General features: G+C 57.9%; 5 protein-coding genes and 1 non-coding gene across 11 annotated transcripts; 2 read left to right on the plus strand and 4 right to left on the minus strand.

Annotated features, from left to right (window-relative positions):
* The first annotated feature begins 49,697 nt into the window (after positions 1-49,697).
* CCDC188 (coiled-coil domain containing 188) lies at positions 49,698-52,101 on the plus strand. Its single transcript, XM_041728523.1, has 9 exons — positions 49,698-50,231; positions 50,408-50,515; positions 50,653-50,757; positions 50,846-50,902; positions 51,010-51,069; positions 51,210-51,274; positions 51,469-51,526; positions 51,783-51,832; positions 51,915-52,101. The coding sequence occupies exons 1-9, from the start codon at positions 49,698-49,700 to the stop codon at positions 52,099-52,101; spliced, it is 1,224 nt and encodes a 407-aa protein (XP_041584457.1).
* A 593-nt stretch (positions 52,102-52,694) lies between these two features.
* Positions 52,695-68,153, minus strand: ZDHHC8 (zinc finger DHHC-type palmitoyltransferase 8). 3 transcript variants are annotated; one of them, XM_041728998.1, is made up of 12 exons: positions 67,951-68,153; positions 61,143-61,264; positions 60,806-60,963; positions 60,545-60,717; positions 60,306-60,408; positions 59,810-59,901; positions 59,502-59,643; positions 59,170-59,290; positions 58,989-59,098; positions 56,681-57,681; positions 53,493-53,714; positions 52,695-53,110 (listed from the first exon to the last, which is right to left on the minus strand). In XM_041728998.1, the coding sequence occupies exons 1-12, from the start codon at positions 68,052-68,054 to the stop codon at positions 53,104-53,106; spliced, it is 2,355 nt and encodes a 784-aa protein (XP_041584932.1). In that variant the 5' UTR covers positions 68,055-68,153; the 3' UTR covers positions 52,695-53,103. The 3 variants fall into 3 exon arrangements, with proteins under 3 accessions (XP_041584932.1, XP_041584933.1, XP_041584934.1); XM_041728999.1 differs by lacking the exons at positions 52,695-53,110; positions 53,493-53,714 and adding an exon at positions 54,347-55,545 and having other exon boundaries at positions 67,951-68,151; XM_041729000.1 differs by lacking the exons at positions 52,695-53,110; positions 53,493-53,714 and adding an exon at positions 55,403-56,419.
* Positions 68,154-71,845: 3,692 nt separating this feature from the next.
* RANBP1 (RAN binding protein 1) lies at positions 71,846-79,693 on the minus strand. Its single transcript, XM_041728583.1, has 6 exons — positions 79,377-79,693; positions 77,993-78,129; positions 75,937-76,094; positions 73,589-73,717; positions 72,811-72,876; positions 71,846-72,268 (listed from the first exon to the last, which is right to left on the minus strand). Exons 1-6 carry the CDS (start codon positions 79,389-79,391, stop codon positions 72,147-72,149), a joined length of 627 nt encoding a protein of 208 aa, XP_041584517.1. The 5' UTR covers positions 79,392-79,693; the 3' UTR covers positions 71,846-72,146.
* LOC121475892 lies at positions 72,653-72,778 on the minus strand. Its single transcript, XR_005983841.1, has one exon. It is a non-coding gene; the product is annotated as a small nucleolar RNA SNORA77 (small nucleolar RNA).
* Positions 79,694-79,826: 133 nt separating the features above from the next.
* TRMT2A (tRNA methyltransferase 2 homolog A) lies at positions 79,827-86,770 on the plus strand. 3 transcript variants are annotated; one of them, XM_041728582.1, is made up of 12 exons: positions 79,827-80,130; positions 80,334-80,896; positions 81,161-81,269; positions 81,555-81,736; positions 81,909-82,023; positions 82,114-82,229; positions 82,308-82,419; positions 82,981-83,103; positions 83,273-83,348; positions 83,614-83,730; positions 83,843-83,939; positions 84,024-84,488. In XM_041728582.1, exons 1-12 carry the CDS (start codon positions 80,095-80,097, stop codon positions 84,256-84,258), a joined length of 1,881 nt encoding a protein of 626 aa, XP_041584516.1. In that variant the 5' UTR covers positions 79,827-80,094; the 3' UTR covers positions 84,259-84,488. The 3 variants fall into 3 exon arrangements, with proteins under 3 accessions (XP_041584516.1, XP_041584515.1, XP_041584514.1); XM_041728581.1 differs by lacking the exon at positions 84,024-84,488 and adding an exon at positions 86,444-86,770 and having other exon boundaries at positions 79,834-80,130; XM_041728580.1 differs by having other exon boundaries at positions 79,835-80,106.
* On the minus strand, positions 84,959-121,582 carry DGCR8 (DGCR8 microprocessor complex subunit). 2 transcript variants are annotated; one of them, XM_041728579.1, is made up of 15 exons: positions 121,427-121,582; positions 116,472-116,700; positions 115,700-116,373; positions 115,065-115,224; positions 112,601-112,743; positions 112,156-112,438; positions 109,505-109,702; positions 109,145-109,246; positions 108,261-108,359; positions 106,602-106,684; positions 90,746-90,846; positions 90,296-90,402; positions 89,617-89,744; positions 87,880-87,993; positions 84,959-86,867 (listed from the first exon to the last, which is right to left on the minus strand). In XM_041728579.1, exons 3-15 carry the CDS (start codon positions 116,360-116,362, stop codon positions 86,784-86,786), a joined length of 2,265 nt encoding a protein of 754 aa, XP_041584513.1. In that variant the 5' UTR covers positions 116,363-116,373; positions 116,472-116,700; positions 121,427-121,582; the 3' UTR covers positions 84,959-86,783. The 2 variants fall into 2 exon arrangements, with proteins under 2 accessions (XP_041584513.1, XP_041584512.1); XM_041728578.1 differs by having other exon boundaries at positions 115,700-116,700.
* Positions 121,583-121,896: the final 314 nt, after the last annotated feature.

Raw genomic sequence — 121,896 nt, forward strand, 5'->3', positions numbered from 1 at the left:
CTGGTGTGGAGCGCAGCCTCTGTTTGCCTCCTGGGGACAAGGAACTCGAGCGGCCACCTCTGCAGGGTGTGGTCAGGGTACCCCACAGCAGGCCCACCCCGTGCGCACTTGGCCTGTGAGCTGCCCGGTATCCTGAGGAAAAGACAAGGCCCAGGGCCGGACCTCTAGCCTGGGCCCAGCCCAGCTCCCAGGCTGCTCATGACCTCCCTGTTAGCACCCTCGTGATGCAATGTGAGGGCAGCGGCCACTGTCTGTGGGGCCCTCTGTGCCTCTGGGCGCCGGCCCGATGTGACTTTGAAGGTGACAGCAGCTGTGAGGCATGCAGGCCGCATGCCGTCCTAGAGGCCAAGGCCCAGCCAGGAGGGTCTCCTCCTCAGCCAGGGGTGGACCTGCCCGTCCAGGCACCAGGTAGGAGCCGAGTGGCAGCTGTGCCAGCAGGGCTGATAAGGCGAGGCAGGACACAATGGGAAGGGAGGCTGGGGGGACTTGCCCGTGGCTGCCTGCATTGGGGCTTCGTGGGGGGAGCGAGGGGAGCTGCACGGGGGAGGGGAGCCGAGCAGAGATGAGCACTCAGCAAGCACTGAGCATGAGCAGCATCCAGCTTGTCTAGCCCCGGGGCAGAGGTCAGCTCTCGTACCCCAGAGGGGTCGGACGCTGACTGCAAGCTGCCCTGAAGGTACCCCATGCCCAGGCCTGAGCCCCCTAACCACCTTCGGGCATGTCCGGTTCCTGTCCATACCTGAGCAGCCTCCGAGCGTTTGGTGCGGAGCAAAGAGGCTTGTTGACCAAGTTTGCACTAGGTTTGCTCCGTGTTCCGGGCTTCCCACCAAAGATGATCTACACCCTTGAGCCCTTCCCAGTGCCCGGGCCCCACCCGGCATGGCTGTGCGGCCTGGTTCCAAAGTGGCTCTCCGGGGGGCTGCCCCCACCCCCAGACAGAAGGCCGGGTTCCTTCACCCAGTGGGTTCCAGGCAGGACTATCCACCACCAGGAAGTTCCAGCTTTCCAGAAGGAGGATTTGGGGTTCTAGGATAGCACCACGCCTATATTCATGGAGCGGCAAGTGAGGAGAAGCCCACCCAGCTCTGGGGCAGGTGGAGCTTCTGGCTGGCATGACAAGCTGCCCTCATCACCTGGGGGAGCCCGGACCCCCAAGAGTAGACGGAGCGAGCAAGTAGGAGGCCACTGTGTGCCTCCTCCACAGCGGACAGAGCCGTGCGGTGCTTCGGGAACAGAAGGAAGCAAAGCTGGCCAGTGTGACTCAGCCAGCCGTCGCCCTGCAGTGGTAGGAACAGCCAGCGAGTCTCCGCTTGCTCTCACTTTCTGACTATTGCATGACTCCCGGGCCTATCTGGCTGCGAGGATGGGTGGGCCTGGGCAGAGGGCCTGGGCAGGGGCCATCACAGCTGTGGGTGCTGAGGTCAGGGCCGGGGCGAGGCCTACCCCCCTTCCTGTTGCCTGCAGCTGCTCAGACATCCAGAGCTCAGAGGCCAGAACCTCCAGGGATGGGAGTCTTGGGTATGAAGATGTGACCGGCATGACGGGACCTGGTTAGCATCGTGGGCGCTCAGTCTCCCACCTGCCCTGGATACTGGCCCCAGTGCGCAGTGGACTGCTTTGCCCTGGTTCCCCATCCCTTGCAGATCCTAAGGGCACCCAGGGAGGCCGGGAGCATGCCCTTTGGTCTCCCAGCTCGGTGTTTCTCCTGTGGTCCGTGGGGCCCCTAGGAAAGGGCAGGGGTCACATTCAGATTGGGACAGCCTGTTAGAGACCACTAGACAGGCAGTGCACAGGGCCCTGCCTCACCGTGGGCCGGGTCTGCAGCCTGGGTGTTTGATCGGGGGTCGGGGGGTGCAGCTTTGCTGCTGTATCACACCCATATACCAACCCCTCTGGGCTGAGTTGCCAAATGAGAGGGGAAATTGAGACTCAGACACACACTGAATAAGCATCGGGGTCCCCAGTGAGATCCTCAGAGAAGGGGCAGCACAGAAGTTCCTGGGGGGACCAGTCTGGGCCTGGAAATGCCAGCCATTACCCAGACTGGCTCAGTCACCACCACCAAGGTTTGTTTGTGCCCTTTTATAGGGAAGGACAGTGTGTACTGGGAGATGTCCAGTGATGGATTTAACGAGGTGACCATGCTGACACTACCCTGCAGCCCCCAAATCACAGGCCCTGGAGAGCCCCTCTCCCAGACCCCGAGAGAGGCAGCCCCCTCTAGGCCCCCTGGAGAAGGCTGACCCACTGCCTTGGGCCTCCTGGGTGCCTCACGGTCTCCCAGGATCAGGCTGGGCTGGGCCCACACCACCTGCCACAGCTGCCAGGCCCCAGCTAGGGCACAGTGGAGACCACAGGCCAGCTGCTCAGGAGCCTGTCCACAGTCCAGGGCCACCCGAGGTGCTCACGTTTCCCCAGACATATTCCAGGTTCCAGCAGCCGGAACAAGGAGGTGCCCATCCTGCCGATCCTGACTCTGCAGCAGAAGGTGGTGGGAAGGCCGTGGTGGGGACCACAGAGCAGAGGCCACAGGTGACCTCCGCAGGTGGACATGAGTGCGTGTTGGGGAGGCTCCGTACACGGGTCTGGCCTGTCTCCGCTGCCACCGTGTGTCCTGTGGAGGCTCATCACTCTCCCTCAGCACAGGGCTTGTCAAATACATGAATGATTGAGTGAGAGAGGAGTCACTGGCTCCCCCAGGCTCACACTAAGGCCACAGGACACAGAGGGGACAGGGCCAGTCCGTCCACACAGCCGGTGGGGGGAGGGGGTCAGCCTCTGGTCCCTGCCCTGCCAGAGAAGTGACTTCACACAGGGCTCCTCCCAGACACTGGGCTGGAGCCTGATCCCACCTCTGTCCCTGGGCCGCCCTGTCACGCCCACCTCTGTCCCAGGGCCACCTTTGCCCGGGAGTTGATCATCTGATTGAGAGCAGCATTTAAGTGCCCAGGGAGAAAAATCAATTCTCCTGGTTCTACTTTAATCCATCAGTTCCATTTCTGATAAATCTCCTGGTGCCCAGGGTCAGCCTAGAGATTAGTGCCCAGCAGAGATCAGCTGCCAGGTCAGGACTGTGGGGTGGCAGGGGCTGTCCCGGGGCCTCCGCTCCTCCCCACACACACAGTCTCGGCTCGCTGCAAGACCCCCCAACCCAAAGCCCAGGCCCTGCCAGACAGGGGCCACTAGAACACCTCACCCTCTCTAAGGCCTGGGTGATGGCATCAGCCTCAGCTGAGAAGGCAGAAGGCAGTGCATAGGTGGGCCTGGAGAATGAGAGCCTGAGAAACGAGTGGATGGGGTTTCCTCCACTTGGGGTAGCCAGGGAGGCTTGCAGAGCAGAGCCAGGGGGCTGTTGAGACAGGAGGTGGCTGTGCCTCCTGAGTCTAGCTGACCAGGAACCGACTCCGGGGCCTCTGCAGACCCAGCTCTCCACCGTGCAGTGGCCACAAGCACAAGGCCCGACAGAGGCACGGTGCCCTTGAACCCTCCACTTCTCAGCCCCTCCATGACCCCCAGTCCTCCCCAGGCCTCAACACCACTCTGGTAGAGCAGGGTCTCAGCAAAGTGCATGAGGGGGCTGAGTGAAGTTACTGGATAAAGTCAGGGGAAGCCCCAGAGCAGACAGGAGCTGGCCCAAGGGGGGGGCAGGAAGAGGTTGGAGTGCACACTGTGTGCCCCGGGCAGCCGAACCTATGCAGCTGCTGGGGAATGGCTTTGTTCCCTGCCATCTGGCCACCAGGCCCCGCTAACGTGCCCCACGCAAGCACAGACTCAGGGCAGGGGGCCAGGGGAGTCTCCACCCCCTCCCCAGCATGGCCCCAGGCCCACCAGGGATTAGAGCCTCAGCACCCTCTTCACCCTCAGGCAGAGTCCGTGGCTGTCAGTGGCCTTCCTGGGCGCAGAGGTCAGACGCCAGCCCTGGCTCCCCATCTGCAGGGGCCCTGGGCAGAGCCGCGGCTCCCTCGCTGTGACCCGGTGACATTGTGGGGGCCCACATTAAATGAGCTGATGCGGTTGCCACGCTGGGAATCTCAGAGGAACGAGCCGGTGCTGGAGGACGAGTGGATTAGACGGTGGTCAATATTTGTGGAATTGAATTGAATCCGTCATCTGGGAGCTGTGCGTGTTCTGGTTAGTTTTGTGGTTTCTGCCCGGAGCAAGCAAAACTCTGTGTGAGGCGCCCTCAAAGGCCCCAGTCGGAGCCCAGTCCTGGGCAAGAGGCCCACGGGAGCCCGTGTCCTCCAGGTGCAGCAGGCTGGGCTGGGTAGGCAGGGGGCTGAGGCTAGAGGGGACAGCTGGGGACAGGAAGCTCCTGGGAGTGCTGGCACAGGGTGGGGAAGGGGGCCAGCTGGGGCCTCAGGGAGTCTGCCCTGGTCCCCCAGGGAGGCTGAGGTCCCACAGCCCAGGTCCCACCCCACTGCAGGCTCTCACTGGTCCTTGAGGAAACAGGGTGCATTGGGTCTGGTGTCCCGGTGGCCAGACTGCAGGGCTGCACCGTGTACCGTGCTGGTGGCCAGCCAGGGTGGACAGACGGAGGGATTGCGGGGCCGAGGTGGGGCAGCAGCACACAGCGCCCTCCTCCGAGGCCAGGCCAGGCACGCGGTGCCATGGGGAGGGGACCCGTGACCCTCATAGCCCTAGCGCCCAGCCTCAGCTCCAGCCACGGATCCTCCGAGGATCGTCCACTGGCTGGTGCTACCCACCTCTAACCCCCAAAACCCAAATTGGATTAGTTGTGTTTAGAAAGCGGCAAAGCTGCTTATATTTGAGCAAGGGCTCAGCAGATTACGCTGGGCCGAGAGGATGCCTGGCTGCATGAAGGGGGTTTGACAGACGAGGAAGTGCACCAAGCCGGTGCTCACTGAAAACAAACTCCAGGGGATGATCCGCCTCGGCATGGGCTTCTGCCCACCCGGTAAACACCTTCTCAACCCTGTGCTCCAGACCAGCCAGGGCTCAGCCACTAGGCCCCAAGGAGAAGGGTGTGGAGGCTGATACAGCAACCGTCACTTCATGTGCCTATGACTCAGTTGCCCGTCGGTCACCCCGCCACGTGGGAAGCATGATATGGGAGTGTTTTCTTACCACACCCATTCCAGCAACTGGGAAAGGCTCAGGGGGGAGAGGGCCCAGAGGCCAGGCCTGAGCCTGCAGGGACACTGAGGCAGGGCCTGTCGGATGGGCTGTGAAGCCACATGGCTATTTCTGGCAATAGTTTGAGGCCTCCCCCCCCCGCCCCCATACCTCACCCTCCCCAGGCCCCTGTCGCTGGTGCCACAGGAAGTAACCAACTTGTGACCCTCCAAGGGAGGATAGCAAACAATTATTTAATAAAAATGCAAATAAAATCCCTCTATCATATAGATCCTGGATGGTTTGGGGAGAGTAAAGTGAGCAGGAGATGGAACAGGGGCATGAGCACCTCCCTTCCTGGAGGAATGTCACTTCGGGGTGGCCAAATGTGTGGTCACTGACACCCCTATTACCAATAAGGAGACACTCAGGGTGGTCTGGGCTCCTGCCGTTTGGCCTGGCAGGTGACTCTCCTGCCTCCAGATCCAAGCAGGTTGTCCCATTCACACCCAGAGGGCTCTCGGGGCACCGCAGCCGGGCCCTGGCCCACCCATGTCCTTGGGCAGGGGAGTGGTCCCCTCCACTGGCAATGTGATGGGGCAGGAAGAGACAGAGAAGAGCGAGCATATAGGGGACGAAGACAGACATATCTGGCAGCTGGAGGGGGTGCCCCTCAGAGGGGAGCTGAGGCCGCCAGGGCAACGGGTGCTCAGAGTGCCGCGGCCCGCCCCCAGATACCCTAGCTGCACTCATCTCCCGTGGCTCAGCGGCTGCGAACAGAGCACAGAGGCCCAAAGGGACCACATTCAGCCCAAAGGGGCCGGAGGAGGTGCAGAGCACGGGGCAGCCAGGTCGCTCGCACGAGTGGGGTTGCTGGGGGGGAGCTGGCCCCGGGACCTCTGAGCTCTGCGCCTGGGGATACTTGCCCCAAGGGTCTGTGATCACTGGAGCACCAAGTCGGGGTCCCCCAGGCCTCGAGCTGGTTTCCCAGGTCTCTGCAGCCAGCAGCCGGCCATCCCCTCCCCTCACACCCCAGCTCCTCGGCTGATCCCGGAGTGAGCAGGGCCATCAATTATTTAGTCGCTGCCTCTCAGCCTTCTCTCTGTTAGTGCCTCGTAAAGTCGGGGAAGATAAATCTCTCGGTTTGCTTCCGCCGGCTGACAGGGAGCTGGCGGAGGCCGGGCCCCGGCCCCCTGGCCCCCCGGCCCCCCGGCCCCCGAGCCAGTGAGGAGCATCCCCAGCGGCTTGCTCGGCTCCTCTGCTATTAAACCCATAACTCAGCGGAAGCGGAGGAGGCGCCTGGCTCATTCCCGTGAGGAGGCAGAGTTGGCCCTCCAGTCCTATCCCGCCAGGGGGGCAGGGGGACCCCCAGCAGGGAACGGGGCCGCCACCGAGGGGCCCGTCAGGTTTCTGGGGCTGCGTTCCCTGAACCCTCCGGTGGAAGGTCCCCGGGCACTGCCTCTGCGGAGGCACAGAGCTGCTCCCAGCGGAGGCCAGGCCACCCAGGAGCCCAGGCACAGGACCTGCAGGGCCAGTGAGGGCTGAGGATGACTGGGGCACACAGAGGGCCCTGTCTGCACGCCCCTCACCATGGAAGTGACCCTGGTCACCCCCGGTGGAAGAGGCAGTTCCAGACACATCTTTCAAGAGCAAAGCTGTCCATCACCTTGGTGAGCTCCGGAGCTTGGGGCCTGCCCAGAGAGGATCAGCGCCTGCCAGGGCCACCCCGGAGGAGGCTAGTCCTGCACCCTCCAGCAAGGCACCTGTCCCAACGAGGACAGATGGACGGTGACGTCCCAGAAGATCCAGCTCAGGCCTTTGCCCCTCTGCATAGCTAGGAGGGAGTCTGTTGACTGAGTCCATACTGAGTTCATAACCCCCCATCCCCCCAGGACTCGGGGGAACTTGAGTGTGGGCAAGGGGGGAAGGCACAAGGAGGCAAGACAGGGTGGGCCAGGGAGGTATGGACTGGGGGTGAGGGCAGGGCTTTGGGAGTGGGTCCCACCCTTGACAGAGTCATGCCCACCGTGGACCCTTGGTGGGGTGGGTCTCAGAGTCTTAGACCCATTGGGCGCATGGTGGGATGGAGCTCGAAGAATCCTGGCGACTCCAGGCCAGTGGACCAAGCTGCATGCAGAGCAGAGGGGCCTGGCCCAGCTGTGGGCACTCTGGCGGCTGGAGGCCCCACCAGGAGGCACTGCCCGACTGGAGCCTCAGCTCCTGGTACGCACTGCGCTCCCTTCTCCCCGCACCCCCTGGCCTCAGCGGGGCAGGGGCTGAGACCCAGGTAATGAGGCTGGAGGTGCCACCTGTCCTGACAATTAGCAGTAACGAGTTGACAGGCGCCCGGTGCAGGCCACAGGTCAAGTGCTAATCGAGACTGATAATTACCTCAACAAGGCTGGGAAGTGGCACAGTCCCTCCCCTCTGACCATTAATCCTCTGGATGTGGCTCCTGCCCCGCCCCGGAGCTAATGGGGTTGCCTTTCAGCTGTGACCACGAGGCTGCTGTACAGAGAGAGGCTGGGGCCTCAGGGCCCCCCCATCGACCCCCCGCCCAGGGGCCATGCTGGCCTGCCCACTGGGTCCCATTCAAGGCACTGATTCCGACTCTCCGCCTCATACCCCTGCAGGCCGGGTACACCAGCAGCTGTCCCAGGCCTGTGTCACAGTCCATCCATACCTTGAGCTCCCGACACTGCCTGCCGGACACCAGCCACCCGAGAAACACGGCCTTCCTCATGCATCGGCCTGAATGCCAAGCAGCCCACCAGGCCCCATGTCTAGTTTTGGGTACCGACCACCTGGTACCTGCTGCTGCCACAGCTTCAGCCCCCCCACCCCCAGGCCTATCCCCTCCCTCCCTCCAGGCCCCAGCCTCTGTTGATGTGGCCAGTGCTGATATCTGAGCAGGGTCCAGTCACATTGAGGAACTCGTGGGGCTTTGTAGCCTGATTCCAAGTGTCTTTCTTGTCTGTGACCAGCCACACTGACCCTCCACCTGCCCCTGAGTTATCAGGTTCTGTGGCCATGGACAGGGCCCAGACGTCTGGCTCAGGGTCCATCCTGCCCGTCCGTGTGCAGACCCATGCCCTTTGTGCCATGCGTGGCTCCATGAGGCCCCCATAGCAGCCCCAGAGAACTACCTGGCGGGATGTGGGGCCGGGCTCACTCCTGGGCCCTGTCCCACATGCCCTAGCTCACTCTTGGGGAACCATCGGTCGGAGGGCAGGCACCTTGCCCATTCCCTCTCACTGTGGGCTGGGGCCCAGTGTGCCCGCCCCAGGCTTCCTCTCACAGCCCTCAATGCCAAGGGGGCGGGAAGGGGGCCTGCCCCCACCGCAGCCCCTACAGCCGGTGCCGAACACCACCTCAGGGCCCTGAGCAGCCGCAGAGATGGACTAGATGGAGGAGGACGTGCCGTCTCTGGCTCTACGGCCCCCGGTGCCTCTGCCCGGAGGGATCGGCCATGGGGACGAGCTCGTTTCGAGAGAGCCTCCTCTGTCCAGAGGAGAGGGCGACCGACTGCGGCCCAGGGCACACGTGTGCCTCCGTCAGCCTCGCTGCATCAGCTTCCGCTGCCCCCACTGCCCTTCAGGGTGAGGGGGCCAAACGTCAGAGAGGACGGGGCCCTAAAGCACAAGATGCACACGGACCCGAGCACTCCACTCGGGGCCAGACCTCCACAGCCCGGGCAGGTGCCAAGCTCCTGCGTCCCCACCCCGGGCACCCCGGCCTGCCCTGCACAGGCCACTTTCCAAACCAAACACAGCCTGGGGGGCCTCGAACCTCGCACCTCGTGTTCCCCAGCTGGCCAGCGAGCAGGGCCGGTGGCTGCTCTGGGCGCAGAACACTGATCCGCCTCAGTGGTTCCTTGTCCTGCCCCATGCTGCCACCTCCCTGCTTCCCTCTCTCACCCCACTCACAGCCCCAGGTGTTCCGAACGCTGGACACACGGACAAGACGGGTCTCCTCAGAGTACCGTCCACTCTCCACTCCCTGGACCACCGCCACTGCCCCCACTAGTCATCACTCCAACTTGAGTTTTCTGGCATCCCCACTCAGTACACCACTCCCTCCTCCAGCCCCCGGCTCAGACCTCCACGTCCTCAGCCTTGACTCCACACCTGCTTTCTTTGCTTTGCACGTCTGCACTGGTGCACCTGCCCTTCTGGAGGCCAGGGTCAGGTCTGTCCCCTCCGCAGCTGTACCCCCAAGGAACTACCCAGCAGGAAGGCGGGGAGAGGGGGGAGGAGGAGGGGAGGGACTGCGGCCCGTAGGTGCACTGGTGGGCAAGGTGCTGCAAACAGAGCTGAAAGGAACCGGAAATAAGCAGGCAAATATTGACCAAATCCCCCGTGGGAAAGAACTTTCTAAGAACAAAGGCAAAGGTAAGTACACTTTGTGTGAAAGCTAAGTTCTCGGGTGGCTCAGAAGAAACCGTACGGTTCAAAGGCAAGCAATGAATCAGGCAAATTTTTGACACTAACGTGACAAAAAATTAATGTCATTAACATAACATGAGCCTATCCCCAGCCAAAACACCAAGGACTTGAGCAAACTGCAGATGAGGCAACGCACTGAAAACCAGCCCCATCAAATGCCCTAGCCTCTCTGGCCAGGTACCACAGAAGCCCCTCACTCCCCAAAGGCAGCTTCAGGGGGCCAGGTCACAGGGGTCCTGGGTCACGAGGACTTCCAGCCTCTGATGGAGTCTGACTCAGAGGTACAGATCCGTCTGTGTGGACTCGGTGTGGCCATGGCATTCACTTGTCACTGCAGAAAAGGTGGAAACAGCTAGACTACCCAACAATGCAAAATGAAGATGAAGAGCAGACAAGCACAGAGTCACATATGAACTTAGGATGAAGAGTGTGTGCATACAGCAAAATCAGGAGGAAATAAATAAACCACCATTACCCATGGGGATCTCTATTATTTGGACTAAATACATAGAGCATGCAGACATGAGGAGGAGGTTCCCAGGGGGTGAAGCGAGGCAAGAGGGTGTGGGTGCTCTGACCAAGGCCAAAGCAACAATGGCAGCATTTCTGCAAGGTGATATAGGTCCCCATGGCTTGGGTCATTTCTCGGGGGACAGCCCGATCCCTGGATGAGGGGCAGCTGTGTGAGGGAAGGAATGGACTGGTGGCCAAGTGGATGCAGGATGAATGAATGGATGAACAGACAGACAAGTAGATGAGCATATAGGTGGGTGGGTGGCCGGTGAGTGGACAGGCAGATGGATGGAAGGATGGACAGAGCAATGGATCCATTGGATAGACAGGTAGATGAATGGAACGATAGAGGAAGGGATGAACTGATGAATTGATGGATGAACAGATGGGTGTGAAGAGGGATGGCTGGGTGGATGAACATGGGTGAATAGAAGGATGGATGGAGGGATAGAGGAAGGGATGGATGGATAGATACATGGATGAACAGATGGATGGATGGATGGATGGTGGATGGATGGGCAGGTGATGATTAGGTAGTAGATGGATAAACAGATGTGTGGAGGCATGGTTGGGTGGATGATTGGGTGGGTGGACAGGCAGATAACGAAGGGATGGGTTGGGGGACCTCTGGTCTGTGAGGCATAGCCAATGGCCCCTCCCCAGACTATTCCTTTGCCCCTCCCTGCAAGGGGGTCTGCTGGGATCACCATATTTCAGGGAGTGTTGTGGCCTCTGCCTCCACATCCCCTTGCTTGGGGCCTATGGCCCAACTTCTACCGCGAGCCTCAGCTTCCTGGTGGCTAACCCTCCCCTCTGCCTGCCCTCTGGGCTGTTCAGTATGAAGAAGGACAGGCCCTGGTATGGCCACCATAAATCTTGCCCCCATCCTGCAGCCAATCAATCACCAATCGGCTCCAAAGCCCCTGGATGTCTCCGAGGCTCAGCCTGCCCAGCCGGCTGGCCCGTCCACGGGAGCCACAGCCACAGCCAGCCCTGGATGCCGTTGGCTACATATATTGAACTTGAAGCATCGGATTACATGTTTGTTCAATAGCAATAAACTCCTAAAGTTTTATGGGGTCATAAAACCTCTGCCTCGGCTCCCACTTAGGCAATGTGTAATGTACACAGGCCGGTTTCCCTGCTAATGGAGCGGCACGAGTGATTTGGGGCTATTAGCTGGAAACATCACATCTGCATTTCCCAAAATCTCATAAATAAAGCTGCCTGCTGGAGTGCATCAGACTCAGCCTTGAAGTTCGAAGGAGAAGGGAGAGAGACAGAGTGGGCTGAAGACAAGAGACATGCTGCGGGAGCGGGGCCCCAGGTGAGGGGGAGCGAGGTCCTAGATGAGAGGGAGCGGGGCCCCAGTGAGGGGGAGCGGGGCCCTACTGAGGGCCAGCGGGGAGGAAGGGAGAAGAAACACCCATGAAACAGAGGGGGATGGTCAGGCCCACCCACCCAAACACTGTCCCTGGAGGGACTCAGAGGGGGTCCTCTGAGGGTCCTGGGCCCCAGCCTCACCCTCTGGGGAAGACAGTTCCAGGCAGGTGGGAGCTCAGAGGAAGGATGGAGCAGGTGCTGAACGGTCCCTCAGAGAAGGGCTCCAGGCAGAGGGAGCAACATGTGCAAAAGCGGGGACAGGATCCAGACTGATGGAAAGCAGAAGTGACCCGGGCCTAGAAGGGCCCAATGAGGTGGTGGCAGCAGAGCTGGGGAAATGGCCAGAGTGACCTCAAGTGGGCAGGGGCGTGGGGGGAGGGGCGCCACCCCTGTGGATGGGGCCAGGGCGAGGTGTTGCTGGGGGTAGAGATGAAGCAGCAGCTTAGGAGGTGGTGAGCTCCCCGTCTCAGGGGCATGCCAGCAGGGGAGGGAGAGCGCAGGCTGCGGACAGGCCTGAGGAAGGGCCTCTGCTCTGGCCTAGACTCTGGCCGCCAGGCACACAAGGACCCCTGGGAAAGGCCCAGATGGGTTGGCAGGAGGACACCCTCCCAGCCTCTCAGCCGTGGTGTCCATGTCCGCGGTGTCGGGGGAGGTGGTGCCGGTCAAGCCCCTCCCCTCCTGCCCTCCAGGTGGCCCCAGCCACTGGCACTGGCCCCTGGAAATGCACCCCACCAGGCTCTTAGCGATGCTGGAGTTGGGTGTGTGGATGACTTTGCCCTAATCCTTGTAACTTTGCAATCGAGCGAGGTCCTCAGAAATTCATCGATTTGCCAGAATCAATATTTATTGCAGCTTCAAAGTCCGGAGAGCGGGGAGCTTCGCGCTGATGAATGGAGGCCAAGCAGCTGGGAAGTAGCCACCCTGCCCCCACCCAATGGCCTGGCCCGGGCAGGAGCACGGGACCAGGTGATGCACCCCGTGTCACAGACATCCTAGTGTCCTATTAGGTTTGAGCTTCCAAAGAACCAGGGCAATCCAGGGCTAATTTTCCCCAGAGGAAACTTGATGCAAAAGCCCCAGGAAGCTGGGAGGTGGAACGGGTGGGCAGCACAGGGGCACCGTCGCACCCACGCAGAGCACCTGTCTTGGCTCTGGGCCTGGGCCAGCAGCAGTTCCACTCGCTGGGCAAGGAAGTGGGGCATCCATCTCCAGCGGGCCCCCTTGCCCTGGTAGAGGGCTGCACCTGACCCTGAGGCCTCTTCGTGGATGACCGTGGTACGTGGAGAGCCCCAAGCCTGGCCAGCGTGAGGATCCGCTCAATGCTTCACAATCCGCAGGAGACGGGCTCGGATTTGGAGCATCCGCACGGTTCTGGTGTAAGTGCCACCACCATGGCAGATTCTAGATCTACCCACGGGCTGTCACGGTGGTCAGGGCTGGGGAGAGCCGGCTCTAGCACACCACCGCCTTGAGGGGATCAACTCCAGAGCTGCTGTTCCCCCCACCCTGGGATGCCACAGCCCGGGAGGTTAGGGAACGGACAAGAGGAGCCCCCCCCAGTGGGCGCAGAGGCTGGGCCAGTGGGACAGGAGGGTGGGAGGAGGCTCTGGGTCCTCAGGCAATCCCTGGCCCACTTGGCATCAAGAAACTCGTTTCAGATGGGTTTCCATATTTGAAAAACACCGGAAATGGCGACTATTGGGTAAATATAAGAATTCTTATTTTAAAAAAAAGAAACTCATTTCAGAGACATGCAGGCCCCCGCCCCACAGACAGCGTGGACTCAAACAATAAGATCTGCCCACCAAGAAGCGCAGGCGCAGAAGAGAGGAGACCAGGACACAGAGGGGAACTCAGAGGCCCAGGACCCATGCTGGAGCTCAGCTAGCTCCCAGAGAGAGAGACCCCTCTGGGGGAGCCCCTGTGGGAACGAGGGAGTGAACAACAGAGAACCTGGGGGTGGGTGCTCCCAGCCCACACAGTGCGGACAGGAAAGGACTCCCACCAAGCCCAGGCAGGGTGCCGCTGGGCTCCGCGGCCAGGGAGGAGGACAGATGGGATCCATTCCCTCTGAAGGCGACACTGGCCTATAACCTGACCTCTCAGCACTGCACCGGCCACAGGCCACCCTGAACCAGTCCACCCCTGGGGAGGCTCCACATTCACGACCATCCCTGCCCCATGGCTTCTCTGCTCTCCTTCCCAGGGCGGGGAAGGGCCTGGAGCTCCACCACCTAGAGGTACCATCCCTGGAAAAGCCAGTGTGAACTGGCAGGTGGCCCAGGGTGGCTGTGTGGCCTGTCAGGTGCCATTGCCCCTCATGGCCTCAGTCTCCTCCTCTGCAAGATGCCTAGAGATGCTGGAGGAGGTGGCGTGCAAGAAGCAAAACTGGTACCTTCCCCCCTCGCAACGGTGGTGGTCGTGCTAGGCTGGCCCACAGCTGCTGGGCAAGGAAGCAGAGGAACCTGGCAGGGCGGGTGGGTGGGTGGGCCAAGGCCTCGAAGGGAACCCCCAAGGAGCAGGGGCAGGAAGGGGCGCCTGGTACAAACACAAACCCATCCAAGGCCTGACGGAGGCTCAGAGGGGTTCCTCGCCAACCCAGGGTCCCTGGCAAGTAGGGGCAGACCAGCATGGAAGCCCAGGTCTGGAGATGTCTCTAGAAGGCTTCTGGGGGGAGGAGGCCCTGTCCCCGGCTGCCTCTGAGAAGCACTAATGCTTTGTGGTGGGCATGGCCCGTGCTCGCACTTCCCTGATCCCCAGGAACACAGGATGGCAGTTGGAAGGAGGCCAGAGCCCGGCAGAGAGCTGGGTTCAGTCTCAACCAAGGCCTGAGGCCTTCCCCTCCCTCCTCCCTCGGGTCTGAGCCAAATCCCTCCTCCTGTGCTGTCCTTGGAGGCCCATTGCCGTCCCCGCTGACTGCTGGCCCACCGTTACTAACACCCTGTTGCTTGTGCCCCGAGCATCTCAGCCTCCCAGATTAACTATAACTGCCTAGGAAATCCTGCAAAAAAGCTGTGAATTCTGATACCTCATTGGCAGGGGTTGAGAGCACGACCAGGATGGCCCAAAAGGGGGGACCCCCTCTCCTTCCAGGGCATGCTGGGAGGCCCTGGGACGCCAGGGGCCACAGTGGGCAGAGAACAGAAGAGGGGCTCATGTGGACAGAAGAGCATCAGCCTCTAGGGCTCCAGAAGGCAGCCCCACGACGATGCCGGCAACGCTGGGAGGGTAGGTGCCCCAGGGGTCCCAGGACGGGCTGGGGAGGATGGCAGCTTTTGAAGCCACTGGGAGCTGACTGGTGAGCACAGGGTAGGCCGGCAGCCCCTGCCACCATCCGCCGTTGCTGTGTGTCTGCAAAGAGACACCCCCACCCTGCTTCACAGACAGGGAAACTGAGGTTGGCAGGTTGGAGAGGTGAAAACCCCTGCCCAGTGCCTCGGCCTATCCAGGTTGCTGCAACCCAATACCAGACCGGGTGGCTGAGAAGTAAACGGGCGGTATTTCCCACGGCCTGGAAGCTCGGAAGTCTGAGGCCAAGGCTCAGTCTACCTGAGTGTTGGTGAGCTCAAGATGGCCATCTCCTCGCTGTGTCCACCTGTGGCCAAAGGCGGGAGGCAACTCTCTGGGCTCTCTTTTTTTTTAAGATTTTAAAATTTATTTATTCACGAGAGACACAGAGAGACACAGAGAGAGAGGCAGAGACAGAAGCTGGCTCCATGCAGGAGCCCGGTGCAGGACTCGATCCCAGGACCCCAGGATCACGCCCTGGGCCGAAGGCAGGTGCTAAACCACTGAGCCACCCAGGCACCCCTCTCTGGGGTGTCTTTTATGCGGGCTCTCACCCCCTTTGTAAGGGCTCTGCCTTTATGACCTAATCACTTCCTAAAAGCCCCGCTTCCAAGTACCATCACCTGTGGGTTAGAGTTGCAACATCTGAGCCTAGGGAGGGACTCAAGCCCTCAGCCTCTAGCACCCAGCTGGTAGCCAGCTCACCGACTCCCCTGCTAGGGGACCCCGGCCGGGCCGCAGCCTCTCAGAAACCAGCCCCCCACCCCAAGACACTCACTCATCCGGAGGCCTCGACCCCGGAAAGGAGAAGCTGCCCCTGTGTCCACCTTCCCCAGGAAGCTGATCGCCCTAGGACAGACTAGCCGCTTAGAATCTGCCCTGCGTCTGCCACCCATTCTGACTCAGACTCCAGCATCCCGAGCAGAGGTTAGGAGTTGGGGGGTGCAGAGGTGGGGCCCCAGATGGAGAGCACAGACCGCAGAGGCCCAGGCAGGCCAAGGACCTTGCCCGGAAGCTGCAAGCAGGATAAAGTCCCAGGACACCAGCAGAAGGCCCCCAGCAGCTGCCCCAGCAAGCGTTAGGCACTCCTCATGTGCAGTTCCCAGCAGGCAGGGTGGCTCCACCTTCAGAGCCTGGCGGGTGGATGCTGGCACCATGTATGCCCCGAGCTGGGGTGTCAGAAGGTGCTGGGGTCAGGGGACGCGTTGCTGCCCCTGGAAGGAGCAGAGCCCGTAGTCACTGCGTACCAGTGGGAGCCGAGGCCACAGCCCAACCAGCAGCCCCTCCTCCTAACCCGGGAGCCTGCACCTCTGCGGGGAGGGCCACCCCAAGACACATCCACCCGCCAGCCCCTCCTGCCAGTGATCACCTCCTGTGGAGAGGCCACCGCGCTAGGCCTACCTCAGGTCTGTCCTCCCTGTTCTGTGGGCATCGATTTCTGTGTTTCCAACAGAGCCTGGAATTAATATCTGGCATTTGGTTGTTTGGGTGGAAACAGCATCAATATTGTCTGTGGGGTGTCCCGGGCCCCTCGGAGAGGCCTGTTCCCGCCCGCGAGCCTGGACAACAGTCCCTGTGCATGACTATGATGCTGCCGAGCGTGAAGACACGGGGAGGCTGCATCACTTGCCTGGGCCGCCCCAAAAAGCCAGTCACATGAGGGTCCTGCCCTGCTGGAGGCTGCGCCCCAACGCCTCCACTGGCACTTCATTCTTCTGGCCTCGTAGCAGCATCCTGCCACCCCCAGAAAGGACCCCTTTCTCCATGCCCGGAGCAGCAGCCACCCTGTGCCCCGAGCGGGGATCACCAAGTACATGGGTTCAAATCCATCCATAGGGTCCATCAGAGCTGTGGGGTGGGTATGTGGCCGGGCCAGTTGGGAGAGGGGAGGACCCTGGGAGGAGGCTGCTGCCGATGGCGCGCGCTAATATGCGGGGGCCAAGTTGGACGCGTCCCACAGCTCATGCCCCAGGGGCATCACAGGGTGTCTGAGACAGTCCTTACTACCCCAATTACAGGGAGATGGGCCGCCTGGCCCAAGGCCACCAGCCACACGTGGTGGCCGGGACCCGTCTTCTGACCCTTTATCTGCACAGAGATGTCTTTTTGGTTTTCCTCCTTCCTAGTTCGGATCCTCACATGATCATCCTGGAGGCCAGGGTAGAGGAGGTGACGATGATCCAGGAGAGGCTCGTGGGGCGCAGTCAGGGCCTGTGGAGGAGGGCAGACCTAGCTGCTCTCAGGAGGCCAAGGGGGGCGGACAGAGGCCCTTGGGTGGCAGGGCTTCTGTTTGTTGGGATGTGACACTCCAGGAGGGCTTCTGGATGGCCCACAGACTCCACTGCCCTCTGCCCCGGGCTGGTGCATGGCCTGTGCAGCAACCGTGTGCAGGAGGCGGATAAGCAACGGGGCCGGAGCTCCCCTCACTGAGGTCCTGCTCAGGCCAGGCCTCGCCGCACCGGCCCAGACGTCGGGCAGTGACAGCAGGCGTAGCCGTGCAGCCCCCCGGGCACAGGACGGGGATCCTGGGGTGCAGACCCTAAGTGGCAGCCGGAGATAGGGCCCGAAGGTCAGGCTGAGGAGGGGAGACACTTGGGGGTACGGGTCACCTGGGGCGTGGCCAGGGCTGACAGGGCTCTGTCCCTCCCCCTGCTCCGCCCTCAGGCCCTCCTGGGGCTTAAGTGAAAGTTGGCCACGCAGGAGGCCTGGAAGAGGACGCTGCTCTGGGGACAGGCTGGGGCGGCCCGCCGTTGGCAGCGCTGAACGTCAGGCCCATCTAGGTCTGTCACCTTTGAGATCCCCATGAGGCATGAAAAGGGGCCGGGACCTGTTTCCCTGAGGTCCAATTGAGAGCAGTACAGGGCCCAGTCCTCCCAACGACCACCCATGTGCCAGGACCCACAGCCAGGCCCAGGAGCACCCCCACCCCCACAGGCCACCAGGGGACCCCCACCCACAATGACCTAACCTGTTTCACAGGGAGGTGATGTGCTTGCACACAGTGGGTGCTCGTGCATTGCCTGACCTCCTACACCCGAGACTCCCTTCCAGGCCCCAAGACAGGAGGGGTTGTCCTGGGATACAGGCTGGATCTTCAGGAACTCGGGGCAGTGAGCCCCCCCCCGAGCCCAACATGGCCTGGGCGGAGCCCGGGTGGGGCTGTCCTGTGATGTACCTGCGGTCCCAGAGGCCGTGTGCAGGCCTGACCTCGGGGGAGGAATCGGACCAGCCCCGGCGGCCTCCAGGCTGACCACGTGAGGATTAGAGCCAGGGACGCAAGCAGCTTCCGGCCCTTTATAACAACCCCCCCCCCCCCCCCCCCCGCTTTAATCCTCAGGGCAGCTCATTTCCCTGGCTGGCTGTCAGAGAGCCTCTGGGTGCCCCCAGTGGTGGCCCCCCTCGCCCCCTGACCCCATCCCCATCAGCCCCTGCCCACGGTATCTCCGAGGCCTCCCGAGCAGGTGCAGCATTACAGTTTCTTGTCAAGCAGCCTCCCAGCCCCGGGGAGGGAGTCTGCGCCTTCTGGAAAGGTCCCTGGCTGCAGGGGCTCGCGAGGCAGATGGAGGTCCAAGGGCTGTGCCCTTGCACGTCTGCCGCCAGGGATTGACCTAAATCAGTCAGGAACATATGCTCAGGCTCCGTGTTTAAGGACCTGCCCCGGAGTCATTTCTACCATGAAATCCCAGAAACGAGCTGCACTCCCAGCGCCCGACGTGCAGGACGGGGCTGCCTCAGAGGTGGAGGAGGTGGCTGGGGGATGTCCGAGCGTGGGGGCCCCCGCGGCTCAGTGACCCCAGAGGCCATGGGCTCGGGGCTCCTGGCCTACTTCCTCCAAGCGTTATTTGGCCTCTCCCAGGCCTTGCTCGCTGCCCTGCACCAGACGCACGGCGGAGGGGACAGCTGGGCATCCTGAGGCAGGAGCCCATCCTCACTGCGGGGCAGCCACCTCGGACTCGAAGTCACCCCACAGACTCTGGTGCCCGGGGTCCTCGGCTGCCCCCATGCAGGATCTATGCCCCTTTCCCACCTGCCGTGGGGGGGTCCAGCCCCCCGGGAGTGTCTGCGCTGCGCCCTGCCCGTGCGGATTCATGATCTAGATGATGTGACTGCTGGCCGCAGGCAGAGTCTGTGCTGGGGACCCAGCCTTTCCCGCCCCACCCCCCGCTCCCCAGGTGCCCCCCACTCTACTCTGTGAGTCAGGGAGGGTGCTGGACAGCAGGTTCTAACACCCAGGTCCGGAGAACGGGCCATGAGCATGCCGGCCCCCTGGACCCCCGCACACCTGCTCCGCTCTGCCAGCCCTGCTAGCCCTGCTGGGAGGGCAGAGACATCGGGGCCTGTCCCCCCTGCCGTGCAACCCAGGGCAGGGGGCCACACCCTGGCCTCAGTTCGCCCTCTGGGTCGAGAGGATGCCGAGGAGGCAGCCCAACACAGCTGGCCTCTGCTGTTGCCCAGGTGGGCCCGAGGACAGATGACCCCTGGCTGAGGAGGGCTCAGGGAGCAGCTCCCTGCTGACTCGGGGCATCCCAGGCTCCCCCCAACACTCCATTCCTGCCACCCTTCCAATGCTTAACATGCTGACAGGTTAACGGGCGAATGACAGGCAGCTGGACACAGGTTCAAGGGCAGCAGCGGGCACGAGATGAGGCCGGGGCGGGGGGAGCCTGGGGCCTAGGGATAGACACGCGTGGCTACAGCCACCCCGGCCCCCGGGCGGCCTCATCACAGGACAGCCCCAAGGGGGTCCAGCGGGGCCAAGCAGCAGCACGGAGGCCCCAGCCGGCCCTCTCCCTGCCCCAGCCCCTGCTGCTCGTCCCCAGCCCACGCGCCTACCCAGCTGGGCCCGCACTCCACTCAGTCCTATGCCCGTCCGCCCACCTGCTTCACTATTGTTTACTGGAGGGTTTTCTTCAAAAGGGTTTTTTTATTTATTTATTTTTTTACTTAAGTGATTATATTTTGAAAGGAAATCTTACAGCACTACTGGAAATGGAAAACAAGCATTGCAGGCGGCAAATAGAAGGTGTCCGTACAAACAGAATGGCAACAAAACACGTTAAGGAATCCTGCAAGGCCTGGTACCTGCCGAATGCTGGACCCTCGCAGAGCTGGAGGGACGCTGGTCCCGGTCACTCCCTGGTGGCGTCCCCGTCGTGGGCTCTTCCACTCACAAGGAGAGCACGCCCACACCGGAGTCAGAAAGCTCTTCCTTTATTCCGTGCATCTGTTAGGTTGCGCCTGTGAGGGCTATCCAGTTGGACCGTGAAATAGCTGAACCTCAGCCCCAGTTCAGGACAGGGACTCCCACTCCCTACTGTTTGCCTTGGGCCTTGGGGTCCCAGGCAGCCCCAGGCTCACCTCTAAGCTCTGCAGGAACCCCCTTGACCTTGTTTAATCCAGGGATTCGTGGGGGACCCTTTCTCCCCCAGCCCTGCCCTGCATCTCGAGGGTCTCCTGGGAGGACAGACAGTGGGCATCCCTCCAGGACAGACCACGTCCATTCTCATTGATAAGAACACTTAAGAATCCTGCTCCGCTCCAGCAGCGAAATGATTTCCACCCAGATGGCATGCAGCCATTCTTTCTGTCAGGTCCAGCAAAGCCATAGGATGCATAGGGCTGCCCCAGTGATCCAGGCCAGGAGCTACAGCCTCTCAGTCCACCTGCCACCAGCCTGAGTGGGACATTGGCCCCTTCCCCAGGCTCAGCCCTTGGCTGTGTGCTCTCTGTAGGCCTTATCAGAACCTTGGCTGACATCCCTCTATTGGGACGTCTTCTACTGAGGTATAAAAGGACAGTGAAGACGGCTCTTCCTGCACATGGTGGGTGCTCAGAGAAAGAAGCCTTCCTAGACAGAACATATACTCTTGTCTACTCTTTGCCGGGCCCCAAATCTGTTGGGCCTGACAGGTGGGGGCAGAGGGAGGGGAACCTCCCACAGGAAGCTACGGGGTGTTCTGAGCCAGGGAGGAGGGTGGGTCAGGTGTATTGAAGGATGTCTAAGAAGCCGTGGCCTCCCCGTTCTGGGGCTGGACCTGCCCCGGAGGATCCGGGGACCGTGGGCAGCTCCGGGGATCAAGCTGCCTACCCAGGGAGGCCAGTGTGTGTCCCAGACAGAGCGGAGCACACAGCCAGGGGCCTTCTGGAGGGGGCAGCATTTGTAATGGGGCTCTTAGGATGTGTGGACTGTGGCCTGCAGAGGTTCGGGGAAGGAAGTCCAGGTGGAGGGAAGGGCGGGAGCAGACATGATCCCTGGAAGGGCAGGAGGTGCTGGGAAGCCACGCCGCCCACAGGCCCGAGGGCAGGGCCTGAGGGTGCCTGGAGATGAGGAGGGCTGGGGGCGCAGAGGGGGCCGCCCTGAGACTCACCAAGCGTGGGAGACCGGAGTCAGTGTCACCAAGGGTCAGGTAGCAGTGGCCACTCTAACCAGCACGCCATGGCCAGTACATCTCTGTCCCCATGCCCCGGTCCTTCAAGGCAGCATCCTACCCTGTGTGACAGAGAGCAAGTCAGGCCAGAGGGGCCGCTTCGGGGGTCCACCCCTGGTCAGAGGAGGCTGGGTGGGAGGCTGATCCGCTGCAAGGAGCCACTTCCTTGGTGGCAGGATCCTTCCCTGGGAGGCTGTGGTCTAAGCCGACGGCCGGGAACATGGTGGATAGAATGACATCGGGGCCAAGCCTCCCCACCCCAGGCCTGGGCCCATGGGAGCCCCGCGGCCTGAGCCCTGGCCACCGCGTGCTGCCTCAAACACCAACGTGACCACATGATTGGCAAACTGTCACTGTTGTCTGTGGTTTCTGAGGGGTCCCCAGGACTGGGTGATGTTAGCAGTTGGGCTCAGAGTGCAACGGAGCTGCCAGGCTGGGCCTCCAGGGTGTCCCTAAGCCCCCCATGGGGACTCAGGCCCCTGGGGTCTAGCCCCAGGCCACCCTTCACTGAGGGTGAAGCCTGTTAGGCCCCTGGGACTCCCCCAGCCTGGCCTCGGGGTGCCAGGGGGCATGTAATCAGACAGGCAGTGAGTCCCAAGGGCTGTTCCAGTGAACCACGGGCAGCCCCACAGCTGAGCAAGGATGCCAGGCTCACCACCAACACGTCCTCCCCAAGGCCTCACCCACCACAAAGGCTCCCTGTTGCCACAGCATCGGCTCTATCCCATAATGCACTGAATGGCAGCCAGCCTCCGTGTCGGGGTGGGTATGGTGGCCATGGGGTCCATGGGGTTGTGGGGGCCGGCGAGGGGGACCGTCACAGGGAGAAGGACAAGATTTATTTAGACCAATAGAGTTGAGTCACCAGCTGGGAGCTTCACAGTTGGAATCTCCCCTGACAGGCCCTGGGGTGGCGAGCGGCCAGGACTGGGACACGCACATTCCAGCAGGCCGCTTACTCACCCCTCAAAGACAAGGGCCTGTGGACAGTCTGGCTGGTGCCAGGACAAGAGGGCCAAACGCAGCCTCTTCAGCCCTAAATTGTCCTCCTCCTGCCCACCCCAGACGCTGAGGGGATGGCCTGGCCAGGCCTGGAGTGGCAGAGGGCTCCTTCCTCACCACCCTAGAAGACCCCAAGGGGCCCCACATGTGCCAGGGACCGCAGACCCCTTTTACCCGGCCACACTCACACCCTGGGGCTATGCTCAGGCCCTCGCTCAGGGGATGCCCACAGGCTCCGGCTAGCGTGGCACTAGCAGCCCCCTGACGAAGCTGGGAAGCCCAGCAACTGGCAGAGCCAGGATTTGAGACTCAGGCCCTCATAGGAGGGCATCTGCCACAGGGCATTCGCTTGGGCATCCTTCTGTGCCACCCAATGAGGCTGCAGGACGGGTCCCACAAGAGACACTGCAGTAAGTGTCCCAAAGGCTCAGGCCGGGCTGGGGCACTGGGGGCCAGGCCTGTGGTGGGCCGAGGTGTTGGCAGATGGCCCACAAGGCAGTGAAGTCCCACTTCCCAGTCGCAGCGTTGGAAGACTGAGAGGACATCCAGGTCCACTGCGGCCTGTGAGCCACTGTCTGGAATTGACCCTAAGGAAAAAACAGAGATGCACGTGAGTTCTGGGACTTTTGTCTGAGCCTCTTTCATAACGCAGAGAAGTCATAAACAACCCACATGCCCAACCAGAGGAAGACAGCTCCGTGAATGATGGACCTGCACGCTGGCGGCCAGCGTACCTGTGTTTCTGGAGAATCTCTAAATGCAGGGAGTGTGAGGTTGTGTTAATGGAAAGGCAAGGCCCAGGCACCGGGACCGGGCCAACCGAGATGCACAGGAAATCCACCCCAAGAGGGGCAGGCCCGTGGGACACACCATCTAGCTGGTGTTCAACATTTTCAGATTTATTATGTCCTAATTTCCACAGAAATGTGCTTCCATTCATCATGACAAAAAAAAAAAAAATAAACACACATGGAAAGTTAAGGCTGGACAGGACAGTAGTCACTCACACTCCTGGGACCCAACCCCACCATGTATCTCGTGTCCCGAGTGTGGGCTCCAAATAGTCCCTGGTGCCCTGGCCATCACCAGACCTGGCCCTTCTGTGTTTGTCGGAAGATTTGCTCCATGCCAGCTTGGGGCAGCTGGCCCCACAGGGTGGGGGCACGTGTCCTGCCAAGAGCCATCTGTTCCCACTGTGCGTCAGGCGCCCCAGGCAGGCTCCCCCGCCAGGGACTTCAAAACGGCCACCTGTCTCTGCCTTACCAACCCCGAGCCCTCTTAGGGCAGGGGGCTCCCGGAGGCACTGCACAGAGCCGTCAAGCCCCGGCTGACCACGCTCAGCTCAGCTCGGAGCCGGTCACTGCCCTAAGGAACCCTCAAGTCTGGCTTTGGGCAGAGGGTGGACCAGCTTAGGATGTGGACAGGTGGGTGGATGTTGCCTGAAACTCTGTGTGCACGCTGCGTGTCTTCAGGGCGTGTAAGAACAGCATAGGAAGGTACCTGCCAGGGGGTGTGGGTGCCCTTTCTGCAGACAGGCTTGCTGGGGACACGTGCCCGGGGCTGATGGGACAGACATGGGCATCACTGAGCACATCTTGGAGTGGTCAGATCCGAGGAAGTGGAGGACACACCTCTGTGGGACCCCAGCGGGCTGACTGCCACACACAAGGCAGGTGCCCTCTGTCCGTGAGGAACAGACAGGGCCAGGGTGCACAGGATGCACACTGAGCCGGGACTGGGCCCCGATCAGCATGACTGTGGTGTCCCTGACCCCAGGTGGCCTGAGGGCTGGAAGAGGCAGCTCCAGCTCCAAGGTGGAGACGGGTGCCCAGGGAAGTAGGGGTGTTGTCACCTGGGCTGGTAACACCACGATGAGAAACGGTGAAAGAGCGGAGACGGCAAGGATGAGATGGAGAGGAAGCCAGTGGGAGAAGTGTGGGAGCCAGTGAAGCCAGAGAAGCTCAGGTACTTGGGGGGGGCCTGGTCACAGGCTGGGAGCGCGACAAACAGGAAGTTCCACTGGCTGCGTGATGATGCCGCTTGTCGTTAGTTAACTTGTCATGCCCCAGAGTGAATCCTATTTCAGAGCCACCGGCCAGGGCAAGGCCTCCCCGCAGTTAAGGCCAGAGCCTGGGATGGGCAGCTCAGCAGCCCTCACTGATGTCGGGCACCAGGGGAGTCGCCTGCCGGGAGGAACTCGGGCGAGGGTGGCCAGGATACAGGAGGGCGGTAGCCACAGATGAGGCCGTGGGGGCCCGAGGCAGGTGGGGGAGCAGGACGGGACCACCAGGCTGGGCTGTGAAGGACAAGGAGGGTGGACCAAGCCCCAAGCTGGAGGCCTCTCCAAGTGCCCCAGCCTGTGTCCCTTCCTGGCCCACCTGGCTCCTCCCCCTGGGTCTCTCAGTGGTCCTGTCACTGTCACCAGGGACCCTCACCCTGGGAGTCTGTCTTCCTTCCCTCTGGGACCCTCCCTTCAGCCCCCTGGCCCCTGTCCCACCCCCGGCCCCTCGGTGCCGATGACCCGACCATCACAGAGTCCATCAGCCCGCCAGGCCTCCCTGCCGCCCTTCCAGCCGGCCACAGCTAGATCGTGGGGAGTGTGGTGGCCACCGCCAGCAAGGGGCCCCCGGGGAAATCAGCCAATGCCAATAAACCTGCTTCAGACACCCCTCGGTCCCAAGTGCACCATCGCTCTTCCGCATCGACCAGCCCACCAGGGCTGCGAAGCCAGGCAGGACAGGCCCTTGTCGTCAGCCTCCCCTGCCCTGCCCGGCACAGCTCTGGAGCCCCCAGCGAGCCCTCCCACGCTCGGCAGTGGGGCAGCAGCCCAAGGTCCAGCATCATCTGGCAGGAGTAGGAGGTGGAGGGTGGGGGCAGTGCCCGTCACCCCACCAGCCTGACATTTCCAGACAGGCTGGCAGCGCTTCCTCAGCAAGCAGAACAAGCACTGTCAGCGGCTCCCCAGGCTCCAAATGCCAGCGTGGCCGCCCAGGCATGGCAGGGAGAGGCCCGGCAACCCCACGGGGGGCAGGCAACCCAGCAAGGCCATGGCAGCGGGGGGTGCTGTGGGGACCCTAGAGCTGGGCTTCTTGACACCACCCTGGGGACGGAGGGCAAGCTCCAGTCTCTGCCAAGTGCAAGGGTGAGCCTTTCCTCCTGGCCAAGAGCTTCCCCCCACTCCCACCCCCACCCCCGGCAAGCATCTGGGTGCAGCTGGGAACAGGGGCGGGGGCCGTGCGGCCAGGGCTCGCTCTGCTCCTCCCCACCCCTGTGCATGGAGCCCAGACCGGCTCCTCCAGGGAGCCACGTGGCCTGAGAATCAAAGGCACTTCCACCCTAAGAGGCTCCAGCAACTGGTTTGGGAGCAGTTTTCCCAGTAGGACAGGAGAGGACATGGGCCTGGGGCACCCGGGGAGACCCCCCAGCCTGGGACTTAGTCTACGCTCCTTGTCCAGGGACAGGCAGCCAAGGGTTTCTCTATACCAGGGTCTCAAAACCTTAACAGACCAAGAGCCGGGGGATGGCACTCGGTCCCTGTGGGAGGCACAGGCCTGGCAGGCACCAGCGGGGAGGCCAGGATAAGGGGTGCCAGGGAAGCCAGCCAGGTACCTCAGCCCCCACCTACCAAGGGCAGGAAGCTGCACGCTGACCGCACAGCGTGGGGGAACGGGAGTGAGAGCTTGGAGGAGCCAAGTTTGGGCCTACAGGGTGGGCACCAGCCAGGGCTGCCTCCAGCCTTTCCCCTGCCAGATGGAAGATGCAGGGGATGGGGCAGGAAGAGAGCGTCAGAAGGCAGAGGAGCCGGGTGGGCGGAGGGTGCGCAGGGAGGACGTGAGCACCCGCAGGCTGCAGGTGTGAGTGGGGGAGATCCCGGCCCACACGGGGCCAGCAGCGCTGGGTGAATCACGAGAGCCCCGCACATGCTCCACATGCTCCCGGAGACCCCAGCCTGATCCTCGGCAAGGGAGCCTCCCCAACTGGCTGAGGTTCCGGGGACCTGCTGTGCGGAGGGACCATGTCATCAAGGGAAGGAGGTGGAGCCCGGCGGGCTCAGGACCAAGAGGAGCCTGCTTTCTGAGGGCTCAGCACCCCCTGCAGCTCTCCCCCAACCCCTGCAAGACAGGTGGGACCATGAAGCCCTGCCTCCCCCCAGACGGACTCCAAACCACACTAAGATGAGGCTGGGTCAGGGTCTACTCCACCATTTGGGTTCCCAGGGGCTGGCCATGCCCTCTGGGACTGTCCCCCGGATCCTGCCTATCATCCTCAACCCTACCCCCTCCACCTCCCCTCCGCCTCCCCTTACCCCCCCCATCACATATCTCCCTACACCTCCCAGGACACTACCCATCTCACCTCCCCAAGGAGAGCCCTCCAAGACTTGGCCTGGGGCATGTGCACGGCCTACCCCCACAGGAGCACCGCGGTCCTCCCTCTCAGTACTCCAGAGTCAGTGCTCACAGGTCACCAGAGGGAAACCCAGGCCCAGAACCTCTGCCCTAGGCCATTGCTGGTCGTAGATGAGCTCAAGGCACGTGCCTGTGTTCGTAGGTCTGGGCTGGCTGGCCCCTATATTGGAGCCCTGGGCATTCCCACAGAGGGCCGAGCTTCCCTCTTTGCAACGTGGGATGAAGCCACCCCTCATCCTGGGGGTGGGATACCTGAGTTAGGGGACCGTGACCAGGGTTGGCCATGCCCTGCGGCACACAGAACGTGTGGGAGTGCAGCAGCTCAGAGTACAGGGCCCCTCGGCCCACCTGGGTCCCACCCTCCCAGGGCACAGCAGACATGTGGGAGGACCCCAAGCACAGGCGCTGGGCTCCTCCCTTCCAGGGGCTGCTTTCCCAAAAAGCTGAGCCCTGAAACAAGACAGGGCCAAATGGGGTGGGACTCCTGCCCTGCCTGCCCTGGCCCTGGAGGGAAGCCCTGCCCCACAAGGGGTCCCGCTGAGGCCGTGGCCACATGCACCCATTAACAGAGCTGCCAGCCCCGAGCATGAGCCAGTTGGTCCCTGATTGATGGGTAATTGTTTTACCTCTGAACAGCCCGAGCCCCATAATTTGGAGGCATAAATCCCAGCTTGTCGGGCTTGGCTGACATGGAATGACACCCAGAATTAAATGGAAGCATAACAATTAACAGCCCATAAAAATGTTCTGAGCAGAGCCCCGCCAACTGGGGATGTGCATCTCCATATTCTCCGGGTGGGATCCCGTGGGCCCCCTGGGCCAGCAGGAGGTTGGGAGGGGGGGCGTGTGCAGCACAATCCCAAGTCCTGAGCTCCAGGGGCCTGGCTCACCTCCTGGAAGGCCTAGAACTCTTCTCCACTCCTGCAGGTGCCCCCATACAGGTCTGAGGGTCTTCCCACCTCCCCTCTGGTCCTGGGGGTGCTGCGGCCCTACCCTGCAGCCCTCAGAAAGGTGTGTGACCCACAGGGCTCCTGGCGGCACCCCAATGGACCCAGCCCCAGCAGCCCACCTCCTGGTGCACCCAAGTGGCCTCCTCCGCTCCTGGCCCCTAACTCTCTGCCCCTGGCTTCCCCTCCCAGACAAGCCCCCACTCCCAGCTGGGGGAGGCGGGTGGGGGCGAGCAGGGTCCATGCTAATATAGTGGTTAGTGTCCCCTCCCTGTGCCTGAGGCTCGCTCATCCGGGTGTCACCCCGTGCTCACCCTTCCCCTGGGTCTCCCACGGGCCCACACCTCACAGGCCGAGTACCGTCCTCTTGTGCCCTCAGCCTGAGGAGTCCAAGGCTCACGAGGAGGGGGCCTGGCCTCCCCCAGCCTCCACTCCCTCCACTGGGGCTGCAGGGCACCTCCAGGAGTCAAGGCGCTCAGGCCCTGGAGGGCAAAGCCTGCTCCACGGCTCCCCCAGCACGTCCATCCGGTGCAAGGGCTCAGCTGGAGAGCCAGGTCCCTGAGGCTGGGGAGGCCCAACAGCTGAGCTGGTCCTCGGCCTCAGCCGTCCCCCAGGCCCTCGTGCATGGGGATGGGGGTTGCGGGCTCTGTGGGAGGCCCCTTTGCAGCGCACCGGGGGAGAGCAGGTGCTGAGGAGCCAGACAGAGCTGGAGGCTCCGTTGGGAGCCAGGCCAAGACTCCACCCTGCCTAGCGTGGAGATGAGGCCGAGCAGTCAGAGACACGGCCCGGCCAGCTCCGACCGCGTGACGGCCACCCAGGGGAGCCCAGGGGAGCTGCGCTGTCGGGGCCAGAGGGCCCGGGCCCCGCAGGGGGCTGCTTGGGGACCCCAAGGCCTGGCCAGAGGTTCAACACCAAAAACTCTTACTGACTTGATGCAGAGCCCACTTTAAAAATCAACTTAATAAAAAGCCACTTGCCTCGTATTGGGAACAGTCAAATGGCTGCTGTAACTTAATTGTCTCTGAGCTCTCTGTTTTGTAACTCGATAATTGTGATTCTGTTTTCTTATTAATGTCATTGTTTTAAACCTCCTCTACCACTTTCTCTGCTGGGCCCCGGGGTGCAGAGCAGAGGCGGGGCTCCCAGAGGCTCCCTCCAAAGAGGCGGGTATTCCAAAGAGACTGCTGTGCCACAAGTGCCCACTCCACCCCGCCAGGCTCTTGCTGCAGGGGAGCGAGGGAGCGGGACCTCGGGTACAAGGGGAGGCCCAGCAGGTGGATGAGGGCCCACGGTATCCGGGCGGGGGGAAGAGCCTAGGCCAAGGCAGGGAGACCGCCTGCTGAGGGAGGTTTGGTGAAGGTTGGGCTCTGGGGAGACCAGCGAGGAGGCAGAGGCAGGGGAGAAGCATGAGCTTGACCTTGGATGTGTCACCAACTTGAGGGGAGTCCAGCGGTCCTGGCTGGAGTCCTGCAACCAGAGGGTGCCAAGAGGGGACCTCCAGAGCTGAAGTGCTCCGGCGTGGCTCGGGCCCACACCCGCTGAGCCTGCGGGAACAGAGGCTGCGGAGCTGCCCTTGAGGCCAGGTGTCGGGGGAGGCCACACGCAGCCCCAGGCTCTGGGCCCTGCAGACACCCCAGCCTCTCCCCAGGCGCTCGGGCAGGAGCCGCACCCGCATTGGGAATTCCGGGCAGGTCCAGCCTGCATGCTGTGTCGGAGAAATGCAACACAATTAATTAGCCCCTAAAAAAAGCGTTTGAAGTGTTTATTGCAGGACGGCGCTCCTGGTTTTATAAGCAGATGGGGAAATAAAGTGGTGGGGATGACAAGCCGGGAACAGCTGCACGGGGACCCGGAACCTAATTCATAATTCAGCAGACTAATCAGAGAACATCTTCTGCAGGCGCCGTAATGAAGGGACGTGAGGCCGCAACTGATGAGCCGCTCCCTGCTGCGCCCTGCTGCGCCCCACTCCCCGGCCCTGGCGGCCGCCCCCCTGCATGGCCAGACCCCAAGCCACCCTGCCGCCTGCCCCGGGCCTGGAGCACCGGGCCTGAGGGCCAGGCTCTTGACATGGATTTTCGCAGCAGCGGCCTTAGCCAGAAGCCCGTTTTCCAGGGGAGGAAGCCGCGGCACAGGGAAGCTGAGGGCCGGTGCCGGGTCCTGACAGGCACACGGATGCCCCCCAACCCCAGGCACCCCAGGACTCTAGGCCCCCCGGGCCAGGCAGTAGGAGCACAGGGCCCTCCAGCCTCGTGGGCTGTCCTGCTCCAGAAGGCTTCACCCACGCAGTGAGCCTCTGGCAAGGCCTCTGGTAGACCGAGGGGTGCTCACCTGGCAGGTGGGGGAGCGGCCTTCGAGGCGGGGGCACGGCCAGAGCCGCTGTGTCCCCAGGACGAAGTGGAAGCCACTGAAGAGGGTGGATGTGTGGACAGGGGAGGCAGGGGGAGGCCCGGGAAGCTGGGCTGGGCTGGGGCCCTGCAGGGGCAGGAGGGGGGTCGGGGGACCTGAGATAACGGAACATCAAAGTTCACATGCGTTTTACGAGTCCTGGTCCAACAGGAGTCCTGCTTTCGCAGCGGCCGTGGACGGCGAGGTGTGCTGGATGACCTGTCTGCGACAGCCGTGGAGCCCTGGTTCTCTCCTGGGCTGCTGGGGAAGTGCCGGAGGCGGAGGGCAAGCCCCTTGGAGCCCCCGCCCCCGGCCCCCGCTGGGCCATTCCCCATGAGCTCTGCCATCTCATCTGCGTTCCCCGAGTGCCTGGCAAGACACGAAGCCCCAGAGAAGAGCCCAAGCCACCCTGCCCTGAGCCGCTCAGGGCCTCCCCGGGCAGAGGCCATCAACTAAACCTCGCCCGGGCCTTTTCTAAAACACGCATAACACCACAAATAACATCAAGTGGTTGGTGGTGTAACAGAGGAAGGCACGGGTGCCACGATGCCCCACTGGGGGAACGCAGGGGCCTCGCAGAGCCAGGCTTTGAGGCATAGGTAGGAGCTCACCAATGTGAGAACAGCCGTCACCGTCCTCTGTGCCGCCAGCACTAGATGGGCTCCGGACTCAGGTTAGAAAGGGACCCTGAGTCAGACTGTGACCCCAACCCCACTGGACGCCCCCTTCCTGGACTGGCCTGGCCAAGGTCCTTTCCAGGGCTCCAGCCCTTGGACCAGAGTTACCCCCCTCTCGGTCTGCAAGGGAAGGGCGGGGTGACGAGGAAGCAAGTCCCCACTTACCTGCCACAGGTGGCACACTGGCCTAATCGCTTCAGTGTGCAGTCTGTGGGTCGGAATCTAGGAAGAGCCACGGGGATGAGGTTCTGCTCTGAGTGGTGCCCAGCCACAGGGTCCCTGGGCGGGACGGAGGACGTGCCTGACCTTGGCTGGCCAAGTGCAAGTCCAGGCTCAGTGGGTTGCCCTCCACATGGCCTCTCCAGGGCTCAGACGACTTTGGTGGCATCAGAGCCCGGAGCAGGAGGGGGATCCTCCAGGTTCTCGGGGCCCAGGTGTGGCATAGTGTCAAGTCCATCTGATATCAATGGTCAAAGCCGTCCCGGGTTGCCTCCGAGCAGGTTCTGCCCAGGAGAGAATGCTGGGGGAAGCGAAGGAGCAGAAGCAAAGTGAGGCCCCAGCCAGGAGCCCACAGGCACCAACACAACCCCAACTGAGGCACCTGGAGCTCCAGGCAGATCCCCTCATGGGTATTATTTCCAGAAATAAACAAACAGGGAGTGACCCCATGATTTTACTTGGGGCTGGTTGAGGGGAGCTAGAACCGCCCCCCCCCAGGGTGGCCTCCATCCTGAGTAGATAAGGCTGTGTGGAACCCAGGACAGGCCCTCACAGGCTAAGGGACCCTCGCCAAGGCAGGGTCTCGGAGCTGAAGGGGGTCTGGGTTCCGCAGGCCGGCTGGCTGTCTTCGAAGCCCTCCGAGGGTCCCATCACCAGAATGACTCCCCTGACCGGCTCCCTGGCCGCTGTTTGCCAAGGACACTCTGGGTCAGCCCAGGCATAGCCAGCACGTTGTTCATCTCCCCACAGGGCGACAGATTCCCCTCATCTCCAGCCCACCTGCTTGAAACGAGAGACCCACCTGCCCAGTATCACCCAGCTGACAAATGGTAGCACAAGGACACGAACCCTGGTGTCCTTGGCTCCCGGGCCATGTTGCAGCCACGGCCCCCAGCCCAGCCCCCAGCCCAGCCCCCAGCCCGGCCCCCAGTGTCCACATCCGCCACCTCTCACTCTCTCTGCATGCCCCCTCCCTAGGCGACCACTGCCCCTCCTGACCTAGGGCACAGGGTGGTCCCCTGCATGGGCGCTCAGAGCCCCAGAAGGTTAGCCAAAGGGCAGGGCGGCCCCTGAGTAGGATGGGGCCACTGTGCAGGGGTCTAGCACCCCACTGCGAGTGGCCGCCTCACGACGGTGCCGTCCAGCCCTAGGGACTGGCTGCAGCAATGCCACCTCCAGAGTGGCCACAGCGGACACGCCATGGTCGGTGTGTGCACACGTTCCCCCCACTGCGCCGAGCCTGTCCCATGGGGTGTCTCTGGCAGAGGCAATCTCACTGAACAAACACGCACTGGATTCAGATTCGCTCTGTGCAAACAGCAAGAACTGCTGCACCACAAACAAGGGGCTCAGAGAACAACTGAATGACAATGGGCCGAGGAGGGCTGTGTCCTTTGAGGCTGGAATAGGGGAGGTGACCGCTTGATTCCTGCAGTACAGGGCATTCCCCGGGGGAGCAGGGGACCCCCGGACATCTCCTAAGACATTCGTTTGCCCAGCCACACAGGAGCACTGAGCTGGTCATTGGGGGGGCCCTGGGGGGCAGGGGGACACAGTCTCAGCTTCAAGTGGGGACTGAGCAGCACACATACAGGCTGTAGAGGAAGTGCTGGGCCAGGTGGCACCTGCAACCAGAAACCTGCCCTGGATCCCGCCCCTGTGCCCACCACCAGCATGGCCAGCCTCTCCCTGACTCCTGTCCTGGGGCCTGCAGGGTAGTCACCACCCCTGGGGTGGCCTTCACGGGGCTCCCCAGATGCTGAAGTGACAAGCCAGCCAGGCTTGACCCCCTGCCTCAGGGCTGCCCGGGACAGTGGGGCCATGTGGGTAAGAGCCCCCCGCCACCCCCAGCTGGGTCCCAGCCCTGCTGCACCCCGCCCCCACTGTGCCCCGGGGTCCTCCTGGAACAGCTAGATCCCAGGGCAGCGATCCTCACCGCAGGCCTCTGACGCCCCTCTGAGCCCAAGGCAGGCCCCCAGGAGGACAATGCAGGACAAGAGACACCCATTTCCGGAGCAGGATGGGGCGGTGGCGGGGGGTCCTCACCTTCCTTTCTCTGATGTTTCTGCATTTTCCAATATTGACACAGGCACACCTTTCTCAGGTAGTTGCCACAGAGCGTGCACAGGGAGGACCCCGGAAGAGCCCCCTCCAGGGTGCAGGTGGGGGACCACCCCCGCATGGCCAGGTGTCCTCCAGGGGTCGTGAGGTCAGCTCGGCGCCCCTCCCCGGGGACGTGCCACCCTCATCGCATGGCCACTGCAATAGTGACATTAACTTGTGTGTAATGGCACGCTCGGCCGTTGGATGTGGAGTGATTCCAGTTTAATTAGGCCTCGGGAAGCTGGGCATTAATTAAAGTAACAAAAGCCTCAGCACAAAGCGGGCCAGGCCTTTTGGGAAAGGCTGCAGTGGGATCTGCAGGACAGGCCCTCACCCTTCCCAAGGGCTGCCCGCCCCGCTGGCCCGGCTGCGAATCTTCTTTTTTTTTTTTTTTTTAAAGATTTTATTTATTTATTCATGAGAGACAGAGAGAGAGAGAGAGAGAGAGAGGCAGAGACACAGGCAGAGGGAGAAGCAGGCTCCACACTAGGAGCCCGATGTGGGACTCGATCCCGGGTCTCCAGGATCATGCCCTGGGCTGGAGGTGGCGCTAAACCGCTGAGCCACTGGGGCTGCCCCAAATCTTCTATCACCACCCACCCCTCAGGCCCAAGCACCGAAGGCTGCACGGGGCCTTGCACCCTGACCTGCCAGGCCAAGCGCCACCCGGGCCTGGGCCTCTCTGGGCTTCACGTGCCACCCACCCCGGAAGAGAGGAGTTCGGTAGAGCCCCCCCACCCCCACCCCCAACCCCACCCCCACCCCGACGCTCTCCAGGCCCCGGGCGGCCCTGGGACTCTGGCCCAAGCCCCCTCCCCGCAGCCCCACGGCCCCACCCAGGGGAAGCCTGACCTCCCTGTGCACGGCCCACCCTCATCACCCCCTCCTCCCGACTGATCGACTGATCAAGCGGGACAGGCAAAGGGGCTCGGCCCGGGGCAGCAGGGGCGGTGGCCCAGAGCGGAGGACACGGGGACCGAGCCCCAGCGCTGCAGCCAGCACCTGGGAACTGCAACGACCTCCCTCCCCTTCCCCAGCTCTTAGGCCTGCTGGGCTCGGTGCCCCCACAGCCGTGATCGAGAACCACACAAGGGTTTCCAACCACACAAGGGTTTCCAACCACACGGAATTTGCCACATTTATGGGACGTGCTTGAGGCAACTTTTTCTTTTAAGGGCAGGGGAGTTGAGGGTTTTATGTTTCTTTCTCTAAGAAGAAAACAGAAACTAAATGAGATGGCTTACAATGTGACCTCAGTTCCTCCTCGCTGCCCTAACTCCCAGCGTTTCCCTCCGCCCTTGGCCTGCCCTCAGGGCCTCATAGGTGTGGCTGCACACACCCCTTGGCCCCAGGAGAGGCTCCAGGCTCCAAGGCCAGACTACAGCCCAAGGTCCTCTAGTTAAGCCACTTCTCCCCCCTCCCCACCCCCCGCCCCAGCTTGGCATCACCTCCTTCTTCCCAGATGTTCTACCTCTGTTGATGGGTCCTGCTCTCCATCCTCACTCTCCTGTGGCAGCTGAACAGAGAGGTCTAAGTGGTCCAGGTGTCTGATGCTGCTCACTGACACCTGCTGCCTGATGGGCCCCTGGGCTGAGTCCAGGCCTTGAAAGTTAGAGGGATTTATGTCAAGGCCACAGGGCCCTTCCCCCCTGCACTGGGTCTTCGGGTGGCTGACTGGGCAGGAGCTGTGGACCTCAGCGGGACTCAGCCAGGGGTCCCCACTGCAACAGCAAGAGGACGCCAGCCACACAGTGCTAGCGAGCCACCTCCAGGGAGCGCTCCCTTCAGCCACCCCGAGACAGCCTGCTAACAACCACGTTTCTGGGAGTAACTGGAGCTCAGCCAGGAGGCGACAATCCGGGGACACCTGGTCAGGAGGGGGCCGAGCCAGCCCTCCCAGAGGGCCTGCACGGAGGTCCAGAGCCTGGCCTTCCCCCCACGGCAGGGTCCGGCCTGCTCTACACCGAGACAAATGCTCCCCGCTCTAATATCGACATTTCCCATAATGATGATCATATTTTCCCCATCGGTTGAGACCTGAATCAATGGCATTTGAGTAATTGGAGATTGATTTTAATTAAGTCTTAGAAGTTTTGTGACCGTGCCTTAGAGGACTCCTTCCTGGCGGCTGCGGAGGGAGCCGTGGGAATGGGACCCTGGTCTGTCTGACCCTAAGGGGGTAGGGTGCAGAGCTGCCTCCTGGGGTGTCCTTGGGCCCTGGCCTGAGACTCCCCCACTGGCCCCTCAACATCAACCCTGTCTCTCACTCCAGCCCATCTGAGTCTCAGCCCAAGGGCCAGGGCTGGCTGGGGTGAGTTCTGGGGAAAGGGCCTATAAGGTGGGGCCGGCCCCACTCCCACAGCTGGATCTTGGACAGTGCCTCGTACCGGTGCTGGGTCCCTCTCCTTCCTGACCTCAGTTTCCTCAAATGTAAAGTGAAGTCATCATGCCCTCACCCCCCCAGGCCAGTGACCCAGTCCCCACCCCCCAAGGAGCATCACCACCTGGTTTCTCTTCTGTCCCCTGATGGGATTGTCCAAACAGAACATGCCCAAGCCTCCTTCTGCCCACACCTCAGCTTCTAACATCTCCACAATCCCCAGGTTCCTGCCCCCAGGCGGGAGCCACCCTAGCATCACACACACTGACCACAGGACACGGAGGGTTCCTCGCCTGGCACCCCACCCTCACCTGCTGTCTTCTGGGCCAGGCCACTGCCCTTGCTGACCCTCCAGAGCTTCTCATGACAGTGCCAGAGCCAGGGGACCCTGCCCATGGCCCCCCACCTGGCCTGCTCACTCCTGGGGAGCCCGTGCCTCCCCGGCTGCCCCGGCAAACTCCCACCACCCACCACAGGTCTCATGCCACAGAGGAGAGAAGGCCATTAGCAGGAATGTATTATTAATGAGGAGGCCTAATTAAGCAGACCACTAAATCACTTGGTCTCACCCTGAATCCCTGAGGACTAATGGGGAGTAGTCAAGCCCTCGGGAATAGCTGCCAACTGCTGGTGGGTGGGCTCTGGGTGCTGAAGACACCAGGGGGGCCCAGGTCCTAGGCAGGAGCTCAAGGACGATCAAGGCCACGGCCCTGGGGATGCTCAGCTCCAACTCCTGCCACTGGCCGAGCCAAAGTGCCCCCAGAGAGCCCAGTCACCCCACCTGCTGCGCGACTGCCACTGGTTCAGGGGACAGTCATGGGCAGCACCTCCCTGGGCCTGATCCCACGGTGGGAGCTGAGTCAGAGTCGGTGGGACAGTCGTCGCCCAGGCCAAGGGTGTCTGAGTAAGACCCTCAGGGCTCTGCCCTGTGTCCCTCTGTCCCACCCCCCACTTCTGAGAAGGGAGAGCCCCCAGGAATAAAGCTGGCTTAGCAACCATGGGCCCCGTGGGCCCCACGCTGGGGCTCCAGAAGATGTGCCCACCCAGCAGCCCTACTCCAGGACCACATGGAGCCTGCCACAGGACCAGCCTCATCTGTCACCCAAACCCACTTTACAGATGAGAAATTGAGGCCCATGTACAGAGCAGAGACTGGGCCAGGCCCCTCCAGGGACCCAGAAAGCCTGTTTCCATGCACCTCCAGGCTCCTGTTGTTACGGTGGTCCTGGAGGTAATCCCCCAAGACCATCAGCCCTCCCAGGCCCATGGAAGGATGCGGAGCAGTGGGCAGAGCAGCTCAGCCTGCCGCGTCACCCATAGGGTCAGGGCCACGGCCCCTGGGTCTTCGCAGGGGTAGGAAGCCAATCCCTGAGCTGGAAAGGACATGTGCCGGGCACAGGAGAGGAGCAGTGGGCCCGGAGAAGAGGCCTAATGAGCAATCAGGCTCAGCGGAGCCACATCCGCTAATGGTCTCAGAGCCTCTGGCCTTGGAACAGAAAAGTGTGACGGGCTAATGAGGGAGCGCGGGCCGGCCGGAGGTTGACAGGGGCTGGACCTGAGGGCCTGGCTTGGGGGAGCAGGGGCTCAGGACCTGGGGCCTCAGTTTACCCATCCAGGTGTGTCCTTGGAACAGGGGTGATGAGCGAGGTGGCACCTTCCTGCTTTCTAAAGTGGGGTGTGGGGAAACCAAGGCCAGGACTGCACCTGCCTGGCTCCTTAACCGTGACGGCCATCTGTGCCAAGCCACAGGAGGTCCCCCACGCAAGCCCTCCCCCGAGGGACTGCCATCGTCACCCTTTTGTTTCTCCAGCTGCTGCCTGTCACCCCTTTGTTTCTCCTGCTGCTCTGAAAAACTGTAAACTACCCAAAAACGCTGCAAGAAGAGTTTAAGTGGCCACCTGCCAGCCCCTGGCCCACCATCAGGCACCGGACGCCACTCTTTCCCGTCACCTTGTAGCAGGCCATGCAGGGTCCCCCTTGGAGGCCCAGGTAAAGGGATTGCACAGCAATGTCAGCCAAGACTCTGGCCGGGTGGGCCCAGAACCAGAACAGACAAAATGACTGGTGGAAGGAGAAGTGGGTCTTCGGGTCCTGCCCCTACCAGGGCTCCTGGTATCCTCCAAGCTGCTGTCCAGGGATGACAGGGTCCATAGTCTCACAGCACCCAGGGCCAGGCCTCCTTTGCCTGGAATTTCCCTTCTCTTCCTGCAGTTGAAGGCTTCCCATTGCTAAATGCATGAAACTATAGACCTAGAGAATTAGGGCAGCACCAAGCAGCCTCTCACACTTTAGTGAGAATTGATGGAGCAGCCCTGGACCAGACTCCAGGAGCATGACAGGCTAAGTCTGATGGTGGAGGTGTATTCCCAGGGCCTAAAGGGGCTGCGGGCAATGGGAGGATCAATGGGACTAGCCCAGCAGGGAAGAGAATGCCCCGTCTACAAGACCTGAGACCCAGAATAGCTGCAGGTATGGGGTGGTGAATTCTGGGCCCAGTGAGGCAATCCTGTGGTCACTCCAGGGAAGGAGACAGGCTCCACCCACCTGGCCCAGTGATTGGGCAAGACCCTGCCTCTGCAAGTGGGTATGGGAGTCCCTACCTTCCCTGTAGGGATAATCCCCAGCCCTGGTATGTAGACCCCAGGTGGGGACCCAGGAGTCCAGCAGAGCCACATCCTGGCCCACGCAACTTGGCCACACCCAGCCCCAAGGTGTCTGAACTGTTCAGGACATCAGCAATTTAACTTTATCACAATTACTTTGAAAACTATTAAGTGTAGTTATTAATCATTAAGTAATTATATCTGCTCTTGTATTAATTATCTGGCCATTGGGAATGTCATCAAGATTTAAGATTTTTAATTGTTAATAACATTTCCCAAACACAAGGGAGCTTTAATACACCTTCGTATATTGTCTCTCTGCCTGCGGTGAGGCAAGGGAGGGTCCCCTTGGGCCTCAGAAGGCGCTCTCCATGGTGCAAGGAGATGCCCAGTCCTCACCAGCACCGCCAGGCAGGCTGCTCTCCTAGGAGTGCACCCCAGCCCTGGGTATGACCCAACCTTCTCTCTAGAGATCTATGGGATCCCCAAACACCGGTCAAGGAGCATGGCCCACTCTCCCGCATCTACACCCAGCCGCACAACCATCAGTGTCCATGAGGCCCACAAGTTGGGACGTGCCCTAGCACCCAGACCTACTAGGGAGATTGCATCGGGGATACTGCAAGGTGCCCCCCGCATGGGAGATTGCCCACCAATGAGCCTGACATCCCCAGGTCAGCCCACAACTCCCCACTCCAGACCCGTGTGCCCCCACAGGCTTCACTGACCACCCAGCCCCACTACAGTCTGCAGTATCCCCGGGAGCTCTGGCTTTGGCCCCATGGCCAGCAGATGCTGGAGGAGCTACCAGGAGCCCCCCTGGTGGTGGTGGTGGCGGTGAAGGTAGAGATGGGGTGGTGGTGGCAAAGGTGGTGGTGGTGGTGGTGCAGGAGCAGGTGATGGTGTCGAAGAAGGTAAGGAACGTGACCGTGCTCCTGGTGACAGCGCTCACTGATGAAAACCAATTCTCCACAGTCCCGAGCTTTTCCAACAAGTCGTGTCTCGCCCTCAACCCCTTCCCGGCCACCGGCCCTTTTTCTGCCTGGTGGGCTACCCCCCGGGGAGGCAGGAAGAGAGAGCGCTTTGACCAGGCCTGACAGGACAGCGGTATATCTTGAGCTCACAGAGAGCATTTAATCTTAGTTAAAAATAAATAAGTTCAATTATTGGAAAAGGAAAAAATAGCCTAGTATTTACTGCAAGTGAATCAAAGGTAATAACTCTGGGAAAAGTCCCCTTTACGGATTCTGGGCACCATCCCCCTCCCGTCGGGGTCACAAGTGTCAGGTGGGGTGGGTTCCTGAGCTTGATGGGAAGGAGCAGGGCAGGATCGCCCCACCTCTCCGCAGGGGTGCATCCCTGCCCTCGGTCCCTCAGGGGACATCCCCAGACCTTTGACTCACCCACTCATCGCTCACCTGCTGTGCAGCCACAGACAGCCGTGCACCTCTCTGAGCCCGCATCCTCCCTTGGAAGATGGGTGATGGGCGGCTTCCCCCGTCGGGGGCCGGTCCCTGTGGCAGGGCGCGGGAGCCTCTGGTCTGTGGCAATGACCTGTCTGCTGTGTAGACTGTGGAGCCTTGCTTTCCCTTCCCCAAGCCCAAACCCGCCCAAGAGGTTCGGCTGAGCCCTCCCCTCAGGTGCCCCCAGAGCCCCGAGCCCCGGAGCCCCCCCAAGCAGGATAGTAGCTCCCCACCTGCCTGTGCCCTGGGCAGCCTGGAGCCCGGGACAAAAGGGTTTTCAGGGGTGATCTGGTTTTCAGAACCAACGGCTCCGGGACAGGCCAGCCCCCGCCCCAAGTCTGCTTGCGGGGGGGCTTGCGGGTGCTCCTCCCCACCCCCCAGTGTGACCCGGCCAGGCCTCCTCGCTCTCCCAAGATGCTGCTTCCTCCGGCTCCGCGGCCCCTGACTGCACAAGGTCGCCACCTCAGAACCAAGGCCAGGGGCTTCTGAGAGGAGGGGGCCTGGCGGTGACCCCAGGCCGAGGGGCCAGCCCCATGACGCCCCGGCACGCGGGCTCGGCCGCGGCCACGAGCTGCACGGAGCTGCTGGGCAATTAGTGCACAGCGCGCTGCCTTTGCCGGGGAGGAAAATCCCATCCCAGAAATGCACGTCCAATGCCGGTTCAATGTCACCCGCGGGGCCATAAAACCCCCTTCCAATCACCTGGTGCCGTCGGTTGCCAGCCCCGTTAATCCCAGAAATGTCATTTAGAGCCAAGACATCACTCGGAGAACAATCAGGTCCGAGCCCTGCACGGAGCCCCACTCTGCCCCCCGCAGAGGCCTTGGGAGATGAATGACACCCAGGGGGCTGCTGGGCAGGGAACCGGTGGCCCCGGGAGCCACAGGATCACCTCGTCTCCCTCGCCCGCCAGCCAGCGGAGTCCATATGGGCCCACCTCGGTGGGGGGAAGACTGAGGCAGGGCCGCTCAGCCCCCGCAGCCTGCCCACACCTGACCCTGCCCTTCTCCTGGTCCCAAACCACCGCTGGCCCCGATCCTCCTCCAGAGATTCATCCCGCAACCCTTTCCTTTAAAATCTTTTCCTTGATTACCGAGGGTAACAATGAAAACACGTAATTGAATCTCCAAGAAATTACCATTTTTATAACTTGCTCCCAGTTCCTGAGATAAATTAAACGTCTCCCTTGTACGGCAAGCCTGCTCGCGGCCCATCATCGAGGGGTGATACTGCCCTTTATCATCAATGTGGGGCCTTATTAAGAAGAAGGCCTCACGCCACCTCCTGGGAGAAGCCAGGGCTCCACCGCACAGCCCCCCGCAGGCAGCTGGCCCCGTCGCTGGAGAGCCGGCTCCGTGGTGTGGGTGGTCGGTGGGGGGCTGGCGCGGTCTCAGCCCAGGCTCCCCGGAAAGCCAGGCCCAACGCCAGAGGCAGAGAGGAGGGGAGGGAGGGGCCGCAGAGGGCAAGGCTGCCCCCTCCTGTTGCTGACCCCAGGGAGCCAACCACCCACGGGGCTGCGCCGGGCACCCAGGGGTCCCATGGCACATCAAGGTCAGGCACTGGAGAGGCATGGACAGGGGGTGCAGGTGCAGTGGCAACGGGGAGGATCAGTTGGCTGAATGGTCAGTAGGCTCCTAAGCTAGTTCTTTGCTGCGTTTGGTGGTCCCAGTTAGCCAGCGGGTGAGCTAAGCTCTTGCCGCCTAGGTGGGTGGGTGGTGTTTTGGGTGGCGGGAAAGTCGAAGCCTCCAGACTGTGGATTCAGTTTGCAGCAAGTGTGTGCAGGCTGCACCCCGCAGACGCACCTCAAGACAGCAGACCCCGCAAGGAGACCACTCACATGAGAGAGCCGAGTTGGGGCAGGGAGGACATGGTTGGCCGGTCTCTGCTCTCTGGGGACAGGAGGGGTAAGGCCCAAAGAGCAGCTTTCCACTGAGGAAATCTGGGTGTACTTGGGCCAAGGGCAAGAACCTGGCGTCACCAGAGGACTGGGATGCTAGGTGGCCTTGGGGCTGAGTCCTCCGACAGAGCCACCAAGGGGACTGGAATGGAGCAGGCTGGGAGGATGACAGACAGTCCCAGGAAAGGACCAGATGCCCCGCACCCCACGACTACGCACCCACCATCTCTCTATACAGCCCTGTAGGCGGATCTGGAAACCCCACGGTCAGTTGGGTGGCAGCGTGACCTCGGTGCACTTTCCAGTCTAGCGTCCTGGGCCTGAGTGAGGGAAGTCCTAGCGCCCCCTTCTCACACCCTCCCAGCCAAGTGGGATTTGCACTGAAGGGACAGTCTGCCTGGAGCTGCGAGGGGCAGCGAGGACAGGCTCAGGCCCCCAAAAACCCAAGGTTGAGGGAGCCTGTGTCCCCCACCTTCTTTGGCCTGCGGCGCCCCAGGCCCAACCCAAGAGCCCCTAGCCCGTCCCCAGGCCCTGCCCACTTCCCTCCAACATCACAGGCCCAGCCAAGAGCCCTCAGGCCAAACTCACCACCTCAGCTCTCAGCCCCACAGCCCAGAGCCCGTCACACCAGGCCAAGCCCAGATCCCCTGCTCGGCTCTAAGAACCTGGCTCGTGGAGCCGTGGGGCTGCCCAGGGGCCAGAAAGCCTTGATAAGGGCTGGGTCACCTGGGAGGTGGCAGCCTTGAGGGTCCAGACCCAGGTCTGGGGAGCCTGCTCGGAGAATTGCCCCCCAAACTCTGTCCCCAGCACACAGGTAAACACCTGGTGCGTCCACCCTGAGATATTAAGGGGGTGGGCAGGGGGCTTCAGGGCATGCTCTCTGGTCCAGGTACCAGGAGGTCATGCCAAAACAGCGTCAGTGCCCGGGCACCTGGCCAGCCCTCCCCCAGGCCAAGGCCCAGGGTGGCCTCTCTGGGCCTCCTACCCCCACACACCAGGACCGCTGCTCTGCGGCCCAAGACAACTCCTCCCTGTAGCTTGGGTCTGGTGGGCGACCCCTGTCCAGATGCCCTCAGGGGCTCTCACCTGTGCCACATTCTGACCAAGCTCCCAAGCACCGGCCAGGGGTACCTGTGAACCTGGGGCGTCCTCACACCGACCACGGCTGCCCAGCTGCCCACTAACAAACAGGCTACATGGGGCCAGCCCTTCTCCTGGGAAGGCCCACAGGTGGGAGCCCCCGGCTCTTTGGGGGAAGCAGGTGAGGGACCCCCGAGCTAAGGGTGGTGAGCGCCCCACGTGATGTACATAGTAGAACTCGCAAGGGACATTCTGACCCCAATGGCCAGCCAGGCACTACCCCAGGCCAAGCAGGAAGCGCAGATTCAAGTGGGGAGGAGGTGTCGGGCCCAGCCCGTCCCTGCTCCACCCCCGCCAGCCCCCTGCGCCCCCTCCTGGGCTCCCCGCAACCTTCAAGCCCGTCTGCAGGGTCGTGGCGCCATCTGGTGGTGGGCTCCGGGCCCCACACATTGGCCGGTTGGTAGAGGATAGGGTGTCCTTCAGAGAGAGGGAGCATCCTGGCACCCCCAGGGATACCAGCAGGCCTGTGACCACTCCAGGTCTCCCCACTTCACTCAACCCCCCGTTTCTCACTAAATCCTGTGGGCACATTGCCTGGGTGCAGTGATGGGCTCCAGGAACCCATGGCCAGCAGCGTCCACTCCCAGCAAGAGCCAGGGTGACGCAGAGAGTGGACAGCAAGGTGGGCGAGCACCCTAGATCCTGGCCCTGGTAGGGCCCTGGTAAGGTGACCCTGGCACCGAGCATCAGGCACTCAGGCCGGGCTGACTCCCCAGGCACCACTGTCCAGCTGAGAGGGGCAGATGGTCATGGAAGGAATAGGAAAGGGGTGAGCCTCGCTGGATGGGATCTTCTGGGGGGTGGTCTCTGGGTACAGGCAGGGGGTAGGCACATCCAGTTCACTCACCCTGGAGCCCAGGGGCCTGGCAGCCCCACAATGACCATCTCCCCAGGCCAGAGCCTTCAATGCCTTGGCTGATAGTAATTTATTGGGGCTGTGCATCCCTGAGAGGATTTTCCTTGACATTCTTATTATCCCTCTGATTCTTAAATAAAAAATGTGAGCAGTGGGTGTCCAGAGAGTCACCCTGGAAGGGAAGACAAATGGCCTGCCGCCGCCCAGGGACAGGACAGACACAGGAGCATCCCCTTTTACCCCTAAGCATAGGCTTTTTAAATGGGAGCACCCTAGGAGGGCTTCATAGGCCCCCCCCATGCCCTCCCTGCCCTTCCCGCCCTTCCCCTGCACCCCCTATGCTAGGGCCTGCCCCCAGTCTGTTCTATGTCCAGCAAGGCTGCCCCCACAGGTTGGAGACGGGAGGGGAGGCACCTATCTCTTCAGCAACCTGCGTGCCCGTGCCTGGAGTGTACCTGCCGGCCCCAGGGTGGGCGGTCATTCCCCAGGCTGCCCACCCCTCACACAACCACACCCAGTGCAAGACTACCCTCGGAGCAGTGTGGGGCCCCAGTCACGGGCCACCTTCTGTGACACACTCAGAGCAAAGGAGAACTCACCTCCTCCCAGGCCATGGGAAGGAAAGGAAGGGCTCAAAGTAACCTGATGCCCCAGGTAAGAGGATAACCCCCAGCCTGGGCTGCTTCAGGAAGCCCCCGGAGCCTGAGGGACAAGGAGGGTGGCTCTGAGGCCTGGAGAGGGAGGCTTTGGGCCAGGAGCCCGGGTTAGAAGAGAGATGGGGTTCCTCCCGAAGCGCTGAGCTGGCCCTAGGTACCCCGAGTTCCATCTGCACCAGGCCTCTTTCCCACCTTTTGATATGGACGTGGGGCATTGAATGCTGAAGTCACAGTGAGTCCAGGCAGGAAGGGCGGGGAACCCCATACCTCCTCTTCCTCCCTAGCCAACCCCTGCTCACAGGCTCCAGGCTCCCTGAGGCCATTGGGCATCATGGCAATTTGGGCAGGAAGCGGCTGCCATGGCAACTGGCGTCCAGGGAGGTGCGCTGCCTGGCAACAGGGGCCGCGGCCTGGTACTCACTACAATGCACGAGAGCCACAATTCCCGCCCGTGGAGAGGAATTCCGGCCAGTACAGGAGCCACCCTCCTGGGGGCCATCCTGAAGCCCAGACAAGGCGCAGAACCCCCACCCCCGAATCCAGGACACTGACTTGCAGGGCTCCTTGAGCACATTAGCATATCTGTCCCCATTCATGGGAACGCTCTCACAACTGTGGATCTCCCGCTGAGAGCACCCCCAGCACTCACATGTTCTCTGGCTCAGGGCCACATTGCCAGGACCACAGGGAGGAGGTGAGAAAGGTTTCAGGGAGTTGGGGTCTGCAGGGCGAGGCTTTGAGCCTCCGGTGAGCAGAGGCACAGCCTGAGTAAAGGTACGGATGCCTCAGGGAACGGGGTCCCCAGGCTGGGAAGGGAGGTGCCTCAGGGTCACAGGCAGAGCCAGAGCTCCTGTGTCATCAGGGTGCTCTGAGACCTCCTCAAACCCACTCCAGGGATTGCCACTGCCTCTGGGTCTGACAGCCTAGCCAGGGTGCCCACAGTGAGATCATGAGGACCCCACCTGCAGTCACATTTCTGTATGTGACAGCCACAGTCATTGCTGGGATCACCAGTGTCCATGAGGACCTCTTCTCTGTCCCCCACTTAACATTCCTGAGCACCTGCTGGCACCTGGTAGGCTGGACACTGAGGGACACAGCTCCCACCTGGGCCTCCCGCAACCCCCTCCCGTCCCTCCCCCAAAGCAGCCACAAAGCAGCCACTGGGGGCCTTTGCCTGGACTCCTTCTCCATGACTGCCTTGCCTCCAAGGTCCTCCAAGAAGCCTCCCTGAGCTCTAAGCTGGAATTGCCTCCAGAAGGGTACTCTGAACCAAGCACATCCTGACTCATGAGATTCCAAAGCAGGATTGTGGGAGAGAGGCTCCTTCCTCCCTCTGGTGGCTGGGCAGTTTGGGGGGTGGTAGTTTGGGGGGTCGGGGGACTGATGCCTGAGCTGAGCTCGAGGAGCCTCCTTCCCAGCTCATCCTCTGCAAAACCTGTTGTTACAGGCTGCAGAGATGCCACTGCCACCCTAGAAACACAGAGGGGCCTCCTGGGGCCAGGGCCACATGGGTCCAGCCTGGCACCTGGGCACTGTGCACACCACTCCTCTGTCAGTGAGCCACCTGCCAGCGGCTCCTGCAGCACATCCACCCCACATGACAAAGAGGGCCGGAGGAAGACATCTCCAGACAAGGGGTTTGACTGACTTCTTCAGACAGGAAGTGAGGACGAGCTTAGTGGAACAGCCTGGGGGAACAAGCAGAAAAACAGGCCTTGCAAGGGGACAGCTTGGGATGACCCTCCAACACTGAAGTGAGGCCAGCAGTGCTCCACTGACCGCGATGTCAGGACAGCAGGTGACCCAGGGCTTCCCCGTCTCCTACTCCAGACCACAGCAATGCTGCGGGTGGATGTGTGCTCAGAGGCAGGAGGACCGCCTTCCTGGGGCCTGACATCAAGATGCTCCAGCAGCTCTTAAAGTTAATGGGGAGAGAACATGCCAGTCAGCTTTTTCCTGTCTCCCTTATACACAGGAGTAGAATAAAGAGAAAGCCAGTGTCTCAAAGGAGGTCCCAAGACCAAAAAGAAAAAAGGAGCTGCAAAGAGGATTAAGGAAAAATACAGGAAGCAAAAAGTTTCCCTCCCTTCCAAACCCCCGGTACCCCTAAAACGGGACAGGATGTTCTAGAAAAGAATAGGGGGCATCCAAAGAACAATAACGATGTCTCGGAAACATGCCTGCTGACATTTGAAAGACCGGCAGCCTTGCCTGGCCTGCCCCCAGCAGCACTGCGGCCCCGGAGGCCCTCCCCACACCCTGTGGGGAAACGCTCTCTGAGCTGATTCTCTCCCCAGCCCCACATCCAACAAGCCTGAGGTCAGAGCATGGTGCTCCCTCAAGACCTGAGGTGTCCCATTATTCCCATGTGACAGGCCACTACAACTCAGTGGCTAGAGCAATCACGACGTAGCCTGCAGCTTGGTGACAGTGCTCCGGGGTCGCACTGGGCTTTCAGCCCCTTCGGGCCACTGGGGATGGGCTGGAATGACAGAAACCTTGGTCCCATGACCTCTCACCTGGTGGCAAGGCCGTGCCTCCTCAAGGGCAGAGGGTCTGCAGGGCAGCGAGAGAGGTCCGGGCCTGGCACACGCACCCAGGCAATGCACAAGGTTAGTCCTGAGTCCAGGCTGAAGAGAGGGACCCTGTCTCTCGATGTGAAGAGGGCAAAGTCACATCGCAGAGAGACAAGGGCACCAGGAGAAAAGGGATTCATGGCCATCTCTGCCATGCAAGGACTCGAGTTTCACCCGATGCACCTTTCTGAGGATGTTACTTGAGGATAGGCTTCCACAGAACAAGGGAGGGCACTGAAAAAGGAAGATGGGGCCGGGACTTCCAGGAGCAGTGGGAAGGGCTGAGTAGCACAGGCCACAGAATGGAGGAGCAACAAATGCTCCAGCAGTGGATGTGCGCTCAGTGGCATTGAAGAGACCTGTCACAGAACTAGAACAGATAATCCTCAGCTTGCATGGACTGCAAAAGAGCCTGAATAAGCCAAAGCAATCTTGGAAAAGAAGAATATAACTGGAGGTACCACAGTCTCCGATTTCAAGATTTCCTATAAAACTATAGTAAAGGAGGGATCCCGGGGTGGCTCAGTAGTTTAGTGCCTGCCTTCAGCCCGGGGCGTGATCCTGGAGACCTGGGATCGAGTCCCACATCAGGCTTCCTGCATGGAGCCTGCTTCTCCTTCTGCCTCTCTCTCTCTCTCTCGCTCTCTCGCTCTCTCGCTCTCTTGCTCTCTCTGTCTCTCATGAATAAATAAATTTTAAAAATATAAAAAAAAAAGCTATAGTAAAGGAAACAGTATGGCACTGGCATAAAAATAGACACAGATGAATGGAATAGAATAGAAAACCCAGAGATAAAAGCCATGGTTATATGGCCAATTAATCTTGGACAAAGCAGGTGAGAAGACGCAATGGGAAAAGGCAGTCTCTTCAACAGAGGGTGCTGGGCAAACTGGATGGACACATGCAGGAGAGTGAAATGGGACCGCTTTCTTAACTCAAATTCAACATACTCAAAAATAAACTCAGAACGGAATAAGGATTTAAATGTGAAGCCTTGAAACCATAAAAACCCTAGAAGAGCACTCACCGTAATTTCTCTGACACTGGCCATAGCAACGCTTTTCTAGATAGGTCTCTTGAGGCAAGGGGAACAAAAGCAAAAATAAACTATTGAGACTACTTCAAAGTAAAAACCTTCTGCTCAGTGAAAGACACGACCAACCAGAAGATGACCCGCTGAACGGGAGAAGATACTTGTAAATGACATCTCTGATGAACGGTTAACAACCAAAATATAGAGAGAACTTACAAAACTCAATACCGGGAAACCAAATAATCTGATTTAAAAATGAGCAGAAGGGACACCTGGATGGCTCAGCGGTTTGGCGTCTGCCTTCAGCCCAGGGTGTGATCCTGGGGTCCCGGGATCGAGTCCCATGTCAGGCTCCCTGCATGGAGCCTGCTTCTCCCTCTGCCTGTGTCTCTGCCCCTCTCTCTCTTTCTCTGTGTCTCTCATGAATAAATAAATAAAATATTTTTAAAAAGTAAAAAATAAAAATGGGCAGAAGACATGAACAGACATTTCTCCAAAGACACGCAGAGGCCATCAGACGCACATGAAATGATGCTGAACATCACTCATCAGCAGGGAAATGTAAATCAAAACTATGAGAAACCTTCTCACACCTGTCAGAACGGCTAACCGACAACACAAGGAACAACAGGTGTTGGAGAGGGTTGGGAGAAAGGGACCTCCGTGGGGCCCCGGGGTGGCTCAGTCAGCGAAGCGTCTGCCTTCAGCTCAGGTCATGATCCCGGGGTCCTAAGATAGAGCCCTGGGGTTGGGGTCCCTGCTCATCGGGGAGTCTGCTTCTCCCTCTCCCTCTGCCCCTGCCCTGGCTCCACGTGTCTCTCTCGCTATCTCTCTCTTGCTCGCTCACTCTCACCCATGCACTCTCCCTCTCTAATAAATAGATTTTATTTTTTTAAAAGAATAAGGAACTCTCATGCACTGTTGGTAGGAATGCAAACTGGTTTCCCCTGTGTAAACCAGTGTGGAGGTTCCTTAAAAACGTAAAAATAAAAATATCTTCTGATCCAGGAATTCCACTCCTGAGTACGTACCCAAAGAACACAAAAACACCAATTTGAAAAGATTCATGCACCCTTGTGTTTATCATGGCCTTGCTTACCATAGCCAACTTGGGGAAGCAGCCCAGTGTCCGTCAGCAGACAGATGGACAGAGAAGGTGCCTTCTGTGTATACAACAGAAGATTACTTTAGCCATAAAAAAAAAAAAAAAAAGAGTGAAGCCTTGCCATTTGCATCAACGTGGATGGAGCTAATGGGTATAGTGGTAAGTGAAGGAAGCCAGTCAGAGAAAGACAAATGACATATGATTGCACCCATACATGGAATCAAAGAAACAAAACAAATGAACAAAGAAGCCAAAAAACACTCTAAACTACAAAGAGTTGGTTACCAGAGCGGGGGTATGGGTGGGGTTATGGGTGGACTAGGTGCAGGGGATCAAGAGGACATTTCTCATGAGGAGCACTGAGCAAAGGACAGAATTGTCGAATCATCATATCGTACACCTGTATGTTAACCATACTGGACTTAAAATAGAAAGAAAAAAAAAAGACCTCTGAAACACTGAAAAGCAGTCTTGCATCCGGTTCCATCCCTCAACAGTGTGTGACCTCGGGCAGGTCAATGTCTTCGTGCCTCAGTGCCCCCACCCATAAAGAGGATAAACCGTCCTTATAGAACCATTAATGTTCAATAAATGATTTTAAAAAAATCAAATCCCAAAGATCGGTGAGGTAAAAAAGCCAGGCTGTGGGATGAGCTCTTCTGTGTGCAGAGGAGGTGGGGGTGCTTGACGCCCCGCCTGCAGAATGTGCAGCCCACCCCAGAAGGAGCGCAAAGACCAGGCGAGTGGGTGGTGGCTGGTGGGGAGGATCACACTGGATACCTTTGTTGGCTTTTGATTTTGTTTGAACCTTGTATCTGCATTATCTGTTTTCCATTTTCAGAAAATAGCTCAGGCAGGTGGGGAAGCCGGGGAGGGCAAGATGCCCAGGCGGGACCAGCGAGCTGGTGGGAGGGGCCCGGCCAGCCCCCAGCCCCGCTCTGGCCACCACCCAGCCCATTGTGACCTCCCCGGCTGTGCCCAGGCCTTTGTGACAGGCACCCTTGAGGCAGACCTGCGAGCCATGACACCTAGAGGGCCCTCGATAGGAGGGTGGCAGGTCGGGCCAGGCTAGAGCCCGGACCTGGGGTTAGGAAGGGGTTACAGGGAGGTATGGAGGGGCCCAAAACCCTAGGCCCCTGTGGCCACTCCCACCCCCAGTGCCCCCAGCCTCAAGCTTCGAGCAGCCACGGAGGATGCCTGGATCCACCATGCCAGGGCTTTGTAAGGTGGCCCTGCCTGGTGCCTCTCAGCTCCACTCACTCCATAGAATCTGCCAGGCCCTTCCCAACTCCGGGGGCAGGGGGCGGGGGGCCCAGGGTCGGGGCCGAGGTACCTGGGGGCTTTATGGCCAGCGAAGACAGGGAGATGCAGCGCCAGAGACCCAGAGACCCGGCGGGGGTGAGGCAAGGACACGTGGAGGCGAGGCTGGGGTGGGGCTGGCCCCTGCACTCAGGACGAGAACAAGGGGCACCCAGGCAGGGGGCGCCCCCCAGCTCGGGGCCCAGACCCTGCCCGTGCCCCCCCATGCCGTCGGGGTCAGGAACCCCGGCCTCGCCCAGGGCAGCCGCCTCCCCGCTCCAGAGCGTGGCCCTGGGGCCTGCAGAGCAGTCCTTCCTCCAGCTGGAGCAGGAGAACCAGAACCTGGTGAGTGAAGAGCCCACTGAGGCGGGGGTGGGGGTGGTGGTGGCCCCAGCTACGAGCCCATCCGTGCAATGGGCTCGCGGCTTCTGCCCTTAGCCCCCCGCCCCCCGCACCCCTGCCTCAATCTCCTGCCCAAGGAGCTCTATGATGAGCAGTCCCTCTGTGTCCCCCACTCTCAGAAAAGACAGAACCAAGATCTGCGGGAGCAGCTGGGGGCCCTCCTGGGGCCGGGGCAGCAGTTCCTGCCCCTGTGCACGGAGCACTCAAGCTGTACGGCCCTGGCCTGGGTAAGTGCGGGGGACAGAGGGCCGCCGAGGGGAATGACCCCGGGCCTCGGGCACCACAGCCCCGCCCGGCTCTCAAGCAGCCCCTGACCGCCCACGCCGCCCCCGGCCTTGGCGCTGACCCCAGGGCTCTCCCACAGGCCCCAGAGCAGGCCAGCACCCGGCCCCTGGAGGACAGGGCGCCCCTGCAGCTGCTGCGGAGGGAGCTGTGCCGGGGGGAGGAGTCCTTCGTGCAGCAGTCTCAGGTGGGTTCTGGGGAGCTGGGCCAGGGGAGGGGTCCTCCACGCAACACTCCTCGGTGGCCCTGCCTGTGCCCACTGTGCCCCTCCCCAGAACGAGCTGCAGCAGATCCGACTGTCTTTTGAGAGGAAGAAGATGGCCATTACTGAGGTGCCCGCCTGGCCGGGGTGGGAGGGCCACCCGGGGGAGCCACCCGGTGGGACACATCCGGGGGTCCTGCTGCTCAGAGCATGACCCGGCCTCTCCTCCGCCACCAGGTGTGGGACGGCGTGGCTGAGGTACACATGGCCCTGAACAACCAGGCTACTGGGCTCCTGGTAGGTCCCCAGAGGGTGACACTCGGGGGGTGACGGGAACAGGAGGCAGAGGGTGTGGGGTCAGGGGAGCACCGGGAAGCAGGGGAATCCGGCAGAGAAGTCAGGGTTAGGGGGCCTGTTTTATCTCCTCTGCCCCCCAGAACCTCAAGAAGGATATCCGGGGAGTACTAGACCAGATGGAGGACATTCAGCTGGAGATTCTGGGGTGATGTGCAGGGTCAAGGTCTCGGGGGGGGGTGCGGCGCTTGGCTGAGCCCGGGAAGGGGCAGGTGCCCTGGCCAGGATGGGGTGGATCAAGCCCTAACCCTTCCCCAGCTCCAGGGCACCAGACCAAGGGGTGGTGCAGGCTGAGGGGGGTGCTCACCTGGCCCTGACTGCGCAGCACCCCCCTCCATCCAGGGAGCGTGCCCAGTGCCGCACCCAGGCCAGGAAGGAGCAGCAGATGGCGTGCATAGCGGTAAGCCCCTCGCCGCACACCCTCACCCTCTCCCGGCACCCTCACCCTGGAGGCCCCTCTGGGCAGGGAGCTGTGGGCTTCAGTGTAGAGGCCCCAGGGCGGGAGCCCCAGCAGGAGCGGGGTGGCTGGTCATCCCTGAGACCCGGCTGGCTGCGGGCGCCTATCCAGGGTGGGGAGGAGTACGCGGGTGGTTGAGGGCACAAGGATGCCCCCCAGGCGCAGGCTCCGACCCCACCCCTCGTCCCCCACCCCGCAGAAGACCAGGCCGCAGCTGGGATGTTCCGAGGGCCTCAAAGGCCAGCTCTGGTAGGTGGCGGCGCGCCCGGGCAGCGCCCAGTCCCCGGCGGGCCCCGAGGGCACCCCCGCCCCTGACCGCCGCCGCCCGCAGGCTGCTGGCGCTGAGGCTGCTGCTGGGCGCCCTGCTGGCCTGCACCGCCGCCTACGTGTACGTGGTGGACCCCGCGCCCTTCGAGGGGCTGGTGCCGCCCCTGCTGAGCCGCGCCGCCGTCTGGAAGCTCCGGGCCCTGCTGGGCCCGTTCCTGCGCCTGGAGGTGGACGACTTCCTGCCCTTCTAGGCCGGAGGCCCAGCGGCCCCAGCGAGAGGAGGCCAGGCGGCCGGCCGGCCCCGGGTGCCCACGGCACTGCCGCGCAGCGTCCCGCCAGGAGCCGCGGAGAAGGGGGGCGGCGGGTCTGTCCTGAGGGCTGGGGCTGCTGCTGGACATATAGTCATGACACACGCAGCGTGTGAGCCTGTTTCCATGGAAACGGGGGGTTGGCAGGAGGTCTCGCTGCTCTTGAGACCCGTCTCACACCGAGGGCTTGGGGGGGGGGCTCCCCAGCCCCGCCTGCCAGCTGGGCGGCAGCCCCTCTGCCAGAAGCCCCCAGCCCACCCTGGCCACCAGGGAGGGTCTCTGCAGAGTGAGGACCTGGGGACCCTCAGGCCTCCTCCCTGGGGCTGGGCCCAACCAGCAGACCTCAGTGACCGGCTGCTCTGCTTGGCTGACTTCACACCCGCCACCCCACCCTCCCCACACTTGACCGGCCACCACCTCCCCACCTCCCACTCCTGTCCCCTCCCCAACTAGGGTCCCTGTCCAGTCCAGCCTCCTGGCACTGCCCCAAGGCTCGGAGGACAGGGGGACCACGTTGGTGGACAGAGCCGTGGAGGTAAACACCAGAAATTTTATTTAGGGCATTAAATTGGGGTGGGGGGGGAAGGAATACCTTTTAGAACAATAGACAATAGCTTTGTAGCTTGCTCATCCCCAAGTGGGAGGATTAGAGGCACCGCCCAGGCAGGAAAAGGACTGGCCGGAGCCCTGCCCTGCCCCTGGGGACGGCCAGGGCCCCGGCTGGCTGGCTGGCTGGCTGGCTGGCAGGGCCTGCAGGGCTGTGGGCAGCGGGGCCCTCTGAGCTCCCCCAGGTGCCACATCTCGGAGTGAAAGAGTGAAGACTGCCGGGCAGGGCTGGGCAGAGCAGTCACCAGGAACACACTGGACTGGCAGGGTCTCCTCCCCGCCCCGGCAGGGCCCGGATGGCTCACCAGGCTGGCGGCTCCAAGAGGTTAAGGCATCTGTTCATGTGCTGGGTGTGGGGAGGAGGGAGTGCAGTGACCTGCAGGGACAACCTGAGACCCCCGCCCCAGCCCAACCCGCAGAGGCCTGGGCTCCCTGGGAAGGAAGTGGCGTCTAAAGTGCTCGGTCAGGCAGGGAGGTCGGGGCGCTGGTGCGACCCCCCAGGGAAGGCCGTGCTGGTCCCAGCAGCTCCAGGGCCCCTGCCTGGGGGGTGGGACGCCCTGCGGCAGGTGGGGACTTCCTGAGGTGGGTGGGCACAGGGTCACAAGCCCCAGTGAGCTGGGAGTCAGTCAAGGTGCAGCTGGTGGAGAGGGGACCCCCAGCCCACGGCCCAGGGGCTGTGTGGCTGCCTGGCTTCCCGGGTGGTCCTCTCGGGCCCCAAAGCTGCCTACTTGGCGTCCCGCTCAGGCCCCGAGAGACCGGGGAAAAGGCTGGAGGCGGCTGAGTGCAGGCGGCACATAGCCCCTCGGGGGGGTGCCCGGGCAGCCAGGCTCCAGGGGGCCCGCAGCGGCGGCCGGTCCTCAGGGAGGCCAAGGTGGCACAGGTGCAGGCCGGGAGGCACCCTGGGCTGGCCACGCCGGCCCCATCCACGGCTGCAGGTGCCGATCCGCCCCCTGTGGGCCGCAGCGTCCCGTGAGAGAGAAGCAGAAAGGTGGAGGTCAGCATGGGGCAGAGGTGCCCAGGGCAGGGTCCGAGGCCCAGCCAGCCTCCCACATTGGGCCAGCCCCTGCCCCAGACCCCGCCTTTGCCCTGGCTGTCTCAGCCCCAAGACACCATGGATTCCCAACGCCCTCACCCCCAACACTTGGCAGTGGGAGGCTCAGGTTGCCAGGAGGGCGAGTTCCAGTGATGTAGCTGCAGGAGGCGACAACGGCCCCCACAGGGCCCTCAGCCAACCGGCAGCCCCAGTGCAACCCCTGGGACTTCAGTCTCCTGCAAAAGCCCCTGGGATCGGCTTTCGGGGGCCCTGGGGCGGCTGTAGCCCCAACCTCTCTCCAAATGCCCTGTTGCTACCAGGGATGACGCAGACCCGTGGGAGCCTCATGCTTGTCAGCCAAAGACCCATCGGCCAGCCCCCCACCTCCCAAGCTTCCAGCTCAGCTTAAGTCAGTGGAAACACCCACGAAGGCCGCCCGTACCTCTGGCCAACACCTCTCCCAGAGCCTGACCCACTCTGGTCCCCGCCCGTGGAACCCCCGCATTGCACCAACAGCCCTAGCCTTGCTCAAGGAAAGGATCAAAATGACTCTTTTTCTTTTTTTAATAAAATTATAGATATATAGATGTAGATATAAAAACATAAAACAGACACAACGCAAGCGGACGCTGCCGTGTGCTTACTCTCGGGTCCCTGGCGCCAGGCGAAACTCTGACCCCCTCCCCGATGTGCTTCCCATGAGGGCCTGGACTTTGCATGCCTTGGGGTGGGGGATCTCCAGTTTGGCAGGGAGGGGGGTGCTCCTGGTCTCATGGGCCCCGGTGGCAGCGTCCGGCCCGGGCCTGCTCCCACCTGCCCCCGTCGCCTCCCACAAGAGCATAAAGCAGAGGTTAAGGCTTCAATGAAAGCGAGTTTCCCGGCAGTGGGGGCAGCGGGGGCCCGAGCGTTAACACATGGGACGTGGCATGGCAGCTCAGCGCACAGACACGGGGACGCACCCACCAGCTGGGCGAGACAGGACACACGGAGCCAAGACCCCACCCACAGCTGGCTGTCTGTCCATCGTCCACCTGTCTGTCAGAACCCAGAGCAATCCCAGAGTGGGGTGCCTGTGGGCTAGGGCTGGACTCCCCGAAGAAGAACTGGCCTTGCCAAGCTACAAGCTTCCAGCGGGTCCCTGAAAGGCAATGAGTTAGGAGCAGCCGGGTGGTGGGGCCTCGGTCCAGTACGGCCAGGGACCCAGGCCTCTCTGTCCATCTCTGGGCCACAGTGGCCCCGTCTGTGAGGAGAGCAGGTGGGGACCAGCCTGGGGACGACCTCAGGGGCAACGGTGCAGGTGCCACACCCCTCGCGGTCCCCGCCTGTGGGAACAGGGGCACCAACACACAGATCCTGCAGCCCGGCGGCCACTGGCCCAGCCGCGCCCTGGTGAGCAGATGGGTGGATGGACAGGCGGAGCAAGAGGGACAGGCTTGTGGAGGTGTGGTCTCTTCCGCTGACGTGTCCACCGGGCCTGGGCCTCCTGGTCTCCCGGGGCAGAGAAGTCGGGAGGGGAGGGCAGCCGCTGGGGGTCCTGGTCCCCGGGGCTCCATGGCGGATGGATGGCAGTCAGTCCTCACACTGAGATCTCGTACGTGGTCCCACCCACGCCGGACACCTTCTTAACGAGCGTGTGCCGGGCAGGGCTGGCGGAGGGCCCCGGGGGGCCAGCGGCAGGCCCCAGGCGGGCCAGGCCCGGGGACTGCCCGTTAAGCTTACTTGGGGGGGTCTTCAGCTGAGGGTGGTCCCTGCATCAAAACAAGCACATACACGCACACACACAGTGAACACGGGACCACGGCATGACGGGCCAGCGGAGGCAGCAGGACAGATGACGCAGACGCACATAAAGCCCGGGGCGGCCCCTGCCTCTGAGCTCAGCCAGTCCCGCCCAGACCCTGGGAGGGAGGGGGCTATGTTGTCACAGGACACACAGATGTCAGAATGGCCACCTTTCCCCTCCAGGGCGCTTGGTCCCTCCCACCGGCACAGATGCCCGAGCACAGGGAGGCCCCAGGGCCCCGCGTCGTCCTAGTGCCCCGAGCTGGGGAGCCCAGCGGGGACTGGGTGGCTCCTTCCCTGCTCCCTCCTAGGAAGATGAGAGCCCGTCTTCCCACCCTCCAGCCTGCCCAGGACCGACCAACAGCAGCTCTGACATTGCCGCGCAAACATTCACGAGCCTGGGAGCCTCCACTCCACCCCCCGCCCCGTTCTTCACCTGCCGTCCCCCACCTGCCCAGGTAGCTGTCACCCACTGGGCCAGTTACATTCGCCCCAGGGACGTCCTCACCAACTGAGCCTGTGCTCCAGGGGCGATGCCGAGACAATACCTCCGCACACGGCGGGGCCCAGCACACACCAGCTACTCTCCTTGGGCCTGACCCCATGAGGCAGGCAGCCAGCCCAGCTTCCAATTACCCACCTGCTGGGGGCCTGGAACCAGCCTGCCCCTCTGGGCCTCAGTTTCCCCATCTCTGAGCAAGGAGGCCCTTACTTCCTAGGGCTATGGGCACCCAGGGCAGCATGTTCTGCTGTGGGCTTATGTCCCCTGGACTCAACCTCCTGGACGGACACTGTCTCCAGAGGAAGCCCCAGGGTCCCCCCGACACTCGGTTGTACCAGCTGCAAGAGAACATGCAGCTCAATAGGTACCTGCCCCACCGACGTGCCCGGCATCCCTGGAGCTGGGTGACCCTCGCCCCTCACAGTCTGGCCAGGAGCCTCCAAGGAGGGTGAGGCCCACCCCCGTAGGCAGCCATTGGCCTCCCTGACGACCTCTGCGTGCTCAGCCAAGAGGCTCCACGAGGCAGCCGGACACCTGACCTGTGGCGGAAAGCCCCCCCCCCCCGCCGAGCCCTCCCGAGCCCCCCCTCCAGGACCTACCTTTGCACGGCCAGCGAGGGTGGCGACTCCGGGAGGTCCGTGTGGATGAAGGCGACAGCTTTGGGGCCTGCATAGGAGGGTGAGCGGGGCGTGCTGGGTGGGGAGGGGGGGCCCTGGCGCACCGGGGACCTGTGTGAGCCGCTGCCGGGCCGAGGCCCAGGGGCGTTGTTGTTGGCCAGGTCGGCCTGGAGGGAGGAGGACGAGGTCCGCGGCGCCCGGCTCACGGCGCTGGACAGCGAGGACACGGAAGTCTGCAGCGCGGGGTTGCGCGCGCCGCCGAAGCCGGGCCCGGCCACCAGGTCATCCCTGGAGCCGTAGCGCAGGGCAGGGCCGCGGGCGCCGTCGGCCAGCGCGCTGGCCTGCTGCAGGCTGTAGGAGCTGGGCGCGTCGTAGACGCCCGAGTCGCCGAAGAGCGAGTCGGCCTGAGAGCGCAGCAGCCGTTCCCGCTCCTCTCTGTCCTTGCGCTCCTGGATGGAGGCCATGATGGTCCTGGACAGGTTGTCGTAGCGCACAGGTGAGGGCTCCCGGGGCCGGGGGCCCAGCACCGGGCTGAAGCTGCGGGGCGGGGGCCGGGGCGGCTCACCCACCGCCCCCGGGTGCAGGTAGGGCGAGCGGTAGCTGGCCACGCCGGCCGAGGGGTGGGCTGGGCACGTGTGGCCACCGGGAGAGCCGGGGTTAAGCAGACTGTCGTAGGACAGGCTGCCGTTGCGGTTGGGCAGCGCGTGGGGGGCGAAGATGCCGCGGTGCGGCGTGGGGGGCCCGCCCTCGGAGCGCAGAGGCTGCAAGGCCACGTGGTCCCCACCCCGCCGGCCCGCTGCCTTGAGGCTCAGGGAGCGCAAGGCACCCGAGAAGGTGTCCGCGGCGCTGAGCGGCGGGGATGGCGGGTAGGCTGCGTGCAGGCCTCCGGGCGTGTAGTCAGGGAGGTCCAGGCTGGGCTCGGACGCAAAGTCCAGGCTGTGGATGCTGTCCTCCCCCAGGGTCAGGGAGTCAGGGCCTGGGACCTGCGGGGAGAGAGGGCGCACGTCCTACCACCACCCTGCCGTCACGCCCTGCCCCAGCCACCGGGTGCTCCATGCCCCACGGAGGCTACGACCTCAGTGCATCAGAGGCAGCCTCCCGTGTACCCGACAAGCTGTTTCTGGAAGTTGCCCATCCCCTGACCACGTCTCCCTTGCTCGCCACAGAGGGAAGTAGGGATGGGCTAGAACAGAGCCCCCATATGTCACCCCCTAGGGAAGGCTGGGCACACTGCTCCTGCCTCTACTTCCCCACGGAAGGGGGCTGGCGCAGGGACAGCCTCAGGAGTTGGACCTTAGGGAGACGTAATAAGCACACAGAGACCCAGAGCCCTGTCCTGGGCACCTTGTGGCTGAGGACTGCGGTTGCTGCCGCAGCAGAGCACTACCGCCCACTGCATCAACCCACGGCAGTGCCCTCAGAGCCGACACGGGAGGGGACCTCGGGGCAGGGGCAAGGGACCAGCCACAGCAACAAGGAGGCTCCGTGGACTGAGGGCTGCGGGCTCAGGCTTGGGCTGGGGACGAGAGCCTACAGGACCTCACACCCCAGAGCGGGTGCTGGTAGGGACAAATATGGCCTCACGGTACTTGGCCAACCAACCAGAACCCTCGTGGGATCCAGGACAGCCCCAGGAGGTGAGGCAGGCGAAGGCACCTAGAGCCCCCTGTTCCCAAGAAGGGCTGATCGATACCTGCCCAGGAGGCCCAGGCTCCCTGCCCAGCCCAGAAGGGCCCTCATGAGATGCAGGGTGGAGCGGGGCATCGGCCCTGAGAGGAGGCGACTGGTCCAGGCGTACCAGCCCAGGCACAGGGCTCTCAGGTGGCCATGAAGGAGGGTGGGCAGCCTGGGAATGCTTAGGGTTCTGGATCATTCCTCAGGCTGCCCAGGGTTGCCAACTGCTCCACAGTGATTGTAGAGTCAGAAATAAATGTGCCTTCTTAAACAATCTCAAATTCTTCTGAAGCCTTCCCGTGGGCCTTACAGAGGAACGAAGAGTGGAATTCCAGGCATCCTGGCACACACTGTTCCTGGGGGCAGCTGCCCACCAGGCCGGCGGGCCATGCTGGTCAAGGAGAAGGGGCCAGCCAGGACTGCCTGGGCCAGTGCTTCCTTTGGGCCCAGCTGGGGTGCCCACAGGGTGAGGTTCTGCCGGCGCCCAGCAGGCTATGACCCCACGGCCCCAGGGTCAGGGCCTCCTGGGGCGAGGCCCGAGGAACGGGACCTCTGGGGGCAGGGTCTCCAGGAGGGGTCGCACAGGACTTCCTGGGGCGGGGCCAGGCCTCCTCACCTGCTCACCAGGCCCACAGAAGGGCGCCTTGGGACCCGAGGGGAAGGCAGGCCGGAACTTGTACATGGCAGGTGTCGGGGGGCTGGTCCTCTGCGCCGACAGAGCGCTCTCTGGGGAGATGGACCATGGTCAGCTGGGCTCAATCCATGTCCCTCCCTCTGTCTGGCCACCCCCACCTCACCAGCACTGCTCGGGCGTGGCGTCTGCAGGTCACCTCCGAATGTGCCAGCCTCTGCCTTAGGGGGCAGTGGTGGCCCCAGGTCCAGCGGCTTCTCATCCAGTCGGTCCAGGCTGCCCTTGGACTGGGAGGGGGCGTGGTCAGTGGTGGGTAGGGCGTGGGCCAGGGGTGGGCCATAACTGGGGTCTCTGCCCTGGGCCCTGGGCCCTATACCGTTCTCCAGAACCTACGGGATTCCTCCCCCTTCCACTTCTAGGCCCCCTCCAGCAGAGCCGCTTCCTGCCTTCTAGGGTCTATCCTCAGCCCCACTCCCTACCTGCCCCCAGGGCCCCCACCTTGCTGCGGCCCAGGCCAGCCTTCAGACCGTTGTCACTAAGCTTGACCTTGAGGGGGGCGGCTCGCTCCAGGAGCTCGGGCCGAAGGAAGGGCGGCTTCAGGCGGGCGGCCAGCGGCAGCCGGGGAGGCTCCACCACGTACCTGCACCAGGGGCGGAGGGGTCAATGGCCAGGGTGACCTGGCCCGAGCGCTCACCAGAGGCAAGGCCGGCCACACCTGCCAAGGGCAGAGGTCGACCAGGCTGAGGGGCCGCACCTGCCCGCCCCGAACCCGGCAGAGGCCCCTCGACACCCCGTCCAGGCCTCACCGGGGCGCCAGAGGGCTGCACAGCACGTGCTCCACATTCCCATAGCAGCCTCGGGTGAAGGGGTTCACGCCCCCACGGAACTTCCCCGTCACCTGTGGACATGGGACCCCTCAGCCAGCCTGGCCACCCAAGGTCCTGGCCCAGGCGGACGGGGGGACAGGCAGGGACAGCTGGGGTTCCTCAGAGGCAGGCTGGGCAGGGTCAGCCCATGGGTGCCCCCCCCATTCACCCCGACCGCCCCAGCAGGAAGCTGTAGGATCTCTGGGGAGATCCAGCGGCATCCACAGGTGGGAGTGAGCGGGGGGCAGTGCAGACAGCCCGCACTCCAGGAGCCCCCAGGGACCCCGGGGCCAGGTCCCCCCCACCCCGGAAGCTACGCAGGCTGCCTCAGCTGAGGGCTCCGACGGCCCTGCCCTCATACCGCCCCCACACAGCCCTCTCGGCCCACAGAGGCGCCCCCTGCCCGTCACCACGTGGGCCCTCCCGGGGTCAGCACCTGCTCATTGGTGGTACGCCCTCGAGTGACCAGCACCACGTGGAAGCCAGTGAGGCCGATGACAGGGATGAAGAAGAGGCCAGCCACACACATGACGGCCATGCTGGCCCGTTAAGGCCAACGGCCGTGGGGCAAACACGCGGGGTGGGGGCCTGGGGACGCGCCGCTCCCTCTGCCAGCCGGCGGGCGGCCACCCACCCCGGGGCATCCCAGGCAGCCCGTGGCCAGGCCAAGGATACGTGATGGTGGTGTGGGCGGCCCCCAGCCCCTCAGCGTGGTTCAGCACGTAGACCAGCCCGAAGGCCACGACGCCCACCATGTGCGCGCTGAGTGACAGCAGGAACAGGAAGAAGTAGCGGTAATTGCGGCGCCCAATACAGTTGTTCACCCAGGGGCAGTGGTGGTCGAAGTCCTGGGCGGGAGCAACGAGTCAGGGCCCTGCGGGGCAGGGGCGGGGGGGAGGGGGGCATGGCCGGGCGGGCGGGGCGGCGGGACGTCACCTCTACACAGTTGTCGCAGACGCTGCAGTGGGAGCAGCGGGGCGGGCGGTAGAAATGGCAGGTCGCACACCACTTCATTCGGACCTGGATGCCCCGCACGTCCACGTTCTTGTACAGCGGCGCCCGGAAGTCGTCCTCCTTATCCTCGTCCTCATCCGCTGCGAGCCAGGGCCAGAGGGGGACAGCGGGACAGTGACTTCCTGGGCGGAAGAGTCCTTCCCGGACCTCTGCCAGTCCACCCGCCACGACCCCCGCTCACATACACAGGCTCTCTCGGATCAGCCATTCACATTCTAGTGCAAGCGAGCAGATGCCGTGTCCCAGCACAGGGCCCTACCTCGGGGGAAGACGCCAGGGTCCATGAAGGTGGCCATGCTGAAGTTGGCCAGGACAAAGAGGAAGATGATGCCATTGTAGACGGGAACAGCTGGGGACACAGCTCGAGTCAACCATGGGCACCTGAGTTGGACAGCAGGGCAGAGCTGGGTCTGGGGGTGCAGCAGATGGGCGGGGACAGGACGTGGGGCCAGACACCTTAGGCACATCCACACACAGGCAGGCCGGGCCACAGAAGGCCACCGTCCGCGCTCGGCGTGGCTGTGGGGAGACCCCTGCACATCGGCCCGCAGCTCCTCTGCTCGACCACTGGAGCTGGGCACCCACAGTACAGCACGCAAGCTGCCCACAGGCCAACACCGATTCCAGAACCCCCAGGTGCCAATTAGGAGTTCAAGTCACAGTTGAGAGAGGCCCTTGGGGCCTGGGCTCCCACTTTTAGGAGGCAGGAGTCCAGGATGAGGTCTGGGCCCACTCTGCCTGTGTGCCATGACGGCCAGAGGCCAGCCCCGACCTCACCCAGCCTGGCCCGCAGCCCAGCGGGACCCCTCCGCCAGGGAACATCCGGGACATGGGGAGCTCCAATGCACGGCGGGTGTCACCCGTCTGTCCCTGAGGGGTGCAGTCTCAGGGTCTGGGCTCCCGGGCACATCCCCATCTAGGCAGTCCCTTCTTTTTAGTTTCTCATTTTACTGTCCTTATGACAACGCACAACATCCGAAGAATAAAAAAGCACGATAGCCCCCACTCACCATCTCTTGCCTCCAAGGCTGTGCCCTCTCCAGGAAGCCTTCCCAGATTCCCCCCGTGGGGCTCAATTCAGACAGCGAGCATCCTCGTCAGCCCTCTTGGGACCTGACCAGAGCCCTCTCTGTGGAGACGCACCAGTCTTTGGGCTCAGGACCTATGACCCTGCCCCAACCCTGCAGCGGGTCCCGGCGTCCACCCACTTGGCTCCTCTGGCCTCAGGCTCCTGATCTCTCCCGTGGCTCCTGGCTGCTTTGACAAGTGGGGGGCACCTGGGGGGTTGTTCCCCCCCATACCTCACCCCCTGTGCACTTGGAAGCCAGTGGGGATCCCCCTCAGAAGCCCTGACGGAGAGAACAGGGCATCGTGGCCTCCAGCAGGGTGAGCAGCGTCCATGGCCCTGCCCACCACCCAGCGCACGCCGGCCACGCGGCTGCGCCCACGCCTGTCTTGGCCAGGAGCCAGCCCCGCCACCCCAGCAGCCACCTCCATGGCAGCAGAACTTCGCTATTTTTAGCGGAAAGCGAGAGGCTATTTAAAGATTCCACTTCCCACGGCAGCAGGCTCAGCGGGCCAGGAGCCGCACGTTACCCCTTCCTCTTCCCTGGGACCTGCTGTGGAGGTGGAGGCACTCCTTGGGGACACAGGCTCCCTCTGCGGGGAGGGCCCTCCTCCGCCTCCCCTTGCCCAGGCGGCCCGGGCAGTCCACCAGTAGGTGCCTACCACGTTCCCCGGCCTGGCATACAGACGGTGCTCAATGTATGTGGTGGTCCCTGATCCGATCCCATGGAGCAAGGTGACAGCGGGCCCCCGAGGCATGGTCTGCCCCGCAAGGTGGGGTGGGGGGCAGAAGCCAAAGCTCCAGCGGGGACAGCGGGGACGAGCTGCCCAGGCAAGCGGGGGCTGGGGGCTGAAGGGAAGCAGGCCCGCCGGGGGGGCCGCAGAGAAGTGGGGGGACCACAGGCCCCACTCAGGTGGCACAAGCCAGCACCCCACAGCGCCTTCTGGGAAGGGCTGGCTCTGTAGTCTGCACAAAATGAAAACGCGGGCCCCTTGTTTAAAAAGTATCAAGAATTTCGGGATCCCTGGGTGGCGCAGCGGTTTGGCGCCTGCCTTTGGCCCAGGGCAGGATCCTGGAGACCCGGGATCGAATCCCACATCGGGCTCCCGGTGCATGGAGCCTGCTTCTCCCTCTGCCTGTGTCTCTGCCTCTGTCTCTCTCTCTCTCTCTCTCTCTCTGTGACTATCATAAATAAATAAAAATTAAAAAAAAAATAATAAAATAAAAAAAAATAAAAATAAAAAGTATCAAGAATTTCAAGACAGAGACAGCGGAGCGGAGCGTCAAAGGCAAGTGTGGGCTCTCGCGCACCTGTGCTGCCCGCACCAGAGGAGGAGGGGGCTGGGAGGTCCTGGGGTGCGCTGGGTCCGGCAGAGGTGCACACGGGAGGCGTGGCAGGCGGGTGGGCACCCCGACAAGAGGACCCGGCCGGAGGGGGGGTGCAGAGGCCAGGACAAGAGCCCCTGCGGCCGTGCTGTCAGGTTTCACAGCGGATACCAAGAGCCTGCTGCCCACCCGGTGCGGTGGACCACGAAACCACCCTTCCGGCCTCGGGGAGTGGGCGCTGCTGTTTTCCCTATTTTACAGACAAGGAGTGGGTATAGAACGGCTTGTCACATACCAGGGCCTTGGGGTGAGCCTACGTCTGGGCTGGGATTCAAAATATTATGCAGGCAAGCCAGGGCCCGGATCCCACAGGCAGTCCCCGCAGCCGCATTGACCAGAGTCTCCCCTGGCCCAGGTGGCCTCCTTGGTCCTCCCTGAGCCTCCGCGACCACCCCCAGGCTGCATGGGCTAGACAGCTGCCCTGAGTGAGATGCCTGGGGCTGCGTCTGGGCATCCGCAATGTGACAGGGCAACCTGTGCACCGAGGTGGTGGGAAGGCTCCGTCCACTACAGGCACTAGCCGTCTGCGTGCCTGGGCCACAGATACCGGGGACAGAGGGCTGGGGCCCTAGCTGGTGTTGGGCAGGCTGGCGCCTGGGCGGTAGCAGCGGTGTGGGGGGCAGGCAGGTTCTCTAACAGGGACCTGGGCCACTGCCCCCTCAACACCCGGCCCCCAGCCTGACTCACACCCAGCATCAAGCACTCCCATGCGGTCCTGCCCCCCTCACTCTCCCTCAGGGTGCCTTTACCCCTAGACAGGCCATAAAGAGGGTCCAAGCCTGGGTCACGCCTAATGAGGACTGGCTCCCTGGCCAACGCCAACAGGCACATGCACTGACACAAACACACGTCCTCATGAACACGCAGGGACACATGCATGCACACACATGCAATGCACACACAGATACACAAATATGCTCCGAGACACATGTGTGAACACACACCTGTACATGCATGTACGCAGACACACTGCATCCATAGCCACGTTCAGAAGGCCCATGTGCAGGAGCACACACCAACGTGTATTGACCAGCAAGACACACATGCATAAATATTTGTGAGAATAGATATGCCCACTTGTGCACATGCTGGCACAAATACGGACATGGCCACCTGGGCACACCAGCACCCTCGTTTGTGCACAAACACACTCAGATGCACATATGAGCCCACAGAAACGCAGACAAGCCCTGCCTCAAACTGTGCCCCTTGCTACGCTCTCCACAGACCAGGCGAGCATGAGGACACGTCAGGACGTGCGAGCTCGGTGGGCAAGCAAGCCTGGCAGCCAGTGCAGCTCAGTCCACCTTGCGTCTGTCCTCAGCTCCCGGAGGGCCCCTCTGCCCACGAGGACAATACTCGGTTCCCACCCAGGGGACCAGGGGACGGGATACCTTAGGCAGGGCCTGGCCAACCCTTGCTGGCTGCAGCCACGCTGTGGGGCCCAGGGCATGCCTGGGTTGGGGGCGGCTCGGCTCCCTAACTAGCCCCCACCTCCTGAGTATTAGGGCCACACGCCATTGCCATAGGCCCCACCCAGATGGAGGCCCCAAGTCCGCCTAGCCCAGCAGGGAGACACCACCCAGTGGGGGTGGGGGGTTCTGCAGGGCCAGTACGCGCGCCACAGCTAAATGTGGAATGGAAAATTTTAACTCAGACGTTTTCATTTAAATCGGGTTCTTCGTTAACACTGTTTGTGTTTAAGAGTGATGCTCCCACATGGGGGTACCTGGGACCGGAGAGTCTGTGGCCACTCTGCCCTGGTCAGGCTAGGCAGGGCCCCTGTCCTCGCATACCCATCTGATCCCTGCAGACACCTGAGCAGATGGGGAAACTAACGCTCAGGGGACCAAGGATACCCTAGGCCACAGGCAGTGAGGCCTGGTGGTGAGACTCAACCCGCGTTCCCTTCCTTCCCCTGGGGCCCCTGCCAGGGGCTCTATCCACCTGGGCCTGCCCTTCCCCTGTCCCATGCTGGGCCTTCTGGCCCCTCTGGGCCTCAGCGTCTAGGGAGGGCTCAGGCCCATCCTGGGGATAGACTGTGGCCTCCCAGAAGTCAGCCCCCTGGTCCTGGACAGAGACAAGATGGCCCAGCCTGGTTCCAGGTGTTAGTAACCCAAAAGCAGCTCTAGTTCCCTGATGTCTACAGGTTCCCTGTCATTCTGCAAAGTGGCTCTGGGAGGAGGAAGGGGTTGAGGTGGAGACCTGACCTGGGGGCTCTTAGAAAGCACCCCCAGCACCTGACCGGGCCTGGCACCGAGCCACGATGGGAAGGGCTTCTGGGGACCGAGGGGACACAACTGGACCAGGAACCCAGGAAGCCTTCCTGGAAAAGGGCCTCTAGGAACCTGCCCCTCAGGGTGCTCCCCATCTTCTGAGGGAGAGGCCCCGGCCTCTGCTGATCCTACCCGCACCCCACCTGGTAACATAGCTGAACATCCTGTTCTTCGTCCCAGCCCTCTCAGTGAGCTGGCCCAAGGGAGGGGTCCTTGGTCTTCTAGGCTCCTGGTTCCCCACCCTGCATGATGTCAGGAGCTGCTGCCTTCACGGACCTGCCCCAAAGGGGCCAACTTGTGTTTACTGAGCAGAGAGGGGGCCTGGGGCCACGCAGCGTCCAGTGAAGTTCAAGGGGTAAAGGCAGAGAAAAGAGAAACCTGTGGGGGCCCAGGGGCAGGGTGGGGAAGACACAGGGGTGGGCTGCGCCCTCCTGCAGCAGGCCTGGACCCAGCAAAAGGGTAAAAGTGTGGCTGCTACTAGGGCGACCAGCGGCCTGTCCCAAGGAGAGGACCACCGGGACCCCTGCTTGCCTGGAATTCAGCATGCTGTGAAGGGGGGTCACTAGGCCCGGTTCACCCCGCAGAACCCCTTTTTAGGAACCCAGTTGCTCTGAAAGACCAGGGATGAGCCAGGTAGAGCCAGGGATGGGGCGGGCCAGGGTCCCCAGTGGGCTTTTGGCCCCAGGGCATGTGGCCTCGGTGGTCCATGGGAGCCCTGTCCTAAGGGCGATCAGGGCTGCCTTGGCTGGGTGGTCATTGTGCCTGGCCTGCAGCTATGCCCCTGCACCTCCATCTTGCTGCAGAGGCACATGCCACCTTCCGTCAGGCAGAGTGGGTCCCACACAAGGCGGGAGCCAGGGAAAGGCCTGCGGTGCCTTGCTGGGCTGGAGGCCTGGACGCAGAACCCCGGCTCTGGGAACTGAGGTAGGAAGAACTTGGCAGGTGCAGGAGCCTCAGTGTCCACATCTTGGGACGGCCAAGTTCACCAGACCGCTGTGCAAGGGCCCTATGACATCACGGGAAGGGCTTGGGACGAGCTAGGAGGAAGGGAGGCAGGGCTCTCCGGGGTGCGGCTGATTTCCGTACCTTTAAGGATTTCCCTGCGTTTCCCAAGTCCTTAGAGGAGAACGTGTATTACCTTTAACGTCAGGGGAGGACAGACACTGAATTGCACTTCGGAAGTGAGAAACCAGGATCAGCAAGTGGAGGCCAGGCTCCCAGGAAGTACACCTGAGACTCCTCCAAGTCCCAGAGCCCGGCCCCGGGAGCCCTCTGCACCTGCGGAAGTCCTGCGCCCACTGCCCCTGCCCCTCTCCCCCCCCCGCCTCCCGCCCCGTGGCCGGTGGCATCTGAGGAACAGGAACACGCTGCCTGCCAAAGCCAGAAATAAGCCCGTCCACACAGGCCTTTTTTAAACATTCTCTTGGCAGCCTGTGGCGCCCACCCAGCCTCGGCCTCCAGGTAGGGCTCGTGCGCCTCCACAGGCACCCAATGCAGACTCCCAGTCCTCGTCGCCGCCACCGTCACTCTGGCTAAGGCGCAGGGGGCCAAGCCGGCTCCCACTCGGCCTGGCCCGGGCTCCTTCGCACCCCGGGGCTGACCTGCCCTGGAACAGAGGCCCTGGGGAGGATGTCAGTGTGGTCCCTCTGGTCACCTGGGCGGTGTCGACATGGCACTGGTGGAAGGGAGCAGTCCCGGTCCCCATGGTGAAGGCCCGGAGCCCCCAAGCCCTCCCTGTCCCTATGGGAGCGGGGGGCGGTGGGGGCCAGCTGGGGGCATCAGCAGCCTGTCCCAGGTGAAGAAGTTAGGGCTGTGCGGGCCTGCCTGGCCTCTGCCTCGGGGGTCATGGTGCCCAACACGGCCAGGCCCTCCCGCGGCGACCCGAGCCCTCCCGGGAAGGTCAAGGGAGGGTGCAGGGCACTGCCAGGCGGCATCGAGGGTGGCTCTGGGGCAGGCACGTGGCGGCCGGGCCAGGCCACACCTACGCGGGAACAGCTTGGCCCTGGCCCTGCCCTGGCCCTGCCCTGGCCCTGGCCCGGGCCCTGGGCCGGCCGGCGGGAGGGGCCCCGAGCCGCCCTGGGCTCCTGGGGGGCGCTGGCGGCCGTGGGAGGGGGCTGCAGCCACAGCCTGGGCGCCTGCACACACTCCCCCAGGGCCCAGCCCCGCACGGCAGGGCCGGCACCCGGTCCCCGCGGAGCTCGCCCTCGCCCGGCCCGCGGGCCCGCACGGCGCACAGTCCGGCCTCGGCCGGGGCGGGGGCGCTCAGGTCCCGGGCCGGCGCCGGCCCCCCGGGCACGGCCCCTGCCGCCCGCCTGTGCCCCGGTGACGCGGGGACTCACGTGAACACGAAGAACAGGGTGCTGGAGCCGACCAGCAGCGCGGCGGCCGTGGCCACCGGGATGTACTTGGCGGGTTTGAGGCGCGTCCCGGGGCTGCGGGGCATCCTGGGCGCCGCGCCGCCGCATCCCTCCCCGGGGCCGGGCGGGCGGGGCCGGCCGGGGTCGGGCCGGGGGCGGGCGGGCGGGGCGGTGGACGCGGCGCAGGACCCGCGGCGGCGGCGGCGGCGGCGGAGGAAATCCCACCCCGCGGGGAGCGGCGGCGGCGGCGCGCTGATGTCAGCGCGGGCCTTAAGGTGGACCGGGCGGCGGGCGGGGGGCCGCGGGGCGGGGGCGGGCGGGCGGGGCCGGGCTGGGGGCGGAGCCAGGACCCTGGCCCCGCGGCCGCGCCCCGCCCCGCCCCGCCCCGCCGCGCTCCGGAGCCGCGCAGCCGCCGTCGCGCACCTGCAGCCCCGGCCCAGCCCAGGCCGCCGCGGACCACGCCGGGCTCCCGGTGCCCCGCCCGCAGGCCGTGGCGCGGCGGCCGGTCGGGCCCTCCTGGGCCTCGGTGTGCCCCGAGCACCGCGGGAGCCCGTGCGCGCGGTCCCCGTGACGTCCCTGCTCCACGCCATTCCCGAGGAGGCCAGACCCCTCGTCTGGAGCCCCTGGCATTCACCGGGCTGGGGAACTCCTGACACGGGGGCGCACCCTCATTGTTTATCTCTGGCCCACCTCCCAGCCCTCGGCCACTCGGATGCAGAGCCCAGCTAGTGAGCGGGGCAAGGGGGGCAGGGGGCGCTGGACTCTCCGGGAGAGGCCTCCTGGCCCCAGCTGCAGGTTCGGGAGTGTACGTAGGTGGGAGAGCTGGGGCCGGGTGAGCCCCTCGCCCCTCGCCCCTCGCCCCTCGCCCCCCGGGAAGCGGGCATCCTGCCCTGCCTGGGATAGGCCGGCGGGCAGGCCCACCTCCTGCAGGAAATCCCACCCTCCAGCCCGGCTGCCGCTGCCCGTTTAAGGTGGACCTGCACCCTTGCAGTGCCCGGCTGCGGTGTGGACGAGCAGGCTCAGCAGGCGGGCAGAGCAGTGCCCAACCCATGGGAGGGTAGGACCTGGGTCATGCTCCGAACCCAACACAGTTAGGGCCAGGAAGTCTCTGTTCCCTCTAACACACCCCCAGGGCCCTCTGCTCAGAAATCAAGACCCATCAGCGTCCTCCCCAGGTGGGAATCCGTGTGAGGGGTCCTCACCCTCCTTGGCCCTGGGCACCTGGTCCTCTATGGCCAGAATCCCTTGCTGCTCAGGGGCCACCTCCCCAGGCCATGCTGCCACAGGCCCTGGGGATCGTAGGCCTGGAAGCCCCTTCCTGCCTGTAGGTGGGCCTTATGAAGGCACCAGTCCCAGCGAGCAGGCTGCCAGCTGTGTGCCATTAGAAAAGACCTGGGGGGGATCCCTGGGTGGCACAGCGGTTTAGCGCCTGCCTTTGGCCCAGGGCGCGATCCTGGAGACCCGGGATCGAATCCCACGTCAGGCTCCCGGTGCATGGAGCCTGCTTCTCCCTCTGCCTGTGTCTCTGCCCCTCTCTCTCTCTCTCTCTCTCTCTCTCTGTGTGACTATCATAAATAAATAAATAAAAATACCTTTTAAAAAAGAAAAAAAAAAGACAAGACAAGACCTGGGGCATTAATACAGCTCCCTGACAGCAAAGATGGTGATGGGCTTTTCCCCATAACACTGCAGTTTTAGCCTCTGCCCTGCGGGGAGCCCACTTCAGGGTCCCCACATAGGGTTAGGGAGCACCCTTGCACTGAGTGGGAGGCTCCGGGCACAAAAGTGAGCCAAGAGCAGACACCTCCCTACTTCTGCCCACAGCGCCCCAGCCCTCCAATAGCCTCAGCGCCTGGAGCTGCAAGGTCCAGGGTCCTCACAAAGACTCCAGCCAAAGCATGCCCCACCCAAGCTTGTTCCTGTCCTTCTGCAACCCAGCCCTGGGACCCCAGGCCTCTGGAAGCCTCTGGATGCAGGCCCACTTGTGAGAGGCTCTTCCCCACAGGCTCCCAACTGGTAGCCCAGGTCCAGTCAGGTCTGACTCCAGGTCGTGCAGAGGCGGCACCAGGACAGCTGAGAGCTGACAGCTGTGGAGTGTGCCAAGCACTGGTCACAGGAAAGGGTGCTTGGAGTCTCCTTGGTGAGGTCCCTGCAGACTCTCTGGGCAGAGGGGAGTCCTGGATGGGGGGAGGGAAGAGGACAGAGACCTAGAGAGGCCTCTGACCTGGGAGTCCTCCCCCTAAGGAGTTATCCCCAGGAAAAGGAAAGCACAGCAGGCTTGCCCAACCTGCAGCCCAGTGGACTTACCTGGAACGGAAAGGTTCATGTCCCTTCTCACTCCTTCCCCAATACCATCAGCACCTCAGTTGTAGCTTGCCATTGCCGCTGTGCCACAGGGAGGAACCCACCTAAGAACACACTGGCTGAGGGGCACGGGAGAGGCCCCGCTGGCATCCCTGCTCATCCCAGTGGGACGGTCAGGACGGCACGCCTCCCTTTCTGCAGCATTGCAGTGTCAGTAATCCACACCTTTACATGCACCCTGTAATGTGGCCTGGTCACAGCACAGCCCTGCTCCCCAGCCGTTCTGAGGGGCCTACCCTGCAAGTCAGGGTATCCCCCCCTGGGGGAAAGGGGAGACACAATTCATCACCCAAGAGGAAGTCAGCCTGGGCTTTTACATCAAGAATTTATCTTGTATGGGAGCCCAAAGCAAAAAAACAGAATGTTCAACAACCATTCTATGCTAAAAGGGGGTGTCCTTCCCTGAAGGATCAAGCCTGGGCCGGCCTTTCATCAGTGCATCTAAAGGAAGCCCATGGGGAAGCAACTGTCCTTTACATCAAAATTCCCCAGAAGATAGGGGAGGTGCACGAGCTTCAATGTACTTTCTTGGTGGGAAGAGCCCCTGTGCCCACTGGGACTTCAAGAGGACCCAGACCTGTGCCTCTAGAGGACTAAGGCTGCCAGGACACAATGCTGGCCAGTGAACTCTTCAGTGTGGCTTTTTAAAAAAAGAGCCGCTTCCTTTGGAAGTACATCCCCCAGAGGGAACAACGACCCAAGGGATGGAACCAGACCCAGGTCCCAGGGTCCAGCACACTGGGAGGTCGGACAGAATAGGGGCTGGCGAGTAAACTGGCCACACTGTAAAGTACCCCCGGCAGGTGTTAATGGCCAGCAGCCGAGCGAGAGGAGTACCCCAACTCCAGGGCCAGGTCATAACTTGCTCGTCCCACTGGAGGGCAGCATGGCCACATTCCACTGCTCCTTTGGCCTCCCAGGACAAGTTACCATGTGTCACCATGCGCCTTGAGAAGCCTGTCGGTGCACCAAAAATGCTTCTCCCCCACTTAGGACAACACTGAGACACAATTTGTTTTACAAGACAAACCTCCAAATGGCGGTAACCCATTTGCGTTCTTGAAAACGTCCCTTTATTTAAAGCTATTGTAGATGGCCACAATTCCACCCAGATGGAGATGCCACGAGTGAGCGGGCAGGAGTTTCTTCTGAGGATGGCAGCAGGGTATCCAAGGAGGGCCGTGGGCCAATCCTGCACTCACACACTGCACCAGACAAGTGTGCTATGGGACCAGCCTTTTCCTCCGCCAGGGCACAGAGCCAGGGTACTCTGATGGGTCTTCCTTTCCCTCCCCCAGAGGCAAAAGCCAAAATGCCTACCTATTCCTGGCCACAAGCACACGTGCCCCACCTCAGACACAGAACGGCGCCAGGGGCCAACCCCCAAGCCCATGGGGGAGGAGCCAGTGGCAGAGGGTGGGACCCGCGCTGCTACCCCCAGGGCCCAGAGCCAGGGGGCGCCCACACTGCTGTTCCCAGGACAGGCGGCGCACACACGGTCCTCCCCTCCGTGCAGGTTTCAAATGTGTCGTTTATTCGCTATTTTTGATGACTATAAATAAGTGTTTCCACTATGGAAAAGAAAGTGAGCACAGTACATTTTCATGACTGGGGAATGGATTTTCTGAAGTCTTCTTCAATAGGGCAAAAACTTAGAAAAAAACAACCTGAATGTTGGAATTCAGTTCTTTATATAAAGTCCCTTGTAAAAACAAAACAGAATAAAAACAAACTGAAAAGAAGGGGCAGGGCAAAATTTAAAAAAGAAAAAAGGAGGAAAAGAACGGAAGGAAGAGAAAACAAGGGGAGGCGGCTTATTGCTCCTCCTCCGCTCCAGCCTTGCTCTCGGCATCTTCTGACTCCTTGCTCTCCTCCTTCACCGAGAGAGCTTCTAGCTTCTCAGTCACCTTTTCGGCATCGTCATTTTTGCCCGACCCTGCTAAGACATAGGGGGACGCAGTAAGAAGACCGAGAAGCAGTGCCCAGCCCAGCCCGCCCACCTCCTGTGGTCCCGGGCAGAGGCCGCAGGACCGGTCACTTCACAGTGTGCCAGCCAAGCCAGCCTCCAGGGTCACACTAACGAGGAAGAGCTCATGCCTGGGACGGCAGTCAGGGAGCTCAGTTATGTCAGGTCACCTGCTACAGCAGCCATCGTTGGGCCCCAAGTGACCAGGTGACTGTGAGGACCTCTTGAGGCCCCTCTGGCCACAGGCTCTAGCCAGCCGGACATCGTGACTCAGCTGCCAGCCTGGGGGCTGTGAGGCCAGGCCGGGGAGCACATGCTTGGGGCCCTGATAGCCAGTTCACTCCCCAAGAGGCACTCTGTGTTCCCAGACGGCTGTATCACCCTTGACAGGACGAGGTGGTCACAGCACCCCGGGATGTTTCTGTGGCAGACGGAAAAAGCACCCGCCTGGGGCTGCAGCCGGATGCAGAGTGAGTCTGCAAGGAAGTCCCCTACCCACGACACCATGTCACCTTTCTTTTCTCTCTCTTCTATCTCTTTCCTGCATTCTTCAAACTTTGTTTTGAATTTCTGTGCATCTGCAGAAAGAAGAGACGAGACTTCCTAAGATCCCTAAACAGTGAACAGGTCCTGGGGGGTATGAAGCATCAAGTCACACACGGCTCATCCCATAGCCAATTCTGACTTAAGGACATAGCCCTGGGCTCACTCTTACCCAGACCAAGCAGTAACTATTCTCCAGTCCCTCCTGAGACTGGTGGCTATATTGGGTTGTCTCCCTCCATCTGACTCCGTGACAATTTGGGCAGAGCAACACACGGTTCTGATGGCCGTGCACAACCATGGGGCAGGGCCCTGCCCAACACTCAACTCTCCACTCATGACAGAGTAGCTCCTAGACAAGGCCCACTGTGCACCTCTGATGATCCAGGGCTGGAAAGACGGCTAAGCCGAGGAGAGGTCAGCCTGGACCCATGCTGCCAGCAGACTCTGGGAAGGGGACGCCTGCCCCAGGTAGACTGGATGCCCAGGGATGGCAGTCAGGGGAAAAGACCTGAGGTTAAAAGTGAAAAGACCCTGCTCGTGGCCTCAGAGCCTGGGTAAGGCCTTGACAACGCACGGCTCAACTGCAGGGCTTATGTCCCTCCTCCGAGGCAGCACAAGACAGCAAGGTGGGACCAGTCCTTACCACACACCTCCCAGGTGCTATCAGTTCTCCCCACAAAGCTATACGGACAGACAGGCAGCTGCAGTCAGACAGTCCCCGGGGCCTGGTGCCCTTCTGCTTACTCTCAGCATTTAGGAACCGGATGGCCAGCAGCTCTGGCTTGGGGCACTCGTCGGCAAAGTCAGCGTGGGTGTTCCAGACCCAGGCACGGTCGCTGCCCGCGTTCGGCTTCAGTTCCATCATCGGTGTGACTGGAAAAGAGCCGTGTGAGGATCCTGTCAACTGCCTCAAGGTCACCCCACCACAAAAGGCCCTGGTTGCCAATGCAAGGTCCTGCTTTGGGGTCCACCAACCAGGCTTAAACAAAGTCCCATGGGATATGGATCTTATTCAAACAAGTTTCTTTGCAAACACCTCATATTCACTTAGAACCAGGACTCTCCTGATCTGGAAACGGGGTGGCCTGCTCCCTGACACAGTAACACCTCAGCAAGGGTCTCTAATTCCATTAGAACAAGGCTCTAACGCCAACAGAGCCACTCACACTTAGCCCTTCCTGTGGAGCACCCATCCTGTGACTGTGTCCACGCTTGGTCGCACCATCTGGCCCAATGGGAGATGGGGGACAAAAACTGTACGCAGGGTGGTTAAGGGGTTGGGGTTGGACCAGGGCAACCACTCTGATGTTGTCCCGGGACCTTGGGGGATGAGGCCCCCAAAAGTGGACACCGTGGGCCTTGCGACATGCTCATACATCATGGAAATCAAAGCTGTGACCTGGAATAAACACAGCCACCCCAGTGTCCTCAGGCTTTGCACAGCCCCAAGGAGGAAAGGGGAGACAGACTGAGTGAAGAACAAGAGCACCCCCAATGCCGCACCCACAGGTGTGCCCCTGCCCAGCCCCAAGCACACAGACCATCTAACCGGGAAGTCACACCATCTCCATGTAGATATCTGGAGAGCCCTTGAGCTGTAGAGAGCTCAGAAGTGCCACTGCCTCCTCCTGCCACTACCCACCTGCTACATCAAGGGTCTATGGTATGTATCGGATCCAGAACTCCCACCTACAATGCGGAAACAACCTAGTGACCTGACGAGGCTCTGAAAGCAGCACAGGGTGTCCGAAGACCCCTGGGGAGAAATTCAAATTGAAATGGAAGTCAAGGGCCAGGGCAGACAGGCAGGGGCGGTGGGGTTCATTAGAGGACATCCAAGCAGCCCAAGCAGCATAAAAGAGGCGCTGGGTGGCTTAGGCTATTAAGCGTCTGCCTGCAGCTCAGGTCATGATCCCAGGGTCCTGGAATCAAGCACCACATCAGGCTCCCTGCTCAGCGGGGACTCCACTTCTCCCTCCCTCTGCCCCTCTGCCCCTCCGCCGCTTGTGCTCTTTCTCTCGAACAAATAAAATATTTATTTAAAAAAAAAAAAAGGGAAGGGCACAAAGGCCCCTCTCCACCATCCCTCGAGTCTCTGTAAACCTGCTCATCCTTCTACATCATCCTCAAGGGCTGTTTTGCTCTGGTTCCCGCCTGGTCACCCTGTATGCCCAAATGAGGGGCCCTGCCCTGCCAGACACGCATTCTCCCCAGTAACGCAGACATGGCACTGAATCAGCAATGGAGCCCAAAACGTGACTGCTTCCAAAGACACAGGGCACTGCAGGACAACCCAGCAGCCAAGTGACTGATATGGCCAGAACTTACTGTCATCTCTTCACAGGCCAGGCCTGGTGTGGCTTTTCCCGGAACCCACCCCCACCATGAGGAGTCCAGGGCTGATGCATCACACCTGTCCAAAGGCCTCAACCTGTCACCACCCCCTACCTGCTCGGTCTCACAGGCACCTAAGGATAAGGTAGCCACCTCCTCCCCTCACCCCTTTTCCCTTCTGTGTCCTCCTCCGGGGACACCCTGCAGGGACAAAACACATCAAAGAGTGGGAAGGTAAGGGCCCCTGGGTGGCTCAGTCGGTTAAGCCTGCCTTCGGGTCCAGGTCCAGGCCTGATGTCAAGCTCCCTGTTCAGTGGAGAGCTGCTTCACCCTCTCCCCCTGCTTGTGTGAGCATGCTCTGTCAAGTAAATGAATAAGAACTTTAAAAACAGAGAGTGGGAAAGCTTCCTATGGGGCATGTCAAATACAGCAACAGCTGTCCTCACACCACCCATTCCTGGGGCAGACCCTCCATGGTCCCGAGCCCACAATGGGGCTGTATCCACCCCACCATGTCCTATCTGCCTGGACTCCACAGCGTGTATGCCTTAAGTTTTTCTGTAGGTCTGCTCTGAGTTCAGAGAGTGTTGGAACACCTCATTTCCCACTTAAAAGTCCTGAACACAATGCGAATACGTGCCCCATGTCACAGTGTGCCCCCAGGCTCCCGTGTGGCACCGAAGGCAGCCTGCCCGAAGACTTGAAGGCGTCCTTATATGGGACGCAGAGTGAAAACTCTCCCCGAAAAGGTCACCTACTGTAGTGGTTGGCGCATATCTTCAGGGTCTTGTCCCTCCTCATAAGGAGACGAATGGTCCCTTTCTCCTTATGCTTCAGAAGCTTGACGTCACCAGTGCCTCGTTCCTTCCATTCTGGGAGATCGTTCTCTGAAGCGAATCGGAATAGCTTTGCCCGCCTTCAAGAAAAGCCATTAAGAGAGAGCTTAGATGTGTACAGAGAGGGGAATACGCAGCCAAATGTTTGCTGGGAAAGAACACTTGTTTTCTGTGCATTGAACAAATGGCTGTTTCTAGCACCTCCATAGACACCCTTTCCTTTCTTGGTACCTCTAGGACTGTTAGTTAAAAAACTACCAAAAGAGCAAGTCAACAACCAATTTCCAGGTTTTACTTGGAATAATCAAAGAGAGAAGAGATTTCCAACAGAAAGACCCAACTTCTCAGCAAAGACACCCCCCTCCCCAAGTACACTAGGCTTGCCTGTGATCACATTGCAGGGCAGCCCCTGGTATCCCATAGGGCACAGGGGTAGCACTGAAAACAGAGAGAGGTCGAGGACCCCTGTCCTCCACAGGGCCAGCCCTTTCCCCTGCTGTTAGATGCCCTCTTTCCTTGGCCCCCCAACACAGAGAGGGGGCTGTAGACCTCTACTCAGGCCACCAAGCTCTGGCCCAACACCCTGCCCTCCTGCCCAGAATAGTACCTGACATTGGGCCCAGCCAAAGCCCTGTCCCACTGGGCAGCAAAGCCCCCGTGGTGAGCCCAACAGTCCTGCCCTTAGGACTTCAGGCTCCATTTCCTTCCCCCTAGGACCCCAGCCTTGCTGGTCCATTTCCTGCACAACACCCTGCTCTCTTTTCCAAACTCAATTCTGTTAAGGGAGATAATTGGCCTCAAAAGGATGCCACCAGAACTTTCACCTGACGCCCAAGGACGCAGACGTAAAGGCCTGACCTGCTGGCCTCACCTCCCTCAGGAAAGGCCTATGTTCAGGACTGCCAGGAGCAGTTCTCAGTCCAGTGTGGGCAGGAGGGCCAGAGCGGGGGGTGAAGTGTGTGTGTTACAGCACCAACAGTAGTCCTCACCCCTGGGAGGGAACAGTCCCTGGCTGTGGCACCATTTCTGGGCAAAGCACACATGTGGAGATCCAGTGTCTTCTGGGACAGACCCACCACTCTCTTGAGATCAAAGGGATATATGTGACTCTCCTTCCCCAGGCCTTTCAGAGTAGTGGGAAGAGGCTGGTCTTCCCAATCTGCCTTCCTTAGAGGGAGGAGTCAGGAAAGCACTCGAACCCTCAATTGGCTTTTTGGATAGAATCTGAAGAGTGGGGGAGCTCCGTAAGCTTGGACAGGAAAAGCACTCCAGCCTACTTCCGTTAACTTGAAACAGAACCTAGCGTTCCTGTGATGCTGAGCACAGGCAACAGGTCAGTCTCGGCAGCGCGCTGATTTTGTCACAGACATCTCAACAAATGGCTGGTGCCAGTGCTACTTAAAAATGACACCTGCCTTTGTAGCTTCTCACTGAAGGCGCCAAAAAACACACGTACAATGATTTTTTAGAAAGTGATTTTGGTAAGTGTAACACCACCCCCTTTCATTTGTAATTCCAAGTGTTATTTTGTGCATTAAAAACACTGATTTGGGAGTTCACAAACTTCAGGATGCCAAAGTCTGTAGCGCAAAAGAAGAAATGATAACAATGGCAGAGACTCCCTGTTCAACCAGATGAAAAGTGCAGTTGGAAACCTCTAAAGGCAGCAAGCCTGTAAGGTGGCAAGGACAGAGGACTGTGGCGATGCCCCTTTGTGGACAGAGCAGCAGGAACAGGACACCAGGGAGCACCTGTGCTCTCCACAGGACTGGCCACCAGAAGAAGGGGTACCAAGTGAAGCGTCGTCCAATAGCTTTTCGATTTCCACACAGGATTAGTTATTGCACAATCCCAACCAAGCCCTTTTCTCAGTCTCAGTCCAATTACAAGCCAGGCCAAGACCCTGATGGCCATAAAAACCATAAAATCAATCTTACACTAAAGATACCAAGGTCTGGAGCAACGTGAGCTTACTTACATCTTAAAAAGCTCTTCTTCATCTTCTTCCAGCGTTTTAATTTCTTGCTCAGGAAGAGAAACTATAGGTTCGAACTGGGGGTCGTGGTTGGACTCATCTGCATTCTCAGTGGAGGTGTCATGGTCCTCATGGGTGTCCTGTGGAGGGAGGTGCAGAGAAGTGACTCTGCTGGCTCTGGAGCCTGGCCCCCACCCAGAGCTCAGCTGTGCCTGCAGTGGGCAATCCCTCCTAGTGAATGGCCTCATCCCAGAGCAAGAGGTTAAGCCCAGTCTTTCACACAAGGCTGGCACCCCCATTCAAGAGTGCAGGAAGATGCTGAACTTCCATGCCCTCCGCAGAGGCATCAGGCACGTGTGTGCAGTGTGGCTGGGGCCCCTCAAGGTGGGCGGCCTACTGGCCAGACCACTGCCTCATCACTTCGCACCTGTCAAATCTGGATAAGGACAGCGCTAGGTGAAGATTAAAAGGCACAATGGTGGAAGAGAGCCTCATGGAGCCTGTCACCCTTCACCAACGTTTACTGGTTGAAAAAAAAAAAAAAAAAAAACAACCCTGTACTCTTGTTTAGCAGAAGGGGGTGAAAGTGGCTACCAACTCCTAGAGCTTACATGAAATGCACGTCCTGCCGGCAGTTTTATCTTACATCCCAAAGTTGATGCGTCGACAGAAATCATACAAATAGAAAACTACAGGCCACAGAAGAGCCTGTTTTAGGTTCAAGTCTCACAAAACACGTGGCTTGGTGATCTGCAGTCCGTAAGAACCCGGGAGCTTTACTACCCGTCCGGGCCGGAACATCAAATACGAAAAGCTGCCTTTCGCGGTCGGTCAGCTCGCCCGGACAGAGGCCCGCGGTCCCCGGAGCAGCCGCCGCCCCGGGTCGCACGGCCAGGCCCGTCCACCCGGCTGGAACCAGACCTTCCGCCTCCGCGGCCTGCGGCCGTTCAGGCCGTGAGCACAGAATGAATGAAGTGCTGCGCAGGCGGCGGCGGGAGGGACGCTCGGTTCCGGTGGGAAGCCTGCAAGTGGGCCGAGCCGCGGAAGCCGGGCCCCCGCCTGGGTCTCAGGCGAGCAGCAGAGCGAGCGGAGACCACGGAGCCTGGGCGGCGGGCCGCCCCCCGCCCCGATGGAGCGCCCTGGCCCCGGCGGGGCCCGCCCCAAGGTCACGCGGGCGCCCGGCAGCCCCCAAGCCCGCGCCCCCAGGCCCCGCGGGCCCTAGGCCGCGCTCCCCGAAGCTCCGACCACGCGCCGCCGAGGCTCCGCAAGGCACGGAGCCCGCAAGCCGGCGGGGGTTGGCGGCGGCGGCGCGGGCCGCCCACGTGGCCGCCGGTAGCGGCCTCGGCCTCCCGGCCCCCACCCGGTCCCCGCCCGAGCCCGGCCGCACCTTGGCGGCCGCCATGGGGGCGCGGCGGCGGCGGCGGCGGCGGCTCGGCTGGCTCGGTCGTCGCTGGCTCCGAGGCCTCTCGGCGGCTGGTCGTAGCTCCTTCCCTCCGCGTCTGGCGCCGGCGCCTCCCGCCCTCCCGCTCTTCCCTCCGCCCCGCGACCCGAACCCCGACCCCTGACCTCGGCGGCGGGAAACGCGACGCGATTCAAAACCAGCGCAGCTTTATTGGCTCACACGGCGGACAGTCTCATTGTCCTGCCCGCCCCGCGCTTCCCGCCAAAACGCCCCCGGCGCATGCCCGGCCAGCCCGGCAGCCAGGGGACGTGCACTCCCGGCGGCCCTCGCGCGCACTTCCGCCCCGCGGTGGCGCGCGCCCCTCGGGCTCGCTAAGGGGCAGGGGATCCGAGCTGGCGCGTGGCGATGACATCACCGGAAGTCGAGATGATAGAGACGCGCGGCCTCGGAGGCACGCGCTGGCTCACGGGAAAGCGGCCAACCAGGCGAGCGGCCGGCACGGGCCCCTGGCGGGCGGGCGGCGTACCCCACGTCGGGGACGCGAACCCGAGCGGCGAGGGTTCGAGTCCCGCCCCCGCCCTGGGCGGAGCCGGGAAGCGGCCTCGCGGCGTTGCGGCCGCCCTCCGAGCGTCTGCCTCCCTTCTGCCAGGCCCAGGGCCCGGAGGCGGAGGTGGCCCTCGCGGGGGCCCCGGGCGGGACGCGGATGGACCAGACGGTGAGTGACGAGCTCGACGACCAGGTAAAGTGAAAGGAGATCGTGATGGGAGGCCGGGCGGGGGGCGGGGGGACGGGAAGCCGCTAGGAGAAAACGTGGGACGGGGGCAAGTTGGGAGCCGGGCGGAGGGGCGAGCCCGGGCGCCGGGTGCCTTAACGAAGGGCTCGTGGGCGGCGCCCAGGCCCTGGGGCCAGTCCTCACTCCTAGGCCCGTCTGCCCCTGCACAGCGCCCTGTGCCCGTGGACGGCTGCGGCCCGGACGGCGGCGGTGCCCGGGGCAGCCCTGCGGCCCCGGCCCCCCGGGAGGAAGCGCAGGAGCAGGAAGGGGCGCCCGGGGCGGCCGCAGAGGCCGCGCCTCTGCCCGGCCTCTACAGCTACATCAGGGACGACTTGTTCACCTCGGAGATCTTCAAGTTGGAGCTGCAGAACGTGCCCCGCCACGCCAGCTTCAGTGACGTCCGGCGCTTTCTGGGCCGCTTCGGTCTGCAGCCTCATAAGACCAAACTCTTTGGGCAGCCTCCCTGCGCCTTTGTGACCTTCCGCAGCGCCGCTGAGCGGGACAAGGCCTTGCGTGTGCTGCACGGTGCCCTCTGGAAGGGCCGCCCACTCAGCGTGCGCCCTGCCAGGCCCAAGGCGGATCCCATGGCCAGGAAAAGGCGGCGCGAGGATGAGGGTGAGCCCACAGCCACCTGCATCGCAGATGTAGTGACCCCTCTTTGGACCGTGCCCTATGCTGAGCAGCTCGAGCGGAAGCGGCTAGAGTGCGAGCAGGTGTTACAGAAGCTTGCCAAGTGAGTGTGGGTGCAGATCACCCGGTGGCCCCGAAACTCTGGTCCGCTGCATGCTCGTCCAGCCCCCACCGTGCACCGTGCAGACATCCTCACGGCTGCACAGTCTCATGGGCAGTAAGCCAGGAAGCCCCGTGTATAATCAGGGGGGCTGGTGAGGTCCCGAGGGTGGAGCCCAGACACCTGGGCATTTGGAGAATGGCTGGGGGTGGTGGTGGGGGGCGGGCAGCTGGCTGAGTCCAACCTTGGCCTCACCTCGTCCTGTAGGGAAATTGGGAGCACCAACCGCGCCCTGTTGCCCTGGCTGCTCTCACAGAGGCACAAGCACAACAAGGCCTGCTGCCCACTGGAAGGGGTTAGGCCATCACCCCAGCAGGTCAGGCCCGGCTGCTGCAACCAAAAATCCACCTCGTGTTCTAAGAGGAGCTCTTCTCTCTTACCTCTACCATAGCTTTCCCTGTTTTCTGTCTCTTTCTGGTGTTCGTCACGTGACTTACTTGTTGTCAGCCCCATCCTCTGAACTGCCAGGCCCCGTGGGGAAACTGGTGCCTCTCGCTCACCACCATCTCTCACTTGATGAGCTCTTTTGGCCGCTCACAAGTGCTGGACGGCCAGAGTAAGGTCAGGCATGTCTCTCTGCCTCCCTCCACCCTCCCTGCAGACCGAGTATCGTAATAAGTGTGAGTTTCTGGTCGGCGTCGGGGTGGACGGGGAGGACAACACAGTCGGCTGTCGGCTTGGCAAGTATAAGGGTGGGACATGTGCTGTGGCCGCCCCCTTTGACACCGTGCACATCCCTGGAGCCACCAAGCAAGTGGTGAAGGCCTTCCAGGAATTCATCCGGTGAGGGCTTATGGCTGGGCTGGGGGCCCAGAAGTTCTGAGGTGGGAGCAGAGGATCTGCCTGGGGGGTCCTGGGATTGTGATCTGGCGGGTACGGCTGGGAAAGTGGGGAGCCGCTCACTCAGTCCTGGTTGGCTGATGCTGAGGGACTCGGCCACTCATGGCTCCCACAGGTCCACTCCATACTCCGCGTACAACCCAGAGACGTACTCAGGCCACTGGAAGCAGCTGACTGTGCGCACCAGCCGCCGTGGCCAAGCCATGGCCATTGTCTACTTCCACCCCCAGGTCTCAGGAGGGGTGCCTGCTGGGGGAGGGTGTCTGGGCCACGGTGAGCTGTGACACAGCCTTACAGGGCATTTTCTGCTGCTTACCCAGAAACTGGGCCCTGAGGAACTGGCCGGGCTGAAGGCCTCCTTGGCGCAGCACTTCATGGCGGGGCCAGGCAAGGCCACTGGGGTGACCTGCCTCTACTTTGTAGAGGAGGGACAGCGGTGAGGAGCCTGGGTAGGGGTGGGGCGGGTCCCTGCAAGGGCTGGTGACACTGACGGACTTACTCTGCCACCCAACAGAAAGACGCCCAGCCAGGAGGGCCTGCCCCTAGAGCACGTGGCTGGAGACCGGTGCATCCATGAGGACCTGCTGGGGTTGACCTTCCGGATCTCTCCTCACGCTTTCTTCCAGGTAGCCCCAAATCTCGGGGGATCGTGACACATGGAGGCCTCACACGATGTCAGGATGTCAGTGATGAATGGGGATAGGGGGCTAGGGCAGTGACAGCAGGTTAGCCTAGGGAGACTTGGGGAGAATGTCAAGGCAGGGGAGCCACAAGGATCATAAGGTAGAAAAACAGTTATTTGCTGTTAGGTTGACAACCCTCTTGGAGGGACCTATGTGGGGTATAGAAAGGAGTTGGGATGATGCTAGGGCTCTGGCACCCAGAAAAGAGGTAAGGTATCAGCACAGTCTCGTGGTCAGTAAGCCAGGAAGTTACTTTTAAACTTTGAGTATCAGCATCAAGTTACTTTTAAAGCCAGGAGACTAGGTGAGGTTGCCAGCATGATGGGATTGAGGGTCAGTCCAAGGACTGGGCCTCGGGCAAACAGCTAGATGTGCGGGAGGGATCGGGACCCCTGGGAAGAGGACCAGTGGGCCGGGGATGGGAGCCGGGGGCTGTACAGGAGGGCATGCTGCCTGGGTGGGGAGCTGCCCTGCCCTCCTTGACACTGCCTGCCCGCCCTGCAGGTAAACACCCTGGCGGCCGAGGTGCTCTACACGGTCATCCAGGACTGGGCCCAGCTGGACACAGGGAGCACGGTGCTGGACGTGTGTTGCGGCACTGGCACCATCGGCCTGGCACTGGCCCCCGTGAGTGGCCCCTGCCCCACCCCACCCATGTTGTCACCTGCCCTGTGACCCCCAGTGACCTCCAGCCCTTCCAGATCTTTGTTACTCCCAATGCCTTCTGTTGTACCACGGTCTTAAAAGCCTGTGTGATGAGGCAGGGTGCCACAAGTATGTCCTTTCTTGGTTTCAGAGGGTGAAGAGAGTTGTGGGGATCGAGCTGTGCCAGGAAGCCGTGGAAGATGCCCGGGTGAACGCCCGAGATAATGGTGAAAGCCAGCCCTCCACACAGCGGGCGGGCAGCAGATGTTCCTGCCTGGGACCTGGGACTCACCGGGTGGTTCTTAGGGCCCGTGATGGGGTGAGGGCAGAGGGTGCAGGAGGGCACCCACTGTGTGTCCATGACACCAGAGCTGAGCAAGGATGAACAGGTTCCTTAGGCGGCTTTTTGTAAAACGCACCTCTGGCCAGGCAAGCTTTGTGGGGGGAAGGCGTCCTGGGTCCCCTGTGACAGGACTATGGTGTCTTGTACAGAGTTGAGCAACGTGGAGTTCCACTGTGGGAGAGCTGAGGACCTGGTGCCCGCTTTGGTGAGCAGACTGGCCTCCCAGCAGCTCGTTGCCATCCTGGACCCGCCCCGTGCTGGCCTGCGTAAGTGGCCTCCATCGGAGCCTTATGGGGAAGAGGGGGGCAGGTATGTCTGGGTGGCACACCAGGCCACGCAGCCTTGGGCCTGAGACCCATCCCGTTTGGACTTCCTCAGATTCTAAAGTGATCCTGGCCGTCCGAAGAGCGGAGAACCTCAAGCGGCTCCTGTATGTCTCTTGCAATCCCCGAGCGGCCATGGGCAACTTTGTAGAGTGAGTGTGAGGTGGGGGGCCTGGGGTGGCCCTGGGACCTGCTGGATCCATGTGGCTGACCGTGACCCTCCTCTCTCACCACAGCCTTTGCCGGGCCCCATCTAACCGGGTGAAGGGTGTTCCCTTCCGGCCGGTCAAGGCTGTGGCTGTGGACCTGTTCCCGCAGACCCCACATTGTGAGATGCTCATCCTGTTTGAGAGGGTGGAGCACCCCAATGGCACAGGTGCCCTGGCACTCCAGGACTCTCCAGCCCAGCCCCCACCGGGGCCCCCAGAGGACACTGTGCAGGAGGAAAGCAGGGCTGCTGCCTCTTGCTAGGTCCCTGGCTAGAAACCCTTTCAGAACGGGGCCATCTGTATCACTGGAGTGGGAGCCAAGGGGTTCTTCAAGTCCTTGCCTTGCCTCAGGACGCTCGGGCAGCAACAAGAGAACACAAAACCTGGCTGACCCACTCAGGGTCCATCTGGAGCCTGTTCCCTCCAACCACCACCAGGTTCCTTTTGGGTTAACTGGGGTACAGAGCGAGAATAAACAATTGCTGAACCGTTGCTGTTATTGTGATGAGAGCTTCAGAGTTCCAGCATGTGGGTTCCCTCCTGCCCCCCACTGCAGGTGTCGGGGACAAGGCTCTCAAAGCACCTGGAGCAGCCCAAGTCTGGGCCCCCACCTCCCACTAGCCCACTACCAGCCTCTGGCACAGCTGCAGGTCACAGCAGTGTGCCCACAGCAACAGGGAGGCAGAGATGTGGATCTCATGGGCCAGGGCCAGCTGTACAGGTGGGCTGGAGCAATGGCAGGGGTAGGGCCCCATGGTCTGTCCCAAGTTCCCTGCACCCCGAGGGAGGCCACTGGAGCTGGGCCAGGGGGAACAGGACAGACACTGCCCAGCTGCTGCAGGAGCACTGTGTCCAGGCAAATGCCTCAGCTCTGCAGGGCAGACCGGAGGAGGTAGTTCTGGCCAGCAGAGGATCTAGAAGCCCCAGAGCCTCACATGGTTATGAGAAAGAAACACCAGTCATTCCCTTTTGGGACAGTTTTGCTTTATGCATTCAGACAATCAAGGCTCACCCTTACAGCCATAGTTTAGCCACCACCTGGAAGGTACACGATGGCCAGTGGCGAGGTGGGTGGCATCAGTACAGGCTCTCCCTGCCCTCTGCCCCCACAGCATGGCTGTGTGCACACAACACTCGTACCCACACAGGTGGGGGGGGGGGTACAAAGGAAGGACAGGGGAAGGCTGCAGCAGGGCTTGCTGCCTCTAGCTAACACGTGTGCATGAAGCTTTGGTTCACAATGGCGCATCTGGCTGTTGTGAGGGCAAACAGTCACAGTCAAATGATTATTCACAGCTGCAGACAGGAAGCAAGACAGAAGCAAGTGTCTAATTACAGCAACTTGATTTGAGGGTTTTATAAAGGTCAACACAGAAGCCAACCTCAGTCACATCGGTGGTAAGGGAGGGATACACTGTGGGTGGCACACAAGACTGACGGCCTGTCTTCCTGAAAACAAATGCCATCAACACCAACCATGGGGGACGTGATGGACAATAGGCACACCCATGGGATGGGACCCTGCAGCCCACTGTGCACCAGGAGTGCACGGCACCCTGAACAGGCCCTCCAGACAGGGAGGGGATGGCTACCGTAACTACCTTGCACGTGCAGACAACCTGGGGCCCCAAGGCAGGGGCACACCTACCCAACACCTGTCCACAGGAGCCACTGGGAGAGCACAGCCTGCTGGTCAGATCAGGTGGCCATGAGGCCTAGCTGCACAGGGCAGCTGCCCTTGAAATCCAGTGAAGCCATCATCACAGGGAAGCCCGCTGCCCTCCGTGTGCTTGTGCCAGCTCTGGAGAGGAGCGCCACTGTGATCACGGATGGATTGCACGGGGGGTCCTTGTTTCTTCTAAAATCCTCGTGCTAAAAGCTTAACTTTTTATATCTGCTACGTGATTCCAAATCTACCTTCTACTCTCACTGTAAAAGTTTCTTCTCAAATGCTAAAATATCATAAAAGCTTTAAAAATTGATGGGTGGACAGATGGACTTGACTGTGCAAAAATCTTGAGTAAAAAGTTGCCAGAGGCCAGTGAGGGTGAGGGGCCTCCGTGTCTAAGAAGACGTGTTTTTAGGACATTAAGACTTACTCAGAAAAAATGGACCACATGCCAGCCCAGGGCCAGGGCCGGCAGCCAGGCGGGGACCTGCAGACTTCATACACTGGCAACATGTTTCAAGGATGGAAAAGAATCACCTTGAGGGCTCGCCTATAGTCTGAAAAATAATTGATTCTAAAATTGTGTTTATTTTAAGCCAAAAAGGTCTAAATTACTCCTTCCTGTTATAACCTTTTCAGAGAAAAATGGAAAACACAGGAGGTAGGGAAGGGGAGGGGATGCCAGACCACTGCGGTGGCCGGCGGGGGCCCTGGGCACAGGTGGGCGCCACAGGGCTTGGCCACCGCCTTCTCAGTCTGTCGCTTCTTGTCTGTGCAGGTAACATACTGACACTCATGGAAACCTTCATAAACTAGTCTGCAGCAAGTCCACAGAGGCAGAGATCATCCACAGCCATGCCAAGCTCCTGGCTTCCACCTGTGTGGGCAAGCGGAGTCCGTCCTTGAACACGTCCACTCAGACCTGTGGGCAGCCCCCAAAGAAGAGCTGCATGGCCCTGCTGTCCCCGCGCACAGAGCCCCACCCCTCTGGCCTGGGCCTCGGATGCCTGGCTGCAGGGGGGGAACTCCGATCAGAGGCCTGAGGCTGCAGAGTGAGCGGCGCGTGGTGTCCCCGGCGGCAGAGCTGCCAGTCCCCGCGCCTGGCCCTGCCGCCTCCCTCACACGTCCACAGTGCACAGGGGTTCGCCGCCAGGCTGCGCAGATGCCACAATAGACATCTTGGGCTTCTTCCGGGTTTCCTCCTGGAAGAACAACAAAGGTCAGGGATGCCAACAATGTGGAACACGTGATCCAGCCCAACCTCAGGCAAGAGGCTCCCGAGGCAGGGGGTAGAGGTGGGGGACGGGGAGTTCAGCGCCCTGGTGCCAGGTAGCCTCTGAAGCAGGAGGGCACCACGGCTCTGCAGTGCCAGGTGGAGGGAGGGGAGGCCTGAGGAGTGGGCCGGATGGGGTTGCTGGCTGGGTCTCCCTGGATGAAGTCTCAGAGGACTGCTTCCCTGGGAATCAGAACACACACCCAGAAGTAAAAGGCCAAGGAAGTTACAGCCACTGGGAACAAGCCACATGGTGGGTCTCTCCCCACTCCAACTCAAGGGCAAGAGTGTGGCATCTTCTGGGCCAGACAGACCAAACAGACAGCAGATACCCCTTTCTCAGGGTTTTACACAGGCCCTGGCAAATCCTACAGCTTAAAGAGATCCTAGCCTCCAACCACCCAGGCTGGTGGCATTAGGAAGATTCACCAGGACGGAGCCTTACCTGGGTTCAACTGTTCTGTGAAACATGCTCCTTCCTCCCAGAAATCCCAAGAACCCAAGGGAGAGGTCCAGGATGGCAATCTGTTGCCCACAGGACCCTGAATAAGGGAGACCTGGTGGGTGCACTATCTCTGCCTTCATATAGCTGATACTGAGTGGAAATGGCCAGAAGCCTGGGCCTTTCACAACCGTAGGCAGAAGAGCTCTATAATAATTACTAAAAGATGAAGCAATTTGATTCAAGTGTCATGAATGCTGAAATCCAAGAAAAAGGAAATCTACTCTAAAGTGCTGAGGACTCACTGGAAAAGAGGAGCACTACCAAGGTATTGAGGAGCCAGAAATGGGTTCCTGGAGGCTGATTCCCCCCGCACCTGCCCCCGCCCCCACTTTTCCCCTTTGGCCTTTAACTCAACGGCCCCCCCTCCACTGAGGGCAAGGTGATGAGGGCATGGAGGAGCCGTGGCCTGTGGTGCCGGCCAAGCCTGCATGCTCACCCTCTCCTCAGCCAGCCTCTTCATCTCCTCCTGCAGCTTGCTCAGGATGTGCAGGTTTGGCTTGTTCTTCTTGGCGTACTGCTGCAGCTCAATCACACTCTTGTCTGAGGTCTCCTGGGGGAGCACAGTGCCTCACTCTCAGGAGTGCCCAGGGCAGGCCTCATCAACACATTGTGGCCAGCAGGCTGACGCACCGCAGAGAACATAGACCAGTCCATGGCTGCCCAGCTCACCTTCTGACCATGCCATCCTCACTTTTGCCTCCCCCTCAGCAGGAAGCAGCAGCACGGCCTCCCCGCTTCATAAGGCAAGGGTACCCTGGCACCCACCTGCCTCCACTCCTGCCATCGGCACTGGGCACTCAGGATGTAATGACCACAGCACAGCCTCAGCCAGCAGAACGGCACACTGCCAGATGGGACACACCCTGGCACTGGGGCCCAGCTGGAAGCCCATCAACCTAGACACATGCTCTCTACGTCTGCATGCCCTATGGCTTCCAGCGCAGGACCAAGCTGTCCCAAGACCCTTCCTCGGGTAAGAAGCCATCTCTAAGGACGCCTGCCATGCCTTGGAGTGTCAGACACCAACTGCCTTCCAAAAGATGCATGCTGGGGCTGTGCCTAGACTGGACCCTAGCCGTACAACCGAGGGAAGGTTTCCATTCATGGGGAGAGGGAGAGAAAGAGAAAGCAGGCTTTCTCTCTCTCAATCTTAGCCCAAGAAAGATGCTGCACAAAAGTAAGGCACATAGAGGCAGAAGTCAACCTCATCTGCACTGCATCCAAGTTTTCTCAGTAACACCTATCTTGAAGTTCCTTGAAGCACACCCTAAGGGCCCAGTGTCACCTCCTTCACCCTCTCTTGTCAAGTCCAAAACAAGGGCCTCTTCAGGGATTCCACAATGACCCCACTCCTCCTCCTACTGGGGTGCCAATAATTCAGACTGTTTCTGGAAACCAGGGGAAAAATTAAAAACCATAAATGCACAGGATCCCCGGGTGGCTCAGCAGTTTTGATGCCTGCCTTCGGCCCAGGATGCAATCCTGGAGACCCGGGATTGAGTCCCACATCAGGCTCCCTGCATGAAGCCCACTTCTCCCTCTGCCTGTCTCTCTGCCTCTCTCTCTCTCCCTCTGTGTCTCTCATGAATAAATAAATAAAATCTTAAAAAACAACAACAAAACAAAACAAATGCCTCACAGTACTTCCCTCTACCCCACAAAGCACACAAACCTAAGGGTATTGGTTTAAATCTCACGATCTCGGCAAAACAGCAGATACCAAACAGGACCTGTACAGTTTAGCAAAGGTAAACCAGTATTCATAGTCAAGAAAAGCTGCCCTACATCTCTTACTCTCCCTCAAGCTCCTAGGGGTCCTCAAATTAAACCCAAGGCTCCCAGCCCCGTGAGGGCACAACAGCAGGGCTCAGCTCAGAAGCTTCCTCTCCACTGGAGCTGGCATCACTCACCACCTACACCTCTTGCAGGATGGGCCATCCCCACACAGCCAGTGCCAGGCCCAGGTTTCTCAGGGAGGAAGAAACAGCACCAACGAACTGCCACCTCCCAGAGGTCACAATGAGGGCCCAGCAGAGCCTAAGAGGTGGTGCTGAACAAGAGCACAGCTGCCCAACTTTGTCCCTGTGACAGCAGAACCCCAGACGGGTGCTCCGGGGTGGGAGGAGGATGAGAAACAGAGGCTGCCCTAGGCCCAGGGGAGGGGCCCCATTACCTGTTTGACCATCTTACTGCTTTCACGGCCATACATGCGCAGCAAAGACCCCCAGTTTTTGACATGTGGGTGCAGCAGCTGAAGGATTTTCTGAGAGGCTAACTGTTTTCCAACTCTCTTATTCTTACCTGTGAGGAAGGAAGATGAAATGTGGAAAGGGAGTCCCTAACATACAGCTGTCAACATGGCCACCTTTCCTAAACAGGAACACACTTGCTGTCCTCCCACCCCCCAAGCTGAGGGCATGTTCAACAAGAGGGGGAAGGACAACACAGAGTGTGTGGTAGGGCAGCAACTCTGCTGCCATTCCAGGACACCCCTCCTCCGGCTACAGGGACCATGGGTTGGATGGGGGCACAGGTGGCAGGAAGGGAACACGGTCTAACCCAAATAACCAGCCCAAGCCCAGACTAGGAGGACGGGGATGGTGCAGGCAGGACTACCACAGTCCTGCCTTAGGCTGACTGGCCTTCAGAGGTCAGGAGGAGATGCTAGTGGACACCACCATCGCAGGCGGTCAGCACACAAGGCAGGTGCTCGGGTGACGCCAGAGCAGTGGCCCAAGACCAAGCCACAGAGGCTCAGGGCTCCCAGAGAGGCCACACAGCAGGGTGCCACCTCCCCAGGAGTCATTGGAAATTGTGGTGGGGTGGCAGGAAGTGGAGGAGGCAGTCCTTACACCAGCCGCGCACTGTGTGTTTGCCGCACGCCATGACATATTCACTCTTCTGGTTTTTACCAGGAACCACTTCAAACTTGATGGATGTGTCACCCATTCCATGGTTTCTTTAAGAAAAAGTATAGACAACAGGTGACATTGGCTGAGGAGGAGGAGGAAATGGCAGCTTCAGGAAAGTCCTTGAAAGGCCCTTTGAAGACAGTGCCAACCCTCTCCCCAAACTGCTTCTCAGCTGAAGAGGGGAGGACATTTTTTGTGTACCTCATCTGATCTCACAGATTCTGACTGACCACCAGACACAAGGGGCTTCTGTGCACACATGGAACAATTGCAATGGCTCAGACTTTAACCTCCTAGCTCTTAAGCTAAGATAAATGGCTAATAAAGACACTGGGTACCAAAAGAGAAGCCCCCATCACCCCTACTCAGAAGGGGAAGCACCCACCCTACCTTTTAAGGCACTCGTGGAGGATCTGATAGGGAGACAACAGTCCGGCCTTGCTGGTCAGCTCGTAGACCCGTGAGTCCTCGATACTGATGTGGTTAAAATACTACAAAACAAAGCAGCCACTCCTAAGTGCTAGACCTAGCCCACTGGCCGCGCGGAGCTGTTCCCCATGCTGTCTGCTTCCTCCAGAAATTTCCTGTCCTCTTTATTGCCTCAAGGAGCACCTCATACCCCCACCTCAGTGTTCAGCTGCCCCCCTGAGACAGGACGAGCAGCACTGTGCTAGGTTGGAGAGAACATGTTGTGACGGTGGCAGAGCCTGGTGCTGCTGGGAAGCCTTTTCTGAATCTGAGTCTGATCAGACAATTAGAAATCTAAAGACAGACAACCTTAGAAAAAAAAATTGAAGATCATCGTGAGATTATAGGAGAGAAGGTAAGTCAGACAGAAACGACTCTAAAAATGGCAAGCTCCCTAAAGGCTGCAAAGGGCCTGGTCTGGCTCCTGTTTCAAACACAAAGTCGTCCTGTCCTGGCTCTGAGACCAGTCACTATAACCAGAGAACAGAACAACTAAGAAGCATTCATGAGAAACCACATAACCCATTTAGGGGGAAAAAGGGAAATTCTATACAACAGAGGCAGGCAGGCAGCAGCCAGGAAGTGGCTGTGACCCCAACCATGCTTGGGCCTCTGCCGAGCCACGCCAGTGAATGGAGGATGTGGCCTAGCCCACTCAGCATAGCCCACCTCCCTGGTGGCACCTGCTGAGCTTCTAGGGCTACTGTATCACAAAGTGGGTGGCTTATTTTCTCACAATTCTGGAGGCCAGAAGTCCAAAAGCAAGGAGTCAAGGGGCTGCATCCCTCCCTTGAAACCTCTTAGGGAGATCCTTCCTTGACTTTCTCAGGTTCTGATGGCCCCAAGCTTTCCTTGGTTTGTGGCAGCATCACTCCTATCTCCACATGGTCTTTTTTTCCATCTCCCTCCCTTTTCTTATAAGAACACAACACTGCTGCTCAGAGCAGGGAGGCAGAGACTCACTGTGACTGAGTCAAGGAAAGCAAGGTGCTATTTCTGAGGAAAATTGCAGACTTTAGTGAGCTGAAAAGCTAACTGCCCTCATTTGGTTATTGTCTTCCAATAGGTCCACACAAGATACCTCCATTTCCAAATATCTGTACCAGCGTGGATCAGTTTCCAGGGAAAGTTATTCACCAAGACGTCAGGTCCTAGACGTCCTCAATGGCTGGCCGGTAGCTGACGCATCGGCGGTGACTGGCTCTCTCGCCCAATCTATGAGAACCCAGTCTCTAACCCGCAGCCAGCACCTGGGCTGTGGACCTGTGGTCAAGCTGAGAGGTGGAGAACCACCTGTGTGCCCAGGATCCTCCTTGAAAGAGCAGAAGCACACACACACTCAGAAGCCAAAGACATCCAACAGCTGCTGGCAAACACCCACACCACAACTACCTGCGCTGGTGCCATAGCCACATGTTGCTGATGGTTAACCTGCGAGGGGCATATAGGAACCACCGCACAAAAGGTAGAAGTGACCCACAGACGACAGTACAGCAGAAGCCCGGATACTCGGTGCTTAAGACACTGAAGGAACCTGAGGGAGTACCACAGACAGCCCAGCACCCATAAATTCAACAATTTAGAGAAAATGGACCTATTCCTTGAAAAATGCAAACTACTCAAATTGCCCTATTCAAGAAGTTGAATTTGTAGTTAAAACTTCCCTGTAGAGAAAACTCCACGTGCAGATGGCCTGCCTCATTGGTGATAACTGCCAACCATTTAAGGGGGGGAAAAATGACACCACTTCTAGAGAAATCTTTCAAAAACCTCAAGAAGAGACAATTGCCAATTTATCTTATGATGTTAGTAGCAACACATTATTAATATCAGACAAAAAGAAAACAAGCTGATTTCCCTTGAACACAGGTGTCAAAATCCTCAGTGATATTAGCAATTCACAACCAACAATACATAAAAGCAAATATATGCTGTCCCCAAGGAGGACTTACCCCAGAAATGCAGTTTTTAAAAACCAATTAACATAATTCATTATCAACAACTTGAAAGTTTGAAAAAGCCTTATCATATCAAGAGATACAGATACACTTGACAAACTGCAACACCCTTTCCATGATAAAAACTCTCAACAAACCAAGAACAGAAAAAGAACCTTTCCTTGACCTAAGAGGTACTGACAAAAAACCAACAACTGACTTCACACTCAGTGGTCAGAGGCTGGGTGCTTCCTGCCAAAGATCAGGAACAAGACTAGGATGTCTACTCTCCCCAATGCTGCTCAATGTGTAATGGAGCTTGCAGTAAGAGCATCATCCAAGAAAAAGAAATAAAAGGCATCTAGATTGGAAAGGAAGAAACCTAACCATCTTTAATCATAGTCAACCTGGTCTGTACACAGAAATTCCAAAGAAATCTCCAGAAAAACTACTGGCTATTAACTAGTAACACAGTTTGCAAAGCTGCAAGACACACAGTCAACATACAGACAGAACATTCCATCTCTCTATATTAGCAATCCATAGTCAAGACTGAAACTAAAGTGCTTCCCACAATAGCTCCAAAACCTGTATGGAAATACTTACATCTAAATCTAAGAAAATGAGTGCAGGATCTACATACTGGAAATGACCAAGCAGCAATACAAGACATGAAAGAAAACCTCAATAAATGGGGAGACAGGGACGCCTGGGTGGCTTAGTGGTTGAGTGTCTGCTTTGGCCAGGGCGTGATCCCGGGGTACTGGGATCGAGTCCCGCATCAGGCTCCCCACAGGGAGCTTGCTTCTCCCTCTGCCTATATCTCTACCTCTCTCTGTGTGTCTTTCATGAATGAATAAATAAGTATTTTTTTTTTAAATGGGGAGACATACCGGGCTTGTGAGCTGAAAGATGCAATACTGTTAGAAGTCCATCTTCCCCGAATTTATCTACAGATTTAACACAATTCCAATCAGAATCTCAAAAGAACTTTCCATACTGACATATTGTTTCTGTATGGAAGGGCAAAGCAACATGAATAACCGGAAAGTAGTTTTGAAAAAGAACAAAGTTAGAGGGTTTACACTATCTGATTTCAAGATTTCATGTCATCGGGGCCACCTGGGTGGCACAGTCGGTTAAGCGTTTGACTCCTGAGTTTATGATCTCAGGGTCTTGAGATCGAGCCCACACAAGGCTACACACTCAACGGAATCTGCTTGGGATTCTTTCCCTCTGCCCCACCACACTCACTGGCTTGCTCTCTTAAAAAAAAACCAATCTTAAAAAAAAAAAAAATTATGTCCTCAAGAAGATGTGGCATTGGTGAAAGGACACAGATCAAGGAGGCAGAACTGAGCACAGAGACAGACCCACACATACATGCTGCTCCCTACAGATGTGCGAAGGCATCCAGTTGAACACACAGCTACCGAATAGCCCAGCAAAGCCATCCTGGGTGCTTATCTATGCTCACATGGAAACCTGGACAGCCTCATAGCAAACAAGCGCTAACCACCCAAAACTGGAAATGCATTCAACACCCCTCAGTCAAGAAGGAAGAACACACCCAGCACTCCCTGTGGTGGGCATGCTCAGCAGCAAAAATGACCCAAACACTGACACAGGCACCAAAACAGTTGGTGCATCACTGAGTTGGAGCCTGGTTCTAAGGCCATCTGCCCTGTAACTCCACTGTTAAGACATTTGGGAACTGGCTAACCTAGGGAGGCAGCTCAGCGCCTACCAGATGAAAAGAGAGAACTGGGGTGGGAGAAGATCTGAAAATGTTCTTCTGCTTGACTGTACTGTGGGTTACGTGACAAAACTATACACATTTCAAAACTCCTAAAAAGTACCTGTAACTCTCTGTAAATTAAAAAATAAATTGGGGAAAAAAAACAAAAAGGCAAAAACAACAGATCACTCCCAAGTAAATTCTAGAATAACCATGAACCAACCACCTCCAACAGCTATCTGAAAAGCTGTAACATACTGAGAAGAAATCACCCCAGGTCTTATGAAGAGGCATGGTGCCAATTCTGGTCATCTGCTTTTGCCTTTTCAATGAACACCAAACATGCCTTGCCCTGAGCCTCTGCTTCCATGGCAGCTCTCAAACTCCAGACATTCTATATTCATGCCACCACTGTGCGTGGACGTTGTGTCACTGTGTCTCAAGGACAGCAGTGCACAGCAAGAACTCCCAAAGAACCAGCATCCACAGCTGGAGCTCACACAAGAAGGAAAAGCTGCCCCCACCTCCAGAGAAGCATCATGGGGGAGATAAGTCACCACCTGCTGAGCTACTCAGAAGAGTGTTATACAAACACTGTCACAATTCTTTAGGAGCAAGACAGCAATTCGTATCAGTCAGGATTGTGCTGCTGTAACTCATCCAACCTGACAGAGAAGCTAGTTTTTTCTCTGACAAATTTTAAAACAAGGGGTACACCTGAGTGGCCCAGCGGTTGAACGTCTGCCTTTGGCTCAGGGTGTGATCCCAGGATCAAGTCCCACATCAGGCTCCCTGCATGGAGCCTGCTTCTCCCTCCACCTGAGTCTCTGCAGCTGTGTCTCTCGTGAATAGATAAATAAAATCTTTAAGAATTTTAAACAAGAGAAAAAGACAATGTGTGTGTATACGCGCACATATACAATTAAATTCCAAGTGAGAAAAAAGAGGATGAGGACATTTTTGGGTCATTGGACTCTTATTTGGTACTTGTATTGAGTTCCTGGCATGGAGCTCCTAAAACCCTTAGAATTTCCTGAATGACAAGAGTAGCTCTGGTTATTTAAGAGAGCCTCTGGACCTCACCTGAGTTTATGGCAATGAGAAGGCTAGGGGCAGGGGCAGGTGGGGAACCCTGGTAGTTTCAGGATGGGACCTTTATGATGGGACTGGTCATTAGAAAGACCAAACACAATTAAGGACTTGTTCATCTGACTGTCCATTTGTATCCTTTATAATAAACCAGTAAACATAAGGTGTTTCCCTGAGTTCTGAGAGCAAATTCTAAAAAAGTTCTAGTTCAAGCAAATTAATGAGCCTGAGTGAAATCATGGGAACCCCTGAATCTGCAGTAGGCTGGGTAATGTGGTTGGCCTGGGCACCCCATCTGTGGCTGGAATGTGAAGTGTGGGCAGTCTTGTGGGACTAAGCCAGTGTCACGTAGACATTGTAAAAACTGAGCAGAGTTGTAGATACCTCACTAGTGTTAGAGAACTGGAGAACCAGCACTGAAAAGCCCCTTATATGTATGAGGAAACTTTTACCTGGGATTTTCAAGCTGCCCATGTGGCCTCCTCCACCTGGGAAATTCTTTCTCAGGCTACATTCTGAGATCATTTCTGGAAAGATCCCTCACTTTTCAGAAGAGCCCCAGAGTACATGGCCAGAACCTGAATTTTAACTACTATTCAGTACAACCTGAGGCACAAATTCCAGAAACCCACAGCATTTGTCATGGCAGATGCCTAAGGCAAATGCCTTATTAGAGGCCCAGATGGGAAAGGCTCCAAGGAAGAGGCTGTAGCCCCAGTGACCTCACAGATTCAGGGCAGGAAGAAAGGCGGACGATGAAAGAACCAAGCACAAAGACTGCCAGCCGGTCATCATCAAAACCATGCGCCTCCAACAAATGAGGGAACTACCAGCCTCTAATCACCAAGTGTCCTCTGATCACCAAGTGTGAGGCAGCGACAAGGTTGGTGGTACAGTCTGGGGTAAGGCTGAAGCCCTCCAGGTGCACATCTCACTGCCACATATGAGGAGGCCACAATGCAGGTGGAAGGACTACAAACGGCAGCTAGGACAGAGCAGGAACTGGAGCAACAGGCCACTCTGCAACACACATGTCCTGTCAAGGGTGGGAGAGCATGGAACGCACCCCTGGGTCCTCGTGCTGACCAGAATGAAACTGGGTGGTCCCTGCTTAGGGAAATACAATGGTGCCAAACACTAAAGTAACCATAGACAGAGCAAGCAGAGACTTCTAGATTAAAAACTGGACTGAACTGCTTATTGATTCAACCACCAACCAAACAAGATGCTGGTACCTTAGAAGCCAAAACACTAAATAGAGACCGTCTTGGATGTTATCTTGAAGCCAAGGGAAGGCATTCCTAACCCTTGCTGTTCTACTAACCCTGGAGAATTTACTATTATCTCAACATGTCAAAACTTTCTCAAGCCAATAATAGCCACAGGTGAGGGGATGTGGGTCTGGTAAGCGGAGACTGGTCAGACACCTTGTCCCCGCACCCCTGTCCCCCTCCCGACCAGGGATCAACAGCAAAGCCTGCTCAGATCAGCTGCTGGGACAAAGCAAAATTCCATCCTCCTAAAAGGCGGCCTCGGGCCAGGACAGGTGGACTCCCTGCACCAGAACCACAGTTACCCTTCCAGCTTCTGCTACCTTGTATCAGAGGACAGTGCAGTGCAACCAACAGAGCCCATGTATCATCAAGCATGACAACAGACCCTAAGGGCCCTGGCAGGCTGTGAGGAGGGGTCTCGGTAACAGGTTCTCCAACATGCCTTGGAAGCCTCCCTGAACACCACTGTTCCACAGTTGGGTTATTTAGAAATTAGGCTGAAAATGTGATTTTTCCTGGAGGAGCTAATCCTTTTGAGATTATGTCTGCTGAATGGGCTTTGTGACCTGTCGCTCATCTACAACAATGAAGCACGGAATACATTTAACACTGTGATGGGCACTTTACCATATTTTATAACAGCATCTGTCTAAAAAGATTAGAAAAAAATTTTAATGCATCCTGAAGCACTTACAGAGGGGCAGAATAAGGGACCTCTAAAATTTGTTTCCTCCATAGAATCAACAAGAATGCTGACTAAAATTGTCAGAATCAACTTTTTCAAAATTCTGGAAATTAAAAGGCAATCTGAGAAGCATTATTCAAGAAAAATGGCTGAATCTTGGAATGTCAATGAGCTTTGTAGCATTTTAACTTGACCCATTCCTGTCTCCTCTTCCCAGCTCTGTGTTAGCCTGAGGAACCCGCAGCCTCACAGCCACTGAAAAAGGTACGAAGGTTCCCCAACAACCCAACCCCAAAGAACCATTGCTATCTGGCCCAGGCGCTGGCAGCTCTATAGAAAAGTCCCATTTATTTTTTTAAGGTTTTATTTATTTATTTGAGAAAGAGAGAGAATGCAAGAGAACAAGCATGAGGGGGGTCAGGAGCAGAAGAAGAGGGAGAAGTGGACTCCCTGCTGAGCAGGGAGCCTGATATGGAGCTCAATCCCAGGCCCCTGGGATCATGACTTGAGCCGAAGGCAGACATCCAACCAAATGAGCTACCCAGGCACACCTGAAAAGCCCCATTTTAAAACTTGCCTTTGCATGACCCAACTCAGAGCTCACTCAGAACAGCCCAATTCCCCAGGAAATTTGTCAAAAATAATCAGTGGCAACTGTTTCATATTGCAATTGCCTGAGGCTGGGATACCAGCTGGTAGGCAAGAGGCAGGTCAGAAAACATAAATGGGGAAAGCTAGAGAACGTGATGCCCATAAAGGACACTGAAAAGCTCCAACTTATCTGGGGATCTAGATGGCCACATGCATGCCCAGGAAAGACCCAAGAAGGCCCAAATCTCTCACACGATTGACTCAGAAGCTCTATGCAAGTGGGAAATAAAGGCTAAAATATAGCTGTCCACTACTACAGCGCTAAAGGTGACTGCACCCCCAACATGTATAAAGAGGCCACTGGGAAAGGCTAGGAGACATATTGGTTTAGGTCAGGAAATCTCTGATCTGGATTTCACAGAATAGTCTAGGAGAGTCACTGCTATGGGTTGAAATATGTCCCTCCAACAAATTCATATGTTGAAATTCTAATTCCCAGTACGTCATTATGTGACGTTTTTTGCAGACAGGGTCCTTACAGAGACAATCAAGTTAAAATGAGGTCATCAGGGTAGGCCCTAATCTGACTACTATTTTCATAAAGAGGAGATCTGGAAACACACACAGAGACAAAACCAGTTATCTCCAACAGCTATCTCCAAATGACAGAGAGAGGCCTAAAAGACTTCCTTTCCTCCCAGCCCCAAAAAGAACCAAACCTACTGACAACTTTGATTTTAGACGTCTAGCCTCCAGAATCATGAGGCCAAAAAATTCTGTTGTTTAGATCACCCAGGTTGTGATAGCCATTATGCCAGTCCTAGCAAACTAACAAAATCACTAAATAGACAGCAACAAAAATAGCAAAGCCAATAAATCTTGGGAAAGGGAGGTAATCTGTTATCCACAGTTGCCACATTATTTAAAACGTCTAGGTTTCAACAAAAGAATTTATGAGACATGAAATGAAACACAAATGTATATGCCCTACAAGATAGGGAAAAGCAGTCAATACAAACCATCCCTGAGGAAACTGGATTTACTAAGACTTTAAATCCACTATAATAAATATGCTCAAAGAACTAAAGAAACAAACAGAACATCATGTCGAAAGAATTAAAAGAAAGCACAAGAACAATATCTCACCAAAGTATCAATAAAGACATAAAAACTATTAAAAATTCACCAGAGAGTTCAAAAGTAGATTCAAATAGTCAGAAGACTCAGCAAACTTAGGCAAATTGAAGGGATGCCTGGGTGGCTCAATTGGTTGAGCTTCTGACTCTTGATCTCAGAGTGGTGAGTTCAAGCCCCAAATTTATTAGGCTTTACTCTAGACGCAGAGCCTACTTGGGGGAGGGGGGGTGGTGGGAAGGGGGGAAGACAGGCAAATCGAAAATACCCAGTCTGAAAAATATTTTAAAAAAACATCAACAAAAAAACAAAAACAGGCCAGTGTCTATGAGGTCTATGTGTCTATGAGACCTGTGGGATACCATGGGAATGTATCAGCTTACATAATAATGGGAGACCCAGAAAGAAGAATAAAAGGGGAAAAAAAAATTGAGGAAATAAAGGCTAAAATTTCTCAAGGATGAAAAACATTACATATTCAAGAAGTTCAACGAATTCCAAAAAGAATAAATTAAGGAAATCTACACCTACACATTTCTGTCAAAGGCCAAAGGCAAAGAAGAAACCCTGAAAACATTAAGAGAAATAACTCATCAATAACATGACTCTCATTACAATAAACAGCTAACTTCTCATTCATTGTAGAGGCCAGAAGGCATAAGATGACAAATTCCCATAAAAAAAAAAGAACGTCAACTGAGAATTCTATATCCAGCAGAACTATACTTCAAAAAGGGCATCATTAAGACATTCTCAGATAAAAACTGGGAGAATCCACTGGTAGTAGAACTGCCCTCCAAGACATACTAAAAGCCTTCAGGCTGAAGTAAAAGGACACTACAGATTGTTAACAAATTGGGGATATTACAAAAGGTAAAGTTAACTACAGTAAATAAAAGATAATATAAACACACATTATTTCTAACTTTTTTTTCTATCTAAATTAAAAGAGAACTACATAAAGCAATAATTATAAATCCACGTTTATGGACACACAACATAATGGAGAGGTCATTTGTGACAAAGCATAAAAGTGAGGATAGGGCAGCCTGGGTGGCTCAGCAGTTTAGCGCCACCTTTGGCCCAGGGCATGATCCTGGAGAGACCCAGATGGAGTCCCACTTCTGTCTCCCTGCATGGAGCCTGCTTCTCCCTCTCCCTCCCTCACCCCCACCTTAAAAAAGAAAAAAAAAGAGTGAGGATTAACAGACACATATAGGAACAAAGTTTTTGTATATAACTGCAGTTGGCATCAGTCCAAACTAGATTGTTTTCAGTTTAGATGTGACTGGAATTCCCCAGGGCAGCCTCTGAGAAAAGAACTGAAGAACTTAAGGCAAAGAAGACAGTAATGGAGAACCTGAGGAACAAAGACACAAAACAGAACACAAACCGTGTAATTGCATATACCAACTCTACCTTATCAGAAATTATATTTCTTTTTTTTTAATTTAAAATTTTTGTTTAAGATTTTGTTTATTCATGAGAAACACAGAGAGGGAGAGAGAGAGAGGCAGAGACACAGGCAGAGGGAGAAGAAGCAGGCTCCATGCAGGAAGCCTAACGTGGGACTTGATCTGGGGTCTCCAGGATCACGCCCTGGGCTGAAGGCGGCACTAAACTGCTGAGCCACCCAGGCTGCCCAGAAATTACATTTCAATGGACTAAGCACCCCAACCCTCCTGGAAAAAAACAACAACAAAAAAAAAAGTTGATAAACTGAATTCAAAAGGATGCCTGCCTGGCTCAATCAGTGGAGCAGGCAACTCCTGATCTCAGGATTGAGTTCAAGCTCCACACTGGGTGCAGAGAGTACTTAAAAATAAAATCTTTAGGGACACCGGGGTGGCTCAACTGGTTAAGCATCTGACTCGGTTTTGGCTCAGGTCATGGTCTCATGGATGGTGGGATCCAGCAGGGCAGGTACGGGCTCAGTGGGGAAGTGTGTGTGTGGATTTCTTCCTTCTGCCACTCCTCCCACTCTCCTTCACACTGTCTCTCAAACAAATCTTTAAAGACACACCTGGGTGGCTCAGCAGCTGAGCATCTGCTTTTGGCTCAGGGTGTGACCCCAGAGTCCTGGGATCGAGGCCCACATCAGGCTTCCTGCATGCAGCCTGCTTCTCCCTCTGCCTATGTTCCTGCCTCTCTGTGTTTCTCATGAATAAATAAAATCTTTAAAAGTAAAATAAAACGCAATCTTTTTTAAAAGAATTGCCTAAGCCCTCTGCTCAAAAGGCAGAGATTGACAGAGGATAAAAACAAAACTCAATTATATGCTGCCTATAAAAGACATGATTTAGATTCAAAGTCACTATTAGGCTAAAAGTAAAAAACAAGGAAAGACATGGCAAAGAATAAGAGTTTGAGTGACTATATCAGACAAAACTGACTTTAAAACAAAAAATGTTACTATAAAGGATATTTAATAATGATAAAGGGTCTATCCATCAAAATGACCTAACTATATGAACATTAAACAGAACTGACTTCTGGGGCAGCCCGGGTGGATCAACGGTTTAGCACCACCTTCAGCCCAGGGCGTGACCCAGGAGACCCGGGATCCCACATCAGGCTCGCTGCGTGGAGCCTGCTTCTCCCTCTACCTGTGTCTCTGCCTCTCTCTCTCTCTCTCATGAATAAATAAATAAAATCTTTAACAACTACAACAACAAAAAACTGACTTCTAGTTTCAACATTTGTGACACCAAATGTGTGGGCTTCCACAAGCAGTTCTAAACACTAACTGCCAGGAGTTGGAGCAGACTCAAGGGCTCAGTCCCACAAGACTACTGCCACCACCTGATGCTAAATAACTTCACGTCCAGGTTGTCGCCTATGTTTGTGTCTTTTTTTTTTTTTTAAGATTTTAAAAATTTATTTACTGAGAGACACAGAGAGATTGGCAGAGATAGAGGGAGAAGCAGGTTCCTCGCTGGGAGCCCAATGTGGGACTCGATCTCCAGACCCTGGGATGATGTCCTGAGCTGAAGGCAGACACTCAACTGTTGAGCCACCCAGGCATCCCTCTCTTGTGTTTCATTGTATAGCAGCTGTACAACGGCGGTTCCCAAACCTACCTCGGCTTAAAAGATAAATAGGGTGAAGTATAAAGGAAGGGGTACAGAGCTTCCGTGCCTTCCCTGAGTATGCTATCTTTTTTAGCACCTCAATGTGTTCACCAACTCAGAAGCTCTCCGAACCCCTTCACAGTTAATGGTTGTTTTTTTATGAAGGCTTCACTACACAGCCATGACTGATTACATAATTGGCCATTAGCGATTAGCTCAATCTCCAGTGCCCTCCCCACCACACATATGCGGGGGATAGGGGGAAGTGGTGGTGGTGTCAGCAGCCTGAAACCTCTAACCCTCTAATTTTATGATAGATTCCATGGACAACCAGCTCCCATTCAAAGGGGTGGTCCAAAGTCACTTCATTATCCTAAACTCAGGTGTGGCTGAAAGGCATGTGTGAAAGGGGCCTGGCTGGCTAAGTTGGTGGAACATGCAACTTTTGATCTTGGGGTCTTGTGTTTGAGCCCCACACTGGGTATAGAGAATAACTAAATACATAAATTTAAGAAGGAGAAGGAAAGAAAGGAGTGTGTTAAAAATAACAAGACATTCCAGATGCTTGGATGGCTCAGTCAGTGAAGCATCTGTCAGCTCAGGTCATGATCTCTGAGTCCTGGGATCCAGCCCAATGTTGGACTCTGTGCTCAGCAAGGAGTCTGCTTCTCCCTCCCCTCTACCTCTCCCCCAACTCTGCTCTCTTTCTTTCAAATAAATAAATAAAATCTTTTTAAAAAACCCTTCCATTTACTTTATCAGCCTGCAGCTTTTTAAAGAATTAGGGCCAGGGATACCTGGGTGGCTCAGTGCTTGAGCGTCTATCTGCATTTGGCTCAGGGCATGATCCTGGATCCGGGGATCAACTCCCACATCAGACTCCCTGTGGGGAGCCTGCTTCTTTCTCTGTGTCTCTCATGAATAAATGAATAAAATCTAAACAACAACAACAATAACAAACACTAGGAACAATAAGCAAATACTAATATATTGTAGATGCTCTGTACCAGGAACCAAGAACAAAGACCACACATTTCTTATTATATCACAATACCACAAACATATATGTACCTAACAACCCCAAAACACATGAAACAAAAATGGACAGAACTGAAGGGAGAAATAATTCAAGAGTAACAGCTGGAGACTCCAATACCCACTCTCAGTAACAGGGAAGACAAGGCACCTGGGTGGCATCTGACTCTTGAATTCGGCTCAGATTGTAATCTCAGGGTCGTGAGATCAAGTGAGCTGGGTGTGGAACCTGCTTAGGATTCTCTTTCCTTCTGCACCCAGCCCCCTCCCCCCCACCATGGGCACACATGCGCTCTCTTTCTCTAGAAAAAAAAAAAAAAAAAACACCACAGAAGAACTAGGCAGAAGACCAATAAAGATATAGACCAAACACCATACATCAACTAGATCTAACTAACATCTGCTTCACCCAGTAACAGCAGGAAGTACACTCGCCTCATGCACACATGTAACATTCTCCAGGGCAGACAGGTCATCAGACAAGTCTCAATGAACTTAAAAGGACTTAAAAGGTTTAGTGCCGCCTGCAGCCCAGGGTGTGATCCTGGAGACCTGGGATGGAGTCCCACGTCGGGCTCCCTGCATGGAGCCTGCTTCTTCCTCTGCCTGTGTCTCTGCCTCTCTCTCTCTCTCTCTCTCTGTCTCTCATTAATAAATAAATACTCTCTCTCTCTCTCTATCTCTGTGTGACTATCATAAATAAATAAAAAAGAAATTTACAAAAAAAAAAAAAAAAAAAAGGGGGATCCCTGGGTGGCGCAGCGGTTTGGCGCCTGCCTTTGGCCCAGGGCGCGATCCTGGAGACCCGGGATCCAGTCCCACGTCGGGCTCCCGGTGCATGGAGCCTGCTTCTCCCTCTGCCGGTGTCTCTGCCTCTCTCTCTCTCTCTCTCTATCTCTGTGTGACTATCATAAATAAATAAAAAAAAAAAATTTACAATAATAAATAAATAAAATCTTTAAAAAAAAAAATGTTTGAAATCATACAAACTATGTTTTCAAACCACACTGGAATTAAAGATCAACAACTAAAGGGGGAAAAAAAAGGGGGGGGGAATCCCTGGGTGGCTCAGCAGTTTGGCACCTGCCTTCTGTCCAGGGCATGATCCTGGAGTCCCGAGATCGAGTCCCATGGACTTGCATGGGGCCTGCCTTCTGCCTGTGTCTCTGCCTCTCCCTCTCTCCCTCTCTCTCTGTGTCTCTTATGAATAAATGAATAAAATCTTAAAAAAAAGGAAATTTGGGAAATTCACAAATATATGAAAAACAAATGCTCCTAAAATGACTCCAATGATTCAAGGTAGAAATCACAAGGGAAAGTAGAAAAATACTTTGAGATGGGGATCCCTGGGTGGCTCAGCAGTTTAGCGCCTGCCTTCGGCCCTCTGCCTATGTCTCTGATGAATAAATAAATAAAATCTTAAAAAAAAAAAGAAAAGAAAAACACTCTGAGATGAACGAAAACAGGAAAACACACTAAAGCTTATGGGCTGCAGTTAATGTAGTACACAGAAGAAAATTTATAGCCATAAATTTCAGTATTTAAAAAAAACACCTCAAATCAATACTCTAACCTGAAAATACTAGAAAAGAAGAACAAACCAAACCTAAGGCCGGCCAAAGAAAGGAAATACAGAAATAAATGAAACAGCAGTAATAAATCAAACAGAAAATTAAAAGCCAATAGGAACAAACAAAACCAGAAGTTGGATCTTTGAAAGATCAAAGACAGTAACAAACTGTTAGACTAACCAAGAGAAAAGAGACTCAAACTACTAAAATCAGGAATAAAGGCAGGAGCAGCACAAGCTTACCAAAATGCAGCAAATCATGAGGGAAATACTATGAACAAATGTATCCCAATGAATGAGATAACCTAGAGCAAATGGAAAAATTCCTATAAAGACACAAAGTCCCCAAACAAGTTCAAAAAGGAGTGGGAAATCTGAGAGAAGTAATGTGAAAAAACAGAATTGGTAATTAACCTCAAAGTCAAGTCTAGACTCAGATGGCTTCCCTGGTGGATTCTACCAAATGTTTAAAGATCAATACCGACATTTCACAAACTATTCCACGCAAAAGAAGAGAAACAACTTTCCACCTCATTCTGTAAAGACAGTACTCCCTCAACACCAACACCACACATCACAAGAAAAACTACAGACAAGTGAGTATCCCTTATATACCTGCAAAAGTCTTTAGTAAATTACCAGCATGCTATATCCAGGAATACATAAAACTTACGTACACCATGACCAAGTGGGATTTATCTCCGAAATCCACGGTTGGTTTAATATTCAGAAACCCATGCAGTATACCACCATTATGAGGAAAGTAAAAGACAAAAACCAATCATCTAAATAGAAGCAGGAAAAAACACTGGACAACATCCAACATCCATTCCTGAAAAAAAAAAGAAGACTAAGCAAAACAGAAGGAAACTTCCTTAATCAGATAAAACCCACAGCTAACACAGTATGTTTTAAGTGAAAAAAGCCAGTCAATGAAGGACCACATATCGCATAATTCCACTGATGTGAAGTGTCCCAAGCTAGCAAATCCAGCAAGACAGAAAGGAGATTAGTGGTTGCCAGGGGTTGAGGAGCTGGGAGACAGGGAAAATTAGAGTTATTGCTAACTGGTATGATGTTTCCTTTTAGAGAGATGAAAATATTCTAAGATTAGACCATTGTGATGATTACACAACTCTGAATATACAAAAATTCACTCAACAGTATGGTTTTTTAAAGGAGCAAAATTTATGGTATACAGAGATCAAGAAAGCCAGTATAAAAAAGAATACCATCTTCAGAGTTTGAAAAGCCCTCACTACAAGTAACCATAGAATCATATTTCCCAGAAGGATTTACAAGTAATTTTAAACAGTTAATACAAAAAACAACGTAACTTAGGGACTCTATAGATGTGTGGTGGGAGCCAGTCTTTGAGACAGCCAGCCTTCATTCCAAATACACTTATTCTGCACGTTCTTCACTAATTACAAGACACAGAACACAAAAATCTGACAAAAGTGACATCTCCCCCTGCCGGAACTAAAACAAGTTTACCCTTTTATGAAATATGAACAAATGAAACCACCTGGAGTTTGGATGGTTAAATCTATAACCTGCATAGGCTGGTGGGTGGGTGGGGACGGGGAGGGGGGACAGGGAGCAGACACTGCATTGGAGCCACAGCTCCAGACAGGGCAGGATTGACACTCACCTCAAGCTCCTCACTGTCTTTGGGCTTCTCCTCAGAGGTCTGTTTGACAAAGTCAGGGATAAGGATCTCCAGCGTAGCTCGGGCTATGAAAAAGAAAAACTCCAAGGGTGAGGGCTTGGGCCCAGCTCGCTTCCCAACTCCAGAGCAAGCTGCACGTCGGCTCCTGTGCAGGACTTCAGAGGCAGGGAGAGTAGAAGATGGAGGAGCACATCCTGAGCAAAGGATGCAGTGGGGCAAGTGTTAGGCTTTGAGCAGCCTTATAAAGCCAAACCAGGTTATATGTACTCTTGCCCTGAGGTACTTGTAGCAGACAAGGCGGGAGAAATCTGCTTCAGAGAAATCACGGTGATGGTGTGCAGGCAAATGGCTCACCAGGACCCAGGCCACACAGTGAGGCCTGAGCACTGAGCAGGCTGCTCTGAGTGTGGGAGGGAAAAGTAGAGACTAGACAGATACTCTTGAAAAAGAGTCTGCAGGACAGAGCAGAAGGATGGCTCAATGCTGAGTACAGATTTCTGAGCAGGGCTGCCACTCACCATTGCGGTGGGGCGGTGTGGGGTGCTGGGAAACAGGGGAGGGGCAGCAGTCTGACCGTATAGAGTCGTAGGTGCTGGCAAGACATCCAAGTGAGGTATCTAAAGAGTAAATGGGGTCTAGACAGAGGAAGTAGATCCTCACACATGGGGAGAGCAGAGCCTACTGCCAGGACATTTCCACTCTCACAGTGGGCCCCACGTGAGCTATCTGCCCCATGACCTTAGTAGTACCAATCTGTTAAGCTGAAAGCCTTTTGGTACAATCTCTCTAGTATGGACAGCAGGCCTTCCTGGAGAGAGGTGGAGCGTGTGAGCCCAGTACAGCCTCACAGAAGGCAGGCCAGAAAATAACATATCCTCCCGATCATCCTCAGCATACACCACAAAAAGCAACACCAACGTAAACTCTTGAGTCTTGTGAACAAAAGCACCATTACCAATCCCAAAACATGGTAAGAATGTGATAAAACTGATAGACTTCATGCTTTGTACAGGGCAGAGCTGCTTTGGAAGATACCACAGCAGAGGTAGAAACCTTAAGAATCAAACTGTGGGCACCAGAGCTTTGGGTGCACCCAACACCCACCCTAAAATGTACTCCACTCCCAAAAAGAGGCCAAGTAACCCTGATGGTGAGGCAGAGGAGCTTCCATTTTAACTGGAAAACACAGGCCTTCACAGGCTCTGTGAGTGGCAGTCCCAAATCTAGAGATTGAAGAACTCAGGAAATCATCCTCAAACGTGTAAAAACCACTTAAGAATGCCAACAATGTAAGGATCTACCTCTTTGTCACCTCTTAGCATGCCCACGTTTTGCTCAGTTTTTACCAAGCCCACTCCAGAACACGCTAGCATGACCCAGTCAGCTGTGGGCGGTGGGGACAAGGGCAAGAGATTCTGGCCCAGCTGCCAGAGAGCAGAGAAGGTTGGAGTTTCCTAGTTTTTTTTCCCCTCACGTTTTACTTCCTCTAGGAGTCTTTTCCAATGAGCACATACTTTTAAAAAACCAAGTTAGATGATTACATAACTCGAATGGATCTGCCCCATCCCCAGCCCTCCCTAGCCAAGGGGAGAGGCAGACAGTGGGCAGCATGGGTCTGACACACACAAGCAGGCACATTACCAGCTTTATTCTTCGCAAGTTTTTTGCTGCTTGCAGTTCCAGATCCATAGGTCACACCATCAATGGTCACCGAGGCACCAAAAGGCTCACTTGGGTTCTCTTAAAATTAAAATTACGGTTTTAAAAATACTTGCCAAAATATTAAAAGCGTGCACACATGCACACATACAATCTGCTAGCACCAACAGACAAGGCAGGGTAAGGGCTACTGCTGGAAGGCAGAGATGAGGGCTCTCTGAGGCTTGGAGATAGGGTCAAGAGTTGGTCAGCAGACAGAGAGCTTGCCAGGAAAATTGTGAAAAATGGGGAGCACGGGTTAGTAAGATGGAAGAAAATAGGAGGTCAAAGGCCAAGCTACCAGGGACAGGGAGCGTGTCTGTGAAAGGTAGACACAGGATGGTCAATAGCAGAGACTGCAAATGCAGGAAGCCAAGGAAACGACATACAAACGAGTGACTCTTAGGTTCAGGATTACAAGGGGAAGACAAACTGGTTTTCACAAAAGTGTGATGAGGAAGGCCACAGGAGACGGCTGGTGGGAAGCACAGGCCTGAGGCCCCTTCATCCACTGGGGGGGGGGGGGGGGAGGGGGGAACAGGTGGAGACACAGCAGGGGGTCCTTTCTCAGAGCAAGGGAAGAGAGGACAGTGTGTGTGTGTGGGGGGGGAATATGGACAGAGGAAGAGGGAGGCAGGGGCATTTGACCTCAGATGGGACACACTGCTGTGAAAACGACCCCCCACCTACAGCATGCTTCTCCCTGCCCTGCCCTTTCACCTCTTAACCCAGCACAGTGTGGTTACTGGTCAGTTCCCGCCTCCCCAGCCATGACCCCAGCGAGGTATAGGATTCTTCAGGGCTGAGGGAGGGGAGGTCAAACTTACCACATTCAAAGAAATTATAAACAGGGCGGACCTTGAGGACGCGCTGCATGTACTCGTGCAGGATGCAGACCTCGGACTTCCCATTGGGATTAATGACAAACTCTGTGACAAGAAGGCCTAACTCAGCAACAGCGTGAGGACCTGCCGCAAGCTAGCACTTGGGACCTGGCACCATCCAAGTTAGCAACTCACTGAATCAGGGGCTCACGACCGTGAACGGAGTACGCCTCTGCATTCATAAGGTAAATGTAAGCTCTGAGATAAATACAACTTACACACAAAGCATACATTCTATGACCACCAAGTAAAACAACGGTATAACCAATCTGCCAAAGATAAAATCTACATGCCCCAACTCACCTTTCTTTGTGGGTGCATCCTGCACAGACAGAGTGATGAGCTTCTGATTGGCCGGCAGGATGGGCCTCTCAGACTCTGCCTGTTTCCGTTTCATTTCTCGGTTAAACTGCCGCCGCTCGGCCCAAGTCCTGAATTTCTTCACAGTGACTTGCTCAAAATCAAAACGCTTTTCCAGGTAGTTCCGAAATTCCTCAAGATCTGTGTGGATTTATCAGAGAACAAAATTGCTAACGTCCAACATAAGAGTTATGTTTCCGGGCAGCCCCGGTGGCGCAGCAGTTTAGCGCCACCTGCAGCCTGGGGTGTGATCCTGGGGACCCGGGATCAAGTCCCACGTCAGGCTCCCTATGTGGAGCCTGCTTCTCCCTCTGCCTGTGTCTCTGCCTCTGTCTCTGTCTCTATGAATAAATAAAATCTTAAAGAAAAAAAAAAAAGAGTTATGTTTCCTCTGTCCAGGGAGTAGGATGGTGATGGGCTGCCCATCAAACAGGTCCCACCCATGCCATCCCCATTCCCCTTTCCCTTTTCCTTTTGAAGGGCAAAGAAAGCAAAGAATCACGTCCTTTCACTCAAATTACTCAGGCAGGTCCCTATGGACAAATTTCTGCGATGCTTTTAATTTTTTTGAAACAAAAAGAAGAAAAAAGAAAAAAGCTTAGAAAAAACCCACAAAACTCAGGATGGCCTTCAAGACTTTTCTATCAAAACAAGTACCACAGCAGTGGAAGTACTGTGTACCCTGCGCTCTCCCCTCCAGCCACCTGGCTGCCTGCACACTCAGCAACACACCCAGGAAGCTGGGGGGGGCCTCATACCTGTCATGACTCTTCGCAACAGCTCCTGGCCCAGCCCCACTGCTCACCACCCATCTCTAATTCAATGAATTTCCAAGGGGCCTCCAGCTTTTAATGTTGTGCACTAGCCTTCTCTCTCCCAGGATATCCTAGACGGCCACGTCACCCTCACTGGTTTTTGACTCAAGTGTCAGCCCTGAGGCAGGGACACTTGTGGCTTATGCCCAGCCCTAAGAGCAGCACCTGTGGATGTGGAGGGGGTGGTTCATGTGTAAGACTGAGGAATACGTAGTTAAAACTCAAGGCTGTGAAATCTGCACCTACTTAATACACCAAAACCAGGGATGCCTGGGTGGCTCAGCAGTTGAGCGTCTGCCTTTGGCTCAGGGCGTGATTCCAGAGTCCCGGGATTGAGTCCCACATTGGGCTTCCTGCATAGAGCCTGCTTCTTCCTCCGCCTACGTCTCTGCCTCTCTCTTGCTCTCTCTCTGTAGCTCTCATGAATAAATAACTAAAATATTTAAAAATAATAATAATACACTAAAACCTCGTATTTCTTTACACATTAACGCAGGGAAGTGAATCTAGAAATAAGCTGTCACTTCTCCCAAGGGAGTAAAGTTAGAAGTGAAAAGCAGATGTTTTCAGAAAAACAGGAACTCATTCAGGTGTTCCATGTGCATAAAAGATGAATTTGGACAAAAACCAATACGCTGAAGTCTTAAAGCAAAAGCTCCCTTCCAGCTGAGTCCTGAGAAAAGCCCTGACTGACACACTGACTGAAGACAGGGGAAGCTGATGTGGATGCCGAGGGAGGCAACAGGCAGGCAGGTCAGGAGGAGACGGCAGTCTGTCTGTGGGGGAAGCTGAGGGCCAGTGTCAAACCCTGCCTTTCCCCAGATGCCTGAGGTTCCAACCGGCCCTCTCCACAGAGGCCGCCCCTCTCTGAGGTACCTTCCCCACTCTCAGCAGTGGTGTCACTCCAATCCCCTCTCCAGCTTTTCTAGGCTCCTCACCCCTATGAGTTACGAGGAAGGCTGGGCAGCAACATTCAGACAATATCCAAATAGCAATAACCAAAAATCCTGAAAACACAAAGTCCTCTTTGAAAGAGATTCAGCAGGTGGGCTGAGAGAGGTCTGCTACCATGCCACCACTGTAGAGATAACTGAGACTTGCATGGGTAGGCCTAAGCTAAAAGACACAGGAGAGAGGAGAAACACCGACACACAGCCAAAAGCAATTGTGGGGTTGAAGTGGGAAATGTCTGCAGAATGGTGGCTGTCTCCAGTACCGAGTCTATGGATCAAAGCAGCTCATTCTGAGCGTATCAAAACAGCTCAGGGGACCCCCCAGGTGGCTCAGCGGTTTAGCGCTTGCCTTCAGCCCAGGGTGTGATCCCGGAGTCCCGAGATCGAGTCCTGCGTCAGGCTCCCTGCATGGAGCCTGCTTCTCCCTCTGCCTGTGTGTGTCTCTTTGTGTTTCTCATGAATAAATAAAATCTTAAAAAAAAAAAAAAGATCAAAACAATGCGACATGAGCACCTCCTACTGAAAAAACAAGATTTCAGGAAAGGTCACATAAGTAACCAGAGAAAAATGCCATTCTGCGTTGACAGTAGCCATCTTCATGGCACAACCAGCCATGTAGGGCCTGCAGACCTAGGCAGGTTCTAAGATCAGGGAGGCAGACGTTTCCAACCACATGAGTGGAAAAGGTCTCTAGAAGTCCCTTCCTCACAGACAAAACCAGGAATAGGTGGCCTTCAGCAGAAGAAATGTGATGGTGTGGAGTGCAGCCAAATCCCTGCAGATGGATCCCAGCCAGCAAGGAAGAAAGTTCACCCCAGAAACTTACCAACCGATTCATCTTTGCACACCTCAACCTTGGCCTTCACCTGCCCCAGGGCCCCAGGGGCAGCCTCAGCCCCCAGTGGGTCCTTCTCATCCAGGGCCCCTGAGTCAGCTCCCATGGAGTCGGGCTCTTCCAGAGGGAACTCCAACTCTGCAGATCGGCTCAGGGGCTTGACAGGAGACACTTCCCCACTGGGGGCGAGTTCACTGTTTTGCTCTCTTTCCTCATTGTCCTTCATTTTTTTATAATGCAGACAAGGAATGCTGCTCAGAGGAGGATCATGTTTCTGTGGATAGTGAAATTGCAACAAAGATTACAAGGATGACCCCAAAGCTCTGAATATCTGAAGCCTTCCACTTGCCTCTGTTTGGCTACCATGCAAACACAACATGTGTATTTTCAGTCTGCAAACTTACAAGACTAAATTCATGACTGATGCATCCCCTACCCGTATGCTTCCCGTTCCCAGGAAGTACGGCCTGGACCAGGTGACCACCCGAGACTCTCTGTGTAGGTACACGGGGACTCCAGAGTTATGGAATGTCATGATCCACCCGTCAGGCAATGGTTCTGTAGGAGGACGGCCACGACCTGCACAGAAGACAAGACCATCCCCCAATCACTTCAAAAGCACACTAAGTTGTAGAGAGGACTTCAAACTTATGACACATGGGAGATAAAAATAGTAAAGTCAACCAAGAACTAAAAAGAACGAACCTCTAAGAACTAGAAGAGTAGGGAAGTACCCCACCCTCCACCAGAGCTTCTGCCAGCCCCGCCTACAACTCAGACCTCCCATGCATGAAACTTTGCTCTCAATTGTTGTGCTTGTTTATATGGCTCCAACCCAGAGAAAAGTTCCCCCTCAACAGCAGAAAGCTGTCTATCTTGTTCACTGCTGTACTCTCGGGCCTAGAACAATATGTGGTGCACGAAAGTGCCTGGGAAAGGGTCTGCAAGACATGAGTCCCAGCCTCAGCTATTACCTGCATAGCTACAGGCATGACAAACATCAATCCCTCACTGGCTGCCTTGGATGTGGCCAGAGGCACCCCAGGGGCTGAGTAAGCTTTGCTAATACATTGCATGTCTGCTGTCCACTGTTCCCCGTGACTAGATAACAAGTGTTCATTGTACCCAAGCTGCACACTCTCACCAGCCCGTGAAACACTACCTCCAATTTCTACATTTCTAAATCAGTTTTAAGACACTACTCCCAATCCTTTACAGGCAGTCATAGAGAAAAAGCTCAAGACTTGTTACTCACTTGACACCTGCCACTGGCAGGCCTGGTGACTAGGAAAAACACAAAGATTTAACTGAAACTTAATGCTCTTACAGGAATTGGGAGCAAGTGCAGAATTTAGGACAAAAGAAACAAGCAAATGAAATCTAAAAAACATACACATAATGAAATGGCCTAAGTGACTCTCACGGAAAAGGGAGTAGCATTCCAGGGTCAGGTCCCTACCCGGCTGTGCTAACTCCTGGCCTGACCTCAGAACACAACAATACTGGCTATGGCCCTGAGGAGGGAGCACTACAAGTCAGAGGTGCATAGACAATGTTAGACACTCTCCCCTACCCAGGGTAGAGTCAAGGAGCTGCCTTACAGCAGCTGTGGGGTAAGTCAGGACAAGGAGAAGCAAACAAAATGCAAGCAAAGTACAACATGGGACACAGGTGCATGTGAGCCATTCATTTGTGACAACTGCAGTCAGAAAGTTGGCCCAGCCGTCAAAGCTCACATGCAGCTCACACGTAGCCTGTGAGTCTGAGGCCCATGCTGTAGCTCGTGGTAGGCAGCACTCTGGGGTAGGTTGCCAGGTGGGTGAGGTGGAACAGAAGGCTGCAGAGGGAAAGACACAGCAGTGCCCGGTGCTGGCAGGCCCACTGGCATGCCTGTAGTCATGGCCAGGCATACTGTGAACCTGTGGGCCGCTCAGGATGGACAAGGCTTTGTTTGCTCAGACTGCTGAAACCACGGGAAAAGTACAAAGCAGACCTTCTGGAGGTAAAGTAAAGCCTGCCCCCACATGTCTTCCCAGAAGCTGAAGCGCCCCAGACTTACCCCATCTACAGCTGATAAACCCAACGCCCATCCTGTTCCCACCACTAGTTAACATGGGCAGACACATGTGGCACCCAGTACAACCAAACTGGCCACTCTGCGTTGGGACACTGCACATCACCTGCCCCTCAATTTCCTCCAATCACCCCACCTTCTGCACCCCAGACCTCAGCGTAAGGTTTCAACTATGTGCCCGAGTCCCTGGCACATCTGTTCAGCCCCTTCCCATCGCCCAATCCCCAGCCCAACATCTCCACGTGGACACTCACAGGCAACTCCAAGCCAGGAAAAGATAGAAACTGACACCGACTGCTCCCAGATCTGCAGCACACTGGCAAAGGAGTAGCATGGGCACAGCTCCGGGTGCCTCCCAACTGCTCCACCCACCACCCCCAAATCCAAATGCAGCTTTGGAATACCTTCATCCCTACCACAGGAGCTCCCACCTGCCCACCTAAAGTACACACACCATGCTGCAGCCATAGGAGTTGTACTTTTAAAGGAATGCTGCACCCACCTCTGGCCTTGGCCTCTAGTTTCCCATCTTGTCATCTCTGAGCAACAGCATTCCCCCTCCTCACCCCATCAAAGTGCCCTCCCCATTCTCCTGCACGACACCAGCTGCTCTATGGTGTGTATCCACAGCAAACACTACAATCTGCACCCAGGTCATCATGCATCTGGTGCGTCCTTGTGTCTTGTCTGCTTCCCCCTCATCACGCATGCCCATCCTCCCTCAAACATGTGCCCACTGCCCAGACCACTGCCTGGCACCCAAGGGCTCTTAAACCTGTACTTCTGCCACCCCACAAACACACTACTTTCTGACTGGCTGACTTACTTTTTAGCACGGTTTTAATCTTGGTCATCATTGGCTGCACACTTGTCTCTCCGTCAGATGGATGGTCACTGTCTCCCCCATATTTCTCCTCCATTCGCCTCTTTTTGGGAGCACAAAGGCCCTCCTCCAACAGAGCATCGACATCGTTGTCAAAATCATCCTGCAAAACACGCTGTTCAGACACCACGGCCCCCAGAGCCTGCATTCCTGTACCGAAGGCAAGCTTAACAGCATTAGTGAGAACACACACAGAAATGAGGCACTCTCAAGTGGGGACCTAGGTATGCCTTTATGTTGCGTGATCATCTGAAAAACAAACAGGAAGAAACTGACAACTGCAACCAACACACTTGATGCTTGGTACAGGTGCACATGCCACCAGGAAGCGTTTCTCAGGAGCACCTTCCAACTCAGGTTGCATAGAAGGTACAAGGTCGACTGCTCAGCCAAACCTTTCATTAGAAAAATGTAAACACCTGGACTTCTTACAGCCTTTTCTCTTCCACATTAACATTATCCCACCTCATATGGGTTTTTTTTCCTCTGCAACATCAGCTTTCAAAAGATGCTGCAGTTCCCAACACCTCTCTTTGGGTTTTGTTAAGAGTGCTCCAAAGGAGGGGTTGCCGACATACCTCATAGGAGAAGTTCAAGGCCTCTTCATCCACTCTGTCTCTCTGCACGATTGCTTTAGCCGTGAACCCGCCTGCTCCTTCTTCATCTAGCTCCAAATTGTCAGTAAAATCTTCTAACTCATCGAGCACTGCGTACTCCACTCTCTTTTCCTGATCCAGCTCATTCTCCTCATCCTTCTTATCAGCACTCTCACCCCCTACACCTACCCCATTCCCAACACTCCCGCCAAAGGGACAAGCATGCACATCTCCACTGACAGGGCTAAGGGCCAGACCGCACTCTGCGCGAGCGTCACGCTCCACTCCTGTGTACAGCACCTTCCTGTCCTTACTCCTGCAGCTCTCGGTAAAGCTCACGCTAATCTTTACATCCTTAAGCAACTTAAGGTCAGGGGAGAACTTCCGGACCGCAGGTGCGTGCCGGGCGGTGCGCGGGCTGTGGCCACTACAGTTCGGGTCTATGAGGAGGCGGGCCTTAGAGAAGGATCCTTTGGAGAGAAGAGAAGCTCCGTAGAAGTTGAGCGGGTCCTCAGCAGGGGGTTCGGCCTGTCCATCACCACCAGAGCCAACGTCCATTACCTCTGCATCACTGGACGTTTGCAGGGGAGGTGGTGGAGACTGTTCACGGGGCAGCGCTTGGAGGGGGCAAGCTCGGTTCTCCATCACCGCTTCTCCTGCGGGCTCACGCGGGAGAGGAGAGGGACTCTCATATGTCTCCATAGTAAAAGTGGTTAAGACTATTTTAAAAGACCAAAGTTTTAAAAAACCTTACATAAATCTATACAGCTAACATGCACAAGTCCGTTGAGACCCGGGTGCCGTCCTGCCCGCGCTGCACACGCTGGCGGCTTAGTCAAGCTGGCCACATTGCTCTTTTCATTAATGTAGACAGCTTTTAGAACCACTGCCTCAATTATTGGAAATCACAATGCACTCAGCTTAAATGACTGACGACTAAGCGAGTCTGTCTTCATGCCAAAGTGGCACCTTTCTTCTTCCACCTGCAAAGAGATTTAAAAACATCGTCACAAAATGACAGAAACCTTCTGCTTCCCTGGTATTGAGAGTCAAGTGCCATTAACGATGCAGTAAAGAACTTAAAATACTACTGCCTTAGACAAACTTCTAGGCTTCAAAACAAACTAACTCTACGTTCTTCCTTCAGAACCTGAATTATGATTTTAGTCCCAAGTTAAATTACTTAATTGTCCGCTGTAATTCCTACTTCAGAAGCACAAAAAAAAAGTATTATCTTAAGGCTCAAAAAAGATTTTTAAAAACTGGGTTAAGCTTCACCGCAGCATTCCCCTAACTCAATTTATTTGGTAAGCAAGCTCGCGGTGCAAGGCTGCCCTTTCCAGAACACACATAAGGTGTGTGGCCTCCCTCTGGCCATCAGAGCGACATGGATCCACTCACCTGCTAGGGCTGGGTCAGTCAGAGGGTGAGGGCGAGTGCGAGACCCTCAGCTCAACTCTGCAGCACTAGGGCCTCAGAGGTACGGCCAGGCGCTCTGCTACCCAGGGACCCCAGGACTGTCCTGGGCCCACAAGGTGGCACGTGGACCAGGACAGTGATGCAGCGTGCTGAGGTCGCCAGAGGTGGCGTGGTTCTGTTCCCGGTAGAGGAGGGGGGAGGTTGTTGTGGGGAAGGGAACCTGGCCAGGGTTGGTACAGGGAGCCTCAGGAGACAGCTGGAGCCAAGGCACAGGAAGTCCTGGGGGCCATCTGGAGCCTGGCTCCATCCTAGGGGCAATAAGGAGCCACCAAAGGTGAAGTGATTCCCATGTCATAATTCAGTCCCTATTTAGAAAAGGAGACTGACAATTGTGCCAGGCCCAGTGCCTAAGCCCAAGGCATAGAGGGCAGTCCTCCAGGCCAGAGCACAAAAGTGTGAAAGAGGCTCTGTTGACAGGGCTGGAGCCCTCAAGAACAGTAAAGACATGGAACTGACCACACTGCTGACCGGGTAGAGGTGGAGAGCAGAGACAAGAGGAAACTGAAGGCGAATGAAGCTTCTCCCCTGGAGGGATACACGTGTTCCAGCATTCAGGCAGGAGCCTGCAGAGGAGAACGGATGGAGCCTCCAGGCAGACCTGTCCAACAAGTGCTGAGGCCACAGCTCTGGAGCTGTGACTGGCCCAGAAACAGAAGGCCAGAACACATCAGCGAGGTAGTAGTCACCAAAACCACAGGAGAGAGGCTGCCCAGAGAGGCAACACAGACCAAGAAGAGGGTTGAGGATGCAACTCTGGGAAGCTTCCCTTCAGAGAAAGGACAAAAAAGGGATGACATGAAAAGGCAGGTCAGAAGGACAATCCAAAAACCCAGAGGTCTGCAGGACAGCCGGGCATCAAAGCAGGAGAAGCACGTGCAGACACAAATGTGTATGCAAACACACTCCCACACCATGCACACACGCATGAACATGCCATGCACACGGGTGCAGATACACACATGCATGCCCATGCCCACACAAGGCAGGCCTGACTGGCTGCATGGATAGAACAGAAGACAGCAGACATCACACATTTAAGAAGTCTACAGCGAAGGAGTAGAGCGTGGTGGTTGCACTTTCAAGGAGACACAACATAAAAACCAGAGACTTGTTTAGATTTGATTAATTCAACCAAATTCACTGGTCTATTCTAAGGGATGTACTACCATGAAAAAGAGACAAGGTCCCCACCACCTGGACACAGCTGGAAAGGCAATGACCACTGAGCTATTTTCTAGATTCCTAAATTCAATGGGAATTTAACACAATACTTCCCCCAAAGGTATATTTGTCAAAAGTGCTGAAGATCAAGGGAATAAAGCATACAGATAACAAGACTCAGAACCGAGGTAAACGCTAAGGAGGCTGCAGTTAAACAGGCATGAGGAGCACCAAGTGAAATAAGGCCAGTCTCCTGGCAACCAACAAAGATCGTTTCAGAGAAGGACAGACAGGTCAGCATGTCCAGTGCTACAGAACACAGACAGAAATCAGGACCAAAACCTTCAGTTTCTGGTAGGTCTGTAGAGATACTAGGAAGAGCCAATCTGTGATTCTGGTGGCTGAAGGGGGTGGGGGGGGGTGTTAAAAACAAAGGGTGGTACAGGATGGGGACACCTGCTACCCACATTAAAAGACCAAGCAACTGCCAGTATCAAAGCACAAAGCAAAGATGATAATGACAACAATGCAGGGAGGCCTGGAAGAGGTGCAGAGGGTGGGGTCAGGAACTGTAGAGAAAAAGACTGTTCCTTCTCCCTGGGAGATCAGGAAAGTCCACTCAGCCCCAGAGGGCAGCAGCTCAAGGCTGAGCTCCGCAGGAGGGCCCTCCTTAGCAAGTGCCTTACTTTACCTGGTAAGCTTACTCTACTCATTCAACAAGTGTTTGCTGAACACTTTCCATGTGGCATACGTACCATTCTAGAGGCTAAGAACACAAAATGGACAAATTCCTGTCCCACAGAGCTCACTTTTCTTAGTAGGAGAGATGGACAAACAACAAATAGGAAAAACTGAGGAGTATTCAAGAGAAAACAAAACAAGGAGTTGGGGGGGAGGGGAGGCAGCTTCAGAAAGGGCAGATGGCAAGGGCTGCACAGCCAGAGCCCATCTGAAGGCAGCAGAGAGTAAGCTAGGGGGGTAGGAGGAGACATTCCAGGTGGCGGAAGAGCAAAGACCCTGGGGTAGAAGTGTAGTGCAGCAGGTGAAAGCAACATGCTGAGGGGGAGTGAGACCAGGACTGTGACCCTTAAGAGATGGGCCACTGGACAGGAGGGTCCAAGCAGTGAGGTTGAATGATCCAAAGACAGCAATAGCAGCCAGCCTTCAGCCAGGCCCTGCTCTAAGAGTGTTACGCATTTTCACTCACCGGTTCTCAGAGAGCACTGAGAGAATGGTTAAGGACAGAAAGGTTAAGCAACTTGCTCAAGGTCACACAGCTATAAAGTAGTAAAGCTGCTTTATCACCCAGGCAAGGTGGTTCCCCTGCTCACTTCCCCAGTTTTACACTATCTTAAGTTTGTAAGAACCATTCTGTGTCCAAAAAAACTATCCTGGGCGAGTGGGGGAAGGAGCAAGGGTGAGAGCAAAGAGAGGAATTAAGAGGCTCACCAGGCAGTTCAAAATAGCACATTAAGCTGGAGGTGGTAAGAAATGGTCCTGAGTGTTGCACGGAAGCCTAAGAGAGGAATCCGGGTGACCCTAAATCATGAACAGAGCTGTCATGCATTGAGGTGGTGAAGGCATCATGAGAAGTGGTGTGGGGTGGGTGAAGATAAGGCTTTAGGTTTGAACATGGATACTTGGCATCAAAGTAACATATGGAGATATGGAAAAGACAGCAGCTCAGACGGGGGGCCAGGGCTGGAAGTGATTGGAGATGTGAAGGAGAGAAGGCATTAAAGCCAGGAAGCTGGATGAGACCACCAAAGGGGGAAGGGCAGCTACTAAGAGGGACCAAGACCAGGTAATGCAGTGAGATTCCCGTTTTCTACCACCAAGGTCACGGTCGTTTTATAAAACAATCCCCAGGAAGTGCACTACAGAGTGCCTGGCCATCAAGGGCTCAAAGGACTCTTCCACCAGCAGCCTCACTGCTGCTTCAGCTGAACACACGGATGCAAACCTTGCTTGCCAAGGGGACTGACAGCCAGCAGCAGACTCGCAGCAGGCTCCCCTGGATCCCTAGTAGGTGGGGTAAATCCAACAGGCTTGGACAGCACCCTTCACTCAAGTCCACTTGCTGGGGTGGCATCGAGGCCCTGGCGTTCATGTCCAGGGCTGGGGCTGGTGCCTTTCAGTCAAGCCTCTCACACTGCAGCCTCCCGCCCAACCCAGCAGCAGTATGACCTCATCCACTCCTTTTGTCATCCTCCAATAGGCCTCACATCCTGTACTCACAGGCGCACTGCTGACTGGCCATTCACTCCCTTTGGTGAGGGACAGCCTGCTGCAGGGTCTGGGCCACTGTGCCTGAGGCCCCTGACTGGGAGTCCAGGCTTCGGCCAGGAAACAGGGTCTCCGCTGGGTGGCTGGCCTCTCAGAGTCACCAGCCCTAGCCTGGACTGCCGTGCATCAGGTAACGAGGTACATGCAAGCATGCAGAACAGCAAATCAGGCTCCTACCACGAGCAACCCAAGTCCACCGAGTAATAATACTTGACAGGTACTACTATCAACAGGTTGCAACCTTCCATTCGTTACTACGACCATTGTTACAACAAAACCACATCCCGCTTCCCTACGTGACGTTCAATCCATGAGCATTTGGCGGAGGAAAGACTTGGGCGACTTCTCAGATTTCCCAAACTGTTACGCCCGGCAGGATCCTGGGCGAACACTAGCCGCGTTCATACCTTTCCCGCCTGAAAGCGCCGCTAAGGCTCCGGCCCGCAGAGCGAGGGGCCTGCTCATCCCCGCAGAGAGGCACCGGCGTCGGCGCCACCCGAGCCCGGGGCCCGCCCCCCGCCCCCACGGCCGGACCCCCGCCCCCCCAACGGCGGGACCCCCGCCCCGCGTCCTCCGAGGCCCGCGGCCATGATGCTTCACAAAGGCCGGGACTCCGCGTGGCCACCCCGCCGCGCGCCCTCGTGCCCCGCCCCGCCCCAGCCCGCCGCCCGGGAACCTCAGCCCTCGGCCCGGGAAGGAGGGAGGGGAAGGACGCGCCCTCGCGCAGAGGCCGCGGCGCCCGCCCGCCCGGCCCGCGGGGCGCCCCTCGCGCCCCGCACCTACCTCCGGCGCCCGCGGCCTGCCCGAGCTGCCCGCAGCCCGACCAAAGCACGGAGACCCTCACGGCCTAGCCGCCACGGCCGCCGCCGCCGCCATCTAGGAAGGCCACCAAGCTCTCTCCGGTCGGCGGGACCCGCCTGCCGCGCGGGGCGAGCGGAGGGCGGGCCTTGGCGACTCGCGGCCAATCCCCGCGCGCGGCCGCCCCGCATTGGGGGAACCGCGCAGCGGGCTGTGGAGGCCGCCAATCGGCGGCGCGTGGCGCTCGCGGCCACGGCACGCGGCCCAATAGCGCGGCCGCGTGGGCGGGACCAGGCGCTCAGGCCGCGGCCGCGCTAACGGTCGCCGCCGGGGCGGGGCTCGCCGCGCGGGGGGCGGTGGCCGCGAAGAGCGCCGGGAACGGGGAGCGCGGGGAATGCCGGGAACAGGAGAGCGCGGGAAGCGCGGGGAATGCCGGGAAGGGGGAGCGCAGAGCA

This window comes from Vulpes lagopus, chromosome 14 (genome assembly GCF_018345385.1).
Source record: "Vulpes lagopus strain Blue_001 chromosome 14, ASM1834538v1, whole genome shotgun sequence".
Lineage (NCBI taxonomy): Eukaryota > Metazoa > Chordata > Mammalia > Carnivora > Canidae > Vulpes > Vulpes lagopus.

Coding starts and splice junctions, on each gene's coding strand:
- ZDHHC8 (XM_041728998.1), bottom strand. CDS start 68,054: ATGCCCCGCAGCCCCGGGACGCGCCTCAAACCCGCCAAGTACATCCCG. Junction 60,718..60,805: donor TCTGCGACAACTGTGTAGAG/GTGACGTCCCGC, acceptor GCTCCCGCCCAG/GACTTCGACCACCACTGCCC. Junction 59,099..59,169: donor GCCACGCCCGAGCAGTGCTG/GTGAGGTGGGGG, acceptor CCATCTCCCCAG/AGAGCGCTCTGTCGGCGCAG.
- RANBP1 (XM_041728583.1), bottom strand. Junction 76,095..77,992: donor GAAGAAGAGCTTTTTAAGAT/GTAAGTAAGCTC, acceptor CTTTTCTTGAAG/GCGGGCAAAGCTATTCCGAT. Junction 72,269..72,810: donor AGAAGAGAGAGAAAAGAAAG/GTGACATGGTGT, acceptor ATGTCTTAGCAG/GGTCGGGCAAAAATGACGAT.
- CCDC188 (XM_041728523.1), top strand. CDS start 49,698: ATGGAGGGGCCCAAAACCCTAGGCCCCTGTGGCCACTCCCACCCCCAG. Junction 51,070..51,209: donor ACCAGGCTACTGGGCTCCTG/GTAGGTCCCCAG, acceptor TCTGCCCCCCAG/AACCTCAAGAAGGATATCCG. Junction 51,833..51,914: donor GGCCTCAAAGGCCAGCTCTG/GTAGGTGGCGGC, acceptor CGCCGCCCGCAG/GCTGCTGGCGCTGAGGCTGC.
- DGCR8 (XM_041728578.1), bottom strand. CDS start 116,419: ATGGAGACATATGAGAGTCCCTCTCCTCTCCCGCGTGAGCCCGCAGGA. Junction 112,744..115,064: donor GATTAAAACCGTGCTAAAAA/GTAAGTCAGCCA, acceptor TCTTCTGTGCAG/GTCGTGGCCGTCCTCCTACA. Junction 90,403..90,745: donor CTCCACGAGTGCCTTAAAAG/GTAGGGTGGGTG, acceptor TTTTTCTTAAAG/AAACCATGGAATGGGTGACA.
- TRMT2A (XM_041728582.1), top strand. CDS start 80,095: ATGGACCAGACGGTGAGTGACGAGCTCGACGACCAG. Junction 82,420..82,980: donor CTCCTCACGCTTTCTTCCAG/GTAGCCCCAAAT, acceptor CCCGCCCTGCAG/GTAAACACCCTGGCGGCCGA. Junction 83,104..83,272: donor TCGGCCTGGCACTGGCCCCC/GTGAGTGGCCCC, acceptor TCTTGGTTTCAG/AGGGTGAAGAGAGTTGTGGG.